The sequence below is a fragment of the Euprymna scolopes genome, chromosome 25, assembly GCF_053919585.1.
Source record: "Euprymna scolopes isolate OS-2025 chromosome 25, ASM5391958v1, whole genome shotgun sequence".
NCBI classification, from domain to species: domain Eukaryota; kingdom Metazoa; phylum Mollusca; class Cephalopoda; order Sepiida; family Sepiolidae; genus Euprymna; species Euprymna scolopes.
In genome coordinates, this window is record NC_136506.1 from 107236742 (window position 1) to 107375531 (window position 138790).

The 138790-nt window shown below is 34.9% G+C and overlaps 1 protein-coding gene across 2 annotated transcripts; it reads right to left on the reverse strand.

Moving 5' to 3' along the window:
* Positions 1-27637: 27637 nt before the first annotated feature.
* On the reverse strand, positions 27638-120078 carry LOC145247556 (uncharacterized). 2 transcript variants are annotated; one of them, XM_080109401.1, is made up of 7 exons: positions 120002-120075; positions 116106-116184; positions 78198-78224; positions 51998-55277; positions 46085-46319; positions 39848-39949; positions 27638-28683 (listed from the first exon to the last, which is right to left on the reverse strand). In XM_080109401.1, the coding sequence occupies exons 4-7, from the start codon at positions 55250-55252 to the stop codon at positions 27692-27694; spliced, it is 4584 nt and encodes a 1527-aa protein (XP_079965527.1). In that variant the 5' UTR covers positions 55253-55277; positions 78198-78224; positions 116106-116184; positions 120002-120075; the 3' UTR covers positions 27638-27691. The 2 variants fall into 2 exon arrangements, with proteins under 2 accessions (XP_079965527.1, XP_079965528.1); XM_080109402.1 differs by lacking the exon at positions 116106-116184 and having other exon boundaries at positions 120002-120078.
* Between the last annotated feature and the right edge of the window lie 18712 nt (positions 120079-138790).

Consider the following 138790-nt stretch of genomic DNA (forward strand, 5'->3'; position numbering starts at 1 on the left):
TTTTGGCGTGATAGATGGAACAATTTGGATTTAAATTCTGTAAATTAATGTAAATTAAATTTTACAACTTATTTTTCCACAAGGAGTACAAAGAAAATAAAAATAAAAATAAAACTGTATTCCATTATCGAAAAATAAATCGTAAAATTTAATTTTCAGAATTTAAATCCAATTGTTCTAATACAGTTGCTCTTAAATATTGAGCTTTTTCATCTGGTTGGGATTGTCGTATAAATATTAATACTAATATTTTTGTGTACTTTTAATTTACAAATGTATTTTATTTGTAAATTGAAATTTTCTTCTGGAATTTTATATATATAATTCAAGAAGGCATAAGCCTGACGAATTCTCACAAGAATGAAATGAAGAATATTCTGTGTAGCTTAATTGCCATATATATTTTCATAACTTACTATATATATATATGCGCACACACACACACGGTGTCTCAAATATAAAAATATACTCACACTTCAAATGATGATAAAACCTTTATTTATGAACATACAGTGAAATAAAATAGCTTTGAATACAGAAGACAAATGTAATTGAAGAATTAAAGATGTGTGTGCGAACATTTTTTTATGAGAGATATAAAATGTGTGTGCATGCATTTTATATATATATATATATATATATACACACACACACACACACAGCCGTATATTTCACACACGCACATATACCTATGATTCTTCAATTACATTTGTCTTCTGTATTCAAATCTGTTCCATTTCATTGTATGTCCATAAATAAAGGTTTTATCAGCATCTGAAGTGTGAGTATATTTTTATATTATTTTAGACACCCTGTATGGATGTATGACTGACATAAAAACAAGAAAAATACCAATGAAATACTACAAACAAATAATTCTGTAATTTTTTATACTGCTACCATGCACGCACGTGCACACACACACTAGTCAGAAATATAAAAATATCATAATATTAGTTTTGCTAGAAAATTAAATATTTTTTTGCGTTTTTGATGTTTTTATTTGACAAACAGTAGCAGGCAACCTTCTAGCTTGGGAGATAATGGCATGCGCCTTGGTGTTCAGTATCTTTGAGCCTAACAAATAAAAATTAAAAAAACATAGAAGCCTAAATATTTTGATTACCATTCTTTTGAAGTTTTTTTTTTATATTTTTACTAATGTTAAAGTAAAATTTTATTTAAAATTTATCTTTTCTGCACTATAATAAGAACCGAATATTTATTAAATCTCATTTTTCTTTTCTTTTTTTTTTTTTTTTCTTTTTTTTTTACTGTTCAGTAGGTCTGACTCAGTTGTCAAGTGGAGGTAACTGTGATTATCTTTCTCATACATCTTTTGGTGTTTGTTCAGAATAATTACGAAAATCGGAAATTTGAATTTCACTTAAAATCAGTATTATGTCAAAATTAGTAAAATATCCAAAAATTACGGAAAATCAGTAAGCAAAAAATTAATTATTAATAAAAATTGCTTCTAAAACAAACTGCATGTTTAACTTAAATAATCAACAGACTAATTCTTTGATAGCAAGGGAGGTAACTGCATAATTCAGGGGAGGTAACTGCAATAATAACGGTCGCTGGATCTTAAAAAAATGTTTTATGTGATAATGTTACTAATGTCATATGACAATTAAATAGATAGTAGTATCGTATTGGTTTAACCTCTATACTGCTATTTTTCTTTAAGCTGGTCTGAATGGGTTGTCGCATAGTCTCCTTCCAGTCAGGTGACTGGACAGTGTAGGATCAGGTGAACTGCGTCTTGGAGAGCTTCCTTACATTTTGGGCAGATAGGGGAGTCTATTTGTCTCCACCTGTGTTTGTTTACTGCAGTCTTGTCGTGTCTTGTTCTGATCCGGTTTGCAGCTACGTGCTGCTTCCTACTATTTGTAACAAAACCTGGGAGGTGTAATGTTGGGTCGGCAATGATGCCCCCCCCTCCTTCGGGAATATTGTTTCTCCATTCCTCCTTCCATGTCTCAACTGGGTCTAAATTTTTATTTTTGAGTTGTAGAAGGGCATTCGGGACTTTGAGTTGTAGAAGGGCATTCGGGACTTTGAGTTGTAGAAGGGCTTGTCTGGAGGCAATCTGGGGCATCTTTCAAAATTTGTTGGATTGGTACGTCTCTGGTGTCTTCCTTGACGTTTTGAATCCATTTTTTGAGTTGCCTCTTCCCTCTTTATGTGAGGTGGTGCGATTGAGCTTGCTAGAAGTAGCCATTGTGCTGGGGTTTACTTCAGACATTCTGACGTAATATGCATGATTTCTCAGAATATTTTTTTTTAAGTAGATAACATTGCTTTGAGTTGAAATTCGATTGATTTTTCTAATTATTCTGAATAAGCACCGATCCTATTTACATTTTTTCTCCTCAAGCACGAGAAAAACTTATTTGACAAAAAGTAAAAATAATCATTTAATAAAAATAATAAAAATAACAAGTTGTAAATATTTTATTGAAGACCCCTTCTACTTAGACGAACTAAAGATTGTGAGAAGTTTTTTTGTACATGCTTATTATACACACACACAAAAAAAAACATCCACAAAACACACACAATACATACACACACGCACGCACAAAACACACACAAAAAGACAATACATACACACCCACAAAACACACGCACAACACACCCACAAAACACATACACACTCAAAAATACACACAAACCCCACAGTATTCCCAGATGTAAAAATTTCAATATAGAATTTAAAAAAAAATGTCACTGCTAGTTTAACCCTTTTATTTTTTCTTTTGAAAGGGATTATTTACAGGATGAATTTCATCTGTACCTTTGTATGTATATGTATGTGTTTTTGTATATAAGTACACGTATAATTGTTTCATACTTGCACTTCTTGTAGAAATCCAGTTAAACATTTAGCAATTTGAGTATTGCAAAATTGAATAAAAATATTTTTCAAAATTATTTTTTTTTTCTATTTTTTTCATTGATATATTCTTTTTAATTTTAATTTCTTTTAACAAAATAAAAAAATTCATGTCATTTTGTTCTCACCGAAATGGCACGAAATTTTTTTATTTACACCAACAAAACAATTATTAATTGAAACTTTTCAAATCGATTGTTTCAAATGTATCAAGTTAGGCAATCAGGTAGTTTGCTTATTAGGGAATAAATCGAGGTGGGGAGGCTTATATACTAGAAATAACTGTTTCTAAAACACTTTTAAAATTTAATTTTCTGTCAAACTGTATAGTTTTAAACTTCTGAAACTGTAAGTTTTTTTATTTCAACATTTGTTTTACTATTTTTATTTGACCGAATGCGAGTCAAAAAATGATGGCGATCAATTTTAATTTTTTTTTTAAATAGTTGGCAATGTCAGTTTTCTAAATAGCTGCAAATATCAGTTTTTTTATAGTTGCAAATTTCAGTTTCTTTAAATAATTGCAAATATCAGTTTTTTAAATAGTTGCTAATTTCAGTTTTTTAATAGTTGCTATTTTCAGTTTTTTTTTTATAATTGCAAATTTTGTTTTTTTTAGCAACATGTAGCCAAGTATTGTCATGGAGGAGAATTGGGCCTTTTCTGTTGACAAATGCTGAGTGTTGTTGTCGAAGTTTCTGATGCATTTCATCTATTTGTAGACAGTACTTGACTGCCATAATGGTTTCGCCTGCATTTAAAAAACTAATGGATGAGACCGGTCGCAGATCATCAGTCAACATGCTCTTCTTTTGGTGCAACTCTGGCTATTGGAAGTGCCGTGGAGTTTCATCGGTGTTCAACCACTGAGCTGAGCATCGCCGGTTGTAATAAAGAACTCACTTTTTATCGCAAGTCACAACCCGGTCGAGAAACGGGTCGTTCTTGTTGCATTAAAAAAGGAAAGATGACACTTTATAACAGCGTTTCTTTGGTTGTCGTTCAATTCGTGAGGCACAGATTTATCAAGTTTTTTGTCTTTTTAATCTCTCTCAATAGTTGGAAATCGCCATATACTTTACGTCTAATTCAGAAGAAAGTTCTCAAACAGTTGGCTTTGACCAAGGCTCTTAATTGATCTTTGTCCACATCCAATCGCCGACAACTATGCTCATCATCTTCACGATTCTTGTCACTGCCACAAAAGTTTTTAAACCACCATTGTGTTGTGCATTCAGTAGTGGTTCCTGGGTCAAATGCTTTGTAGATATCGCGAGCTGTTTCAGCAGCTGTTCGGCCTAGCTTGAATTGAAATAAGAAAATTGTGTGAATTTGCTTTTTTCCATCTTGTATTCAATGTTCTGAAAAGAAGACATAATTGTTTTAAAACGATTGTAATTTAGACGATTAGATAATGCTCTTTAAAATGATATATAAAGTAAAGGTATTATAATGAAAACTTTTTGGAAAATACATCATTTGAAATCAAAATTAAAAATTCCACAAGAACCTTCTTGTCAACCTAATATATACATATATGTATAGATGTACATATACTGCGTTTACTCTGAATATATGCAATTTATTTATTTTTTGTGCTGGAGAGTGTCGTCAGTGATTTAATTGGTCCTTGAGCAGTTTTAGGTCTTCCGACATCATACTATTCTCTTTAAGATGACCCTGTCAGAGCAGATCAGACTCTAGTGCACTCTCCTTTTGTGACCTGCTATGTAACACTGACGTAAATCTTTATACAAAGTACATGTTGAATGAGTGAACATGTTGTATAGGTAAAGTGATTAAAACTGCGCTATAAAAAAACATTCTCCCTCCATCACCTGAATAAATTTCCTTTTAATAAATTAAAAATAGTAACGATAATTTGAAATCCCCATATCAGATTCAATATCATGTTTTTTCCGTTGATATTTTAGCATATTTGCACACCAAAATATTAGGAGGTTATGATAAATATGTTTGTTATTCCTCAGTAGTATATGTCTGTTAATAGTGTTTATGGTGTTTTTTGATTGTATAAAGAAGCTGCAATTGATCTCTGCTGTTTTTTTTATTTTGGGGTTGAATTTTTTTATTAACAGTGATTCTTTAATTCTCACATTACCTAGGTCACTTTCTGTGGCTAGTATTTTTGAAATAATTTAAATAGAAAGCAAACCTGTCTAACTGCATAACTCCATTCCCGACTTAACACCTACACCAAGTGATTGCACATATTTCTTTTTCTTAGCCTTGAAAATGAGGTATACTCTGAAAATTTGAAAACTTTAAACTATATTAACGTCCTGGTGTGACACATTGTTGGTAAATAAATTGTATAATTGAAAATTCTGGAATAATTCAATATTGCCATTATTCCTTTTACTTTCACGTCTCATACTCAACAAAACTACCTTGCCATAGCTTTCAAACACAATTCCTTTCATATATATATATATATATATATATATATATATATATTGTATCAATCAAAATGTATATTTCTCTCATGTATTATTCTCTATCTAATGTCTAATCGTTTATATTGACAATGGCAAGACATTTTTGAATCTGTATTCAAAAAAAATTATATTCAGTAGCAAATGTGTTGCATCATTTTTTTTTTTCCATATTTCTATACCTCCTAAGAAGTTTCAATCCTAAATGATGGCAATGCATGGTCACGTGTGGGTCATGTCAACAAATTGACCAGTTTTCTTGGCAATGTGTCTCATATACGTCACTGATCCATCCAGATATTCTGCCTTCTAGTGTGTTTGAATATGTAACCTATTTACACTTTTAATTCGGACGGCTGTAATTTCACTCTCACATATCGCTGCAACAAATGGAAGAAACATCTATTGGCTGTTACTATAAATAAAGTAAATAAAATTTTAATTTAAAATGTAAATAAATAAATAAATTAAATTTTTTAAAAATAGATGGTAGAGAGTCAGTCGTAGTCGTTGGCAATTTTTGTGAGTCAGAGTTAGGTTTATTTAAAACCGACTTGGTTGTTATATTGTTCAGCTGCCTCTCCACACTTGCAGCACAAATATTCCTAATTTTTAAGTGGCCTTGTGCCTCATGTTTTGTTTATTACTGTTTTGTTGTAAACTTTTCAGAGTAAATAAAAAAATATATATAACTCAAAACTAAATATATACATATATATAGACTTGAGTGCCATCAACTAGAATCGAAACCAAAACATACAACACTCTCCCCTCATTCCTTAGCCTCTGAGCCATACCTATATATATATATATATATATATATATATATATATATATATATATATATATATGCACATATACATTTACCTGTCATCCCTTTTTTACAAGATGGAATCGCCCGATCAGCAAAGATAAGATTCCAGCAATGCATCTTTTAAAAAACGGATTACAGGTGGAGAGAGAGAGAGAGAGAAGATGAGTGAGGGTGTCATGTTAAGACATTAAAATGAGTTCTTGTCTTGAATGCAAAACAAACGGCGAAATAATTTTAGACAGACCAAAACAGGCTAGTACAAGTCCTTTCGTGGGGAGATAAATTTTTCATCGAATTTAAATATTTTTTAGATAATTGACTTTGGATAAAGCCAATTATCTAAAACCTGCAACATTTTCTACAACCAACAATAACGCATTTGTCTAAAGTCGAGATGACAGTTCAGGACCTATCAGGTTGGCAACTCTCTTTTGAACCCTGTCCAGGAGTGAGAGACTAGTAGCGGATGCACCACCCAAATGTGACAACAATACTCCATACATGGGCGAATGGTGGACTTGTAGAGGTACAGAATACTTTCAGGTGTAAGTAACTTTCTAGCAACGAAGAGAGAGCCTACTTTCCTTGCAGCAGCCTTGGCAATGCTCTCAATGTATCTGTTCCAACTCATGTTCCCTGTGAACGTTAAGCCGAGGAGTTTAAACTAAATACTTTCAAGTAATGTATCTTTAGCCATAGCTATTGGTGATTGAGAAGGTTTCTTGTAATTATTGAAGGAAACAAGCTTAGTCTTGGCAGCCTTGTATGTGACCATCCATTTTTTGCCCCCCTTCCACCACAGACCGGAGGTTTTCCTCTAGTGTTTCTGCCATTTCTTTATGTGTTCATTTGTTTCCCCTCGTGCCTGTTATAGAGCGTAGTGTCATCAGCTAATATACCCAACTCAGAGACAATTTTGTTAGGGAGGTCATCTATGAATATTAGAAATAATAAAGGTCCAAGGATAGACCCCTGAGGCACTCCAGCATTTATATCATATTGTTTAGATGTACGACCATCGAGGAAAACCTGGATTCTTCTCTTATTTAAGAAGGATTTAATTATGTAAAGTATTCGTCCAGTGATACTGTATAAACTGATTTTCCTGAGAAGACCATCATGCCAAACCCTGTCAAAAGCCTTAGATATATCTATGGCTACCGTTCTATCCTCCCCAGCTTTGTCCAGTGCATGGTATATATGTTCAGAGATTAGTTTAGATATTTGCAGTAGAACGGGCTTGCCTAAATCTATATTGTTGGTCAGTCAGAAGTTTAACAGCTGTAAGGTGATGGACTAGAGCTTGATTAATTATGGACTCAAATATTTTGGCGAAAAGAGGAAGGAGGCTAATGGGGCGATAATTTAATGAGTCGGTTCTTTTGCCAGAATTCTAGTAAACTGGTACCACAGAAGCAGTTTTCCAGCAGTCATTGTAATCTAATTGGGACGATGCCTATAAAAGATTAAGATGTTGGTTTACGTTGCGTTTTAACTTCTGCATTTCAGTACAGTTTGGGAAGCAGGTAGCTGGAAGAGAATTCCAAAGTCTAGCCGTTCTAGGGAAGAAGCTATTAGAGTAGAATACTTTCTGACATTAAGGGACCTCAACAGTGAAGGGGTGTGATTTTGTTGCTAAGCAGGTTTGTTGAGGATATATATATCAAGGGGGCACAAGTCTCTGGTTCATCGTTATTTTCATCGCAAGTGCTCGCCTGAGCTCCAATTTATAGTCCCCTCAGGCCTGACTTTCACGAAAAACACTTGTCTAGCTGAAAACATTATCAATAATTTCTTCCACTTTTTATCTGTGCTTAAACCTAAATGTAGATTCCATGAACAAAGCTCCTTTCTTAGAACTACACTCCTGTAGAACTCTGTTCCATTTTCCTGCTTTCCAACTGACTACAATATGGTCATCTTCAAGTCCAATGTAAACAAGTTTTTGATGAGCCATCCTCTTAAGTAATCCAATTTATCAAATTTCCACTACTAACGATTACTACAATATTTTTTCATTAACTTCCGTACACTCATTAACCCTTATCCTCAAGTAGTCTCCAGGCCTTGATAAGTGGTGACTCCATTGTAAAAAAAAAAAAACTCATTATGGTATGATTATGGGTGCTAGCTTTGGCAAAAGAGTGTCGAGACTAACTCCTATAATATTATTTGTAAGTACCCAAAACTATCATACAAAAGAAAAAAAAAAAAAATATGTGGGTATCGATCGTCTGTTTCGTAAAATATTTTTTCGCTTATATTAACAATTAGTTAGATATCCCGTAAAACTGAGTCATAGGAAAGCCTTTAAAAAAATATGTTAGTGACCCCTAAAGATTGAACTTTCTTTATGATCTACGGATCCATCCTCAAACCCACGGTTCTAATTCTTGTAATGTAGAGCCAACCCTCTTTTTCTTAGTAGAGAAAGAAGCATATTTTCAACTCCTGAAGAAGGTTGCGGGTTGCGGCAGCCGAACATTCAAGATGAGAATAATAGTCCGATTAATCAACATAACGTCTAAAAATTTCAGAATTGCAAAATTTTTTAACAACAATAAAAAGGTGGTAACCGTGACGGATAGGAACTTTGAATCTCCTGACTGCATTCACTGCAATTACTGCCTTCCATAGTTGTTGTCGTCTCACCACATTTTGGCCAACTAAGCCTCTGACCAGCTTTGGGTAGGATTGAAACCGCTATCTTCAGACAATTCTCACTTGGAACCGTAGAGATTCAACGTCTCTATCAACTGCGTCACGTTCCTATCCGTTGCGGTTACCACCTGACGAAGGCCAGAGGAATAGTTGGCCGATGAGGATAATTGTCGCAATAAATAAAAATTAATAAATAATACTCATCTAAATAATGAATTCCAATTAAAAAAAAATAAACAATAAAAGCGAGAGACTTTTTAAGTGACATCGAGACGGGAGAGTAACACTAAGAAATGCTTTTGTTGAAAAAGAAAAAAATGCCGGACAGCGGATTTTTATTTATTTTTTTTCCTTTATTTGTAATGGCAATGTTACGTAAGCAGTCCGATGGTAATGTGTTTCACTAATTAACTGATATGAGATATCTAAAAGCAATGGCACATAGCAAGCAGTCTTTTACACAGTGGATAAAATAAAAGGTCCAGTTTGAAACTCCTGGATAATGGCAAAAGACATTTAGAGAAGGCCAAAGTGTAAACTGGCTGAAACATTGCTGTATATGTTGTTTCATTAACTTTGTTTTGGCTTTATTGCGCCAATAAAATGGATTATTCTGGCACGTGTCCGCAACATGATGATGTATGAAAGTTAGACCTGACTAGTGAGGATTAAGGACATGCGTTGCATGGATAGAAATGGCATGGGAATGATACAATGGATGTGTAATATGGAACTTTTAAGTTAATTTACTCTTCACATAATTCCAATCATAGACACGACGGCCGTTTATCAAAAACTCCATTTTTGTTTTCCAGTCAATAGTCCACAATAACAAGCAAGGAAGATCACTCTAAGAACACAAAAACTTTTTTTTTTTAAATCGTAATACAATTAATTAAAATTTAAAATAATATGGTTTCCGCTCTGCAAGATCTACCGCAGATGTGCTGACGGTTATATCTCACAGGATTAGTGAATCTCTTGACAAAGGCTTCCTTTCTAGGGCAATTGCTCTTGACATATCAAAGGCCTTCGACAAGGTATGGCATAAGGGTCTACTTCACAAGATTTCCAGCTACGGTATAACTGGAAATGTCTTCTCAATCATTAAATCATTTCTCTCCGATAGGCTCATAAGAGTAGTGGTCGATGGACAAAAATCGGAGGCCTGCAGTATTAATGCTGGAGTCCCTCAGTGGTCAATCCTGGGCCCAACTCTCTTCCTGATCTACATCAATGACCTCCCTAAACACATACTTAAATCATTTGTTGACATCTATGCTGATGACACGACCATCTACGGTAACACATCAAAGGCTGTAAATGACAAAGTTCTCTCTGATTCTCTCTCCTCTGATCTCAAGTGTGTGGTTCAAGGGGGGAAGACGTGGCTGGTTACTTTTAATGCATCTAAAACCAAACTCCTATCCTTACATCATCAACGCTCTGATCCCCATCTGGCATCAATTGGGATGGATGGCTCTCGTCTGGGAGAGGCTCCGTGTTTTGATAAGCTTCTGGGTTTGACCTTTACTCCTGATCTGAAATGGAACACGTACATCAAGTCTGTTACCAAGGTCGCTGGAAAGATGGTGGGATCCTTCTACCGCTCCAGAAGATATCTCACTACTGATACAATTCTCTATCTATATAAAAGCCAAGTACGTCCTAGGATGGAATACTGCTGCCATATCTGGGCAGGAGCTGCTAAAAACAGCCTATCCTGCCTTGACAGAGTACAAAATAGACTTTGTGGCTTAGTGGGGGATGCCCTTTTCTCTACCCTGCAACCTCTCTCCCACAGAAGAGACGTTGCGAGCCTATCTTTGTTTTATCGTTATTTCCATGGCAGGTGCTCGTCTGAACTCCAATCTCTGGTCCCCCCTCGCCAATGTTTCACGGAAAACACCCGTCTAGCTGAATCCATTGTGAAAAATTTCCCCCACTCTTTATCTGTGCCTAAATCAAAACATGGATTCCATGAACAAAGCTTCTTTCTTAGAACTGCACGCCTGTGGCACTCTGTTCCGTCTGCCTGCTTCCCACCTGACTACAACTTGGATGTCTTCAAGTCCAACGTTAACAAATTCTTAATGAACTGCCCCCTTAAGTAAACACTTCATCAAATCTCCACACTAACGTAATGTACTTGCAATAACCCTTATCCCTGAGTGGCTTCCGGGCCTTGATAAGTGGTGACCACTGTGTAAAAAAAAAAAAAAAAAAAAAAAATCTGATCACCTCAGATAAAAGATTAAACCTAAACAGTGCAGGCTCTTATTGAAAGAAAGGAATGAGAGTTTGTTGGGTTAATAGATGTAGAACAGTTGAGGTAGCAGGGTCAGCTGGGAGAACAAATCCAAGGAAATTATGGGAAGAAGTAGTAAGAATGGATCTGAAAAAAAGAGGGATAAACAAAGTCCTGGCCAGAGATAGTTTGGAAGTCAATTTTTAAAAGCAATCCAACACATGCGAGCATGTTAAACTAATGTCCAACAAAACATAACATGAAGTTTTGGCTTTTCTCCAGAATTATCCCATATTAAAAAACAAAAATGAGGAAACGAAAATATCATATTCCAAAAATCATATAAATTGATCAAGTAGTTTTATTTCATGTACTATTTTAAATTAATTATTTTTTTAGTTTTTTGAATCCTTTGAGATGAGGTGTCATAATTAGTGTTAAGTGTTAAGGCATTATGTTGAATAAAGATGGCAGTAGTAAATCAATCCGTCGAAGAATCAATGCAGTCGCGACCTTGAATGTTGAGTAACTCTTAAGAACAAAGATGGCGGCGAATAATCAGTGTAGTTTGGATCAGCATTTGTTCAGTCGTTTCAAGATGGAGACTGGCAGTGAACTGACTTGCATCCAAAATTCAATATTTTTATAATGAGGTCAGAGGTTTCGCATTGGTTTATTGTGCTAACCATAGTTATAAATAAGATCGTCCAAATGTTGGCAGTCATACCCTCCATTGTAATCAAAAATATTTTAACAATTTGTGTATTCATTTTTTTGCAGATTGTTATTCTCATCTTCATAGCTGTTGTTGTTTCACTATGTTTCGGCCAACTCATCCTCTGACCTTCGTCAGGTGGTTAACCGTGATAGGATAGGAATGTTGTATTTTCAGTAATTACTGCCTTCCATAGTTGTTGTCATCTCACCATATTTTTAATTCTCCCCAAAGTCAGGCCAGGGGATTAGTTGGCCAAAACTTTGTGAGACGACAACTAATTATTGAGGATACAGTTAAGAGACTCAGCATTTCTATTCCATCGCGGTTAACCACCTGATGAAGACCGGAGGAATAGTTGGCCGAAACGTTGTGAAACAACAACAACAACTATGAAGACGATGCTAATCTGCAAAAAAATAAATAATCCTCTGGTCTTCTTCAGGTGGTTAACCCTCACAGAATGCGGAGTCTTGTAATTGTATCCAGTTTTAAGCAATTGAGAATTGGTACGCACTGCAACATAAATCTTGCAAGTTTGAATTACTGAGTTATCTCCCTTTGTTTTATTTGTAAGATTGTTTTTAAAATGGCGGACAAGATAGCCACTCTTCTGTTACTCATAAAATTTTTCTTTAAAAATAAAACCACATGATCAATTAACATGATTTTTGTCATAAGATATTTTCGTTTCATCATGGGTACGTACATCATACAGATTTATGTTTAATATAAAGGAAGTTTCTTTCTTCACTTTGTTTATCATTTGCATTAAATTTATGAGTGTACAAGGGGGAACGATAAAATTATCGACCTAGAAAAGATGACACGATTCCATTTCCATTTGATGAAAACTAGTTTTCTTTTTTTGTTGCAGACCATCTACTAGTTGGTCAGTTGTGTACAAATCCCAAGAGCAATAGGAGCCTTCGATAATGTCTAAAAGGGACACAATGTTCGATGAGTGAGATCGGAAATGCACCATTGTACAACTTATGCTTTCTACTGATCTAAGTTATGACAACAGGACCGTTGCCAGCACCCTCAAAATGCATCACTTGATGGTCACGAATAACTTGGACATGTCCAGGGTGATGAAAACAAAGTTTCCAGCCACAGTTATGGTCTTTGGTGTGGTTTCAAGCGAGGGTCACATCATGCCACCTCACATCTTCAAAGTCGGCTTAAAAGTCAACACCAAAGTGTACCTGATGTGCTGAAGAGTGTGGTAATCCCCTATTGCAATCAGGTGGCCACTAGCTGACCCTGGCTGTGGCAGCTGGACTCGGCACCAGCCCACAAGTCCAAAGAGACTTAGACCAGGCTTCAGAAGAAGTGCTACACCTTTGTACCCTTCTCTCATTACCCCCCCCCTCTCTCCTTGATCTGAACCCACTTGACTACTTTGTTTGGTTGTGCATCAAGAACATCACCAATATGACCTCTCACAACACCAAAACCAGCCTGATCGCCGCTATCCTCCAAATATTTGCCGAGCTCCTGCCGGCACTTGTGGAAAAGGCATGCTCCCAATTCTCGATCCATATGGAAGCAGTGATTGAGGCTGAAGACGGCTACATTAAACAGATGTCAGCTGTACTACATAATCAAGTTACCAGAATCAATTTTTTCAATAGAAGTTTTAAAACTAAGCTGTAGTGCTGTTTTCTTAAGGGAGACACTTTTATCGTTTCGCCATGTATATCAGTCGGAATTCCTCAGTTTCAAACACAAATGACTGATTCTCCAGAGCGACATCTCATCGAACTCAGAACTGATAGCGGTAAAAGTGAAACAGTGCTCTCATTTTTAAATTGGAAAGTGCCAAGCAGTGTTTATTAAAAAAACGCCCCTCATCATTTCCAACTGAATTTGAGAAATTTTTTCACATGCCGATTATAAAAAAATATTTTGAAAAACTGTTTAAAAAATATTTTGAAACAGAAAATACAAAAAACATTCTTATTATGAAAACCAGTTTGATTTTCATGCGTTAATAAATAAAATAAATAATGGTGAAAACAATTTATTAATTAGCGCATCCCGAAAAATATAATGGGTAAACGTTTTTTTTTTGAGAAACATGCTTATTCATTTTTGATGTCAAAACTAGAAGCTGTCATCAAGTAGACTGTTTCTTTTTTATCTCCACACCATATTCATTCAAATGCTATCGGACATTTGTCAATGTTAGTTGTTCTTTTAATACTGTGAAGATTACAACAGTTTTGTCTCCTGAACTATGTGAGAAGTTGCCTCCCCCTACCCGGGTTTATGATGACGTGTATATGGGTGATCTGCATATAAAAGTGATTGTCTCTCGCCCTCTTTGTGTCTGATCATGTCTGTAAAACTAAAATATGTGTTAATTAATTTATCTTTTTGTCAACCATTGATATGACTTTCAATATGAATTTTATTTGAAACTAACAAGGTATGTTTTTTATTTAATTCATAATTAACATTAAAGGTTATGAATTAATTAATTAATTAATCTATAAATGCCATTATGAACAAGTGACGAATTCTAGTCAGAACATTTTCTTTTAACTGCCAGACTTTGGAACTGTTCTGTCTCATTGCTTTTTTTTCTTCTCGTATTCATTCCTTCTGTTTTTATTTCTTCTTCATCTCGTAGACTCCATGTAAGTGGCTTCAAGTCTTGATGTGATACTATGGCTCTCCCCCTACACAAAGTATTAGGAAGTGATAAAACAAAAAAGAGAGGAAATAATTGATTAGCAGAACCAAAATATAGGAAGTGAGGTTAGTAGAAAGACAATAGGAGGAGGTGGTTCATCATTCAGGTGGTGATCGAAAATAGGATTGTTAATCAAAATTTGGCGGTGATTGGGACAAAGGACCAAACATAGAGGTCGATATATTTAAAGTTAACTTACGGACATTTCAGGAGTAAGGGTGGGTTTTATGAACAGTTGATGACAGCGGGATACACAGAATAGATCGAGACAGCTTTGGTGGGTTTGAGGCTGACTTCGACCGACTGACAGTGTTGGCCTTACCAGACAACAAAGATGCAGACGTTGGCATTTTGAGGCTTGTTTTCCATGAGGGTGTCACACACGCACGCATGCACACAGAGTGTAGCTGATATCTACAGAATATGTTGGAATTTGTGCTTTACATTTTTTTTATACTTGTACATTAGCATTCACATCATCCACAATCGGCAAGACGACACAGCCAGAACTGGAAGAAGAAATGAAGAGATAAAGACGAAAACCATGTGACACGGTGCTGGGTCAGCGATTGATGCCGAGAGGGGCGGCATGGCTCACATTTAGATTTTCAAATAAAAAACATTTACAATAACAAACAAAAAACAATTTGTATTATTCGGACTACGATTCTTATCTTGGATAGACCGTGGTGCAATGGATAAAAGCATTGATTAACAATCAGTTCTAAGCGACAGCCTTCTGAAGATTGAAGGTTCAAATCTTACTACAGGTGATAACTAGGAATGCCATACATGCTATTCTATAAAACAGGTTAATTCATTATATATTATTTTTTTATTGGAATCCTTTGAGATGAGTAATTTGTATATTCATTTTTTATTTACGGACTGTTATCCTCATTTTTATAGTTATTGTTTCACCACGTTTTGGCTAATTTCAGGGCCGGTAGCGCAGTGGATAGAAGTGTTGAATCTCTACAGTTTCAGGAAAGCATGTCTGAAGATAACGATTTCAATCTTATCCAAAGCCAGCGAGACAACAACAACTATGGAAGGTAGTAATTACTGAGGATACAGTTAAGAAACTCGGCATTCCTATCCTGTTGTGGTTAATCACCTGAAGAAGACCAGAGGATCAGTTGGCCGAAACGTGAGGAAACAACAACTACGAAGATGAGGATAACTGTTCACAAATGAATAAATAAAAGTTATTTCATGACATAGCAGACTGGAGACATATTGATAAAGGTTTGATTTTCAGAGATTTTTTTTCTTTTTTTACAAAGGAGTCATGACTTATCAAGGCTTGGAGACGACTCGAGGATAAGGGTTAATGAGTGTATGGTCCTCAATGGGAAAATATCGTAGCAATCGCTAATAGGGAAAATTTGGTAAATTGGATTACTTAAGGGGGTTCATCAAGAACTTGTTCACGTTGGACTTGAAGACAACCATATTGGAGTCAGCTGGAAAAGCAGGGAAATGTAAGAGAATTCCACAGGTGTGCAGTTCTAAGAAAGAAACTTTGTTCATGGAATCTATGCTTAGGTTTAGGCACAGATAAAGAATGGCGGATGTTATTGATAGGCAAGTGTTTTTCGTGAAAGTTTGGCATGGAGGGGGGGGGGGCATAGATTGTAGCTCAGATGAGCACTTTCCATGTCTTATGGAAATTAAGTCATATTTGAAAATACGTGAGGATAAAAAAAATGTGTTGAAAAATAGTGGAAAATATGCGCATCATATCTTTTACCAAACATTTTAATTATCATTTTATTTATTTTTTATATTTATTAGTTTTCTCAACAAAAAATATGTATTTTCATTTAATTTTTGAACAAATCTTATTTATCCTCAGGTATTGGCCATTTTTATTTTTATTTTCAGATATCAGATTGATACCAATTTTTTGCTGGCTTGTAGAAAAGGCATTTTAAACAATTGTCATTTACTTTATGCATATTTTTATGACTTGAACATATCATCACGATCATTAACTTTTTTCTTTCAGATTATTTAAGCATCATTCATATTTTTTTGTAATATTCTCACCAATGTTGACCCAAATATGACCTTCTTTAGTTAAGAGGAAAGAAGCCATCTTTGATCATAATAATGCTCATCTTTGCACAACGCTAAGCTACTGACCAAAGATATTCAAAAAGAATTTTGTTGGGTAATCCTGCCCCATCCTACATATTTTCCTAACCTAGCTTCCTCGGATTTCAAAACCATTTTGATGAGAAGAGATTGAAAATGAGTTGGATTCATATTTCATATTAAAAGCTAAAGAATTCTATAAGCAGGGCATTTATAAGTTCGTTGACGGATGGATTGGTTGGTTGTTTTACGGCATATTAACCCTTTTCGGGTTATTTAATGCCGAATCCAAAGATTTTGAAGAAAAATTTTTGAATAGAATATATTTGTTGTTTTCAAGTCGGTTTCTATTTAACCCATAGTTGGGACCCCAACAGGTACTACCACTCCGGGTTAGAGTGGACCTGGGAGCAATGGTAATTAAAGGGTGGCTCCACACTCCCCAAACCCCGCAAGCTGGGCCTCATCACTGGATATAGTTTAAGATCATATCCAGGACCTTAACAGATGGAATCAAGTTATAGAAAGCAAAAGACGTTATTGTTATGAATAAACATTTTAAAAATCAGAATTTTTTTTAATTTTCAAGATGAAATTTTAAATCGGCAAACCTTTTGTACTGACCTAATAGAATTTTTTTTTAATTTCTGAAAATCAAACATTTTTAATTGGATTCTCAGCTGTGCCATGAAGTGAACCGCAGTAAAGAATACCATAAAAATAATTAACACTATGTGGTTACGGTTCAGACAACAAGAACAATCTACTTGTGTGGAATAGATAAAGGGTTTACTTGGAAATTTGGTACAGGTTTCTAAGTTCAGCATAAAGAGTTCCAAGTTCAAAAAAAAAAAATGCACCTGAAGGATGTCAAAGGTCACATCAAACAAAACGTGTAAATAACCAAGACAAAAAAATAGTAGTCCGACTAATAATTCAAAATAAAACAGAAGGTCAACAAGACTTTTTTTTTTTTTAAGTTTCATTTACTATGGGGAAAAAAAAAGAAGAAAATGTCTGTAGTGATGCCCACTGACTATATACAATTATTGCCATCAATTTTTCGTCTCTCCTGTTTGAATTTATCACATAAAACAAGCAAATACTTGACTAGAGCAGTGGTTCTCAATCTGTGGTCCATAGGCTCCTGATTTTTTTTTTTTTTTTTAATGTTATCAAGGTTACATAAAAGAAAAGAAAAACATTTTTAAATACATAAAATTTCATTCGATAGAATTTGTCAGGCTTTGGGTTGCAGACATAAAACAAAAAAAATAATAATAAATAAAACGAGCGCTCAGAACACTAGAAATAACGTCAGAGATAACACTGTCAACCAGACCAATTGGAACATCTCTTTTCAAATCGATCGTATTGTTAGTTAAATCATCAGATCAACTTATGGAAAACATTGTAATTTGATTGTACGTGAAATGCCTTTTTCGTTTAAATTAATCTCTGACAACTGAACTCTCACATTTTTTATGTCTAAAAAATTGTTTAATTTGAATTTTTGTAAAATGCCATTCGGAAAATTTAGTGAATAAATACTTACCCTACTATCAATTTTTATTTTTATTAATTTACTATTAAAAGACAGATTTAGTTTGATTTCAACTGTACTATTGTTGCATTATTGAATGTATATATAATTTACATGATATATACACACTGACAATTCTTTTATCACTATTCTCAAAATCAACACAGAGACGAATTTATCAACATAAGTTTTATTTACAATTAAGCTTCTTGCTCATTGAGAGAGAGAAAGAGAAAACATTAGTTGTAAGGGGCTGGTTGGTGTGTGATTCGCTGACAAAGAGGTGTCAAGATGTCAAATCACACTGACCGCTGTGTTTTTTCTCTCCGTTTTCTGTTTTTTATGTTTCTCTTATACGGTCACAAATTGACATTCCTGAAATTGTAAATATCAAGATATTACGTTATTCTTTTCTATTTTGCACTGCACAATTCATAACTTCTGACCTTGGAATGTAAACAGTTCTTTGTCTTAATTAGAATTCCGGTCATTTTTATGAGCCACCAAAAATGTAGATTGACTCCATCTGGAATGTGCATGTGTGCACACCTCTGCTTCCAAATGTACATTGCCACATCTCTATATCCAACACTATGAATCATATAAGAAGATTCAATGTGTTAACTGTTGAAATAAAGTTGTATTTCTATGTTATTTTTATACATTTTTTTTTTCAAAAAGTAATGGAATTTTGCGCATTGGTTTAGATTGGTTTGATCTAATAACTATTGCCTCTATCATGATTAATTTCTATTTCTCCCAAAATGACACGATACATTTATAAAGGTTTTTCACTTGTATTTTTAATTACACATTGCAAAAACTGAAATCGAGACGGAAAATTTCCACCAAACTTTGAATGGCCATAATTGCGCAACCAAAATAAATTTGCTTTCATTATTTTAGATGTACAAAGATCTATATGCTCATACTAAAACGTTTTTTTTAATATAACCAAAATAAAATGTTGGTTTGGGACAGCTAATATCAACACATTTGTGTGTTTAGATTACAGGTTTGGAACAGTTTTCTTTATTTTGCATGTTATTTTTGTTTCACAAGGTTTCGGTTGTTATACTCTCCGACCTTCTTCAGGTGTCTTTTGCCATGACTAATAGACTTCTGGGAATTTCAAGCTGGACCTTTTATTTAATCCCTCGAGGTTAGATTGCTCCCATTCTGTATTCCACGACTTTTTGTTCTTTTTTTCAAAAAAGTTAGTTCATCAAGCATTTAAAATCACAACATCTAAATAGAATTCTTCCTAGAACATTTAACCAACATCCATATTCATGCATCCAGTATGGCAAAAGTCTTTTGAAGGAGACAGGAAAATATGAGGTTGAAACCTTGTGAATATGGCAACCAAGATAAAGATTTTTTTTGTTGTTTCGCTATTTCTGGTTAGTTAGATTAGACTGTGCACTAATGTGAGCATTTTTATGACAGTTTTCTAAGCCTTACTACTTCCACTGTTTGGTGATCTAACAGGAACCAGTGTGTAAACGTGATGTTGTTAATATAGATGATAAAAAAAACAGTCCAATACCTGTAAATAAAATTAAACACGAGAGAAACATTGTCAAAAAATAAAAAAAGTTTCAGGCTATTTCACGCTGAAAAAAATTATATGGTTCTTATTTTTCTATGTAGCGTTAGGTTTTTTTTTTATATACCCTAATTTTGTACTCTCCAGCCACCTTCAAGTGTGTTTTTTTTTTTATTATTATTGTAGTAGATACATGAATGTAGACGTTGGTTAAAAGATGTTCTAGGGTTGATTCTAAGTAGATGTTGTGAGTTAAGTTCAAACCCTTGATGAGATAATTTTAAAAAAGTCATGGAATGCAGATTTGGAGTAATCTAGTCTGAATGGATTAAATAAATAGGTTCGGCTCGATATTCCCAGAAGTCCACCTGAAGGCAACTAAAGAGTAGAACAGATGAAACCTTGTTAAATGGCAACAACCAAGATATGGAAAACATTTCCAAATATGGAAATGACAATATCAACTCTCAGAAAAATATTGTCAGTTTGTTGGCTGTTTCATGCCATAACTTAAAAGGTTTCATTTTTAAAGGTGATCAGAGAGTGGTTATTATAGAAAATAACTGATACAGCAATGCAATTAAGCTAGAAACAAAAAGTCTTATTTTTTTTTTCAAAGACAAAACTAAAAATAATCCAATTCATCAAATTGACAGTGCTATTTCATGAGAAAAATATTAATTAAAAAATATTATAACATTCAAATCACAAGAACAACCTCTGATCCAAAAATTTAAGAATCTAAATGGAATTAAAAAAATCTAAATTTTTCTAAATCATTTACACAGTATTTGATAGTTTAATTTCCAAGCAACATCAACACCTATGTTGGTCATGTAGCACCAAAAATCATTTTCCATTTGCATTGATGAATATAGAAAAAAAAAATTTCTTTTAATATAATTATGTGTTCTCTCTCTCTCTCTCTCTCTCTCTCTCTCTCTCTCTCTCTCTCTCTCTCTCTCTCTCCTGTATATATATATATATATATATATATATATATATTGAAATTAGATCAAATCAGTAACTTTTGAGTTAACCTCAAAGATCAATTATCAACTTGCAAATACCAATAGCTCAATATTCAGTGGAATAGAGTTGTATGTATGTATGTATGTGATATTTTTACAAATATGTTTGAGATTTTTTTAAAAAGTGTAATTGAGAGAGGAATTTTTTAAGATTTTCTTTAAAATTTAATAATTTGAAGTATATTTTTTTTCATCATGGAAAATGTTGAATTATCAAATGTAAATAAAATGTGTTTAAATCGATAAAATATTTTATGATTTTAAATTGGATTTTAGAACATGAGACTTAATTTTCGAAAAGAAAGAATCGAAACATTTAAATTTAACCGTCAAGATAAAAAAAAAAAGTAACCGTTTTCTTGGGTCTTGCATTATTTTAGGAAAAACATGATTTAGTATTTTTAATTTCATTAACCATCTTTTCAGAGTCATAAAAAATATACATAAAAAAAATTATAAAGTAAAAAAAAAAAAGATAAACCAATATAATCTACACTAAACATTTGTACAATATAAATATGTACTAGCAGGCCGCCCGGCGTAGCCCGGTCGTAAAATACACTTAAATATGATATTTTGATTAATGCAGATTTCATATTTATTATTATTTTATATTGGACCCAATATGTAGTAATGATTTGAAAAGTTTTAAAAAAATGACTCGCGCGCCACCACCAAGAATTGAAACCAAAACGTTTAGTTTATGATTTACTTTTTCCTTTGGCGTTAATGCTTGAGCTATAAAGACATGTTTGCTGCAAGGCTAAAAATTAAAACATGAACCAATAGCTATTATGCTACGCATGCAGATTCGTAATGCTGTCGTTCGACCTTCACCTGACAAATTCCATTTTTTTAATTTTCACCGATTTTCCCCTACTAAAATCCAAATATAAAGTTCCGTGTGGGTTCGAATACCCTATATTAAGTTTAATGTCTGCAGACCAAAAACTGAGAGTTTAGTTGGCAACATTTTTTAAACAAATATATACGCATACATAAATATATATAGAAAGATGTTGTGTTTACTGTAACTTTTTTACACAAATATTATGCAAGTATAAATCATTTAGAATATCTGCATAAATATAATCACACGTAATAGTTAATTAAACATGATCATCCCATAGAAAAACCAAAAAATTAATAGAGAATTAATTAAAATTGATTTTTTAAAAGAATATGCAAATTAGCTCGATATTTTGCAGATGAATGCAATTCCATGACCCATATATAAATAAATAGAAAGAAGGGTTTCTAATATGAATATCAATACAAAAAAAAAAGAAAAAGAAAAAAAACATTATAGAAGTATATTATATTACATGACTAACGGGATTTTCAGAAAATATTGCCAATGTTTAAATAAGTTCCAACTAAATCAATTTTTAAAATCTTTCAAGATTGAGATCTGAAACAAGAATATTTTCGTTAATTCTTCAAAAGTTTTATCACTGAATATCTGCGTTTGAACTTAATACTTGAGAATTTTTAAAGACTTTGGAGAATCTTTAAAGGCTTTGGAGAAAAAAAATTTGAAATTTGTTATCGTCAAGGGAGGTAATCTTATTAATATATAAAAACTGATTATCTCCCTTGGAAAATTGAGCGGGGGGGGGGATTTAAAATGAATATGTCTGTTTTTTTTTCTCTCTCTCTAAAGGTTTCTGCTTTTCATATTTAACCTTTATTTCATATTCATTTTTATGACTCTGAAAGATCGATTAATGTTAGCATGAAAAAATATAGTGTCACAAATGATATCAATTATATAAAATAAAATAATTTGCAGCAGTACTGAAACCCACAGCCAGGTCAATCAACAGAATTCAGCACAACCCAATCTGAATAATAATAATAATAAAAAAAAAAAAAATGGATTTTTTACCAAACCGACCACACTAAACCCATGCACATATACAAAACATTATAATCATCAGATTGTAACAAAAAAAAAAAAAATTTTTTTCTGAAACTCTTCCATGTAAAAATGATTATTAATAATAAATACAATGTTCGTAAAAAGTCATTAAATATACAATCAGTTTATGGGTCGGGATAAAATATATCTTAAAAAAAATAGTTTAACCCATTATAGCAGGAAAATATTTAACAGCGCAAATTAATGAGACTTAAATGACCACTACAAATAAGTGGTTCTAAACCTTTTGTCTCATGGACCTCCTGTTATTCAGCATGTCAACCTCGACCCTTTTCAATATTACCCAACTCAAATAAGAGTTTAAAATCATATAAAAGAAAAAAAAAAAGTGTTATTTGTGCAATGTTTCAGTTGGATTGGTCTTCAACCGTCCTCGGTCATGTTGGTTGTTGATTAGAAAGGAAAAGAGAAAAGTCACTAGCTTCGCAGATATTTTCGTATTCTCTATTTTATAGTTATGGTTTCATATGTGTGACAAAATTGATTGGCAACTCTAATAAAGCAATCTTAGTAAGCAAATCAAGCCTAAAGATTAAAAGCATTTGGGAGGCTCTAATTGTAGTAAAAACAAATAAATTGTACACCCTTACAATTTTGACGATGAAAGGAAGATAATCCCCTGTCAATCTTTATTAGAATTGCCTCCCCTTTGTCAACCAATTTTTTCACACATACAGAACCGTAGCCATAAAATAGAGACTAACTCAGGGAACATGAAAATATCTGTGAAGCCAATGCCTTTTCTCTTTTTTCCAAACAACAACCAACATGCCGGGAACAGTCGAAGGCCAATCTAACCGAAACGTTTCACAAATAACAATCAAAATGAGAACAATAGTGCGATCAATACAAGCCCTCATCTAAAAAATTCAGAATTTAAAAAAAAAAATTTTTTTTTTAAAGTAGTGTTTTATTCTTTATAAGTGCCCATGTATTTGAATTATATTTTTTTTACAAACTGAACTTTTGTTTTTACGTTTTAACTTAAATACAAAACCTTCGATATATGGATTTAATTCTTTCCCATTTTAAAACATGGTGGCTTTTTCGGAGAATACACTGACCGAAGCGTGCAAGTAACACTCAAGACGAGAACAATAATCCAAAGAATGCAAATGATACAAACTGAATTGTGCTGCAAAAGAAACACTTTTAGCGCAATTTAATTTGTGAACTTGCCAAAAAAGAAAAATGAAAATTTTCAGACGTTATTTTGGTTGTTGTCCATTTCATTACGAGCTAATTCCAGACAAAATATACTGGCTTCCTGTCAATCATAGACATAACGTTTGAAGGAAATTTATTTTCGTATTTGATCGGAAAAGTAAAAAGGGTTGAAACACCAACAGAAAAAAAAAGACTTTGCTCCTAAAAAGGTTTCCATTTTCTTTTTGTCAGATATATAGATTTTTATCATTTCAAAACTTGTATAAAGTATGTTTTTTATATTTTACTTGTATTCATCAGACTATGGTTCTCATTTTGAGTGTTGTTTGTGCAATGTGTCGGTCAGTTTGGCCTTCAACTGTCTTCAAGCATGTTGGTTTCTGTTTAGAAAAGAGAGAAGTCACTGGTTCCATAGATATTTTTGTATTCTTGGAGTTAGAATACGAATAGATAGAATACTCCAAAAATATGTAAATATCTACGGAGCCAGTAACTTTTCTCCTTTCTTTTCCAAACAACAACCAACATGCCTGTAGATGGTTGAAGGCCAAACCGACCAAAACGTTGCACAAAAAAAAAAACACTCAAGATGAGAACAATAGTCCAATCAATACAATTAATATAAACAGTCAGCCCTTATCTAAAAAAATTCAGAATTTTAGTACATATATTTTTTTTTTTTTAACTAAACAGACGAAAATTTCAATTAATTGAAAGTTTGGAGATATTTTGATAAAAAAAAAAAAAAAAAAAATTATCAACAGCTGTTTTGAAGTGTTAATCTCCAGACTGGAAATATAAATTCTACACAACTCCATTAACCTCATCTATCTATATTAAAACTGATTAACTAAACACAATTCACACTTAAAAATGTTTAAGTGCTTTTTAATGGTAATTTCTGTATACATAAAATACTCTAAACTACAAAAAAAAAAAAAATAACTTCTATTGTCCAATTGACTACTGTACACTCTTTAATCCCCATCTTGGAGTGGCCTCTGGGCCTTGATAAGTGGTGATACCAATGTAAACAAAATAATAAATAAAAATTCCTCTTATATTAAAAAACACAAAGAAAAATCTCTATGAGATAAATACCTGTGACAGAAAGAAAATATATCATATTCCAAAAATCATCTAAATTGATCAAGTAATTTTATTTTTAAATAAGAAAATCAAATTTTACAAGTATCTGAGAAGTGGCTGTAATACCCATCATTTTGAAAAAAACGTCTTAAAGATAACTCAACAATAATTCCCCTTGCCAAACTTTCACAAAAAACATTTGACTAGCTACAATCACCATATACGATTTCCCTCACTCTATCTGTGCCTGAATCTAAACGCAAATTCCATGAACAAAGCTTCTTTTCCCATAACTGCCCGCCTTTGGAACACTATCCTCTGTCCTGCTTCCTAGTTGAATACAACATGGTAGCCTTCAAATCCAATGTAAATAAGTTCTTGTTGAGTCGTCCCCATAAATAATCAAATTCTACTCAATTTACACCATTAATTATTACTACACTACCACCTTACATTCATTATCCTCGAGTGGCCTTCAGGCCTTGATAAATAGTGACTCCCAAGTTAAAAAAAAAGCAATAAAGAAAAACAGCATAAGTTGTCGGACTTACCCCCCCCCCCCCGATTTTAATACTTTCGCATGGCCAATTTTCATACGACACATTTTACAGCAAAAAATATTTATCTTTAATTTCAACAGAATCTGGAAAACTGTAATCTATGAAAAATAGTTTAATAGTCCGAGTTGATATGTAATTTCATTTTGCATGCTTAAAAATATTCTTAACATAAAATAAGAAAGTAGTCGAGAACCCTTGTTATCTAGACAGTTTTGAAAAAAAAATTTTTAAGAGTACAAAATTTTCTCATTAAAAAAAAAAACAGTATCTTATTTCAGTATTTCTTTTTAAGTGTAATAGAATATATATTATTTAATTGGAATTCATTATTGTAATAAAATAGTTTGCAAAAATTTCCAAAGTTATCTCTGTCTATTTTCACAGGGAATGCATGACAATATTGTTTTGTTTGTGATTGACAAGTTGGCAATATTATGTCTTTGCTACATTTTCAGTCACTTACTCATCAGATGCTCACCTTAAAAAGGATAGAAAAAAAACTTTCCTTGAACAACTCACACAATCAATGTGATCAACAAAACTGCCAATTTTCTTGCTAAAAAGGTTACCATCATGTGGTATTCATCTTAAATTCAATTATTTTCATATCTTTGTGTATTTAAGTTTATTATTTTTTATTTAAGTTTTGTTATATATCATCTTATTTTATATTTTAACATCTTTGAGTCCTTATTTTTTAATTATATTAATTGCTATATTTATAATTTATTTTTCAGTTAAAATACTTTTAATAAGGTCAAGTGATTTAAATTAAATTCAAAACTCCATGTTATTTTTTTTCTGTGTTTACTTTTTCAAAGGATTAGTTGATAGTTAAAACTAGTTCATTCAGGAAAATTTTTTTAACATTGTCCCTAATTATAAGATGTTTTCATATATATATATATATATATATATATATATATATATTTAAAAGTTAAAAACTACAAGAACTTTCTTGTCAACCTGATAGTATAATTCAACTTAGTGAAGTCTAGTGTTTAACATCATTGAATTATATGTGTACAATTATTTGTAAATTTTTATTCTACACTAGAAATATTTCCTATTTTCTTTCAAATATATTCAAAATTTGTGTTTACTAAAATCATGAATAGACTCGTTAACATTTATTGGATCAAGATATACAGCTTTATCCATCTCACGTCTTATAAAAATTTTATGAGACTAATATTGTAAATCAGTTTCATATAATAATCCGCATCTGTTCATATTATATTAATTCATTCATTCATCATATCACGTCACTTCATCATCGCCACCTGTTCCTGGAGGTTCCTACCAACCCATCACATACTCTTTCTAAAGGTTACATTTCAACCATCTATAAACTTCATATGCATATGTGTTTTTTAAAACATAATTTATATTCATGTTTAGTTAACCATTTGTATGGTTAATAGGAAAATTATATATATAATAATTATAAACTGCTTTAATTAGCCATATTTTGATCTTATCAAATTAGACATTTCATAATATGACTGATGAAACATATTTTTCACTTTGGTTCACTGGCCCAGCTTGAGACTCAAGATACCATATTGATTTGATCTTGTGTAATATTATAAATAAACATTAAATAGTCAAATATTTTTTATGCATATTGCTTATTTCTTATGATAGTGAAATAGTAGTTTTGTGCAAATCTTAAATAACTAAGGTTGAGTTTAGAATCTATTAAAGGAAATTTTTCTGATAAGACATGGTGGGTTGGTAGGGGGTGAGGGGAGAATTTGAGAACCACTACACTAGAGACACAAATGAAAGGACCATGGAAAAGAAAAAAAAACGTTTCTTTTATATAAAGTAAAACAAATAAAAAATAAAAACTACCATCTTGTAATAATATTAATAATAATAAAAATGGCTTTGAGAAACGATTCAATACTTTGAGATAAATTAATGGCTTGACTAGTGGACATGATGTAATGTATCTTTTGTTCCGTTTTTCTTGTTTTTTCCTCTTTTTAACAAGACGCTGATTCCACTCGGGTGTAAATGCTGTTGTATCGACAGTACTGCTGCCAGGTGAAGAAAAGTGCTCTAAAACACAGGTTTTATAGAACCCATGCACATATCCTTCTTTCTATAGACACAAGCTATTCGAAGAATTTCACTGTAAAAGTTTCTCTCTCTTTCATGTTGGGATTATTTTTCATGTCAGCACAGCCTAATTAATACGTGAGACGTCAACCCTCTTTAAACTTTTGGTAGGCATTAGTCACTTTCCCACCAGCGGCTCTTTGCCAGCGCCGTCTTTTACGGCTTGGCGGCAACCAGTCAGCATCTGTGTGGTCTTCTTTAGCCCCGTCATCCTTCTCGCTTTCCGAGAAGGCCGAGCTGTTGTTGTTGTTGTCATCGTCGTCAGAATCAGAGTCTGTGGACGTGAATGAGTACGCGTCCTGATGAGAGACGTCCTTAAACTTGAGATCATTATTTGGGACGACGGTTTCTGTTTTCTTGTTCTCGCAGTGGTTTTTGAAATACTTAGTCACTACGTTAGCATCCTTTGGATCTTTTGCCTCATCTTCCTCCCCCTCTCCATCCTCTTCCTCCTGCTCTATTTGTTCTGGCTCTTCTTGTCTTCTACCTACTTCTTCAGTAATCATCTCTTCTTCTTCCTCCCCCTCGTCCACTTCTCTTTTCTCTTCTTCTATTGGTTCCCCTTCATTAACTATTTGCTCTGCTTCATCAACCATCTCCTCTTCATCTTCTTCATCCTCTTCTACCTCTGGCACACCTATATCTTCTTCTTCCTCCTCTTCTTCTTCCTCCTCTTCTTCTTCCTCCTCCTCTTCCTCTTGTTCATCTCCCACTTCTCCTTCGACCATCCCCTTGACAATGCTGTCATCGTTGCTGTCACCAATGTTACCCATGATGATACCGACAGTCACATTCGTTTTCACTCCTCCACCTCCCCTGCCACCTTTGCCGTTCCTCCCTTTGCCTCCAGACTTCCCCGTCACGGAGCCACGCTTTGAAGTGACACGACGGGTCCCGGACTTGCGATGTTTCTTGTTCCCCTGGACATCGTCCTTTTCTCCAAATTTGTCAACACTTGAATCCTTGTCTCCTTCTGAATCACGACAACGTTCCGTCAAAAAATTAACGGCATCTTCTTCCATACTTTCTGTCGTTTCGTTCAGACCATGTTTCACTTTTTTGTGCCGATTCAGGTTACCTACAAAACGAAACAAAAACAATTCATAATGTTAAATATTCCCGTTAGTAAGTTTGATGGCAGACTGCATACAGGGTGGAACGATAAAATTTGTCGCCCTAAAGAAAATAACATTACAGCTTTATTTTAAAACTCAATTCAGGTAACTTGATTATGTAGTAGAGCTGACATCTATTCAATGTAGCCGCCTTTAGCCTCAATCACCGCCTCGATACGGGTTCGGAGCTGGGAGTATGTCTTTTCCACAAGTGCCGGCAGGAGGTCCGTGAATACTCGGCAGATGGCGGCGATCAGGCTGGCTTTGGTGATGTTCTCAACGTATGACCAAACAAAATAGTCCAGTGGGTTCAGGTCGGTGAAATAGGGGGGGGGGCAGTAAGAGAAGGGTACAAAGTAGTAGCACGTCTTCTGAACCCAATTAGACATTTCATATGACTAATGAAACATATTTTTCACTTGGGTTCACTGGCCCAGCTTGAGACTCAAAATACCATATTGATTTGATCTTGTGTAATATTATAAATAAACATTAAATAGTCAAATATTTTTTATGCATATTGCTTATTTCTTATGATAGTGAAATAGTAGTTTTGTGCAAATCTTAAATAACTAAGGTTGAGTTTAGAATCTATTAAAGGAAATTTTTCTGATAAGACATGGTGGGTTGGTAGGGGGTGAGGGGAGAATTTGAGAACCACTACACTAGAGACACAAATGAAAGGACCATGGAAAAGAAAAAAAAACGTTTCTTTTATATAAAGTAAAAAAAAACAAAAACAAGAAAACTACCATCTTGTAATAATATTAATAATAATAAAAATGGCTTTGAGAAACGATTCAATACTTTGAGATATATTAATGGCTTGTCTAGTGGACATGATGTAATGTATCTTTTGTTACATTTTTCTTATTTTTTCTAGGTCTCTTTGGACTTGTGGGCCGGCACAGAGTCTTGCCGCCACGTCTAGGGTCTGCCGGGATTACCTCATTCTTCAGCACATCCAGGTACACTTTGATGTAGACTTTCAAGCCGACCTCAAAGATGTGAGGTGCCATGATGTGGCTCTCACTTATAACTATGCCAAAGACCATACCCGTGGCCGGAAACTTTGTTTTTATAATCTTTGGCACATCCCTGTTATTCCTGTCAATCCAGTAAAGTATTTTGAGGGTGCTGGCAATGGTCCTGTTGTCATAACTTATAACTTGGATCAGTAGAGAGCATAAGTTGTACAGTGGCGCATCTCTGATCTCACTCGTTGAACATTGTGTCACTTTCAGACATGATAGAATGCTCCTATTGCTCTTGGGATTTGTACACAACTGGCCAATTAATAGATGGTCTGCAACAAATAAAAAGAAAACTGGTTTTCATCAAATGGAAATGGAATCATGTCTTTTTTTGGGCGACAATTTTATCGTTCCACCATGTATATAGTAATCTGCAAACAATCATAAACACCTTTAAGTATTCCTAATTTGAATATTTATTTCTTTAAATTATATACAAGTAAATATTCTGCAATATACATTTGGAATTTGCAACATTATATTTTCTTATATTTATACGTCATATTTTCATCAATGGTAAAATGTTCAATATCATTGGTTTGTGAGTAACAGATACTACACTTTGAAATATTTGCACAAAATATAAAAATACATAATGAACAAATGAGACATAAGGCCAGAAAAATGTATTTGCTTTCCCACGCAAAATATGACATAAAATCATTTTTAATGTGGGGGAAAAGACAGCTTCCCAAAAAAGGGGCACTCTGGCAGTTACAAAAATAAAAATTTCATTAGTATAGGATTTCCCCTACACTAAGGACAAATTAATTTAAGTGTTCCATCAGAACAGATACTATACTTTGATCTTAGTCCACAGGCCAGATACTACACTTTGAGTTATACATTTTTTATTTTGCAATGAAAAATTGGGGAGGGGGGGGTTATGGTCAGTCGTCACTGCACCTTTGGTTGGTCTAGCTAGAATTATCATTCACCACAATACTGCAAACACACAAGGAGTCATCCTACTTAAGATTTCTAAAACAAATTGTTTTTTTTGTTTCAATAAAATATATCTGTATTATATGTAAATATATATATATATGTGTGTATGTAAAAATATATATATATATATGTATTATATGTAAAAATATATATATATATATGTTAATTATATGTAAATGTATATATATATATATGTTAATTATATGTAAATGTATATATATATATGTTATATATATATATATGTTAATTATATGTAAATGTATATATATATATATATATATATGTTAATTATATATATATATATATATATATATATATATATATATATGTATATATATGTTAATTATATGTAAATGTATATATATATATATATATGTTAATTATATATATATATATATATATATGTATATATATGTTAATTATATGTAAATGTATATATATATATGTATATATATGTTAATTATATGTTGATTATATATATATATATATATATATATATATATATATATATATATATGTAAATATATATATATATATATATGTATGTAAAAATATATATATGTATTATATGTAAAAAAGAATTTTAGAAAAAGTTGTATATTGATATTACATTAGCATGAGGGGTGGGGGGTGTCCAAAAACTAAACAAAATATGTTAATACAACCCTCCCAACCTTCTCTAGATGGTAAACCGCCCACTGTTTTCTGGCTTGATGGGGGGCCAAAAACAAGCAGGTCGCTCTCTAAATGGGGCTGAATTCTAGACGGGAACAAAGAAAAATTGGGATAGGGAACACTTTGATCTTAGCCAAAAAAAAACAAAGGATATAAAAAGGTTTTCATGACTAAGTATTTTTAAATTCATGATTGTATAACTAATGTTTAATAGTGGTGGATAGTATAGTATCAGTTTTGTTGTCATTAGAACACCTTCCCAGGGATTACCTTCTGTATTCTTTGGGGTAAGTTGGAAAGTGTCTTAATTTACTATCTAATATGATCTTATGTCTCTCAGTCATTGCCTTCTCCTTAGGAAGTCAGTGTACGAGGTGCTTTAAATAAGTTTCCAGACTTTTTTCATAGAGGCACTTTTATTGATAGTACACACATAAAACTCTAGTCCCCTTTGAAGTAATCTCCTCCGGCTGCAATGCACTTGTTGTACTGTTCCAACAACTTCTGGAAGGCTCCACGGAAGTCCTCTTGTGTGAGCGTGTCAATGACCCCCATCACAGCCTCTTTTATCTCAATTGTCTCATAATGACAGCCTCTGATATTTTCCTTGAGCTTAGGGAATAACCAAAAATCTCAGGGAGTAAGGTCTGGACTATAAGGAAGATGAGGAACTGTCTTGATGCCCATCTTGATCAAATAGTCTATGACCAGGAGGGAGCATCCTTGAGACAAACTTTGCACAAATCTTCCACATCTTCAGTGCCTCACGAATAATTGTATGCACAGTTCTCACACTGATATCAAACTGTGCACTTATTGTCTCTATAGAAACACGACGGCCCTTATCTACAAAATTTTTTATTTGGCCAATCAACTCTAGTGTTCTTACTTCCTTACTCCTCCCACGGCTCTCATCATCCTTCAAAGACTTCCTGCCTTCCTTGAATTTCTTATGTCACTCAAAAACTGATGCTCGATTTATGCAAGATGGTCCAAAAGCAGTCTGAAGTATTCCATACGTTTCTGGGGCATTTTTTCCAAGTTCAAAACAGAATTTGATTGCATATCATTCTTCTAAAGTGTCCTCATGCCCAGATTGCATTTTTAAAATACACCAGCTGTGACAATCAGGCTTTAGTAGGGTGTATTCCAATTCCTGCTGTAGCTGTTCTTTGAACCTGAAATCATAAAAATTGGTCTGTCATCTCATAAGATGTATAGCAATAACATACTGAATTTTTAAGAGTCTACGACAATTTAAATGCCTTTACAAAAAAGGCCTGGAAACTTATTGAAGGCACCTTGTATATGTTCGTTTAATCAGGTCCCATATTTTTGCGAGCATTATTAAATATTTTTTATTTATGTAATATGTATGGTTATCTTCTAAGATTTTATCAGTTGGACCTAAATAACATTTAAGCTGACATATCAAACCAATTTTCATTTCTTTTATTGTTGTACCATGTTATTGGCATTAAAATAACACACTTCACGGCAGAGTATTTTAAAAAAATTATGCAGTCCCATCTGAACAACTAGTCAAATAGAAACACTTTTTAAAATTAAAAGCTGAAAGATAAAAATCATCAAGGGGAATAACTTATATTTTATTAAAGAATATGAAAGCACTGTCTCTCTTATAACTATTTTTTTGCTTTTTCTGTATAAGTTTAAAAACAACTAATAATTAAAAATAACTTTATTTCATCTTAGGCAGTGCTGAATAGATACTGCTAGTTTATTATATAATAATAAAGCCAGTTTCTTTCTCAAATTTTGTCATCAATAGCTTTCTTCTTACAAAATTAATATTTAATTTTGGTAAGTCAGTTTCTCTTGTGGATTGATGCAATATGTTAAGAAAAATAAAATACAATTTGATTTAATTCTTTTGAGAATATACTTTGTCAAAATTATTTTCAAATGGCTGCCATGTTAAAATAAGGAACATAATTGTATTTATCCATACAGAGTTACTTTCCCTTTATTAGAACAAAAAATAATATCTGCTCGTTATTTAATGAGTTACCTGCTCTTGTCAATTAATAATGGCGGTTTCCAATAAAATTTTAAAATCTTATAAACAGCTGCTACCTTAATATATTAGCAAAAAAATGCAAAGGAGATAGGATTAGAAATAAACCTAAAGAAGACAGAATGTATGTTTACAGCTAAATCACAGTTTAACCTAAACATGACTATTCACAGTAAACCCAAACAGGTCACCCAATTCATTTATTTAGGGGATAAACTGACTTTCTCCGGTGATCACGAGATGACATTGAAACACAGAATCAGGCTGAGTTGGGCAGCTTTACAAAAACACACCACCATTCTAAAATCAAAAATTGTGCCAATAACTATTAAAGTAAAAGTTTATTTAATTTATGTCCTCCCAGTAGTTCTATATGGCTTTCATTGTATCACATGGACTATGTATTTCAAAATAATGTAATGCATTTCATTATGGGACATCAGCTGATCAAAAAACCCAAAATATCCACCCTTCATCAAACTACTTCCCCACCTTCTCTATTTGATAAAATCAAAAGTAAAACCCTTAAACTTTTTCCCCATGTCAAACGATCAACCACTGGTCCATCAAAGTTATGCTTTGAGCATATGTTAAAAGGCAAAAGAGGCAGAGGAAAGCCAAGGAGACAGTGGAGAGAAAATGTTTTTGATTTGACATCTCTCAATAGTTGGGCATCCATCAACCAACTTGCCCTGGATTGGAAAGAATGACAAAAAGTCACATGGGTTCTGCAATCTGCACTAGAAGCGAAGATATGACTTATGACTTGAAAAATTGTCAGCATAAAATAAATTTGCATAACAAAACTTTAGAATCTTAATACCATATTTTAGTAGAGATTGTTACAAAACACCTTGGCAAAAAAAAGGTATGAACTCACTATTTCCCTCCAGGTTTGGATTAAATAATAGCTCGCCATATATCATTTACAATGTGTTGTCTTTCAAAATAAAGAATTCTTATCTGTCTGAAAACCTTGTCTGACTCAAAACCCTTGATCACCTTGAAACTTCCGAGACATACAACCAAAAAATTGTGTTAAATCAAACATCGGTCCTACTCTGAACACCTTACTTCCCTGGGCTTGGATTCATTGAAACTGGACATCTCTTTTTTTTTTCTTTTAATGCTCTGCTGAAGTTGCTCCAGTTCTCTCCAAATACTTCAACAAATACCTTACAGAATCTTGTTTTTTTGACTGATGGAAAATTGCTTTGGTTTTTAAGAATTCTAGTGAAAGAACTGACCCATTAAATTATCGTCCCATTAGCCTCTTCCCTCTCTTCACCAAAATCAAGCACTAGTTTGCCATCTCATAGATAATAAATTTCTTTCAGACCAACAGCATGGATTAAGGCAAGCCTATTTTAGTGCCGATATTGCAACTGTAATCTCTGAACAGATATACCATGCATTGGGTAAGGCAGAGGAGGCTAAGTTGGTAACCCTAGACAAATCTAAGGCTTTTGACAGAGTTTAGCACGATGGTCTTCTCATCAAAATTAAATCATATGGTATTACTGGATGCATTCTTAAAATAATCAAATCCTTCTTAGATAAAATGAAAATCTATGTTGTCCTTGATGGGCATACATCTGAACATGATATTAATGCAGGATCAATCCTTGGACTTTTATTATTCCTAATATTCATAAACAACCTCCCTGATAAAATTGTCTTTGAGATGGGTATATTTGCTGATGACACTATGCTCTATAATAGACACGAGGGGAAAATTAATGAATACATATCTAAGAAAATGGCTAAAACTCTAGAGGAAGACTGTAGTGGAATGGAGCCGTCTGTAGTGGAATGGGGCAGAAAGTGGATGGCGACATTCAATGCCACCAAGACTAAGCTTATTTTCCTCAATAATTACAAGAAATCTTCTCAACTACTTTAATGCAAGGTGCTTGGATAAACTCAAAGCACTAATACTCCTCTGACAAGCAGCAAAATCCCACCCTCACATTGTAGAGATCTTTAGATGCTGGAAAGTCTTCTACTCAAATAGCTTCTTTCATTCGAACTGCTAGACTCCGGAATTCCTTCCCATGACATGCAGAAGTTCAACAGTGAACAGACATCATGCTACCAAAGTTCGTACACAGTGTCCCTGCAAATTTGGTTCTAAAAAGTAGCCCCTTATGTCTTAGTGGCACTGTGCCTAGTTTGAGATGAAAAAAAAAATGTTAGTCCATAAAATTAATGAAAAAACCTAATGATTATTCAGCAGCAATGCACAACTTTAAAAAATGAATTCTTTTTTTTTAATCTCTACATATATATAAAAGGCACTGTGTGCATGAGTTTGTTCTCTATGGACTCCAAAATGGCTGTTTGTTTTTGTTTTTTTTTTTAAATTTCACACAAATATACTTTGTGTGTCTGGGAGTGTTCTTAGATACATTTTGTCTCGGAATGCCTTCGATAAATATCAAAAAGCAATAACTGAAAAATATAACTAAAGGAACAGTTTGATTTTAACCAAAGTTAATATCACAAGTGCATTTGAGAAGTTTTATCACTGCACAAGGAGAAGAGCATGGCATATAAAATCAACAGTAGGTTCTTTGATAAGACAGGGGCGCATTTGAAATGAATGTTTCTGTTTAGAGCACAATTACACCATGATACTTGACCATTGCATTTAAAACTTTAATTCAAGCCTTTATATAAAAAATAATTTTATAAAATAAATAGGTTCTCTACAGTGCAATGTAGATTACAATGTACTGTGGACTAAGTCATTGCAGGGAAGCATTTGAAGCTTTATTTTGGCACATTGTGATAGGTCCTCAGACTAGAGCAGGCAATCAATCAATTTGATTAAAAAATGGGTGAGTTCACTGATTGTGATAACAATAAAAGTATCGGAAGTGTGGAACATCTGTTAATCCTCAGTCAATCCGGGGCAATACCAGGTCTCCCTGCTAGTATTGAATAAAATTCATTTTCAGTACAAATCAAATTATGTCCCTTTCTTTTCTTTTTTATTGCAATTATTAAAGTTTTCTAATATTTTTTACAAAAGCTATCATTCATTATCGACAGCCTGACTTTTTCACAAGTCTTGCTTGCACCAAAATGTATGACGTCACATTCAATTGCACAGGCCTCCTCACTTTATGAAGGCCACAATACAAAATACATGCATGTAGGTGCACTTTTATATTATACAAACAAAAAAATATTGAATTTCAAGAAAAACAAACAGTACCTACATAATTGTCATGTTGCCGACAGTAACATATATAAAGATTATGGAAAATGATAAGGTAGGAAAATAGTTATTAATGAAAAACTATTTTCAATAAAGTTTATATGGGGGAATAAATTTAGTCCAACATTTTGAATTACATTCGCCACATGACGTAAGCAAGAGAACTTAATTATCTCCCCTGTAAACTTATCTCTTTTTAGTTAAGTGTAATACAGTGATTTTGCTTCCTTTCACAAATTTCATTTTTCATAATTATTTTTCTACCTCATCGTTTTTTATAATTTTTGGATATGTTACTATTTGAGACCTAATAATTATGTAGATACCATTTGTTTCACTTGAAATTAGATATTGTTTTTTGTTTGTATGATATAGAAGCACTCCAATTTTTGGTCGGGACAATTACATTTAATATTCACAACTGGATAATTTTCTTTTCTCTATGACAGAATTATTTCTTTTGTCATCCCTTTTTGGATCATTTGGTTATTGTCCAAAATTCACAAGATATTAAAAAAAAATGAAAATAAAGAAAAATTTCTATGAAAATGAAGTTTTATGAGTATCCGAGAAGTGATTGTCTTGCTCACCATTTTGAAAAATATCTCAAGAAACAAAGAGAAGATAACTCAACAATAATTTAAACGTACTAGATTCATTTTGTGATGCCGATGAATTTCCATTAATCATTAAAAAATTATTTTCTTTATAAAAGTACTTGATCAATTTACATGATTTTTGGAATATGATATTTTTGTTTCATCACAAGTATGTACATCATAGATTTTTCTTTTTTTTTCTTTTTAAATATAGTAGGAATTCTGGACAAGAACTGATCATTTTTCTATTATAAGACTGACTATGCTTAGGGCCGAAAGGTAGCATCCTTGTGCCTGTTTTACAAGTATTCCAATGGCAAGTCCTCTGATGAACTCCAAGCACTAGTACTCCCTTAACATAAATACCTTTGACAAACCCGACAAGCAGCAAAATCTCACCCCTACACTGTAGATATCCCTAGATGCCATAAAGCCTTCTACTTGAATAGCTGCACTTTGGAATTCACTCCCGGACCCCTCCTCCCCTGACTGTACTTACACACAGAAATTCAAGTCTAATGTGAACAGATATCTCATTGCCCAACTCTCTAAATAGTATCTCTGCAAATCTGGTCCCAAATAATAGCCTTTCATAAGTAAGTGGCTCTGTGCCTTGTTTCGAGCAAAATAACAATTAAAAAAAAAAAAAAAAAAAAGGGACAAATAAATCTATATATGCTAAGATGTTTTATAATTTTACTAATTTTGCCTGGTTGTAAAATACGCTTAAATATATTTTAATTTGTCCAGATTTCATATATATTATTATAGAGTTGGGATTTCAAGAGTAAAAGAAAAAAAAGGTATTTGGGTGCCACAGCTAGAATCGAAACCGAAAGCAAAACTGTAGCATACAAAGCTGGTGATGTTACCACTGTACCAACGTGATACGCATATGAACGGATTAAAAATAGACTAAGATGAATGTACAAAATGTATGACGGTCCATAAAAATCCTATCATTTGAGTGCCGCTCTGTGATTTTTAGTTTTGGAAGAGAAAGAGTAGAAAATATGGAGACAGACATAGTAAGTTTTATAAATTAGATTTTCAATATAGAAACAAAATAAATGGTCAATGAAAAAAAAAAACTTTCTATTTTTTAATGGCAGCAGATCATATTTCAGTTTTTACATTATTTTTCGACATCCACATCATTTGACATTGGATAAGGATCGTGTTACACCCAAAAAAGACAAAATATAATGCCTGACATGTGATGGATAAAAAAAAAAATTAATAATTAAAGATAAAAATTTGAATAATTAATGGAATATTAATAGTTTTGTTTTTAAATAGTTATAAATTTTATCGATAAAATTTCATGAACAACTTTTTTTTCTCTTTTGTTTTTCTTTTTTTCAAATGGTTTTATTTTATTTACCAGCTGTATTTATCTGGTATTGCCCAGGATGCAATGAAGTCATTAAATGTTTCTGAACTTTTTTAGATGTATTATTTGAATTCTCCGGACTACTGTTCTAAACTTTAGTGCTATTTTCACAATGTTTTGGGAGATGTAACCTTCAACTTTCTTCATCCCTCTGGAGTATATAATCTGCTGGGATTAGATCTGCTGTCTACTCACTGGAATGAAACAGTTGCTTCTGTTGTCTATAGATAATTTCATGGTTCTTGCCCCACCGCAACGCTTAAATACCGCCATTTAACAAACCAAACCTGTGACGATATACATTTACATTAGACCCTCCGCATAATCACACAGGTGTTTGTTCAAAGATGTACCAGCAATCTCCTTTCGCATGTCATGTTCTGCGATCCTGAACGTGCTGCCTCAGAATTGTATGAACGAACATGTATCACTTTCACATTTTCAGAGTTCTGTATTGTCTATCGTGATATTCCTAAGTTTTATACATTCCCTAATTAGCTAAGTAGCCGTCTATTGCTAAGGTTTTATGATCATGGCTTAATAAAGGAAAAAAGATTTTTGTCGAACCCGGAAATCTGCATGGAATTTTCCTCAACCACCAGAAGAGCAAGGACCAGTGGCGTAGTGGTTAAAGTACTTGGTAAAATTCAGTTGTAAAGTTACACTCTTTTGGCTGAAGCAGGCGACACTCAAAATACAACTGACATCATGGCTGACAGAACAAGAACATGCTAGCCCTGAGAATCAAATCCAGGGTTCAGTTCAAAATTCCGTGCAGATTCCAGAGTCCAACAGAAAGGTTCCAGAGTTCAACAAGGCACACCTGAAGAAGGTTGGATGTTGCCCTAACTGAAACATGAAAATAATACACAAGATGAGGACAGTAGTTCAAAGAATCCAAATAATACGAAATCATTTAAGGTTTTTTGTTTATGTGCACAACTATTATATTCCTCAATTTAAAATGGGTTATTCCCCTTGTTGACTTCTTATGTTAAGGTGATTATTTAAAAATTGTTTCGAATTTCTGGTCGGTTGGACCAGACTAAGTCATTGTCAGAATTACAGGAAAGTACATTATTATATTCTCAATAACATGGTACAACAATAACAAATGAAAATTGGCTTGTGAGAAACAAAGTTTGATTTGTCAGCTTAAATGCTATTTGGGTTTGAAACTTTTTTAGTTTTTGTAAACAACTGTATGCAAATGTTACCTTTAAGAGTAAAAGAACTTCCACAGAAACAAACAAATGGTTTCGAGTTGTTATGCATGTGCATGTGACCTTGCAGATTGTGTAATCGACCAAATTCTTTCGCTGGAAAACAAAAGAGAAATTTCTTAATAAACATGGAACACTTACAGTATATTTAACAATTTATATATTTATTTATTTGCAAACTGTTATCCTCATTTTTATAGTTGTTTTGCGACGTTTTGGGATTCCAATCATAAAATAATATACCTTTATGACCTGGTTGAATTACATGAATATAAGCGCATAAATAAAGTGGGAATTGATTCAAACATATCTTGTATGTATTAGTTCAGTATCTAGGTAAATGCCAGATACCTCCAGATTGTAACTGTCCATTGCTTACGTTAAGTGTGCTGCCATCTGTCCCAGAGAGTGGAGGATTCCGTTTGTTGTCATAAACACACTTTTTTCAAGCACTATGAATAATAATCAAGGCAAGTTTATGAAATGTAAAAATTTTCAGTGGTAGTTTAACCATTGAACTTCATATTGAAAGATCGTTATAGTAAAAAAGTCTTAAAATCATAGTATCATTACCCCTTTTAAACTAACTAAAATTAACAATAAATATTTTTTAATCACCTTCATCATAATTCAAGTCATAAAGGATTAAGTACAAGGCATTTCTCTGGAAAATCATTTAATATTATTAAGATAAAAAATGCAAAAAATATATAATTGGTTATTTTTGTTTAACAGAAAATTATGTAAACATACAAGTACACTTGCAGTGCATTCACAAGTTTTGGTGCAGAATCTGTCATGTATTAAAAAAAAATAAAAATAAAAAATCTATTTAAAAACCAAAAATAAAAAATATATTAAAAAACAATAAAAAAAATCTAAAAAAATTTTTTTAAATCTATATTAGAAAACAAAAAAAAACTATATTAAAAATCAATAAAAAAAATCTATAAAAATGTTTTTTAATTTATATTAGAAAACAAGAAACTATATTAAAAAAAAAATCTATATAAAAAAAACAAAAAATATATTAAAAAATCTATATTAAAAAACAAAAAAGAAATTTATAGTATGTACATACCTGTGGTGAAACAAAAATACCATATTCCAAAAATCACATAAATTAATCAAGTTATTTTATTTTATAAACAAAATCATTTTAAAGTGATTATTGGGAATTCATAGGCATTATAGCATAAATCTTGCACGTTTGAATTATTGTGGAGTTATCTCCCTTGCTTTTTTTTTTAAATAGATAGTTTTCCAAATGGCAGATAAGATAGGCACTCTCCTATTACTCAGAAAATTTAATTTTCTTATTTAAAAAAAAACTATTTGATCACTTTACATGATTTTTGGAATTTTTCTTTCTTGCATGGAGGTCACCACCTGGAAGCCATTCGGGGATAAGGGTTATTGCGTGTACAGTAATCAATGGGATAGTGTCGTAGTAATCGTCAGTATTGGAGATTTGATAACGTATCTTACTTAAGGGAGCGGTTCATCAGGAATTTGTTTATGTTGGACTTGAAGACATCAAAGTTGTAATCAGATGGGAAACAGGCAAGCAGAAGAGAGTTCCACAAGCGTGCACTTCTAAGAAAGAAGCTCTGTTTTAGGCACAGATAAAGAGTGGGGAAAATTATTGACAGTGGTTTCAGCTAGACGGGTGTTTATCGTCAAAGATTGGCGAGGGGGGACCAGAGATTGGAGCTCAGACAAGCACTTGCCATGGAAATAACGATAAAACAAAGACAGGCTCGCAACATTTCTTCTGTGGTAGAGAGGTTGCAGGGTAGAGAAAAGGGCATCCCCCACTAAGCCACGAAGTCTATTTTGTACTCTGTCAAGGCAGGATAGGCTGTTTTTAGCAGCTCCTGCCCAGATGTGACAGCAGTACTCTATCCTTGGACGTACTTGGCTTTTATATAGATAGAGAATTGCATCAGCAGTGAGATATCTTTTGGAGCGGTAGAAAGATTCCACCATTTTCCCAGCAACCTTGGCAATAGACTTGATGTACGTGTTCCATTTCGGATCAGGAGTAAAGGTCAAACCCAGAAGCTTGTCAAAACATGGAGCCTCCCCAAGATGAAAGCCATCCATTTCAATTGATGCCAGATGAGGATCAGAGCATTGATGATGTAAAGATAGGAGCTTTTAGATACATTAAAAGTAACCAGCCACCTCTTCCCCTACTGTACCACGTGCTCAAGATCAGAGGAGAGAGAATCAGAGAGAACTTTGTCATTTACAGCCTTTGATGTGTTGCCATAGATGGTCATGTCATCAGCATAGATGTCAACGAATGATTTAAGTATGTGTTTTGGGAGATCATTGATGTAGATCAGGAAGAGATTTGGGCCCAGGATGGACCCCTGAGGGACTCCAGCATTAATACTATGGGCCTCTGATTTCTGCCCATCAACCACTACTGTTATGAGCCTATCGGAGAAAAATGATTTAATGATTGAGAAAACATTTCCAGTTATACCGTAGCTGGAAATCTTGTGAAGTAGGCCTTTATGCCATACCTTATTGAAGGCCTTTGATATGTCAAGAGCAATTGCCCTAGAAAGGAAGCCTTTGTCAAGATTCACTAATCCTATGAGATATAACCGTTAGCACGTCTTCTGTAGATCTAGCAGAATAGAAACCATACTGTGTGTCATTAAGAAGGTTATTTCTGCTGAGGTGGTTGACTACTACTCTATTTAATATGGATTCCAGCAGCTTACTCATGACACACAGGAGACTTATTGGTCTGTACTGAGAGGGAGATGACTTATCACCTGAATTCTTAAATACAGGGCATACTGACGAGGTTTTCCAGGGTGCTGGAAAGCACTTCTCCTTAATGATATTTTTGTTTTGTAACAGGTATGTACGAGGGGTGTGCAATAAGTAATGCCCCTGACCCACTTTCCATAGCAGTAGAGCAACGAAACTTGGCACAGTTATTAGTCTTTCTCTACATAGGAACCACCCAGAGTTATGCATTTTTCCCATCATTTGATGCTGCTCTGGAGACCGTTTTTGTAGAACACCCTAGGTCGGTCCTCCAACCACGACGTGACTTCAGAAATCAAGGCTGAATCATCTGGAAAACACTTTCCTTTCAAAAACAACTTCATGGCTAGGAATAGGTGAAAGTCCGAGGGTGCAAGGTCAGGAGAGTAATGAGGATAGGGGAGGATTTCATGCTCACACGCCCGTGCTTCTGATCTGGCGACATGCGAGTTGTGGATCGGAGTGTTGTTTTGCAGGAGGAGGGTACCTTTGCTGATCTTGCCTCGCCTCTTGATTTTGAAAGCTTCCCTTAATTTCCTCAAAAGTGAAGCATAATAGGCTCCTGTAATTGTGGTACCCTTTGCTAGGAACTCTGTCATCACTACTCCATCCTGGTCCCAGAAGACTGAGCATGACCTTGCCAGCGGAGGGCTGCACCCTTGCCTTCTTTGAAGGTGGTGAGTCCAAGTGCTTCCACTGCATTGACTGGGCTTTGGTCTCTGGATCATAGTGATAGACCCAGGTTTCATCCTGTGTAATCAGTCTTTTGAAAAACTTTGACTCATCTTCTTGGCACATCTCCAAATTCATCCTCGAGCATTCGATGCATTCTCACTTCTGGAATGGTATGAGCAACCTGGGAATCCATCTGGCAGACACCTTATGCGGATGCTAATGGTCATGAATGATAGTTTCCACAGACCCTGTACTAATCTTGACATCTTGGGCTATTTGGCGAATAGTAATGTGCCAATCTTCCAAAATGGCAGCTTCAACTTGACGTACAAATGCCTTATCAATGGTAGAATGATGGGGGGGGGGACCAGGTCTGGGAGCTGTTTCCACAGACTTCTGGCCATGTTTGAATTCACGATGCCAGCGTTTTACAAGGTCATATGATGGGGCATTATCACCATAAGTTTCTTTCATTTCATCAAAAGTCTCCTGTCGTGTGTGTCCTTTCAAATACAAAAACCGGATCACTGATCGACATTCAACAGGCTCCATTTCACACCTGACTCAGTTCAAACACCTGGTAAACAGAAACCACAATTAGTTCAGAGCTGTAATTTGCCACATAACCCGTAGAGATATAAATCATTCCACATGCAAAATTTCAGCTGGATCAGACAACTGGAAGTGGGTCAGGGGCATTACTTATTGCACGCCCTTCGTACAAATTTTTCTTTATTTTTGTTTTTTAATACACAGGGGAATTCTGGACAAGAACCTATTTGTGTAGTAAAATACAAGTTATTTATCATGAAAATTATTCAAGAATTTTAAGATAAAAAAATGCAAAAAAATATGTTTGGTCATTTTTGTATTAAACCATATAACTCTTTTCGGATTATGTAATCTAGTAATTTTGGAAAAAAAAATTATGTTTTGAGTTCTTTATATCATATTCCAAAAATCATGTAAATTGATCCAATAGTTTTATTTTTATAAACAAAATCATTTTTATCGATTAACAAGAATTCATAGGCATTACAACATAAATCTTGTGAGTTGGAATTAGTGTTGAGTTATATATTATTTTTTATTGGAATCCTTTTAGATGAGTAATTGTGTATTTATTTATTTGCGGACTGTTATCCTCATCTTCATAGTTGTTTTACCATGCTTTGGCCAACTAAACCTTTGACCTGCTTTGGGTGGGATTGAATCCGCTATCTTCAGACAATACTCACTTGCAACCATAGAAATTCAATGCTTTTATCCACTGTGTCATGGACCCCAAAGAGCGATTAAGGTTGAATTTTTTGGTCTTATAAATCCAAGTTTTTTTGTTCTATCTGGTCTTCCATCGTCAGGTCCGTGCCAAATGGTATTATTTTTATTGGAATACTTTGAAATGAGATGAGGATAAAAGTCCGCAAATAAATAAATGTTGAGTTATCTCGCTCTTTTTTTTTAAACTGTCTTCAAAATAACACTGAAAGATTGTTTAGCTATAAAATTTGATTTTCTTATTTAAAAATAAAACTACTTGATCAATTTTTGTGATTTTTGGAATATGATGTTTTTGTCAAAGATATATATATATATATATAGTCTTGGAAGTTTTTTTAACCTTTAAAACTACATAAAAAATTTATTTAAATTTTATATTTTTTTATCATTCGTTGGAAAACTATTTAGCGTATATATATATATATATAGTAATTGTCTGTATTTTTGAGATGAGGTGTTTTCATTTATTGAGATTGTCGGACTGATTTCCTCATCTTGGTTGTTATAGTCACAACGTTTCGGCTGTTTTGCCCTCCGGCCGACAATCTCAATAAATATATATATATATATTACACACACACAAATTTTTCTTTTTGTTTTTATAGGGAGAATTTTGGGTAAGCACCAAATGCTCTCCTATATTGGTTGTTGTTACGTTCACAGTGTTTTCAATGTTTTACTTTCAAACCTTCTTCATAGTTGGTAACATTTGAGCAATTTCAAACTCAAATCTTTATTGAACCGCACCCCCAATCCTGGGTAGTGTTCATTTTTCATATTCTAGACCTTTTAGATAATAGTATCAGTTCATTTGTTTCTGAAATTCATTTACAACTCACAACTTCTTTTTTTTTTTATTACTAAGGAGTAATCAATTATCAAGGCTAAAAGCCACTCAAGGATAATAGTAAATAATACAGATTGTCAGATGAGAGATGAAGACTATAACAAGATTAAAAATTATGAAAGGAATAAAATTTGAATTTTTATGGAGGGCAGTATTTGTTAACATTGAACTTGAAGACAACAATGTTGTAGTTTGCAAGTAAGCAGTCCTGTGCTAATGTATCCCATTAACTGATATGAGATATCTAAAAGTAATAGGACATGGCGAGCAAGCCTTTACTTGGAATAAATAAAGGGTCCAGTTTGAAATTCTTGGATGATTACAAAAGACATTTGATGAATTTTTATGGAGGGCAGTATTTGTTAACATTGGACTTGAAGACAACAATGCAAGTAAGCAGTTCTGGTCTAATGTGTCCCATTAACTGATGCGAGATATCTAAAGCAGGCCTTTACTTAGATTAAACAAAAGGTTCAGTTTGAAATTCCTAAATGATGACGACATTTGAAGAAGGTCAGAGTGTATACAGGTCGAAACATTATAAGCCCATAACAAAACAAGATGTAAACAAATAGCTTGAAAAAGACAACATCATATATGTGACATTTATCTCAGAAATATTGTAAAAATGAACTTACAGCAAAGGTTACATCGATATGGTTTCGACTCCGCATGAACAACCATGTGTGCTTTGAGTGTCTGTGGTTGTGTAAATGTCTTAGAACAAGTTTCACATCGGAAGGCGCGTTCGGCATTGTGAATGAGTAGGTGACGCTGCATATTAGCTTTCTGGTTGAAGGCTCTTCTACAAATCGGACATGTAAATGGCTGCAAACCGGTGTGGGTGAATTGATGAGCTTTCAAATGATGCTCCTACAATAAACAAAACAAATTGATGGCAACTACTAGCCAAACGAGCTGAAACAATGGAAGCAGGAATTAGATCGAGCAATTCTGAAGAACACATGCAATAATAGTATTTATAAAAAAGACTGAGACTAGCAACATCACATCTGTGAAAGAAAGGTTGCAAAGAAGAAGAAAGAGTGGGGCAAATTAGAGACATTTCTGCACTTTATCAAGAATCCTTAAATGGAACAGATTCATCAGCCCAAATATGACAACAGTACTTCACATATGGTCTTTTTTCCTCTGTAACCTCTTTTTCACAAATAGACAATGCTTGTCTCTCTTTACTCTATTGTTATTTTCATAGAAAGTGCTTGCACTCAGCTTCAGTCTCTAGTTTCTCCAGTAAACCATTAACAGCAAGAACGCGACTAACTACAACTACTGCAAAGAATTTTTCTTTCTTTGTGTACCTAAAACCAAATGGAAGTTCTATAAACATAGTTTATTTCCTAGAATTTTCCATGTTTTCCAATTGACTACAACAGTTATTTTCAAGTTCAATATTACCAAATACTTGTTGAGGCGCTTTTTTTTTTTTTTTTTTTTTTGATAATTAAGTTCTGTCCATTCCACCCATTATTTTTAATCTTTGCATGGTGTTGTTCATCAACCAACTGACAATCTCATTAACCGTTATCCTCAAGTGGCCTCCAAGCCTTTATAAGTGGTGACATATTGCTATACAATAGACAAAGTTCTATTTTCAGAATTGTTGTGATAGCAATAAAAATTAAAATGAAGTAGAATGAAACTGGCACTTCTTTTTTACGTTTTTTCATTTTTTACTTTTAATTTTATTAATAAAACTTTATTTTACATTTTTTGATTACTTCTAATTTGAATAAGGTAACTTCAATTTTTTTTTACTTTTAATTTTAAAAATTTCATTCATGGGTCGTAACAAATACAAAAAGTATATCAATGCTAAGTAGTTGAGTAAATTTCGCCAATTAAAGTCTCCCCTCACACAACTGGAGTTTAACTATTTGTTGTATTATTAGTTGGAATAAACTGGTCAGCTATGGACAAGGAAATAGAAAATGCAGTCACCACATGCAAGAATTGTGCTTTGGTAGTGAAAGTAGCAATACCACACCATTTTTTTTCCTTTACATCAGATAAACTTAAATCAAGCATTATTGAAAGGAGCATAAACAAAGAAATATTATCTTTAGTTTTTGAAAATTGGTCCATTAGAATTATAGATTCAAAGTATCAAAAAAATGAATTGTTAATGGACATTTTGCCTTAAGTCAGTCCTACTCAAATGCATATAAGCTTGTGACTGAAAATAATAGGAAATTTGCACAATTTACAAATTAACCCATCTATAAAAAGCTGTATTTTCGAATCTTTTTAAGATATTATGATGAAATTTTGAACATATTATAACAAAACCAAAATAGAACATTACCAAAAATATTGCTTTTTCTATTCATAATTAAAGACTGAGGTTTTCTAAATTAAAAATTAAAAAAAAAATGTATACTTCATTGCTGTAAGCCACTTTGTAAACAGATGCTTTGTTATGAATTTACATTACAATATTACATGTCACTTGTGGTAGACAGCACTCAAAAACACAATCAAATATCGGCGCTTGCTATCATTTCTATAGATGCACATGTAAAAGTTCTTTACCAATTCTTTTCAATTTTTATAACAAAAGAAATAAATATATTGGCCATTACATACCGTTTGGATGTAGTTCCTATCTTGATTTATTTTTGTACTAGAAAGCCTCAACTTCAAGATGTTCTAACTTTTGACTGGAAAGTCGCACGTGTTTTGTTAAAATCCGTGATAAAGACAATTCTTTTCTCTTATTGAAATGTCATCGACTAGTAGAACTTCCATGTCGAGTATTTATATGAAGAGACCTAAAATGCATGCATCCAAAAAGTCATCTACCGCTCGCAGACACGCTATGGCGGTGTGTTTCATTGTTAAGAGGCGGAATTAAATTGCGATTACTTGGAATATACAAATCACAACAAAAAACATTAAAACACTATTTTAAAGAAAATTTTATTTTCAATCCAGTCATATAAATTTTATATTGATTGACGTAGGAGAGATCTACTAATTTAAAAACTATGACTGTCAGATTAAGTAGCAAAATGTACTTTGTCCAATGCTAAACAGTACATCATTTGGTATTACTAGTGAAATCACGGTTGCAAAATTTTACAAAATTTAACCAATGACCAAAAACCGACAAGACCATAGTATCTGTTACACATTGATTATGTTGAACCATTAAGACGAATGTACTACTTCGTGATGGTGGACAGTTTCATAAAATGGTCTGAATTAGTAAAATGCAAAACTCGACAAAGTTTACAATACATTACAAGAGATATTTACAAGATTCGAGACGCCAAAAGTTTCAAACAAAGGCATACAATTCTCGGCTTAAGAGTAGTGGTTGATGGGCAGAAATCAGAAGCTCACAGTATTAATGCTGGAATCCCTCAGAGGTCTATTCTGGGCCCAACTCTCTCACTGATTGACGTCAATGATCTCTCAAATCACATCCTAAGATCATTCGTAGACATTTATGCTGACAACACTACCATCTATGACAACACTTCAAAGGCCAGAAATGACCAAGTTCTCTCTGATTCTTTCTCCTCTGATCTTGATCACATGGTGCAATAGGGAAAAGGGTGGCTGGTTAATTTTAATGCATCTAAAACCAAGTTCCTATCTTTACATCATCAACGCTCTGATCCCCCCTCTGGAAATGAATGGCTCTCATCTTGGAGAGACTCCATGTTTTGACAAGCTTCTGGATCTGATTTTTACTCCTGATCTGAGATGGAACACATACATTAAATCTGTTGCCAAGGTTGCTGAAAAAATGGTGGGCTCGTTCTACCGCACCCACCAGTAGATATCTCACTGCTAATGCAATTCTCTATCTGTAGAAGAACCAAGTACGTCCAAGGATGGAGTACTGTTGCCACATCTGGGCAGTAGCTGCTAGAAGCAACTTATTCTGCCTTCACAGTTCAAAATAGACTTCATAGCTTAGTGGGAGATGCCCTTTTCTCTTCCCTGCAACTTCTTTCCCACAGAAGATGTTGCGAGCCTGTCTCTGCTTCATCGTTATTTTCATGGCAAGTGCTCTTCTGAGCTCCAATCTATGGTTCCCTCTGGCCTGACTTTCACAAAAAACACTCGTCTAAGTGAATGATATCAATAATTTCCCTTACTCTTTATCTGTGCCTAAACCTAAATGTAGATTTCATGAACAAAGCTTCTTTCTAAGAACTGCACGCCTGTGGAACTCTGTTCCTTTTTCCTGCTTTCCAACTGACTACAATATGGTCATCTTTAAGTCCAACGTGAACAAGTTTTTGATGAGCCATCCATTTAAGTAATCCAATTTACCAAATTCTTACTACTAACGATTACTACATTTTTTCATTGACTACTGTACATTCATTAACCCTTATTCCTGAGTGACCTCCGGACCTTGATAAGTGGTGACTCCTTTGTAAAAAAAAAAAGGAATCTTACTTGCATAGACTTTATTTCATTTATTTTTGTGTATAGTATGATTCTTGCAAAATATACGCTCAAGAGATAACAACCTTATTTGCATATTACATTAAGGAAAATCAATTTTACTAAATAACTATATGTTAGTTACCGTTTATAACGAGAAAATTGTTTTAAGTGTTTTATTTAAGATTGTTATTTAAAGTTGATTTTTATAATAAGAATATATTTAATTTAATTTGTTTTGAATTATTATTACCGACAACGATTTTTTTAAAAAACGGTTTCGAGTTATTTCCCCTGGGCATCACCTGTGTTCTTTCTTTTTTTGTTTTTTTTTCTTTGGTTTTCATACATAAAGTAAATTTCACAGCGTATAAAGATTATTTGATACTGGAGATATTCATAATCGTACCCTATTTCCAAAAGAGGGGAGATATAACATGAGAAATATTTGGAATCAAGTCTCCCCTTGCTGTTATTTTAGATCATTTGAAACCATAGCAATAAGTTTTAGTCTCTCCACCATCAAGGCCAGAGGTTTGGGGGGGTTATGTGTATGTGTGTGGGTATTTCAGAAATTAAAGTTTACAAAATTAATGATTTTAGAAACTCAAAGAGAATATTAAAATTAATATTTATAGGATAATACTAACCAAATGAAAATACTCCATATACAGGATATTGGAAAATTGTAAATTTTGTAAAATCAATGCGAAATAAATTAGAAATTACAACATTTATTGTACAATACAAGGGATACAGATGAAAATTTACTTACTCTATAGAATTTCAAAGAATATACATATGTGTGTGTGTGTGTGTGTGTGTGTGTGTGTGTGTGTGTGTGTGTGTGTGTGTGTGTGTATCTATATACAAGGTGTCTCAAAATAATTTGATAGATTTGTAGATGAAAAAAAAAGAAAAATAACAATTTAATAAAAAAATTTTTTTTATTTTTTAAATAGACTTACAATTCCATTTTATTTTAATTAGATCAAAATTCATTTATATCTGTATTTATGCATACTTTTAAGGAAATGTTCCCGAATCATTTGATTTCTTTGCATGGTGATATTGATTGGCCCACAAGATTGCGTGCAATTTTTTCTTGTGAGGATATCTGACGTCACAAGTATTCAGCCACCACCATTGATCTCTTGAAGAATTAAAACAAGCTATTCATTCTGAAATTGCTGCTATTCCACCCAAAATGATCGATCGAGTTATTGAAAACTTTTGTTATTATGTGTTACGAATGATGGGAAACGATTTAATATTTAAGACTGTGTGAAATAAAATGACATTGTACTTAAATTTTTTAAAAAATATATATTTTCTTTTGTTTTTGTTAATTGTAATTTAATTTCTTTTTTTTTTGACTAACAAATGTGTCAGATCATTTTGGAACACCTTATATATTTATATATATACCAGTTGTATTGATTGGTTTCCTAGATGTAAATCCAATGAAACTCGCGTGATTATTAAACAGTGCTCAAAACAGGACAGAACTTGTATATAATCTGCTTATAATACAAACATTATTAGTTACATATGTGCATACATGCTTCTACTGATCACATTCACAAAGCATGCACTCCTATTTTCCCCGAAAAGTAGATCGCACCCAAATATCTAATAAAAACCAATGTGGTCTTGACACCAGTTTCAATATCAATTCTTTTTTGGTCTGATGAAGTGTTGTCCCCGAATTGGGACTCCACTGAAACATGCATGCACATATGTAACCAATAATGTTTGTATATATATAGTGGCAAAGTATATACAGTACATAATTTTGCTGAAATTCAAAGATTTACATTTTTCCTCTCATATAACCCTTATTTATTTCATGTTAGATCTCTTCATTACAGCAGTTTCTTTAATGAGATAACAATTCTATGATTTTATGTTTACATAGAAATTTTCATCCCATCAACTCGTCAGATGTGATTTCCATCCAATCTTATCGATAAAAAGTCAATTTGTACATGATAAACCTGGTGTGTTCGTTTGGGGAAAAGAAATTCCATCCCCACGTTGTTACAGGTCGGCCATCTTGGGTATATATGGGATGTATATATGTATATTCTCTCTGATCAAATCAGTATAATAATGAAAAATCTTACCTTCATAAAATCCATACCACACTCTGGGCAAATATGCGGTCGTGTCCCTGAATGTGTGATCATATGATCCTTTAACTGACTGGGATATCTAAATATTTTGGTACACATCTTGCATGTCAAGTCCTCGCGATGTTCGTGTGTGGCTTGATGTTGGCGTAGTAGTCTTTGACTAGTAAAGTCTTCCCCGCAGTCATGACATTTGTCACGACCCGGGATATGCTTTTCTTTATGTACCCGCAACTCACTCGGATAAGCAAATCCGCGGTTACATATATCACACAGGAAGGGTTTGCTGTCTAAATGAACAGCCTTATGTCGTTTCAAGTGAGAGATCTGTGTAAACCCCTTGTTACAGATTTGGCATATGTGGGGTTTGATGTTTTCATGTGTCAGCATGTGTGTGTTCAAGTGGCTTAACTGTTTGAAATACTTATGACAAATCATGCACAGGTGCGGCTTGATGCCTTGGTGGTCTAATATGTGGGTCACTAGATTGTGTTTGGTCGTGTAAGATTTCGGGCACAGGCAACACTGCCAGCGTTTCTGTTCACCATAAACAATGCACTGGGAATCGTCGATTCGAATCTCAACTTCCGTACGATCAAACTCCTCTTTTATGTTCTTTGTCTCAACACCGTCCTCAGCCGAGGGGGAGCCGAGGCTGCTGAGAGGTGGCAGAACAAACGGTGGTTTTAAAGTGTACAGGTTGTCATCCTGATTCTCATCTTGAGACAAGTCACACTTGTCTCCGACACTTTCAGAATCACTACATTCTGACCCGTCGCTGTCACTACAGTCTGAGAGTTTCCGTTTGACAGCAGACGAGCCAGCTTCCATTATTCCTGGTGATGAGAGAGTGACTGATGTAAGACTTCCGAGTGCAAGGTCGCTGTCTGTGGTATCTGTTTTAGCTTGTTGACCGGACCCTGCCGTTTTACGGTTATTCATTATTGAAACTGTCACAAATGTTGCATTATCCCCGACAGTCGTTGTAACAACAGCTTTAGCAGCAGAATCCATGTAGACCATCCCGGACTGTTTCTGACGAGGGCTTTTATGGGCATTATTTGCCAGAGCATCACAAGGAAGACCCGGAGAAAGTAAGGGAGAAAGAAGAGGTGGTTGTATTGTTAACTGAGTGCCGACAACTTGTTGTTGCTGTTGTTGTTGTTGTTGTTGTTGCTCAAGTGCAAGTTGTTGTGGTTCTGGTTGTTGCAGCTGCAACTCTTGTTGTTGGGCTACCTGTTGGAGCTGTTGTGCAGTGAATTGCCCAACGTTTTCCGCTATTTGAGCCTGTCCGTCTGCAGTTATGACAGTTTGGTATTGCGTTTGTGGTTGGATTTGTGTCGTCTGTAGATGTTGTAAGAGATGCTGTGACTGTATCTGCCGGAAGTGTGGCATTTGTAATTGTTCTGGAGAGAAGGTTTGAAACTGCTGCACACTCACCGCTTGAACTTGCTCCGGTGACGTCGACAACATTTGATGTGGCACCTCAGCTTGCTGTATCGTTGTTTGCACATGTAATTGTTGTTGCTGCTGCTGCTGTTGTTGTTGTTGTTGGAGGAGGAGTTGAAGGTCAACTTGTTGCGTTTCCGTACTTTCCAATCTTTTCTCTGGTGGTTCCTGTTTGACCTTATCACTATCCTGCGGCACAAAATCCAAACTATCTTTACCAAGAAAATCAAACTGCAGAGTTACCGGTGCCATTCGTTTCACGACAATGCCATCAACTGGGTGTTTCTCAAACGATATCGGAAGATCAGCAGATTCCATTTCGGAAGGCTGGTCATGATATGAGAAACCTTCTGAAGTACTTTTGCCTTCCAGTTTGCCCATCACAAAAAATTGGACCCCTTTACTTTTATTAGTCGTTGACATCATTTGCGGAGGAGGACGTACCGTAGGAACAACAGGTGCCACCTCAGGAGTCTGCACGGAATTTTGTACAGGAGAAAAATAAATCGGAACCATGTCTTGTTTGGCTATGACAGGGTTAACTTGAGTTGGCGCTATGATCACAAAGTCCTTGTTCTTCTTGGCTGTTTTTAAACTGGTCACTTGGTCGGATATTAAAATCTGTGACTGTTTGCCTGTTTTATCGATTATCTGATGGAAACTTCCTAAAGGAATTTGCGGAGAGAGGTGTACTGCATTCACAAACTGCTCTTGGTGTTCTGGGGATAATTTGGACTTGTGTTTTGAGAGATTTTGTTCACACATATCGCCGGCTTTGTCTGTCTTTAATAGAGGTTTATTCTTTGCGTTGTTATTGCCATTTTCTTCTGAATATAGTGATGGTGATGATGATGATGATAAAGGCAATGATAGTGACAATCTGGCTTTTGGATGACTGTGATGCAGAGAAGATGACAAAACCAAAGTGGTGGCTCCTGCCATGACCTGAGATGTAGAAGCAGCAGGTAGCGAGCTTGACACAGCTTTCGTTGTGCCCGTAGGAAGGTGCTGTATCACGCTCTGGTGTTGTTGTTGTTGGTGAGGATGGTGCTGCGGTTGCGTTTGTTGCTGCACGAGTTGTTGTGTGCTTTGACCAGCGTAGTAGTTTGTGAAACTTGTGGGGACAGTTTGGAAGCCATCTGCATTTGTTGTGATAGTTGAGAGAGGAATGTTGGTGGTGGCCACAATGTTAGTGCTGGCATTAGACTGAATGGGTGATGAGGATGACACAGGTGATGGTAACGTGAGAGGATGCTCAACCGTTGATGTTACATTGTTAGGGAATTGACGTTGCAGTCCAATTACTGGACTACTCGATGCAGCAGACGCTACTATAGTACTAAAACTGGGTAGGCGTTCGTTCTTCTCAATAAATGATGATGGTCCACAAGTGTTTAACGAAGCCTGCGGAATGAAATGAATGGGGTCACTAAAGCTGTTAATATTGGGCAGACCAGTAGTTATGAAGGACTGTTTGCTCCGTGCAATCATTTGATTTACTTCAGAAGTAGAAAAATTTGTGATTGAACCGACATTGATTCCGTTGGCATACGGAGAGGGTAATCGAGTCAGTTCAAACCCATTACTCGCCTGGCTCACAGTTCGTGTTGCAGTGACCTGACCCTGTGCATTAAACACCTGCTCAGCTGGGATCGCCGTCTCTTGCATTGCAGTGTACGTCTGCGCAGGCTGCATCACGTTTGGTTGTGTGGTGCTGGGCATGTTAGCAGATGCCTTTGTCACAACCGTGCACAACAAATTGACAGTATTAAGGTCTAAGCTGGGCCCCAAATTTTCCATTTCTCCATAGGAGAATTTGCATCACCTGAAACAAAAGTAAAAGTAAATACGATTAGAATATTTAAAAACAAAGATTTACAATGTTCCTACAATTTTGAAATGAAAATTGATTATTCATATTATTTGGATTCTCAAGACTATTATACTCATCTTGGGTGTTATTTTGATGTTTCGGTTAATGTAATTATTAATAATTTATAAATAATAGACAATATATATATATATATTTAGTTAAAGAGTTAAGATATACAAATTAAGAAATTGAGCAATTTGAAAACTTAAAATGGAATCTATAAATATCAATTGTAATATTTATAGGAAAATCTTATCCAGATGAAAAAGCTCAATATTTGAGATAGAGCATAGATATCTATATATCTATAAAAGTTAAATTGTCTCTGTGTGTGTGTACATTTCTCTACCAAACTACTCTGTAAATTTTCAGTCTACAGACTCAAGATTTGACTTAAGGGGCATTGAGATTTGGGAAAATCTTTTTAATTGGTTTTCAGCCAGAAATTTGGCTGTCAAGGGGTCAAAGTTCAACGATTTGACCGTTGAAAACTCTTCCGACAATTTTGGGTCTAGACACTTGAAATTTTAGATGCAGGTTACTTGGACATGGATCAAACTTTTTTATTTGATTTTTGCATTCTCTAGCAAACTAATCAGCTAATTTTAGGTATAAACATTTGAAATTTTACATAAAGGGTATTCAGATATGCTGCAAGCTTTTTTGTTACAATATTTTTTACTAATAATGGGGTATGATCTTGCACAGTCGGGAGATTCTATTTATAAACGATGCTGCCAGGAACTGACGAATCGAATTAATTCACGTCCTGCTACCAACCAATCAGAAACCAGAATTGCTCCATAAATATTAAACCTTTCTGTAGCAATTTCGTATATGTTTTTCTTCGTGTCAACACGGGAAGAATCTTTTGCTCTGTGGATTCCAACTCGAGAACTGTCTACTGCAAACCAGTCACCTCTCAGGACTTGTGTAGAACAACGAATCATCGGAAACTGTTCTGAAACTAAACATGGCTTACACTTCTAGTTTTTTGGGCAAAAATTTAGCTGCCAAGAGGTCAAAGTTGAAAGAGTGGACCTTTACAGACTGTTCCAAACTTCTCCGCCAATTTTGGGTCTAAACACTTGAAATTTTAGATGTAGGTTACCTAGACATGAGTCAAACATTTTAATATATATATACATATGCACATAAAGTTATGAACTTCTTCAATTAAAATATCTTTTTTGATCTACACATTTCCATATTTTCTTTAGAAAATTACTCGTCTCAGACTTTGAAGATTTCAAACTTTGTGCTAACACGCAAAATGATAGCTAGCCTAGATAAATATCATTTTGCTAATTGTTTTTCCTCTAAGGATAAGAGCCATTTTTAAAACTCCACGGATTAAGGAAATTATTATCTCTATTTTGTATTCCTTGTTTGAATAATAAATGTTGTAAATTGTAATTTTAAAAAATTTAACTTTCTGATAAATATATATAGTAATATTATCTAGTAATAAATAATAATTTTAAAAATCATGTTACAGTGTATATATATATATATATATATATATATATATATATATATATATATCTTTAGATGAAATAGACGTTTTTTGTCTATTAATTCTGTTTTTGATCCTTTCCAATTTCCGAAAAATGGTCTTCATTTCTGGCAGGAACAATTAATAGACAAAAAACGTTTATTATATTTAATGAAATATGCCTTAGAGAAAAAATGTTGCCTAAATATGTGTGTGTGTGTGTGTGTGTGTGTGTGTGTGTGTGTGTGTGTGTGTAGTAATACAATGTAAAAATGTATAATGATAAATAATAAAATTGTAGAAAAGCAAAATAGGTTTAAGGCTTCTAAACTTCATATTAGAATTGTCTGCAACAAAGTTCTTGGTAAAATTCAGTTGTAAGTTATACTCTTCTGGTGGTTGGAAATTTAATTCTCAGTGCAAGCGATTAAATTACAATTGCAAATAACTTATAACATCTACCCAGTCATGGCTGACTGAATACATTGAGGATTAAATAGCAGATTTCATTCACAATTTCATGCAGATTCTAGAATTCAATAGAAAGATTCTTGGTTCGACAAGGTACATACAAACATATATATATATATACACACACACACACACACACACACACACACACACACACACACACACACACACACACCAAAGTTAAACAACAAAGAGCCTGGCCAGTATCAGATGGGACTTCCAGGAGCTGTATGTGTGCAGTATTGGGAATCCAGCTTAAATACTATCTAGGTAGTTGTAGAAATAGCAAGTTATGTAGGTATATTTTCGATTCCCATCAGCGAGTTTAGTGGGGTCACAGAAGGTTAGATTTGATATCTGTCAAACTCAAGTTACCTTTCGTCAACCTAGTTAGATGCACCAGAAATTAGGGGTGACGTGTACCGGAAATTGTGGTTGTAGGTTTTCGGTTGGCGACCACATGGAAAGTTGGTTTTGAACTGCAGATGAAGCAGACGTGACATTAGGGTCTCTTCTCCGACAACGACGGGTTCGAGACATAGGCTTGCCTTTTTAATAAAACAAACTGAAGCTTCACTCCATCTCGTGTTATCGATGCATCTGCAGCAGTGACCACTCACCATGAGATGGAGCCAGCGACAAAATGTCATCCACTGGACAAAGCCAGCAGGTATGTACACATATATTTGCGCATACATGTCGAGACCCTTCAAGGCAAGAAACTGTGTAAGAATAGAAACCACACCCATATAAGTAAGAACACACAGACTTTAAAAGTACCCTTAGTAAAAGTACCCTTAATCGTAAAAAGAATCATAAAAAGAAAAAGTAAAAGAGAATAGCAGCAGGAACGTTTAATAAATAAGGAATAAATAAATAAGAAGGATACAAAAACCAAATATTTAACATGTGTTCTCTGCTTATCTCGGCATTGTTTCCAGTTGGCTTGGACTTCTTGCCACTGAACTCAAGCAGTGTCGATTCAGGAGAGGTGTGGTTGGAGATTGCGCAACCCTTGCTATGCGTGTAGCTGCCCCTACAGGGGTAGTTTGAATGGAGGTATCAAATCGATATATACACATGCATATACATAAATAACCAATAATGTACACAACATATGTATAAGTATACTAGCAGTTCAGCCCAGCTTTGCTCAGGCCCTATGTACTGTTAATAATTTAATGTGCATATATATATATATATATATATATATATATATATATATATATATATATATTAAAACGTTTGACTCATGTCCAAGTAACCTACATCTAAAATTTCAAGTGTTTAGACCAAAAATTGACAGAGGAGTTTGGTAGAGTCTGCAAAGGTCAACTCTTTTAACTTTGACCTCTTGGCAGCCAAATTTTCGCCTAAAAACTGATTAAAAGCTTGCTGCTGTCTGAATACCTTTTATGTAAAATTTCAAATGTTTAGACCAAAAATTGGCTGAGTAATTTGGTAGAGACAGCAGATGTCAATTTTTTTAAACTTTGACCCCAATTTTGACTCCTTAACATTTATTGTTTTGGCTCAAATCAAATTAAAAAGCTTAATCCATGTCCAAGTAACCTACATCTAAAATTTCAAGTGTTTAGACCTATAATTGGCAGAGGAGTTTGGAAAAGTTTTCAAAAGGTCAAAACATTGAACTTTGACTCCTGGACAGGCAAATTTTGAAAACCAATTAAAAAGATTTTCCAAAATCTCAATACCTCTTATGTCAAATCTTGAGTCTGTAGACTGAAAATTGATAGAGTAGTTTGGTAGGGAAATGTAGACATACAGACAATTTCACTTTCATAGATATATAAATAAATGATGATTGCAACGTCTTGTCAGACGAGTGCCACTCCATCAGACATTCAAAATCCATGAGCCCAAATGCCAGAGGGAGTATCTATACAAAGATGATGTTACAGAGTCTTAGCTTTGTACGACAGCTAAGTCTCTCTCTCGGTTCAAAATGTTAAGATACAGCAACAAGCAAGAGCAAGATAGCCAGCAACAAATCAAACTGCAGACCAGCTTAATGTGGGTACTGGTCTCCCGCTTTATGGTTTTTCAAATCAGAGATTTGCTTCTCCTAGAAAGGTTGCCTTCATCACGGCTTACGGGAGCCCTCTCCACCCCAATACACATATACACACACACACAAATATACACGGTGCTAGTTGGCCGTTGACCCAGAAAAAGAGTTCATTCGCCCTTTGGAAGGTCTTGTTTTTAATCCTTCAGGGAGACTAGCCGCCCTCCTCACCAAACAAGTCTGGTGGGGGAACCAGTTTAGTCGCCGGTGACCCGACCATGAGGCAGGTAGTACTGGGTTACATGGTACCAGTAGCATATGATATGACCTGACACATATAAATAAATACACAGGTACATACACACAGACACATATATACATAATTTAATCCTTGGCATAGCTTCTCCATGAATGCATACATATATTGACAGCTCAAACAAGTATACACAAATCATTTCTTATAAGTTCAGCTGATATATCTCATTGCCTATCACAGATGGTTACGTTTCCAACCCGTTTCCCAGACCTGCAAGAACAACACGCATCACTTCGAGATCTGTTTCTGACCACAGTTCCCGATGACGGTAACTAATGCCCACAGCCCACTTGGGAACACCGATCATGCAGTGGTAATGGTTAAAATAGCCCTAAACTTTAGAGCCAAAACTGAAGAGCCACTGCTCAAAACAACGAGATATTATAAAAAGGCTGACTGAGAAGCCATCAGGGATCTCATGAGGGATACCCCATGGCAAAATACCTTTTCACTTCCTGCTGAACATTGCACAAATGAGGTCACTGTATGGTTCAAGACGGCAGTTGAAGCACATGTTCCCACACCCAAATTTTATAGCAAGCCCCACTCTCCCCAATGGTTTACTTCTACTTGTGCAGCTGCAATAGTGCAAAGGCAGCATGCGTACCACAAATTTAACCGACATAAGTCCAGTTCAAACAGGCAGAAGTATATAGAAGCCAGAAGTAACTGTAAGAAAGAAATAGCGACAGCTAAGAGAGGATTTACTGAAACCACCCAAAAACGCATCGAAGCACAGAAATTAGGAACCCGCGACTTCTGGAAAATCTACAACAGTGTAGTAAATAATGGACAATCAACAATTCCCCCACTATCCAACAATCATGAGGTTGTTTGCTCTGCAACTGAGAAGGCTAACATGCTTGCCAGTCGGTTTGCCTCAAACTCCACACTGGACCCTGCCAACTACCTCCTCCCTGACTTTCCTTTGCGGACAGACGCCACACCAGACGATATGAAAATCACCCCTTCTCAGGTGTATGCTATCATAAGAAATCTTGACACTGCAAAAGCATGTGGACCTGATCTCATCTCGGCTGTGCTATTAAAAAAGTGCTCAGCCGAAGTAGCTCCAGTTCTCTCCAAACTCTACAACAAATGCCTTAATGAATCTTGCTTTCCTGCCTGCTGGAAAACTGCTTCTGTAGTACCAGTATTCAAGAATTCTGGCAAAAGAACTGACCCAGTAAATTATCGCCCCATTAGCCTCCTCCCACATTTCGCCAAAATATTTGAGACAATAATTAACCAAGCTCTAGTCCATCACCTTACAGATGCTAAACTTCTGACTGACAAACAATATGGATTTAGGCAAGCTCGTTCCACAGCAGACATCCTAACTGTAATCTCAGAACATATATACCAGTCACTGGACAAAGCGGGGGAGGGTAAAGTGGTAGCTCTAGATATATCTAAGGCTTTTGACAGGGTATGGCATGAAGGTCTTCAGGAAAATCAGATCATATGGTATCACTGGAAGAATACTTAACATAATTAAATCCTTCTTAGATAAGAGAAAAATCCAGGTTGTCCTCGATGGTCGTATATCTAAACAATATGATATAAATGCGAGAGTGCCTCGGGGGTCTATTCTTGGACCTCTGTTATTTCTAATATTTATAAATGACCTCCATGACAAAATTGCCTGTGAGTTGGGTATATATGCTGATGACACCACGCTCTATAACAGACACGACAGGAAAACAAATGAACACATATCTAAAGAAACGGCAGAAACACTAGAGGATGACCTCCGATCTGTAGTGGAATGGGGACATAAATGGATGGTCACATTCAATGCTGCCAAGACTAAACTGGTTTCCTTCAATAATTACAAGAAACCTTCCCTACTGCTAATAGCAATGGCCAATGACTTTATCTGAAAGTACATCTTTTAAACTCCTCGGCCTAACGTTCACAGGAAACAGGAGTTGGAACAATTACATTGAGAACATTGTCAGGACCGCTGCGAAGAAGGTGGGTTCTCTCTACCGTGCTAGAAAGATACTAACGCCCGAAAGTATCCTTTACCTCTATAAGGCCACCATTCGCCCATGTATGGAGTATTGTTGTTATATTAGGGCTGGTGCATCTGCCACTAGTCTCTCGCTCCTAGACAAGGTTCAAAAGAGAGTCGCCAATCTGATAGGTCCTGAACTGTCATCTAAACTTCAGCCTCTGCCCCATCGATGAAATGTTGAATCCCTCTGCCTGTTCTACAAGTACTTTAACGATGAATGCTCTGACGAACTGCAAGCACTTGTGCCCCCTTGATGTAAATACCTTCAACAAACCCAACAAGCAGCTAAATCCCACCCCTTCACAGTAGAGATCCCTAGATGTAAGACAGCCTTCTACTCCAGTAGTTTCTTCCCCAGGACAACTAGACTTTGGAATTCCCTTCCGGGTCACTGCTTCCCCAACTGTACTGACATGCAGAAGTTCAAGTGCAACATGAACCGACATCTTGCTGCCCAACTCCCTACACAGTACCCCTGATGCCTATGTCCTTGATAGTAGCCCCCTACAACAAAGTGGCAATGTGCCTTGTTTGGCATGAAAATGTAATAAAAATATATATATATATTCCTAACCAGATTAGGTCTGACCAAATTTATTTTTATTTATTTATTATTTTATTTCATCAGGAATAAAGGACCAAAGAGCTACATTCACAACCTGTCTGTTTTGGGAACAACCTCACATATATATTATCACATACACCACATATTCATAGATACATACTGCGATGTGCTTGTATGAAGTCACTCTCACCCATGCATCACCTTCTCACATATAACAAAAGAGTTGCATTTTTCGAAGTATAAGCAACAAAAATTTAAGTCCTACCGGTGAATTCACATGCTCAAGCAGGCATGACACTGAAGAGGGTCATTGAAATCAATTATTACATTCAGCATTTCAAGCCTCTACACGTCACAACTTTTCCATTGCCACAAGACCACTTTTATAGATAAATGCCTGAAGGAGTATCTATACACAGATGATGTTACAGAGTCTTAGCTTTGTACGACAGCGAAGTCTCTCTCTTGGTTCAAAATGTTGAAATCCAGCAACAAGCAAGAGCAAGATAGCCAGCAACAAGTTAAACTGCAGACGAGCTTAATGCGGGTACTGGTCTCCTACTTTGTTTTTTTTAAATCAGAGATTTGCTTCTCCTAGAAAGGTTGCCTTAACCACGGCTTACAGGAGCACTCTCCACCCCAACACACACATACATACACACAAACACACACGGTGCTAGTTGGCTGTTGACCTTGAAAAAGGGTTCATTCACACACATATATCACCACATATACATGTACATACACACACACATCCAAATATGCACATACACACACAAATACATATACATAAATACATATATATATACACTCACATATATATATATACACACATGTATATATACACATATATATAAATACATATGCATACACATATACACACACATATATATACACACATATGCACATCTATATATTCACATATATAAACATATACACACACATTCACATATATATGCACATCTATATATATACACATATATATATACACACACATATTCGCATATATATGCATATATATATATATATACACACATACACACACATATTCACATATATATATGCACATATACACACACATATGCACATATATATATGCACATATTTATATACACACACATGTGTATATATATATATATATATATATACATGCATGCATGCATATATAAATACATACATGTACTAACAAGTGCATCCACATAGTTTTATTTGCCTAGACACGCCACATAATATGAATCCATACACATACATACGTACACCCACATATATATATCCACATTTCCATGCTGCAGTTGCACAAAAATATATAAGTGGAGAATATAACATCACATTAATGTTTATATTTGCAATTATGCAGTCATATATACACTTGTGCCCGATATTATTCATACCCCTCGGATCTTTGAGATTTCTATAAGAATATTGCTCAAACCAGAAGGTAGACAATATTAAAGGGATTTCAAACAATAAATCAAGCATAAGCATTTAATTTAAACTCCAAAAATAAATAAATTATGCAAGTTTGGAACATTATACAAAGAAAAACAATAATGGCACTAGTTCAAAATTATTCATACCTCTCTTACTAATAGTCAATAGCATGCCCTTTATTCTTAATAACTGCCTGTAACCGTTTTGGATATTTATCAACAAGGTTTTTACAAGCATCAACACTGATTTTTGACCATTCTTCAATGCAGTAGTCTCCAAATCCCTAAATTTCTAGGTTTCCGCTTTTTAACCTCAGTTTTCACTATGTGCCAGAGGTTTTCGATAGGGTTCAGGTCGGGACTCTGGCTAGGCTATTCCAAAACATTAATTTGATTATCCTCAAACCATTTCTTGACTATTTTGGCAGTATGTTTTAGATCATTATCCTGTTGAAGGACCCAGTTTGGTCCTAAATGGAGCTTCTCCGCATCCTGTCTAATGTTTTTCTGGAGTATCTCCAAATATTGCTCCTTCTTCATGGTTCCATCTATCTTGACCAAACTACCTGGACCACTAGCCGAAAAGGAGCCCGAAAACATTAGGCTACCACCACCATGTTTCACCGTGGGTATGGTGTTCTTTTGGTTGTAAGCTTCTCCTTTCTTCCTCCAAACGTAAGAAGCATCCATATGGCCAAACAATTCAATTTTTGTTTCGTCAGTCCACAAAATACTTGAGAAAACGGACTCTGGAGAATTCACATGGGTCCTAGCAAACTTTAGACGTGCTGCAAGGTGTTTTCTGGTGTGCAATGGAGTCCTTCTTGGTCTTCTTCCTTTCAGACCATTTTCATGCAGAGTCCTTTGCAATGTTTGCCTTAATATTTTTATGCCAGAAGACTCCAGATTTTCTAAAATGTCCTTAGTAGTGGTGGTTGGATTTGCATTAACACTTCTTACAATATTCCTGGTGGCTCTAGCAGACAGTTTCCTTTTCCTTCCTCTACCAATCAAGTTGTTTGTTGTGTGGTGGCTCTGGAATTTTTTGATGATGCTCAGTACTGTTGCTGTAGGGACCTCAAATTTCTTGGAAATTGACTTGTAACCTAAACCATCCTTATGTGAATTCACAATTTTAGTCCTAAGATCATTACTAAGCTCTTTTTTCTTCTCCATTCTAATAATTTTTATTCTTTTATTGGTTTTCAGTTGATATCATTTTAATTTCTGAAAAATGCAAAAAACGAAATGAAATTAATCAAAGGTTGTATAAAAGCATTCAAAATAAGAATCAAACAGGAAACAAACAGTCAGAAACTCGATTAATACTGAAAAAATAAGGGGGTATGATTATTTTTGAACATTGCAGATTTTATAAATAGCTGTATATTTCTTTTATTACAAGTATCCCGAGATTTTAAAATGACGAAAATGATCAGAAGAGGTTTATTAAGAACATGTATCAATATGGACGTAAACAATAAATTCTTACAAAGTTACACCTAATAAACTCAATTTTCAAGGGGGGGGGGTATGAATAATATCGGGCACAAGTGTATATATATAAGTTATAAAATGTATATGGCGATTAAGCTACACTGAATATTCCGCATTTCATCCACTCTAGGATTCTTCAGGCTTATGCGCGAATTCTGTGGTTGTTTGTCGTTTTTTTTATGCGCATCTTCTATTGAAATTTTAGTTAGCCACTCAGCTTTCTAGTATCCACCGCGCCCTTCCTATCAGCCAATGAGCATGCATTTATCGGACAAAGGCCTATTTGACCTCTGGTTGACCTGTTCCTTTGTGTGTGCTCTATTTAGCCTGGATATTTATTTTATAAATTTTATAAATGCATGTTCATTGGCTGATAGGAAGGGCGCGGTGGATACTAGAAAGCTGATTGGCTAACTAAAATTTCAATAGAAGATGCGCATATAAAAACGACAAACAACCACAGAATTCGCGCATAAGCCTGAAGAATCCTAGAGTGGATGAAACGCGGAATATTCAGTGTAGCTTAATCGCCATATACATTTTATAACTTACTAACTAGCTCTACCTACGTATTGAGCACTTTTGAAGTAAATACTTAAAGTTTATGCATAAATCTATACTTTCGTATATTAATTTTATGTGAGTAAATTAAGTAATATATATATATATATATATATATATATATATATATATATATATATATACATACACACACCTAATGTGCAAAACAATGTATTTATATACTTTCAAGTGCCGATGCTAAAATTATTATTAGAATCTAAGATAAGTAATATTATTAATAATAGGTCACTGTCATTGTTTTTATTTATATCTATGGACAAAAATTATTGCATCCTTTATTTTGACTGAGATTAATTAGGAGTTTAGATCATTCTTTTTAACAATATTTGCTGGCGATGATATGTTTTCCCAGAAGGGCTGTTATTTTTCTCTGCGATGTTATGGTGAGTTCATTAGATTATTATTAAATTTATCCAAAGTGAAACATTTAAAATGCCGATAGTTAATACTTATTTCATCTCTATGGTTACATATATATATATATTTTATTTTATTACTGTTTTATCTGTTTAGTTACACATGTTTCTTGTTTCTGCTACCGAATCATATAAACGATCCAGCAATTTTGTCAGACTCAAACAGACGTGGTTATTATGATTTGGAAAGACATTATTAGAAGAAGACGATGACAAAAAGGGGGGGGGGTCTCAATTTGGATCTGACAGCATGTCTAACAAAGTTGCTGGATCGTTTATACGATTCGGTAACAAACATGTGTAACTAAACAGATAAAACGGTAATAAAATAAAAATATATGTTTGCTCTGAAATAGTATTGAGCACCTTCTTCAGGTTTTTACTAATTACCATTTTTGCTAAATATATAATACAAGATTAATATTTTCTAGAGATAAAGTAACCAATCAAGTTTAACGAGGTTAATAAAAGAGTGTACTATTTTTATTATTTTATCTATATATGTACGAGCAGGCCACCCAGCATTGCCCGGTTGCTTAAATTTAATATTTTAATTTATGCAGATTTCATATTTATTATTATGGACCAAATTTTTTATTGATTATTACATTGTACCTAATATATATAGTAATGATTACAAAAGTTAAAAATAAAAAAAATGACTTCGGTGCAATCAGTTGGAATCGACACCAAAACATTCAGCGCTCCAGCCATAATCGTTATTTAACGTTTCAGCTTTCGTTGTTACCATCTGAGCTGTCACCAGATGGATAAAAAAAAGGCTAAAAAAAAGAGCTAGTCGTATCTGGTTGTGTATCGAGGGTGGGCTGTGCCTGGCCGTATATCGAGGGCTGGCTGTGCCTGGCCGTGTATCCAGGGCTGGCTGTGCCCGGCCGTGTATCCAGGGCTGGCTGTGCCTGGCCGTGTATCCAGGGCTGGCTGTGCCCGGCCGTGTATCCAGGGCTGGCTGTGCCCGGCCGTGTATCCAGGGCTGGCTGTGCCCGGCCGTGTATCCAGGGCTGGCTGTGCCCGGCCGTGTATCCAGGGCTGGCTGTGCCCGGCCGTGTATCCAGGGCTGGCTGTGCCTGGCCGTGTATCCAGGGCTGGCTGTGCCCGGCCGTGTATCCAGGGCTGGCTGTGCCCGGCCGTATATCCAGGGCTGGCTGTGCCTGGCCGTGTATCCAGGGCTGGCTGTGCCCGGCCGTGTATCCAGGGCTGGCTGTGCCCGGCCGTGTATCCAGGGCTGGCTGTGCCCGGCCGTATATCCAGGGCTCACCTAATCTGTGTATGAAACTACTAGAAATGTAAGATCGATATGCTGTGAAATGATCTTTAAAGTGTAGTTTCAAAATATAATTTGTCATATGAAAAGAGTGGCATTGATAAGTTAGGTGAAGTGTCGAGGAGACAGAGTCAAATGTTTCGAAGAGAAGAGAACGTGTGGAAGTCAAAAATCCAGACTAATAACGTGAATGTTGTGGGAGTGCTGTCAATTATTTTTTATTTTATTTATGGATTACATCCCTGTTATAGTTTTCTTGATAAATATAAATTTGCTAGAAATCATTTAAACAAGTACAATATATCAAATCTAAAGTTTCTTGTCACCATGTATTTATATAAATAAATATTAGCTGTCCACCGGTCATTGTGAAGTTATATAACCTGATGATCTGAACCACGCATTTAACATGACCCTGAAAACATCTGGTTTGAATGAGTAAAAAAAAAAAAATACACCTAAGTAAATAACCCCACCCAATGATTGGTTGTTTTATGACAATGTGTTCACAATATTTAAAAGCATTTGGAATCAGCAATCAAATAACTGTAATACAAATAAATTGAAACAAACAAACCTTAACCTACACACACGCACACTATATATATATATATATATATATATATATATAAACTGTTTATATCGTTATGGTTTTAGGCTTTGTTTTCTTAAACTAATCTGATTACATGACAGCCTTCCATATAATGCTTCCACCTTAAAAAGGCCATGAACAAAAACATGTCTTTTTTTTATGTATTCATCAAAGGATTGGTAATGATGTTTGTATAAATAAAATCTACACTAATATACAAGAGAAAGTCTTTTTCCATTTATCCTAACTATATTAACTTCAGCTGGAGGTTTTCTTCCCTCCCTTGACACTAAAGCCAATAATTTGTTCCCTGTAAACTGAAGGACATCTCTAGTACTATGCAAGTCTAGAAGATCAACCCTACTAGGTCTGATCTTCTCCATTTAAAAAGGATTTGTTCATTGCTAATCATCTGAAGCGCCCTTACTGGGGAATGCTGACAAGGATGCCCAGGCATATTTTGAAGACAGATTGCTCTTCCTCTAGGACACTGGCTCTTCAAATTCCACTACCCGACCCTTGTGTCACATAATATTGTTGTTGGAAGAAGATAAATATCTATCCTAACTATATTAACGTCAAAACCGTTTAGACTTATTTAATTCTAATGATACAAGAATATTTTCAAATGCAGTATATATAGTAATCTCCAAACTGTCAAACAAATCTCAATCTTACTCATTTGGTTTGGTTACTCATTTGTCTTTTTAAGTTTCTAAGAAATTAATATTTTGCAGTAAACATTTGTAAATCGTGCTGCCAAATTTTCTTTTATATACACAATCGTTTTATTGATGGTACTATTATAATCTATAATATAAAGGGCAAAGATCTGTTTAAATGTATGTATGTATATTTCGCAAAAACTTTTGACAAAGGCGACAGATTTTCACAAGATCAGTATCATTTTGAAACACAATCCTTCAGACGACAAATATCGAAAAATTAACTAAAAATATTAATTTCTTCACCCTCAACTGGGCACTTTTCTACAAGGAAGGGGGAGCAAAAAATTGTTCCTTCATGACAATTTAGCCATACACGCATGCGCAAAAAAGTTCTTTCTTGAATCAATTTAAATATATAAAAAACGACCCAATTCCACTGACGCAGTCATAGACCAGTTGGTATGGTAGCAGCGTTGTTATCTTAAGATTGTACATTCAAGGCAAGATGTTTTTCGATTTTTAAAGTTTAAATATTGAAACAGGGTTATTTATGCCATTTTTTTTTGTTCGTTTTTTTTTTTTTTTTTTACTTTTCCATCACGTTTGCTGTTTTTTTTTTTGTTTTTCCAATTTTTTTAAAGAAGTTTTAACATCATTCGCTTAATCTTTATTTTGCATCACGTTTGCTGTTTTTTTTTTTGTTTTTCCAATTTTTTTAAAGAAGTTTTAACATCATTCGCTTATTCTTTATTTTGTATCACGTTTGCTGTTTTTTTTGTTTTTCCAATTTTTTTAAAGAAGTTTTAACATCGTTCGCTCATTCTTTATTTTGCATCACGTTTGCTGTTTTTGTTTTTTGTTATAATATTTAATATCGTTCGCTTATTCTTTATTTTCCATTTGGTTTTGATTTACACCCCGCTAAACCTCACCACACCCGAGCAACGCCAGGTACCTCCGCTAGTTATTAATAAAATTAAAGTGATTTTATAAAAAACAAAAGAAAAAAAGGGTATCATTTTAAAAACTTGTTTAATTCTTATTTTTAAGGGAGATAATTTACATGAAAACTTCCGGCAATAGTAAAAAGTCAAATGTTGCGGAGATGTGAAGAACAGATACTACATTTTCATTTTAACCCAAAGGCCAAGGAACACTAAACAATGTTTTTGTAACTAAGCATTTTTAATGATAAAAAAAAAATGATTTAATCGGAATATCTCTTAATGGAGGTGAGTAGTGTAATACAAGTTATCTTATCATAACACTGTCCTTCCAGGAATTACTAACTTCGATTTTAAGTGGAAGGGAGTATCATCCAAAGAATTATCACTTCCTTTTGAGGAGGAGTAGTGTTCATTTGTCATGATGTCATCCTCTCAGGTAAGTGTTTCAAGGGAGTGATTGTTAATTTCTTTATCAAGTTTTTAGTGTTCGCACACAATCACCTAAAAAAGAAGAATCTTATTTTTTTTAACTGGTGGTTAGAAAATAATTTCTGACACCAATTGAAGTTCAAAATTTTAGTAAACCTAAGAAAAAGAATATTTTTCAAAAGAGGCACTATTTTATATATATATATAAAAAATCAAACGCATCAACTTTTGCATAGTCAATTTATTTGAAAAAGTATACTCAAACGCTTTAAAAAGAAAGGTTGCTTTTCTTTCCAAAATAAAATGTTATATATATATTTATTAATTATAATTTCTAACTAAGCATTTTAGGACATTATTGATATTCATATTTAAAATTTTTCCAATTTGTTCTAGAATCAAATAAATATTGCTAATCTTGTTTGCAGTAATACTGTCATTTAATGATAATATAACTATTGCTACTGATAACTTTCCTGAAATGAAAACAATATTCTTTTTCAGATGAGGTAATTAAAAATTGTTACTTTGAAAAGATAAAACAATATACAATTATAATTTTAATACATAAAAAGAGTAAAACGATTGATTTCCTAGTTAGCCAGTTGTGTACAAATCCCAAGAGCGATAGTAGCCTTTTATCATGTCTGAAAGTGACACAATGATTAATGAGAGAGACTGAAGATGTGCCACTGTACAACTCATGCTCTCTACCGATCCAAGTTATGACAACAGGACTATTGCCAGCATCCTCAAAATAATCACTGGATTGCCACAAGACAGATGATGAGGGGAGGTTCTGTCATGATTTTGCCATTGCCTATGACCTCACTCAGATTGTTCACAAACCTACCCGTGTGCCTGATACTACCAGACAGTATGCAAGCCTTCTAAACCTTTTTCTCACAACTTCCACTGAGCTATGTTCATGTTCCGTTGTCTCCTCTGAGATCTTCCGACCACTCGGTTGTATCAGTTAAGATAAAAATGAAATGTAAAAAGTCTTCAGACGTACCTCTCCATCGTACAGTATATCGATACTCTATGGCTAACTGGGATAGTTTCCATACATTTATATCTGATCTATGTCCTCTATAGTATCAGACCTGACTGAATGGTTAATTGTAGGCATAGACCGATTCATACCATCCAAAAAATTCCAACAAAAACTAACAGCCAGCCATGGTTCTCCCCAGAATGTGCTGCTGCCATCGCACACAGAAATCACTTTTCCATAGCTACCAACATACTGAGACTAAAGCTGCTTTCAGGACTTCCAGCAACCAGTGCAAAAGAGTAATAAAAAATGCAAGAGAGCTATATGCTCAGTCTGTTAAATCCAAAGTAGCTGAGCAGCAGCTTGATTCCCACTAGTCTTGGCAAATAGCAAACAGGATCCTGAACAGAAGTGTGCGTTCTATCCCAACTATCATCAATGGACCTGAGGTCATCTCGTCAGCATCAGTCAAGGCCAAACTATTTGCCAAGCACTTTACAACTAATTTTACCCTATGCGACGAAGGCCATCAACTCCTCGTATTTCCTCCTATAACAGACAATATGCTATGCAACATACAAATATCTGTGCATGAGGTCGCCAAGCTAATCAAGAACCTTGATTCCAGTAAAGCAACTGGCCCGATGGCATTCCAATTATAGTTTTGAAAAAGCTTCAACCAGAACTTGCCCTCATACTTACAAAACAGTTTAAGCGTTGCCTTAAGGAGAAGTGCTTCCCAACACCCTGGAAAACTTCATCAGTATGCCCTGTATTTAAGAATTCAGGTGATAGGTCATCTCCTTCTCAGTACAGACCAATAAGTCTCCCGTGTGTCATGAGTAAGTTGTTGGAATCCATATTAAATAAAGAAGTAGTCAACCACCCCAGCAGAAATAACCGTCTTAGTGACATACAATATGGTTTCCATTCTGATAGATCTACAGCAGATGTGCTAACGGTTATATCAAATAGGATTAGTGAATCTCTTGACAAAGGCTTCCTTTCTAGGGCAATTGCTCTTGACATATCAAAGACTTTCGATAAGGTATGGCATAAAGGCCTACTTCACAAGATTTCCAGCTACGGTATAACTGGAAATGTTTTCTCAATTATTAAATCATTTCTCTCTGATAGGCTCATAAGAGTAGTGGTTGATGGGCAGAAATCAGAGGCCCACAGTATTAATGCTGGAGTCTCTCAGGGGTCCATCCTGGCCCCAACTCTCTTCCTGATCTACATCAATGATCTCCCAAAACACATACTTAAATCATTCGTCGACATCTATGCTGATGACATGACCATCTATGGCAACAAAGGCCGTAAATGACAAAGTTCTCTCTGATTCTCTCTCCTCTGATCTTGAGCGTGTAGTACAGTGGGGGAAGAGGTGGCTGGTTATTTTTAATGCATCTAAAAGCAAGCACCTATCTTTACATCATCAACGCTCTGATCCTCATCTGGCATCAACTGAAATGGATGGTTCTCGTCTTGGGGAGGCTCCATGTTTTGACAAGCTTCTGGGATTGACCTTTACTCCTGATCTGAAATGGAACATGTACATCAAGTCTGTTGCCAAGGTCGCTGGAAAAATGGTGGGATCCTTCTACCGCTCCAGAAGATATCTCACTGCTGATGCAATTCTCTATCTATATAAAAGCCAAGTACATCCAAGGATAGAGTACTGCTGCCACATCTGGGCAGGAGCTGCTAAAAACAGCCTATCCTACCTTGACAGAGTACAAAATAGACTTTGTGGCTTAATGGGGGATGCCCTTTTCTCTTCCCTGCAACCTCTCTCCCACAGAAGAGACGTTGCGAGCATGTCTTTGTTTTATAGTTATTTCCATGGCAAGTGCTCGTCTGAGCTCCAATCTCTGGTCCCCTTTCACCAATCTTTCCTGAAAAACACCCGTCTAGCTGAAACCACTGTCAATAATTTTCCCCACCCTTTATCTGTGCCTAAATCAAAACATAGATTCCATGAACAAAGCTTCTTTCTTAGAAGTGCACGCCTGTGGAACTCTCTTCCATTTGCCTGCTTCCCACTTGACTACAACTTGGATGTCTTCAAGTTCAACATAAACAAATTCCTGATAAACGGCCCCCTTAAGTAAGACACTTTATCAAATCACGATTACTACGATATTATCCCATTGATTACTGTACACGCAATAACCCTTATCCCTAAATGGCTTCTGGGCCTTGATAAGTGGTGACTACCATGTAAAAAAAAAAATAAATAAATAACAGAGACATGCCCAGGATGATGAAAACAAATTTCCAGCTACAGTTATGGTCTTTGGCGTGGTTTCAAGTGAAGGCCACATCATGCCACCTCACATCTTCGAAATCGGCTTGAAAGTCAACACAGTGAAAGTCTACCTAGATGTGCTGAAGAGTGTGGTGATCCCCTGGTGCAATCAGGTGGCTGCTAGCAGATCATGTGTGTGGCAGCAGGACTTGACACTGGCCCACAAGTCCAAAGAGACACGGGCTTGGCTTCAGAAGGAGTGCTATGAATTTGTACCTTCTCTCACTGGTGCCCCTTCTCCCCCCGACCTGAACTTGCTGGACTACTTCATTTGGTAATACATTGAAAACATCACCAACATGACCTCCCACAACACCAAAACCAGTTTGATCACTGCAATCTGCCGAGTATTCGTTGAGCCCCATGCCGGTGCTTGTGGAAAAGGCATGCTCCAAGTTCTGGATCCATATCAAAACCGTGATTGAGGCTGAAGGCAGCTACATTGAATAGATGTCAGTTCTACAGCATGATCAAGTTACGTGAATTGATTTTTTCAATTAAAGTTTTAAAATAAAGCTGCAGTCTTATTTTCTTTACGACGATAACTATATCATTCAACCCTGTATTTTTAATTATAAGTTCTAAGGAGATTATTGATATTCATATTCTAAATTTTTCCAATTCATTCTGGAATCAAATTAACAAATATCACTAATCTTCTTTGCAGTAAAGCAGTTGCTTATTGATAATATAACTATTACCACTGATACTAACCATTAATTGATAATATAACTATTACTACTGATACTAACCATTAATTGATAATATAACTATTACCACTGATACTAAGCATTAATTTCCCCTAAATGAAAGCAATATTCTTTTTCAGATAAGGTAACTAAAAATTGCTATGAAAAGATAAAACAATATGCAATTATATTTTTAATACATAAAGAGTAAAAGGATTGATTTCCTTAACAATTGGGGCATGAAATATATTCATTAGAATATGTTCAATACGTTATGCTGAAGTGTTCTCTAAAACATAACATGAAAAGGATTCGGCCTTTAATTTAATTACACCTCCAACATGATTATATCCCTCATAAGTTATTAAAATGGTCTGTGAGCTGCAAACATTTTTATTACTTTATTTTCTTTTAAACTCTCAAAACATAACATACAGATTATTATTTATTTATCAATGTAAAAGTATACTCATTTCAGTTCTGAATTTTTGAGATGAGGGCTGAATGTATTACTTATTTTGATTGGACTATTGTTTTCGTCTTGAGTGTTATTTGCGCAGCATTTCAGTTGGTGTAGCCGCCAACCTTTGTCAGGCATGCTGTCAGGCATGCATGATCGCCATCTTGGAAATAAAAAGGAGAAATGTCACTGGCTCCATAGATAGTTTTATTTTTTTTTTTATCGCCATAGTTTTGTCTGTGTGAAAAAAATTTGGTTGACAGAAATGCAAGATTGAAAGTAAGAGGACTTAAAGAAGCGCACATATGCTAAAAAAATAAAAATTATGAAGCAGATGGAGATCAGCAATATATGGGAAATTCTAATCTATATATATATAAAAGCAAAAATGTGTGTGTGTGTGTGTGTGTGTGTGTGCATTTTTTCTATATGTCTGCCAAAGGCTTTTTTTCGGCTGCTTCTTGGTTGGCTCGCTCATTCTTATAACATTTTATAAGCTACCTAGATTATAATATGTACAAATTACGAAAGGGGGTGGTGTGTGTCTTTTATTTGGGCAACTTTTACACATTATTTTTTTACTCTCCGTGTGTTTCTTTGGCTTTGTCGTATATAAGCGAAACTGAACCGTAGCAAATTAGCCTCCTTGGCACTCGTGTTCGGGACGTCCAGAAAGCAACAAAGTTTGATCAAGGCGGCCAAAATTAGTTATATCAGACAATTGCTATTCATTACGACACTCCCCTTTAAATGGGGAGCTGGTTTTCTCAAACATCTTAGGGGAAGCAAACAACATACGTAGAAACTGGTTTGCAGCCAAAGTTAAGTGCGTTTCATTCCCTAATGAATGATGGTTGACCTCATTTAATTGATGCACCTGTCACATCACTTTTTAATTGTTTGACTTTTTAATCGTTTCATTTCACAAATTTTCAGTTCTCTGCCAGTGTAGTGTCGTGGTAAGTCATCAGCCTATTAACCTCAAGGGTTTGGGTTCGAGCTTACCTACCTACCAAAACTTTTTTTCTTTTACACCTCCAAACACCCGGGCAATGCCGCGTACCCCTGCTAGTCATAAAGAAAAACAAAAATTGTACAAACTCTTCTTAAAATTTCAACAGTACAAGGGAGATAATCTCCTCAAACGTTATTAAAATTACCTCCCCTTGTCAACCAACTTTTTTTCACACATAAAAAAAGAAAAAGAAAAAAACAACTCCAAGAATATGGAACTGGAACCATCTACGGAACCAGTAGCTTTTTCCTTTCTTTTCTAAGACAGCGACCAGCATGCCTTATGAAGGTTGGAGGCTACACCGACTGAAACGTTACACAAATAACACTCAAGATGAGAACAATAATCCAATTAAAACAAGTAATACATATATTCATTTCCAATAGTGATATTTTGAGGATTTAAAACACTTTGAGTTTTAAAATATGACTATTTTAGTAAAACACCTTTGAAATCTGTGCTGATCTGAAGTGATTTTACGGTGGTGAGTATTGGTTATTCGAGGTTGAAGCCAGGAGTTTCTATAAAACTGCTGATGGATAAAAAATTTACTTTATTGAATCATCAACTGGTGAAAGACAGTGAATACCATAGAAATTATTCCTTATTCTGTTGAGTTTTTAAAATTTATACTTTTTTCATCAGAACAAGCTCCAAATCCTGACCCATTGCCACAATGTTGCATGCCTTTGCTTGTTTTATAGGTACATTAATGGAATGTGCCCTGATGAACTCAGAGCACTTGTGCCTCCTGAACTTGACAAGCAACAAAATCCCATCCCTTCACTGTTGAAATCTCTAGATGCTGGAAAGCCTTTTACTTTCAAAGTTCTTTCCTCAGACTGATAGATTTTGGAATTCCCTACCTGATTTCCTTACTATACTAATATACAGAAGTTTAAAGGTAATGTAAACAAACATCTTGCTGCTCATCTTCCTACATAGTGTCCATGTAGACATGGCCCGAAATAGTCCCTTGGTTGGGGTGAATTAGAGTAAAAGAATTACTTTGACCTTTAAAATTTGAAAGGAATTTGGAAACATTTAAACTGTTGAACAGTTATTCCCGACTTTAAAATTCCAAACAAATTTTCATATTAAAAGATAGAAAACTTTGGAAGATATTTAGATCCCATCATTTTATAAATAATTTTTTAAATACAGATAAAGACAATATTATGAAAGAAACTGAAATGCATTCTGGTGAATTTAATTTTGTAGGTAAATTATTTTTTTTAATAGGATTTCTGCAATTTTCTTTGATTTTATACATATTTTATTTGAATAAAAAAATAAAGTTTTCAATCTAATAGGTTTCACTTTGTCAACAAATCCAGCCCGTTCCATCGCTGCAGTGTTGCATGTTTGTGTCTGATATTTTAGTGGAATGTGCTCTGATGAACTCGTTGCACATGCTCCCTCAACGTACAAATCCCCGACAAACCTGCTTAGCAACAAAATCTCACCCCTTCACTGGTGGAAGTCTCTAAATGCAAAAACGTTTTCTACTCTAATAGTTTCTTCCCTCGAACGGCTACTTTGGAATTCCCTTCTTGCTACCTACTTCCCTGACTCTACTGATATGCAGAAATTTAAATGTAATGTAAACCAACATCTTGATAATCTTTCCTAGGCATGGCCCCAAATAGTAGCCCCTTACGTCCAAGTGGCGATATATCTTGTTACGGGTGAACGTGAATTTAAAAAATAGAATAAATAATCAATTGATAGTAAATAAAAAATACAAATTCAATAACTGACTTTTTTTTTTCCATTAGTGGCATTCATCCAGGATGAGTTGAGCCAGCTTTTCACATAAAATGAACGTAGGTCATACACAACGGTCTGCAACAGCCATGATAGGTATGGACAGCCAGTCCCAGGGACCACCATAGACCTGTGTCGGGATCTAAGTTAACTTTAATGGTGTGCAACCACACTTTCAGCTCGGCTCCTAGGTGTCTTCACCAATCTTGGAGTGGTTCTGGAGCAATTGCTTCGTAGATGAACTATTCTGTGTTGTGATGCAGTGCGACCAAACCAAGAAAGTCTCCTCTTTAAAAAAGGTAGTTTTTATGTGAGAGTGTAAAAAAAAAAAAACTAATAAAAGATTAATTTGCAATGCAGAAGCACAGATTTATTAACCAACCTCTCTTTTTAGAACAAAACAACAAAAGGGTTTTTTTCCAAAGAAGACGGACTGTGTCCGAGGTGAAAGAAAGAAAAGGAATAGAAAGTTAGAGGATGTTCTTGTGTTGGGAGGCAGAAACTTAAAGTTGCCTCAGGCTGTCCTGTGGTGGTTTTCAGTGAAGAAGTCACAGCCTGGCGGGGATTCAGTGGACAGAGAGTGAGAGGAGAGAGGTCTGTCTTCTTTCGTGGTCTGAGCTCCTCTGCTGGCTAATTCCTGACAGGGTAATTAGTTCCTTAAGGGACATATAGGATTAATGCGCTCTACTAGCTGACTGGTTAGTGCATGGCCACATCAGTCAGCAAGGCGGCATTAATCCACAAGAGAAAATAGTTTGTTATGGTGACTGCTACAAGTGCTTTTAAATTTTATGCGTACTTATGAAAGCTATGCTGAAACATGTTGGCACATTTTTGTTTCTTATTAAAATGCAAATTAAATAAGAATAAAATTTAAAATAAATGCATTACCTTTCGGTTGATATCCATGCAATGTTCCTGAAAAATAAAAAAAATAAATCAGTGTAAACATTTGCAGCAGATTTCATTTTCTGGCAGCCATTTTGTTTTGTTTCCTTCATATATATATATATACTAGCGGGGGGTACCCGGCGTTGCCCGGGTGTTTGTAGGTGTGTGTATGAAGGGGGGTAAGCAATAACCCGGTTAAAAAAAATTGGAAAAACCAAAACAAAAAAAAAAAAAAAAAAAAAAAAACAGCGAAAAAAAATGAGAAAAAAAAAATGTACAATCTGAAGATAACGTTGTGTGTGTAGGGGTGGAAGGCCTCGGTGTTTAGAGGTGTAAAAGAAAAAAAAAAGTTTTGGTCGGAAGGTGAGCTTGAACCCGAAGGCTTGAGGGTAAGATGAAAAAAAAAAGCTTCACGCGTTACGCGTACGCCAAAGAGACAAACAACTAAGTAGTGACAAAATGAAACGTTTAAGAAAACAGCACATTAAACTAATATGAACGTTTTGTCGTTGAAAAGGCAAATGAAGGAAGGATTTTTTGCTAAATCCTCCCTGTACAAAACTGATGATCTTAGGGTGAAGGAATTAATGTTTTTGGTCAATTTTTCAATATTTGTCGGGCAAGGTTGGAGCTTTAAAATGATACCTATCTGGCGAAAATCCATCGCGAAAGTTTTTGCGAGACACACACACGCACACACATTTTCGCTTTTATATATATACTAGCGAGGGGTACCCAGCGTTGCCCGGTTTGGAGGGGGGGGGTTAAAAAAAAAAGTAGGTATGAGGATCAAACCTGAACCCTTGAGGCAAAGTTGTAAATTAAAGTGTGAAAAAAAAAAACGTGCGATGTTAACCATTGCCCCACCGCGAGATGCTAACGGAAACACGTTTGAATTTATTTAATTAGTTGGATTTAGCAGGTGCCCGTTTAATGAGTTAATGAGGTCAACTGCGGGATAGTATTCATTTACTGCTGAACGCTTTTTTTTTTCCCACCCCCAAGATGTTATAGGAAAAAGACTAACCCACATGCGGCGAGCGACAAATATTGAATATTTATCTTCCCAAAATCGACCAAATTAAATAGACAGGCGAGCTTCGTTGTTAACTGTGAGATATTACGATTTCTATGTGATATAAAAAGTTTTAAAAAGTTGTTAAGCGAGCGACCGCTTCTCTGAAAAAAGCCTTTTGTAGACACACAGAAAAAGCGAACACACATACATACATACATACATACATTTTCGCTTTTATATTTATAGACTAGCAAGGAGTATCCGGCGTTGCCCGGGTGTTTGTAGGTGTGTGTGGAAACTCCGGGGGGGGGGGTTAAAAAAAACAAAACAAAGTAAGTATGAGGATCGAACCCGAACCGTTGAGGCAAAGTTGTAAATTAAAGTGTGAAAAAAAAACGTGTGATGTTAATCATTGCCCCACCACGAGATGCTAACGGAAACACGTTTGAATTTATTTAATTACTTGGATTTGGCAGGTGCCCGTTTTAATGAGTTAATGAGGTCAAGTTTGACTGCGGGATATTCATTTACTGCTGAATGCTTTTTTCCCCCCAAGATGTTATAGGAAAAAAACTAACCCACATGCGGCGAGCGACAAATGTTGAATATTTACCTTCCTAAATTCGACCAAATTAAATAGACAGGCAAGCTTCATTGTTAACTCTGAGATATTACGATTTATATGTGATATAAAAAGTTTTAAAAAGTTGTGAAGCGACCGACCGCTTCTCTGAAAAAAGCCTTTTGTAGACATACAGAAAAAGCGAACACACATACATACATACATACATTTTCACTTTTATATTTATAGGCTAGCAGGGGTACCCAGCATTGCCCGGGTGTTTGGAGGTGTGTGTGGTGTTAAATAAAAAAGAAACAGGGGCGAGGGGAGGGGGAGGATCGAACCCGAAGCCCTGAGGCGAAGTTTGAAAATAAAATCAGCCAGCCAGAATGAGTTACTGAAAGATGTTTGAATTTATTTAAGAACCAAATTGACAGGTGCGTGCACAGAAGTCGTTGAGCGTTACGACGACGACAACGTAAGCAAATGATGTTAATGACCATGTTTGTTTGTTATAAGCGAAGTAAAAAACAAATGTTAAAACTTAAGCGGGGGGGATCAAAACATCGAAAAAAAAACACAAAAAAAACTAACGTAAGGGGCAAACGAATGATGTTAGATGTAAAAATCGAAAAAACAAAAAAGAAAACAGAAAAATGAACTCGTGAAAAATGGCTTATATAAGCCTGTTTCGATATTAAAATTTTAAAAATCGGTATGTGTGTGTATATATATATATATATATATATATATATATATAAACTCATATATAAATCGGTTTGTGTGTGTGTGTATATATATATATATATATATATATATATAAAGTCTGGCTACACAATGTAGCCAAACTTTGTGGACACCCTGTATATAGACTAGCCGGGGGGGGGGGGGGGTACCCGGCGTTGCCCAGGTGTTTGGAGGTGTGTGTAGTTTTGGGTAAATCAAAACTCCGGGGTGGGGATTAAAATAAAAAAAAAAGTTTTAGTAGGTGAGTATGAGGATCGAACCCAAACCCTTGAGGCAAAGTTGGAAATTAAAGTGTGAAAAAAAAAGTGCAAGGTTAACCATAGGGCCACCGAGACATACTAACGGAAACACGTTTGAATTTATTTAATTACTTAGAATCGGCAGGTGCACATTGTAATGACTTAATGAGGTCAACTTTGACTACGGGGTAGTATTTTATTTAATGCGGGAACGCTTTTTTTATTTTTATTTTTCCAAGATGTTGGGGGGGGGGGGGGCAAGCTCCCCTTGTCCAAATTGAATAGCAATTGTTTGATATAAGGAAAATATTTCCACATTGATCAAAGCTGATTGCTTTCAGACATTTCTGGTGATCGTGACCGGAAAAATACCGCTAGAATTAGTGTTGCTTTTATAATAAGAAAAAGCCTAATCCACATGCGACGAGCAAAAAATGTTGAATATTTATCTTCCCAAAATCGAGCAAATTAAATAGACAGGCGACCTCCATTGTTAACTCGGAGATATTATGATTTATATGTGATATAAAAAGTTTTAAGAAGTTGTGAGGCGACTGACCGCTTCTCGGAAAAAAGCCTTTCTTGGACATACACAAAAAGCGAACATACATACACACATTTTCTCTTTTATATATATAGACTAGCGGGAGTACCCAGTGTTGCCCGGGTGTTTAGAGGTGTGTGTGCTCTTGGGGGATAAATCAAAACAAAAGAATAAGCGAAGTAATCACCCTGTTTAAAACTTTAAAAAGAATGTAAAAACTTAAAAAAAAAACTAACGTGAGGCAAATGAATGATGTTAAAATTTTTTAAAATCAGAAAAACAAAAACAAAAAAAGAAAATGCGAATGTGATGGGAAAAAACCCCCAGAAAAATGAACGTTAAAACTTCTTTAAAAAATGTGAAAAATAAAAAAATAAAAAAAACGTGAAAAATAAAAACAAAAAAAAAAATCTGAAAAATAAAACAAAAAAAAAATATGAAAAATGGCTTAAATAACCCTGTTTCAATATTAAACCTTTAAAAATCGAAAAAAAAAAAAAAAAAAGAAGACATCTCACACCACGATTCGAACTCACAACCTTTAGATAAAGTGTGCAAAAAAACCTGACACGCTATCCGCTCAGCCAGCAATACAGAGTAACTTAAACACGTTTGAATTTATTTAAAACTATTAAAAATAGAATTGACACGTGTCCGCAATAAAAGTTAACTCTGCTGCTTCTATTTGACCCCATTAATGAGGTCAAATAGAAGTAGCGGAGTTAACTTTTGCTGCGGGACAGCTTTTGTGTTTGTTTACCCATGTTTCCCCAAGATGTTGAGGAGGAGGAAACCAGCTTCCCATTGTCCAGATTGAATAGCAATTGTCTGATATAGGAGTTTGGCCCACATTGATCAAAGCTGATTGCTTCTGGACACTGAGCTTTGAATTAGTTTCGGTTTTATACAAAAATGCTGAACAAACACAAGACGGGCTGAAATAGCAATAATTTTCTAAAAATCGACGTAAATAAATCTAGACGCAACGCGCGTTCGCAAATCTTCAATATTATAATCTAGGAACTATATAAACAGTTCTAAGCGATAGTAAACCCCCCCCCTCGGAGCGTCGGCGAAAAAAGCCTTTTCCAGACATACAAAAAATGCGCGCGCATTTGCCTTTTATATATATATATATATATATATATATATATATATATATATATAGAGAGAGAGAGAGAGAGAGAGAGAGAGAGAAAGAGAGCGAGACTAGCTATACCTAGCCGACATTAATTGGGATGCAATGGAAACAGTTTTTAATATTGTTTGCACATAAGGTAAACAACTATGATATTTTTCAATTTAAAATGTGAGCTAATCGTAAAGACCCGTGGCATAGTGGATAAAGTACTTGCTAAAATTCAGTTGTAAGTTACAAGTTACACTCTTCTGGAAGGTGAAGATTCAATCCTGGGAACACCAAATCCCAGTGAAAATGGACAAACGATGCAGTTTCACGCCTTAAAACATGTATATTTGAATTCAGCATCATGGAAAACTACTATATAGACATACATATCAAGTTCTTGAGTAATATCAAAAAAGAGCTCCAAAAAGGCATGTTTTTTTAGCTCTAAAAGTCCCAGAGGGATGCGAACCAAGTCTCAGGAAAGTCTAATGGATGAATCAAACACTATGAGGTAAAAAGTGTCATTTCGGGCCATTTTGGAGCATTTTTTACCTTTTTTGAACCCCTGGGGACGCCGAATCCTAGTGTAAACGGATAACGGTGCAGTTTCAGGCCTTAACACATGTATATTTGAGTTGACCACCGTGAAAAACCACTACATAGTTAGACATATCAAGTTTTTGTTGAGAAATATGAAAAAAAGAGCCACAGAAAGAGGCGTTTTTAGCACTAAAAAGTCCCCAGGGACACGAACCAGAATTTTGCCAGGGTCACCCATACTGGATTTATATTAAGAACAATGGGCTCCACATTTTGGCCAAGTTTTAAAAAAATCTAATCGATGAATAAAAAGTTATGAGGCAAAATGTGTCATTTTTGGCCATTCTGGGGCATTTTTGACCTGGGGCACAACGGGAATTTTTGTAAAAACTATTTTTTTACTGTGCACATCTATTTAATGAAATACAATTTGCGGCAAAATTTCAGGAAAAACTAATGGACAGTCATCTGGCAATAGTCCGGACTAATGGAAGCACGGAAGCCACTGAAAACATAGGTCCCTCTCCGATAAATTGGGGGAACAAAAAGGAAATAATCAGATTTCAAGAGTGTTCTGCTAAAATCGTCATTTAAAAACCAAAGCAGTTTATTAAGTCCTCAAAATACCACCGTTTTGTTTGGAAATGAATATACTTTCAAATGAATTAATAAATAATAATGTACATTATATATTTTAAGATTTTGAAGCAAATAAAGTGATAAAAATGTTAACACCATAAAACAACATTTTCAGTAAGATTTTGCAGCCATTTTTTTTATGTAATAAAATCAATTCTGAACAATGAAGAATGGAACTAAACATTCAACAGTATTTTTATAGGCAAGTGATTTTTTCAAATTTATATAGATTTTTTATAACCGAAGAAAGAAAAATTTTGTTGATTTTCTTCTAATCTTTTTTAAAGAAAACCGTTTTAAAAAACAAATATTGCATAATTTGCTATTAAACCTGTTATTTTTTTTTTTTTTTTTTAATTTGGTCTTTGCTCCTTTAATTGAAAAAAAATTAGGGTTTGAATTACATTTTTCAAGTAATTATAAGCTTGTAAAAATAGGAGGTCGAATTATTCAATTTTTTTCCACGCATTCTTAACATCGGTTTCTGATACTGCTAGTGCAGGAGCTTGTGAGGCTAGATGTAGTTCTGAAAAGATCTCTTGCCATACTCTAGAGAAAACATTTGTCCATAATTTCAATTAAATCTGTATGTTAAGATGAACAAAAAAAAAATCTGTTTTTAAAATGCATTATTAAGTAAACATGTATTTGTTTCTATGAAATTTCCCATTCTTCCATTACTGATTATGAAATTGATTTTCAAACAAATCAACTTTCTGAGTTTGTTTTTCAATGTCATTAATAAAGCAGAAGGCAACAGCTTGGACGTTATTGCACCTTCCTTGAAAGAAGTTGGCTTTTCACGTGTTTTATGGTGGATGTTTGAATAATATTACTCTTAGCAAAGAGAAGTACAATAAAAAATATCTGGTTAAATTTTACCTTTGTCTCCATGTTGTGAATAGAAAAATAAGCCGAACATGTGCGGTCTTCCCTCCACAAGTGAAAAATTTACTTTCACCATGACTAATGTTTGTGCAAAATTTCAAAATATCCAGGGCGTGGTTATTGAGAAAAGTGCGAAGAAATGAATGGATGAATGATTTGGGGGCAATTTTACCTCTATAATGGCCCCTAGGGGAGGACAACCAGAGTTATCCCAGAAAATGCATTCTGGCAAAAAATTTACTTTCACCATGACTAATGTTTGTGGAAAATTCTTTTTCAAAATCCAAGACATGGTTATTGAGAAAAGTACAAACAAACGAACAGGAGTGAATTATTAGATCCAATTCCTCCTTTTTCGTGTGACCAAAAATGTGATAATACTTTTATATATGCAAATATTTAGTTTGGTTATTTTGTTTTCGGCCGTATCAACCCTTTATATGCTACTCAAATATATATATATATATATATATATATATATATATATATATAAACACAGGGTGTCCAAAAAGAAGCTGACAGATTTGAAATTTAAATTTAAGTGAAAGTACCTCTCTACAATAAATATTGACTCCTTGATGGTGTAACGACACATGATGACTTTAGTAAGGTTAATCTAGATGCTCTGAAATCTTTTTCCGCTAGTTTGATGCTTCTATTGTTCTATCTTATATTTGATCAATTCAGCTTCTTTTGGGACACCCTATATATATATATATATATATATATATATATATATATATATATGTGTGTGTGTGTGCTTCAATTTCTTTATATCTTCAAATATTCATAGTGTTTGATTTGATTGTTTTGTAGAGAAAAATTATTGTTCTCGACTTTGAAGAACATGACTGAGTTTTGCAAAGGGAAAGGAAAAGAAAAACAATAACATCAATGTTTGGTGCATTTTAGGTCAGGAAGCAAGTATCTTTAGGCAGTCTTACCTGATAGCACCAGCAGAAATATCTAGAAAAATTCTTTTCAAATTAACCATTTTTTTTTAAAGGGTGAAGGTACTCGTTGTGTGCTTATGTGGTCAACAATTGAGTGATTATTTCATGTGGTAAAGTGAATCCCTACTTTAAAATAAGTTTTCTTTCCAGGTATTTACATGCAATCAAAAAAATCTACTTTTAATTTTTCTATTGACAAACAGTATTGGGGTTGCGATGGTTAATGACAGTTATAGTTAATGAGAGTTGTGAGTTGGACAGTAGAACACAGGTTGTGCTCGGAGGAGATGGGAAATGAATTGATCAACCAACTGGCAAATACAGCCTCAATAGATGAAAATAAAGACATTAGTGTTGAGAAGGTTAATAGTGTCACACACACACACATACACATTCTGAGTGCAACTGATAGTTGCAGAATATCTCGGAGTTTGTGTTTTTTGTGTTATTTTTTATACTTGTGAACCAGTGGCGCCCCCCCCCTCAACAACAACCAATATGAGAAACGACAACACAGTCAGAAGAGAAGAGAATAATAATCCACGTAAACAATGTTGAGGTCGGCAGTTAGCAAGCATGGGGAAAAATGTGGTCTTATTATAAAAGTAGAGCTAGATTCTTCATGCATATGTGCAGCATAGATGCGAGTATCGAATGACAAAAAAATCTGAAATCAAAATGATTTTCCCAATTTGAAGAATCCTCTGCACCCAACCAATTTCCAAACATGGAAGTTAAAGACATGCCTCCCCCATCCCTTCACATGTATGAAATTCAATGTAAAATAATCCCATATTTCCAGACCATTCTAGCTTTTTAGGGTAGTTAACTAAAGATAAATTTTTTTGCTATGGGAGATAAATTTTGTGTGTTTTTGGGGTGGAATTGTCCAACTTGAAGAATCCAGTGCACCGCACCAATTTCACCATTATTTGAAGTATGCAAAATTCATTTTTCAGAAGGGAAATGGATTCAAAGCATATTTGAACGCATGCAATATGCCATGCGAATATCTCGCTTTTCTTCATTTATTTATATTGAAAATTTCAAAATATCTATTTTTCTTTTAAATATTGAATACTGAGCTTCATTCATTTGGAAAATTGATTCTCATAAGAATCGACCTGAACTATATAAAAGGATTGCCTCTTATATTATCACACACACACACACATATATATTAGTGATGGGATGATTCCAATATTTTTCCCGAATCCGATACAATTACTGATTCCGTACTAAAGTACCGATTCTGATTCTTTATAAATATCTAAATATTTAACTATAAAAGTGTTATTTTACGTCCCGATTATCGTAAACAGCACATGTTAAATGTGCTTTTATTTTCTCAAACGTAAAAACATACTTGTGAAGAATCAATATTTATCATTTTATTACTACAAGCAGTGGAAGATGTTTTATAAAAACAAAATCAAAAGGAATCTGTTTTGGCATCGGAAAATAGGCTAAAATTTTCCCGATTCTGATACCCCAAAAATCTCCGATTTTTCCGATTCCTGATTCCGATTAATCGTCCCAACACTAATATATAAATATATACTAGCTGCATATACCTGGCCTTGTCTGGTGAAAACATATTGACAAATGGAGAGATTAGTCACATACTATTTAAGATACACTGAATATCCGAACTCGTTACAAAATGTGATCTCGTTTGGATTTAGGGAAGCATAAAACACATAAATCAGTCTATGAAAATCAAACGCAGAATTACCTTTCAGAGTGATAACGGGAAATAACTCATAGTTTAAATAAATAAGCTTACTTCCGGTTTTAAATGCGAGTATTGTCAGCTCTTAATAATTGGAAATAAATAAAATTAAAAATAAATTACATTCACCATAAATAATATTTCTAAATAGAACAATTAAAACGATTCTATGACAACAAACAATCAATAAAATCGAGCTAATTATTAAAATAGATTTTATTTAATGTAATATGCAAATGAAGTTACTCATTGACTTTTGATTTCTTTTGAATAAATACAATATATAAAAATCATGATGGAATAAAAGTGTAAAAAAGTCCTTTTTCAGTATTAAAATTAATTTGTGAAATAGTGTATCTTTTGTACATCTATATATTAATACGTTAGCATGTGTGTTACTTTCTGTGTTATGCTTACATCCGGGTCACTTAATTGTTATGTACTTCCATTTCTTGTAATAAATAATTTTACCAAGAATTCTTCATAAGTTTTAGTTTCGACTATAGCTGATGGCACTCAAGTCATCTATTTTTTTTATAAATAATTTTACCAAGAATTCCTCATAAGTTTTGGTTTCAGTTTCGATTATAGCCAATAGCACTCCAATAATCTATTTTTTAAAATAATTTTATCAAAAATTCTTCGTAAGTTTTGGTTTCGATTATAGCTAAAGGAACTAAAGTTATATATAGATATATATATATATATATATATATATATATATATATATATATATATATTCTAATTATTTCCACAGCCAGACAATGTCGCAGCTCACAAGAGACATGTAAGCCAACAAAGTTTGTTGGCTTTCATGGCGCTTGTGAGTTGTGACGTTGTCTGGCTGTGGAAATAATTATATATACTCTCTCACATTCTAAAAATTATATATATATTCATAAGTTTGGGATTTGGTTTCAATTCAAGCTGATGAATCCAAGTCATATAGATATATTTGTTATTTCTGAAATCGCAACTTTATAATATATAAAAATCGATAAAACATTAACTCTACAATAATATATACGAAATCTGCAAGAATTAAAATATCATATTTAAGCTTATTTTATGACCGCGCTACGTCGGGCATCCTTGCTAGTTTGGATAAATACTTTTGCAGTTTTAACAAAATAGTTACAATATTAGAGCATCTCCAGAATTCCAACATCAATATATTACATATGAATGAGCCCCCTGTGGAATTTTCACAGGTCCCACTAGTTAAAATTAATTTGTGAAATAATGTACCTTTTTGTACATATTAATAAAATTTTGAACAAACAAACAGACAAGAATACTACTTTATTATAAAACAAAATTCAAGCTAGCCCACACAATCCACAGAGTTTTATAATTATTATTAAGACAAGATTCAAGCAAGTAAGCAAAGCTGGCCGGCCAATCCACAGAGTTTTATAATTATTAAGATTTATATATATATATATATATATATATATATATATATATATATATATATATATATATATATATATATATATAAATTGAAATATCTTATTTTAAATTCAATTCAACTCCTGTCACAATAGACAAAGACTCATTGTCTACTGAAGATAGCAAGGTTCTTAAAATATATTGCTATGATTTCTCTCTCTCATAAGCATAAAACATTAGATTCTTCTCTAAAAAGAATAGACTCATTTAGGTTATGAGTTTCATAAAAAATCATTTAAAAGCGATATATATATATATTTCTTCTATTAACAACAGCAGGCACTTATTGAGATTGTCGGACTGACTTCCTCATCTTGGTTGTTATAGTCACAACGTTTCGACCGTTTTGCCCTCCTGCCTTCATCAGGTGCTTTGCATCGAACTGGGGAACTGTTTGTTAGGAGTCTCGAACCCAACCCTTTATTATTATTATGGGGATACCGTGTTCGGACTCCAGCTAGGCTCTGGGACATAGTTGCTGATTCTCTGTTTTGAATTTTACTTTTCACTGCCTCCGTTCAGGATTGAACTCAGCACCTTTGGGTAACAGGTGCTGAGTTCAATCCTGAACGAAGGCAGTGAAAAGTAACATTCAAAACAGAGAATCAGCAACTATGCATTTACATTTGCAGAAAACTCTCTGGCAGGTGTTGAAGAGACCAAAGACCTTGGAATGCTGGTTGATTCTGCCTTCAAACCTTAGAGTTACTGCATTCAGGTTGCCGACAAGGAAAAGAGTACCCTTTTTCTCCTTCACCAACCTCACTCTCCATCCCTATGTTTGTATCATGCGTCTGATCTGTGTTGGAACATGGTATCCAGGCGTCATCTTTAGACCTAGTTTGTGACATTCAGCACCTGGAGTGAGTGCAGAGGCTGGCAACCTGGTCGATGCAAGGGTTTAGTAACCTTCCTTATGAAATCTGTCTGCAGTGGCTGAACCTTTTTTTTTTTTTTTGCTGGAGCGCCGAAGATTAAGGGAGACTTAATCTTTGGCCTATAACCTCCTTCATAGCCTATAACTTCTCTTCATGCACTCAGACATGAACTGAAAGGACATGATCTTAAGCTGTTTCATCGGAAAGTTTGGTTTAACTGACGAAAAGCTGCATTTTTTATCTGCATATCAGCTCCCTTGAATAGACTGCCGCTTGAGGTTGTCACGACACTAACAGATCAGTTCAAGATGCAGTTGGCAGATGTTGGTCAACTGTATTTCTGACCATCTAAATTTGCAGCGCCTCTCCCTCCCTCTTTGTTAGCTTTCCTTTTTTCTTTCTCTCCCCGTACCTTTCTTAACGGCGACGAAGTATGTTTTTAACCTATGATCTCAAACTGAATTGAATTGAGTGATTGTTGTATCAGCCATACGATTCAAACAACAGACAAAACCTTCATATCTGAACCACTACCAATGTGGTCAACCCATGATGATCTGTAGGGTGGAAAGACTTCCAAGATACAGCTCGATTAATCTATGAGAGCGTAATAATTACTAATGAATTTTAAAGATGATTACATCTCATGATAGAAATGAACCGGAGCCTGATAAAAAGCTTGGGTTTAAATTAGTTTCTTTCATTTGTCAGCCATTTTTATGCACAAATGACAAAATTATTTGCACAAATCCATCAATTCTCAACATATTTATCCATTTCTCACTATCTAATGCACCTATCATTATAAGTTATTATATGTTAATAGGCACGCCAAAAAAAAAAAAAAAAAGGAATATAAAACTCAGTTTTCAGAACTACAGGTTATATGCAACAAATTTAACAAATTATGTAAAATGGGAAATCGTTTTCAATTGAATTAGTGTATGAATTTTTTTTAATGGAAATTGCTCCAGACAAAGCATGAAGTCACTTGATGCAAGAAGTTAACCAGAACAAACAATGATTATCACAGTGACAGGAGATGCCTATTAGCCTTAGTATTGAAAAGACCAAGACTATAGGTAGGAGAAAAACAGTCAGCAAGTCTTGAAAAATAACTAGTGGAATAGGAAGCCGTATTACAATGAGCTATCAAAACAGTGAACTGGTAAAGACCACTAGACCAATGAGTCAAACGAGCTGAAACAAAGGAAGCAGGAAATAGATCAGACAATTCAATCTTGGTTGTTATATTTACAGCATTTTAGCCAATATAACCCTCGACCTTTTCTACAAATGGTTCCATGGAATAATGGTTAATAGTATTTGTTAACAATCAAGCAATAGTCTCTGTTTACTTGTTATACTAAATCAGAGTCAATCAACATTTGTTTCTATAAGTTTTTTTTTCCTATTATTTCAATCACATAAAATACATGCTAAAATATTCCTCAGTTTTGGGATCGAGTTATGTTTGAGAAAATTTCCATTTTAATTATTCTAATTAACCCATGGATGATATTTTTAAATAAATAATATACACTCTTACATATAATTGTGCACTCTGGTCGTTTCTCTTATATCAAAAATACAACATTTGCACACACACATATGGAGAGAACTTGAATGCCTTCTGGATAGAACTTGAATGCCTGCTAGACACTATCCTCGAGTATCTAAGGTCTCTCTGTACAGGGATTTGTCAGGGCAGCTTGGCACAAGGATACAAGTAAACCCTGACTAAATATTCAAAATCACATTTCGTATTCACAATCCAAATAAGATCTCGTCAGTATGGCTAACCTACAGTGGCTTTTTCAAAGAATGGTGCATCTTCTCCAAGTGATGTTACCTCAAATAACATTACGAAGCTGGATACTCTACCAGAATAGATGAATTCTTGTCTTGAAATCCAATAAGACCAAGAGACCAAAAAGAAATCTATATTATATTTAAATGGTCAATTGGGGTAAGTAAAATTATTTTCTCAGCTTTCTTTACTAACTCAATGTTTGAGATGTAAAGGAGAGGAGAATTTTAAAATGGAACATTCGAATATCTATGTATCTCATATAGAGATCAAGTGTTAGACCCAGGAAGGGGGAGCCTTGATTTCTAAGTGAAGTAAAATGAAACAAGATATGTAAATAAAATTACAAAGATAAAAAAAACATTATCTAAGAATCAAAACCTATCAAGATAATAAAAGGCTCAATATACTAGATAGAGCAATTTAAAAAAAAACGAGAAAAATTGATGAAATTAAAATTAAATAAATTACAATATTTACTAATTCATCACTAACTTAAATAACTAATTATAACTACTGAGACCTGTGGAAATTCCACAGGAGACTCATTCATATGTAATATATTGATGTTGCCATTCTGTAGATTATATTTATTGTTTTGAATGATGAAATAAGTAAAAAATGTTCAGTACGAACACAGACCCCATATTTTTGTAAAATCCCTAAAAGTAACACCACTATTGGATTCATTGTAAAATTTTACCTTGGAAACAGGTTATTTAATCTTGGTATAGGGCTTTGTTCTTAATTGGATCCTTAGATAGCCAGAGACACAATAGTAATGTTATGGATTTTTTTATACCATGACAACATAAATCTAAACACAATTTTTGTTTTGCCCTTCTATAAATAAATCGATAACATGGAAAATAGGGCATAGAATTGAATGAAGAATAACTGCATAATAAAGAAAGAAAAGAAATATTAATCTTACTAAAAAAGTAGAATACGAAACTTGTGATAATTTTGCTTACACTTGTGTGTATATACATAATATATATATATTTATATACACACACACACGCGTACACACACACACACACACACACACACTAGCAGAGCCCAGTCGTAAAATACACATAAATATTATATTTGAGACATGTGCTTGTAAGTAAAAAAAAAAAAAAAAAAAATGAAAATACTTGTTCTGAGATCAATACCAAAACTAAAGTCAGTGAGTCAAGTATGATAACCATTAGGCCGGCTTGACATGATCTTTAGAAAGTGTTTTCACACCTACTTATTTTTAACAGAATAAATCTGTCATGTCAACCATTCGCGCATGCATAGTTACGAAACAGTTAGGAAATAGATAAAAACCCTAACCCGACTCCCAGTAACAATTTTTCGGTTTTAATCCTTTAGCAGTTCGTTTTATTGGATGAAAACCGATTAAAATTTTTTCACATGTCTGAATATGCTATATACAAAATTTCAAGTCTGTAGATCAAAAATCCATTGAGTATATAGGTTGAGAAGTGTCCTCTCACACACACATTCTCACTTTTTTATATATATTTGTATATTTTGGCAGCAGGTCATTATTTAGACATGTCTGATTGAACACGATAGAGCTATTCTTTTTTCCGATCTTTTTGGATATCTTTTTGATTTGCCGAGCAGTCTTTTTAATTTCGGCAGGCATATTATATAGAATGGCGCCCAAAAGTTGTTCGGCCATATTTTTCTCAAGCGCTTTCTATCGGTGCATCCAATTATTGTCAGGAGCAATTGTTGTTGTTTCCTTTTCGGCTTGGTGTATTTATATATCCATGTATCTATAAAAGTGAATGTGTGGGTGTGTGTGTGTTTCTGTGTCCGTGTACATTTCCCTACACAATAACTGTCAATTTTAAGTCTACAGACTCGAAATTTGATATACAGGGTACTGAAATTTGGGAAAATCATTCTGATCGGTTTTCGGCCAGAAATTTGGCTGTTAAGGGGTCAAAGTTCAACAATTTGACCTTTGAGAACTCACCAATTCTGGGTCTAAACACTTGAAATTTTAGATATAGGTTCCTCGGACATGGATCTACCTTAATAACTTGATTTGAGCCCCAAACAATAAATGTTAAGGGGTCATAATAGGGGTCAAAGTTAAAAAAAAGTGACCACTTTTTTTTTTTTTTTTTTGCTCAACATACACCTCCAAACACCCAGGCAACGCCGGACTGAAATGCTAGTATATATATATATATATATATATATATATGTACACACACAATCCAGAGCATGAAATATTACATTCTATTTCTATACACATTCTAGGAAGCCATGCATGCAAAAGGATAAAAAAACTTTAGTAACAGTTGATAGGCATTAATAATAAACCTACATGTTCAGAAGGCGGATGGGTTTTCTATACAAATATTACATTGACAAGGCTTGGTTATTAGGATCTTAGCTAAGTAATGCTAGTTAATTGTACATTTTCACATTTTTAAGCAACACAAATCAAGTGTTTGCTTTGTTGAATAAAAAAAAAAAAAGAGAGAAATTCAATTAAATTTGACAAAGTAATAATGACTTGAAGACATTGCTTCTTTGAAAGCATGAGTAATGGGTGCTTTTGTTAAGATAGAGTCGACAAATCGATTTTTTTAAATGTTTTCGTTTTAAGCAAAAAACAATATTATGTACTTAATTGTAATGTTGAAAATAGTAATATATCCAAACATTATGAAAATTCATTAAGTAGAATAACTGCTATTGCGTTTTTAGTAAAATACAGTCTATCACTATAGACAACAAATATTCCAGCCATGAACAAGTAATCTAAAATATTCGTGTCAGGTTATGTCCCCTGTGTGTAGACTCTTACTGTCTACTTTATAACGTTTAAGAAAAATACAATTTTATCCCCAAATTTCCATAAAAATTACTTTTGACTATAAATAGCTTTCTACTCTATGAATTTTCATAATTTTTGGATATATTACTATTTTCGGCAGGACAATTTAGTATGGAATACTGTTTTTGCTTAAAACGACATATTTAAAAAAAAACTGTTCACTATCTTAACAAGTGCTGTGTAATGTATATAATTTGGTTTGATTTGTTTTATGCTATATCAACCCTTTTCGGGTTATTTACTGTTAAATCCAGTAATTTTGGAAAAAAGTTTTAAGCCTCAAGTTTTTTTTTATATCTTTAAATATTTATTCATGTTGTTTGGTTTGGTTATTTTGTAGAGGAAAATTGTTTTTGCTTTTGTCTTCTCAGAACATGATTGAGTTTGGCAAAGAAAAAAAGAAACATCAATGTTTGGTGCATTTTAGGCCAGGAAGGCGATATCTCAGTACAGGCCAATAAGTCTCCTGTGCGTCATGAGTAAGTTGCTGGAATCTGTGTTAAATACAGAAGTAATCAACCATCTCAACAAAAATAACCTTCTTAGTGACACTCAATATGGTTTCCGTTCTGCTAGATCTACAGCAGATGTGCTTACAGTTATATCTCATAGGATTAGCAAATCTCTCGACAGAGGCAACCTTTCTAGGGCAATTGCTCTTGACATATCTAAGGCCTTTGATAGGGTATGGCATAAAGGTTTACTTCATAAGATCTCTAGCTATGGTATTGCTGGAAATGTCTTCTCAATTATTAAATCATTTCTTTCTGATAGGTTCATAAGAGTAGTAGTTGAGGGGCAAAAATCAGAAGCTCACAGTATTAATGCCGGTGTCCCTCAGGGGTCCATCTTGGGCCCAACTCTTTTCCTGATCTACATTAATGATCTTCCAAATCACATCCTTACATCATTTGTAGACATTTATGCTGACGACACTACCATTTATGGTAGTACATCTGACAGTAAACGACCAAGTTCTCTCCAATTCTCTCTCCTCTGATCTTGAGCACGTAGTACAATGGGGGAAGGAGTGGCTGGTTACTTTTAATGCATCTAAAACCAAGCTTCTCTCTTCACATCATCAACATTCTGATCCACATCTGGCATCAATTGAAATGAATGGCTCTCGTCTTCAGGAGGCCTCAAGTTTTGACAAGCTTCTTGGCTTGACCATTACTCCTGATCTTAAATGGAACATGTACATCAAATCTGTTGCCAAGGCCGCTGGAAAAATGGTGGGATCTTTCTATTGATCCGGTAGATATCTCACTGCTGATGCTATTCTCTATCTATATAAGAGCCAGGTACGTCCAAGGATGGAATACTGTTGCCACATCTGGGCAGGAGCTGCTAGAAAGGACTTGGCCTGCCTTGATAGAGTTCAAAATAGACTTCGTAGCCTCGTAGGAAATGTCCTTTTCTCTTCCTTGCAACCTCTATCCCACAGAAGAGATGTTGCGAGTTTGTCTCTGATGTATCGTTATTTTCATGGAAAGTGTTCAAATGAGCTTCAATCTATGGTCCCCCCTCGCCAAACTTTCACAAGAAACACTCGTCTAGCTGTAAACACTATAAATAATTCCCCCCACTCTTTATCTGTGCCTAAACCTAAACGTAGATTCCATGAACAAAACTTCTTTCTTAGAACTGCACGCCTGTGGAATTGTCTTCCGTTGTCCTGCTTTCCAGCTGACTACAATATGGTTGTCTTCAAGTCTAACGTAAATAAGTTCTTGATGAGCCGTTCCATATAAGTTATCAAATTTACCAAGTTTTCATTACTAATGATTACTATATTGTCCAATTTCTATTGTACACTCTTTAACCCTTATCCTTGAGTGGCCTCTTGGCCTTGATAATGTGGTGATGCCTATGTAAAAAAAAAAAAAAAAAAATCTTCAGACACGTCTGATCTGCTTGCATGAATAATGTATACAGACTCATAAAAATAAGTACATAATGTGGAAATTATATATTAATCGTGTTGTCCACATCTTTTTTTTATATTTGGGGAGCTTATTTCGCCTTTGGTCAATTAAACTGTGACGTTCAACAACCATACACTGATGATAGCAACTGAAATATTGGTTTTCCGGGCAATAGTTCTATCCACAGTTTTATTGCATGTGCAACAAACCAAATAAATAAATAAAAAAATATAGTGCTTCCAATAATAAAAACTAAGGCAAATTCTAAAAGTCCCCTGGGAGAGCCACACACCTCACATGTTTTGTATCGAGTCTCAGTGATCAGCGTTGAGGCCACCATCATCCATCACCACCTCCACTGGGCAAGCCACGTCTACAGAATGGATTCATGCAGGCTCCCCATGAAAATTATCTATGGCTAGGTTGCCAACGGAACTAGACCATGAGGAAGCCTGAAAATGTGCTATAAAACCTGTCTGAAAAGCACTATAGCCTTAATCAACATAGGCCCATCTTCGTATGAACAAACTAACAGAAAACAATCTATGGCAAGGTTACCAACAGAATTATACCACAAGGAGTGGGTGGCGTTACCCAATTGTAAAATTTAAAAAAAAAAACAGGACTTGGGTGCCATCAGCCAGAAGCAAAACCAAAAGCAAAATTTTGTAACAGAAAAAAAAAAAAAAAAATGCAGCGTGCTGGATGCGAACTTACATAACTTAAGTTAGTAAGCAAACATGTTATTAATGGAACCATGAGGATACAGATGTACTCACATTGCAAATTTAGCTTTTTAAAACAAAAGTTTATGATGGTTCACACATGCGCAGTTTGCAAACAGCATTGAAATCATGGTTTTTACCTGACCCTCCCCCTTTCAAACAAAACAACATTTCTACACAAAATAATTGACGATTTTTCCCAATTTTTCAGTATTATGTCAGAGAGGTCGCTGTTTCTAACGTTGCTACGTTCGTACTGCTTTGATGCGGATGACAAGTTTTTAGTGGACATACAATCACACAGACAACTGCGATTTATATAGCTGGGTTTGTTAGTTTGCTATTGTTTCACAAAATTCACGACTTGAAGCAAAAATTTTGAATTAGATACGATTCATTCATAAGTTTCTTGCAAACACAAAACTAAAACTTTTGCATTTTGTTTATAGATAGATAAAGCATTAATACCTTGTTAATTTTGATATTTATTTATCTTTTAAAATGAATGAAATCAAAAGAATTTGCCTGAGAAAAATGGTGTTGTTACTGGGAGAGAGTAAAGGAGGCGAGAGTGAAAGCGAGTAAGACTTCCAACTAGCAACCAGATCTCTTCTCTTTTCTCTTTTGCCTGTTTTCAAGCAAACAATTTTAGCTCAATTTAAGAAAAGTTTTCAGAAAGTTTTTTTTTTTAATTTTTTATCAAATCTCTTTAATTACAGTTAATATAGATGAAACTGTTGGATATATATAGAGATAAATAGGACAATAAAATTACAAATGTATAAAAACATTAATTTATTACAATAGAAAAATGCAAGCATGAAAAGTAATATGGTTAAGCTTAAACATGGAAAAGTAAAGGACTAGTTGTTTAAAACTGGAAAAGAAAAGGACAAGATATTCTAGTAAAAAATATAATAAATTTATAACTTAAAATATTGCAGCATTAGGAATTGATTATATAATGTTAAATTGAATTTAAAAATGATTTTTCCAGGCTTCCAGTAAATTCACTTGTTCTTTGTTTAATTTCAGTCTTATTTTTCTGCCCCCATAAACACATATATAATAACAATGTACGGCACTCGTCTGCTTTCAATAAAATCCCCCCAGTTATTTCCCTTTCATGCTTTCATTAGTGAATTAGTAGCAACAATAATCACTGAAGCGATGTGGTTGCTATGGGAATCAGTCATAAAAAACATCGCTCACCTCCTTATATTTTTTTACAATTTTGAACACAAGAAAATTCATCATAACGTTTGCGGTACTAAATAAAATTTGAAATTTTTTTTTCACAATATAGTTGAGAAGGTGATCTATAAACTGTAATAATTGTTTGAAATGTGGTCAAAAAATGAGTGAGCGGTGGAACTTTGAAGCAGTTCTAAATGACTAAAACTGCCACAACCATATAATCAAACACGGTAGTGTTTGAATTATTATGAACTGTTAAAAAAATAGTTCTATAAATTAAACTTTTAAATAATTGTCTTAGGGTCGTTTGTTGGTACTATATATAGAATATTTCAAATATGATGTTACATTATTTGAATAACAGTAATCCGTAATAGGAGTGATCATTTTTTAATTTTTATTTTGCATTTATTCATTTAATAGTAGAGTAAGATTTTTATCTGTAACATTGACTAACATGGATGCCCGGTGTTGCCCGGGTTGACATGAAGTTCGGTTTTGACACACCTGCTATACTAAGGATATTGAGCAATTTTCCATTATCATCTGTCAACTCTATCGTTACCCCCCCCCACAACAATTTCAAAAATAAAAGAATGGATAAAAACACGAAAATGTAATTGCCTCCAAAAAAGAAGTATGTGACAACCTCCCCACCAGATATTTCGGCAGAAAGGATATGAAAACAAAAAACTATTCTCCGGATATTGAGTACTTGCCCATGAACTGGCCCCCCCCCCAATAAATCAATTAAAGCAACTTTTCTTTCAATCAAAATACCAGGAAAGTGCCCATGCGACTGAAAAAAAAAAAAAGAAAAAAAAGAAAAGAGTCACAGCAGCCAGGCTCAAACATGAAATGTAAAAGACGGAAAGATGGGAAAAAGAAAAAAAAAAAAAAAAAATTAGCTGCAGTAGCCAGGCTCGAACCTGTAACGCGAAGGAGGAAAAGAAGGTGACAAAAAGCAAATTGTTTAGCCCCTGCGCCCACTGCAACAAACAACGTCAGCAGGTTTCGAAATAAAGCTAGTCATTGCAAGGCGTATGATGACTTTACAAAAATGTTGACAAAAAAAGTAACCCCTCCTTGTAAAAAACGGCCCAGTTGATGGTGAAAGAACGAATGTTTTTGGCCAATATTTGGATATTTGTCGGCCAAGAGACTAAGCTTTAAAATTTTTTTTTTTTTGTCAGTGTTGGACAAAAGTAAAAAGTTTTAGCAAAACATACATACATTCACAAACACTAACAGGTGAGATTTATTTATATAATAGATGGGTAAAGTTTTCTAACTAAAGCATATATATAAAAATCTGCTTAGTATGTGACTTAGGCCAATTATTGGAGTTTAAAAAAAACAATTTTTTTTTTTTTTGCTTCGTCTTGGTTCTTTGATTTTTATATTAAATTCAATTAGATGTTTCCTTTTTGATTATTTTTACTTTTTCACTCCAAACAAGGCAAATTGTCACTTGAAACACAAGGAGCTACCATTTGAGATTATATCTAACAGGGAACAGTGGGGAGAAATGCCTGTTCACATTAGATTAAAATTTCTAAAACTTTTACAGGTTAGTACAATCAGGGAAGCAGGAAACAGGGAGGGAATTCCAAAGTCTAGAAGTCCGAGGAAAGAAGTTATTATAGTAGATGGTTTGCCAGCATCTAGGGACCTCAACAGTGAAGAGGTGGGATTTTGCTGCTTGTTGGATTAGTTGAAAGTATGTATGTCAAGTACTATGAGTTCATCAGAGCACATTCCATTAAAGTAAGTGTAAAACAGGCACAGAGACGTGACAATAAGATAAGGGTTGGAGCTTAGCTAATAATGTGGAACGGGGGACCTTGTCTCAGAATGAAAGACTAGTGGAAGAACAACCAACCCAGATGTGGCAACAATACTCTGTGCATGGGTAAATTGTGGCTTTTTAAAGATATAGAATAATCTATGATGAGAGTTATTTTCTCGCATAGTAGAGGAAGTCTACCTTCTTTGCAGCAGCCTTAGCAATGTCCTCAATGTATTTGCATCAATTCATGTTGCCTATGCATGTTAAGCCGAGGAGTTTAAAGAATGGGCTTTCAGGCAGGGTGTTATTTATCAAGGCAATCAGTGGTGAAGAAGTTTTTTTTTTTGTAGTTGTGAAAAGAAAGAAGTTTAGTCTTAGTAGCATGAAATGTTACCAACCATTTACAACCTTATTAATTGTTACACAGGAATAGGAGTGACTACTCTTGTCCTCCACTATTGAGTTCCTATCTATCAGCGATTACATGATTAATTAAAAAAATTAACCAAAATATTATATAATAAGACACAGATGGCACCATTAATAAAAATAAAATCCATATTAGTTAAATCCAAGATTCATTCAGTGACGTGTTAAATTATCTTTTCAGATCTGGGCAATCTTCCTTTCAAATTTCTGATGAGATTTGAAAAAGTCTTTTCTGGTATTTTTCTTTCATTCTTCAGTGGTTACACATTCTAATTCCAAAAGATTTTTAGATAACCAATGATTTATTTGAACTTTCAATTTTTGCCATAGATTTTAAATAGGATTTAAGTCAGGATTTACTTTAAGCCATCACGGAACAGGTAGGTAGCTTATACCAATACAAATACAACCTCCTATTGTGTATGTGTATATGTATCTAAAGCGGACTAGTTCAGAGATGCAGTAGGGGCCAAAACTGAAGTGGTTGCTCCTGATGATCATGGTACTGGATCCAGCAGTGGAGGTGTTGGCTGCTATGCACTATGAATAGTGCTTACAAATTACTTCCACTATTTATAAGTACTAATTATTGTTGTCTCTAATTATTTAATTTATAAATAATACAACACATTTTAATGTTCTTATCATTTCATAACTAATAATGAACACACTAAAGTGAAAAATAATGCATCATGCTTATTAAGTTTGAGTTTCAAGCAATGAAATGTAGAGGACGTTTTGTTATATATATTCTAAGAATATAATGCCAGCATGTAAAACAGACAGAAGATCAAATTTAAGGATGATAGTGTAATGAAAAAAAGATTTGGGGTATTTGAGGTTTCCCTATCTGTTAATATTGTATTCTTTTTTGAACTGATCGCATAATAAAATTTAATTGTAAATTTTTTTACCCCTTTGTTAACTTATTCTATAAATCTGGTTGAGTGTATATGTGAGTATATTAATAATACAAGTGAATGTTAAATGTAAAAAATAATATACATGAAAAGTATTTATAAAATGCTTGCTGAATAGGTGTGGGAGGCTGGTATATGGACCTGTAGAATAGATCTCCACATAGGGATCGAGGAGTTGGGAGTCAGGTTGAGGTGAAAAAATACAAACCGATCTTCTAAACTTCATTATGGGTTAGTACATAAAAAACATTAGTGCAATTTTTTTTTATGATTAATGTATTTTTAGGGGTCCCAACTTTTATATGAAACCATGATGGTGCATATACTTTAACAAGGTACTTTAGCATCAAGAAGATTTTCAGATTGCTACTGCTGAGATATAAAAAGTTTTAGTATTCTGTTTGCTCATGTTAACCATCTGGCATGATGCATTTTGCCAGGTGCTGCATGCCTAACAGGGTTGCGGAGTCGGATGGTAAAAGTCTGACTGACTCCTAAAATTCCTAGGATGCCGAATTCAACTCCTTTGATATCTTCAACTCCGGACTCCTTGACCCCTATGTGGAAATCTATTCTGCAGATCCATATACCAGCCTCCCACACCTATTCAACAAGCATTTTATAATTACTTTTCACGTATCTTAACTTATTCTATAAAGCTGATTGAGTATATATGTGAGAATATTTATACTCACATATACACTCAACCAGCTTTATAGAATAAGTTAAGATAACAAAGGGATAAAAAATTTACAATTAAATTTTATTATGCTATCTGTTCAAAAGGGAATACAATATGTAGGGATAGGGAAACCTCTTTAGGCCATGGCATTTCAAAGCCACACGTTTCTCATCAGAAGAGAGGAATAAAGACATATTATACAAGGACGAAATTTTTTAAAAGATAGTACTGGCTTTATGGAAAGAGGATCAAAGGAAAAACCGGAAACTGTACAGAGACTAAAGCCGTTTCCAGGACTGTCGGCAATTACTGTAAAAGAGTAATAAAGAACGAGACTTGTATGCTCAGTCCGTTAAGTCCAAAGTAGCTGAGCAGTGGCTTGGTTCCCACCAGTTTTGGCAAATAGCAAACAGGATCCTCGTGTGCTCTATTCCAACCATCATCAATGGACCCGAGATAATCTTGTCAGCATCAGACAAAGCCAAACTCTTTGCCAAGAACTTCTAATTCTACTCTATGTGACTAAGGCCGTCACCCCCCCCCCCCCGTATTTCCTCCTGTATCAGAAAACACATTATGCGACATAAAAATATTTGTGCGTGATGTTTCCAAGCTAATCAAAAACCTTGATTCCAGTAAAGCAACTGGCTCTAACAAAATTCCAATTATAGTGCTGATAAAGCTTTAACCAGAACTAGCTCCCATACTTACAAAGCTGTTTAAGTGTTGTCTTAAGGAGAATAGCTTCCCAACACCCTGGAAAACTTCATTAGTATGCCCGGTATTTAAGAATTCAAGTGATCAGTCATCTCCCTCTCAGTACAGACCAATAAGTCTTCTGTGCATCATGAGTAAGTTGCTTGAATCTGTTAAATAGAGAAGTAGCTAACCACCTCAGCAAAAATAACCTTCTTAGTGAAATGCAATATGGTTTCTGTCCTGCAAGATCTACAACAGATGTGCTAATGGTTATATCTCGTAGGAGTAGCGAATCTCTCAACGAAGACTTCCTTTCTAAGGCAATTACTCTTAACATATCAAAGGTCTTTGGTAGGATATGGCATAAAGGCCTACTTCACAAGATTTCCAGCTACGGTCCAACTGAAAAATGTTTTCTTAATTATTAAATCATTTCTCTATGATAGGTTCATAAGAGTAGTGGTTGATGGGCAAAAATAAGAAGCTCACAGTATTAATGCTGGAGTCCATCAGAGGTCAATCCTGGGCCCAGCTCTTTTCCTCTTCTACATTAATGATCTTCCCGATCACATCCTAAGATCATTCGTAGACATTTATGCTGATGACACTACCATCTATGGCAACACACCAAAGGCTGTAAATGACAAAGTTCTCTCTGATTCTCTCTCCTCTGATCTTCAACATGCGGTATAATGGGGAAAGAGGAGGCTGGTTAATTTTAATGAATCTAAAACCAAACTTCTATCTTTACATCATCAACGCTGATCCCCATCTGGCAACAATTGAAATGAATGGCTCTCATTTTAGGGAGACTTCATGTTTTGACAAGCTTCTGGGTTTGACTTTTACTCCTGATCTAAAATGGAACACGTACATTAAATCCGTTGCCAAGGTTGCTGAAAAAATAGTGGAATCCTTCTACCGCTCCTGTAGATATATCACTGCTGATGCAATTCTCTACCTATACAAGAGCCAGGTACATCAAAGGTAGGAGCTGCTAGAAAGACCTTATTTTGCCTCAACCAAGTTCAAAATGTACTTTGTAATCTAGTGGGGGGGGGCCCTTTTCACTTCTCTGTAACCTCTTTCCTACAGAAGAGGCATTACAAGCCTGTCTCTGCTTTATCATTATTTTCATGGCAGGGGCTCAGCTGAGCTCTAATCTATGATCCCCCTTGTCAAACTTTCACAAAAAACACTCGTCTAGTTGAAACCACTATCAATAATTTCCCCACTATTTATCTGTGCCTAAACCTAAACATGGATTCCATGAACAAAGTTTCTTTCTTAGAACTGCACGCCTGTGGAACTCTCTTTCGTTTGCCTGCTTTCCAGCTGACTACAATTTAGTCATCTAACGTAAACAAATTCTTGATGAGCCATCTCCTTAAGTAATCCAATTTGCTAAATTTCCACTACTAACGATTACTACGATATTGTCCCATTGACTTCTGTACACTCGTTAACCCTTATCCTCGAGTGGCCTCCAGGCCTTGATAAGTGATGACTCTTATGTAAAAAAAAAATAAATAAATAAATAAAGCTTCTTATTGATTTATGCATGTTTTTTTCAGAGAAGATTGTAATTCCAGATTGATCCCGTACTAATCCAATTTTCAAATTCCATTTGATTCAGGAACTGGATAACTTCCTGATTACATTCCGATTGTTATCCGATGTAATCCACAGTAATCTAACTCAAAGAAAGAATTTTCATTGATCCTGTGTGATGTCAAAACCAAAACGAAAACAGCTGTCGATACAAGATTTGCAGTGATCCGATGAACCAAAATATCTTGATGAAGTGGAAGCATTACAGTACAATACAAAATATGATACATCTCCAAAAATAAAAGCAAAACCATAAAAAAACTGCTAAACCGGAAAACCATAAAAAAAAAAAAAAAATTTATTGAACTTAAGGAGTCAGAGTCGGATAAAAAATTCCAACTCCTAGTAATCTAAGAAATCCAACTCTGACTCCAGCTAAAACTTCTGACTCCCTCCGACTCTGCAACCCTGATACCTAATATATTTCAGATCATTTTCAAATGGAGCATCATTTTGTACCATAAAACATGATCTCAAAAGGTGACAGCAATATGACATCTGGAACTGGTGCTACAAAACCTTTAATGCTTTGAACAGTGTTTAGCAGCAAATTTTTAATTTCGTTTACAAGATAATTTTTACAAAAAATATTATTTGTCCTATTATTTTATTTGGTTTTAATAAATAAATTACATCTCATTTTTTTCCCCCATTTTGTTTTAATAACGTAATTACTTAAAAACAGGCTCTCATTAGGAATTGAAAATTTTGTTTTTGTTAGCAGTTTACACAATTAAAATTACATTTACAAGGAAATTTTAATTTCATGTTTAGAAGAACTTTCATTTTTATTGATTTTTGTTTTCAGTCTGTTTTATTATCGGCAATACTTAAAACCAGAGGAAATAACTCAAAACCGGTTAAAAAAAAAAAAATCAATGTCGGTAATAATAATTCAAAATACATTAAATTAAATATACTATCAATATAAATTAAATTTAAATAACAATCTTAAATAAAACATTTAAAACAATTCTCTTGCTATAAATGGTAACTAACATACGACTATTTAGTAAAATCGATTTTCCTTAATGTAATATGCAAATGAGGATACATCTTCAGCATATATTTGGCATCACACTATATATAGAAATAAATGAAATAGGAAAGTAATGGCTCTTTTGTATGTATATAAATCAAATTGGGAACAAACAAAAAAACAGACAGGAATACAAATTTATATATATATATACATGCATGTATGTATGTATGTAAAATATATAACTAACCACTGGGCAAATTATTCTTCATAATATATAATATTCAATAGAGGATTGATTCTATAATAATATATACACAATCTGCATAAATTAAAATATTGTATTTAAATGTATTGTACAACCGGGTAACGCCAGATGTTCAAATAGTGGGTGCGTATATATATATATATATATATATATATATATATATATATATATATATTCAAACACATCTGATTGAACACGACAATTATTCTTTTTTCCTATCTTAATGAATAATTTTTCAATTTTCCGGGCAGTCTTTAATTTCAGTAGGTAATACAGAATGACGCCCAAAGGTTGTTTTTCGGCCATATTCTTCTTGAGCGCTTTCTATCGCTCCGATGCATCCGATTATCTTCAGGAGTGATTGTTGTTGTTTTTGTTTTCTTTTTCTATGAGGCTTGGTGTAACTATAGTTTGTTTGTTTTTTTAATTGGTTATAAAGGTGGGTACAGGAGGGTTAGGGCGAATTATTTTTATTCTATTTTTAATTTCAATTTTCTCATTGCACAGTTTATTAATTTAGTTTCTTGTTAGTTATTAAATACTGTTAGTATACTTGTTCCGGTATTAAATAAGATCCAGTTTAAAAAGGGCTGTCATGTTTGTTATAAGTACAGCTTTTAGTAATTTTAGTCGTCGTGTGCAGTTGTTAAGGTATCTGATTTTAGTATTGTTCATTAAGACATTTCTAATGTCGGACGACTGTAGGTTTTTATCGTGGGATATTAGATGTTGTTTAATGGCACTAATGTCAGCTAAATGATAAGTTAGTCATCGGGAGAGTGTTGTTGTTGTTGTATGGCCTATGTATGCGTTGTATGAATTTTTAGAGTAAGTTCGTGCATGAGGTCGCCAAGCTGATCAAGAACCTAGAAGTAAAGCAACTGGCCCTGATGGCATCCCAATTATAGTGTTAAAAAAGCTTCAACCAGAACTTGCTCCCATACTTACGAAACTATTTAAGCGCTGCCTTAAGGAGAAGTGCTTTCCGACTCCCTGGAAGACCTCATCAGTTTGCCCTGTATTTAAGAATTCAGGTGATAAGTCATCTCCCTCTCAGTACAGACTAATAAGTCTCCTGTGTGTTATGAGTAAGTTGCTAGAATCCATATTAAATAGAGAAATAGTCAACCACCTCAGCAGGAATAACCTTCTTAGTGACACACAATATGGTTTCTGCTCTGCAAGATCTACCGCAGATGTGCTGACGGTTATATCCCACAGGATTAGTGAATCTCTTGGCAAAGGCTTTCTTTCTAGGGCAATTGCTCTTGACATATCAAAGGCCTTCGACAAGGTATGGCATAAGGGTCTACTTCACAAGATTTCCAGCTACGGTATAACTGGAAATGTTTTCTCAATCATTAAATCATTTCTCTCCGATAGGCTCATAAGAGTAGTGGTAGATGGACAAAAAATCGGAGGCCTGCAATATAAATGCTGGAGTCCCTCAGGGGTCAATCCTGGGCCCAACTCTCTTCCTGATCTACATCAATGACCTCCCTAAACACATACTTAAATCATTCGTTGACATCTATGCTGATGACACGACCATCTACGGCAACACATCAAAGGCTGTAAATGACAAAGTTCTCTCTGATTCTCTCTCCTCTGATCTTGAGCGCGTGGTTCAGTGGGGGAAGATGTGGCTGGTTACCTTTAATGCATCCAAAACCAAACTCCTATCCTTACATCATCAACGTTCTGATCCCCAGCTGGCATCAATTGGGATGGATGGCTCTTGTTTGGGTGAGGCCCCATGTTTTGACAAGCTTCTGGGTTTGACCTTTACTCCTGATCTGAAATGGAACACGTACATCAAGTCTGTTGCCAAGGTCGCTGGAAAGATGGTAGGATCCTTCTACCGCTCCAGAAGATATCTCACTAATGATACAATTCTCTATCTATATAAAAGCCAAGTACGTCCAAGGATGGAATACCGTTGCCATATCTGGGCAGGAGCTGCTAAAAACAGCCTATCCTGCCTTGACAGAGTACAAAATAGACTTCGTGGCTTAGTGGGGGATGCCCTTTTCTCTACCCTGCAACCTCTCTCACACAGAAGAGACGTTGCGAGCCTATCCTTGTTTTATCATTATTTCCATGGCAGGTGCTCGTCTGAATTCCAATCTCTGGTCCCCCCCCCCTCGCCAATCTTTCACGAAAAACACCCGTCTAGCTGAATCCACTGTGAAAAATTTCCCCCACTCTATATCTGTGCCTACATCAAAACGCGGATTCCATGAACAAAGCTTCTTTCTTAGAACTGCACGCCTGTGGAACTCTGTTCCGTCTGCCTGCTTCCCACCGGACTACAACTTGGATGTGTTCAAGTCCAACGTTAATAAATTCCTAATGAACCGCCCCATTAAGTAAACACTTCATCAAATCTCCACACTAACGTAATGTACTTGCAATAACCCTTATCCCTGAGTGGCTTCCAGGCCTTGATAAGTGGTGATCACTGTGTAAAAAAAAAAAAAAGCGGCAAATAAATTCATACACTACATCAGCTTGGTTTTGTGTGATGTTAGTATTGTTTTTGATTATTAAATTGAAAGTTTTAAATTTGGTATAATATATTATTAGTTTGATCTTTTTGTTTTGGTCAGTAGGTCTGATGTATCTTTTAATTAGGTCTGTTATTATTTCATCTATTTTGTAGTTAGTGTGTAATTGGTTTTTATAGTATACTTTGGTGTCATTTTCGTTAGGGTTTATGTTTTTATTGTGGAGTGAGTTTAAATAGAGTTTTGTGTGTTTATCAACGATTTTATTGGGAAAGTTATTGTTTATTAGGGTTTGTTTTATGTTTGTTAGCTCTTTGTAAAATATTTGTCGAGTTGATGCTATATTGTATGCGCGGTGAATCAAATTTCGGTAAATTTTTAGTTTACCGATCCCTCGGCATTCACCTCTAATTTGTTGATTTTTATAGGTTTTTCGGATATGCTGAGAATGAATATCGCATTTATTTTTTGCGCAAACACACAGTTATCCATATTTGAAGACATTCAGTATCCAACGTAATCCTTTTCATTTTTAATGGCGGCCATCTTGTTTTTCAATAACGAAAAAACGCCAAAAGAAGCTAAATATGCCACATGTAACAGGAATCCCCCCTCCCCACCACTGGCGTTGGCGCAAAAGAAAATAAGGTTTATTGGAGGGGGATGTGGTAAATTCCAAGAAATCTTGAGCGAAAGGAAAGAACGTAAAGACAAGACCACAAATAAAAAACAGTATTTAGATTAATATTTATTAAAATAAATTAAAAGAAGTAAATATTACCTTTTGCTACAACAGAACACTGACCACTAATTTTTTTTTTCTGTTTTTTTTAGGGGATATTCGATGTTGCAGGCCACAAATCTGATAATCAAATTCGTCGCAAATTTACGGTTTGCATGATATTATTAACCCCCTTTTAATTGATCTAAAAAAATTAAGTTTTCACGAGTGGTTTACAAAAGCATATTTTATGTTTTTCGTTCTTTTTTTGGGGGGAGGGGGTATTCAAATATAGAACTTGTGTGCTTTAACAGGTGCTTCTGCAGTTTAATTAACCGTTTTTCCATGAAGGGGCGCGGGCGGGTGTGTTGTGACGGTCGCTCTTTTTTTTTTCTTTTTTTTTTGCTTTTGCCTCAAGGTTTCAGGTTCGAGCCTACCTCCCCCCCAAAACAATTTTGTTTTCAAACACCCGGGCAATGCCAGGCACCCATGCTAAGAAGTTTTAACATTGTTTGTTTTTTTTGGGTTTTTTTCCCATCATCTTCCCTGTTTTTTTTTTTGTTTTTCCAATTTTTTTTAAGAAGTTTTAACATTGTTTTTGTTTTTTTAATATTTAAACAGGATTATTACTTTGTTGTGTTTTGATTCCCCCCCCCCCAAACTCTAAACACCCTGGAAACGCCGGGAACCCTTGCTAGTATATATATATAACTGAAAGTGAACCTTGGATTTACTTTCAGCAGCATCGTAACTCTTGCTTCTCTGATTTTGTCCTTTAGTCCTCATATTCCATGATTGATGTTTCTGACATAGGAAAAAGAATAGCTGTTTTCTGTGGTAGCATCTATCCATCTAACACTTTTTTGTTGGCTAGTTTTTGACATTGAAGTATTTTTTTTTTAGCTGCTTACATCAAATGGCTTTATGCCTTGTCTGAAGGGATTTTCCATTAAAAAAAAATGACAATAGTGCTCAATTACTTGTTCTAGAGCATATGTTTTTATTTAATAGACACTATAGATTATTTTGATCATGCATCAGTACCTTCAATTCCACAAAAACACTGAAAACTTAACCCAAAAAGTTAAAGATACCAAATGCAACGTGTTCATTCGATAACGTGTGTGTAATATATTAGTGAATGAATGACAAAAGTCTATATTTCCTAGTTTATGATGTTGACCATCTTATAATTTATTTCTTTAATTCAGTTAACATTTAGAATTCTTGACAGCATCTATTTCGTAGAATAAAATCAATCACTTAATTATTATATCAATTAGTGAGTCCTTAACTCATCAGAAGAAGTAGCAACAATCAAGCCATCAAAAGGAAATAAAGTGCAGTTTTGTGCTACAAAACAGATACTGTCAAGAATTGTAAATGTCAACTGAATTAAAGGAATAAATTGTAAAATGATCAACACCATGAACTTTGGAATATAGACTTTTGTCATTCATTCACTATATTGCTCTGTAATTACATTGAGCTTCTTAAATAAGGATTGGTATATATTATTAGGAAATAAAGTATATTTCCATATATATATATATATATATATATATATATATATATATATATATATATATATACACACACTTTCACCCCAAACAAGACATAATATTTGGGATCATGTTTAACAGAGGACTGTATGGAATTGAGCAGAGAGAGGTCTGTTCACATTACATTTAAACTTCTGCAGGTTTCAGGAAAGCAAAAAACAGGAAGAGAATTACAAAGTCTAGCAGTCCGCAGAAAGAAACTATTAGAGTAGAAGGATTTCCAGTATTTAAAGACTGCAACAGTGGAGGGGTAGGACTTTACTACTTTTCAGATATCAGTTTGGAGTATGTACGCTGAGAAGGCATAAGTGCTATACCAAAGCACATTTCATTAAAGTACTTGTAACACAGGCACCGGGATGCAACATTGAGGTGATGCGACATTGAGTATTTTCTAGTCTAGGTTCATCAGAACCTTATTAATAATAAGGGTATTTATTTACTTTTTTATGTTTTATATATATATATATATATATATATATATATATATATATATATATCAGTATATTGGTTAATATTCCCTAATGGGTACAGAAACCCGGTTTCAATCCTGCACAGTGCAATGATATATGAAAGTGACCTTAGTCAGTGAGAGTTGAGGACATGTGTTTACAGAGAGAAATGACATGAATGATACAGTGATGCAAGTCTTAAAGATAGGCTTAGATCTGGTGATCTCAAAGGAAGATTAAATCTGGGCAAGAACGTGTGCAGAAAAGATATAAACATGCACAAGGTGGTTTCATGTTTAATGGGGTGCATAGTTCTTGATGAGCCGTTCTACTTAAATTAACAAATTTACCGAATTTCCATTACTAACGATTACTATATTGTCCAACTGATTACTGTACACTCTTAAACCTTATCCTCGAATGGCCTCTGGGCGTTGATAAGTGGTGATGCCTATGAGAAAAAGAGAAAAAAAGAAAAAAGTGTATGCTACAGACACCTGAAATCTGCAGTTTATCATCCAAGATCCAACAAATATAGAGATTTATCAACGTATTCAAAAGCCTGATCAAAAAGCAAATGGTGTTGAAGAGGAAAATAAAGAATTACAAAATGTCTTATCAAATGTTAACACTGACACGAACATGCCCCCTGCATATTTAATGTTTGCTAGGAAAGTAGTTCAGTTTTTGATAAATTGAAATAAAAAAAAAAAGACGATATTATTTTAGAAAAAGGTGTGAATTCGAACTAGTAGAAAAAAATATATTATTTTTGTAGATTTCCATGTGTTGGAAAAGAATTTGAAAACCATATTACAATTACATTGAGAGTATCGCGAGGACCACTGCGAAGAAGGTATGTTCTCTCTACCATGCTAGAAAGCTACTAATGCCCGAATGTATCTTGTACCTCTATAAGGCCACCATTCGCCCATGTATGGAGTATTGTGGTCATATTTGGGCTGGTGCATCTGCTACTAGTCTCTCGCTCCTAGACAAGGTTCAAAAGAGAGTCGCCAACCTGATAGGTCCTGAACTGTCATTTAAGCTTCAGCCTCTGTCCCATCAACGAAATGTTGCATCCCTCTGCCTGTTCTACAAGTACTTTAACGGTGAATGCTCTGACGAACTGCAAGCACTTGTACCCTCCCCTCGATGTAAATACCCACGACAAACCCGACAAGCAGCTAAATCCCACTCCTTCACAGTAGAGATGCCTAGATGTAAGAGAGCCTTCTACTCCAGTAGTTTCTTCCCCAGAACCGCTAGACTTTGAAATTCCCTTCCGGATCCCTGCTTCCCCAACTGTACTGTTATGCAGAAGTTCAAGTGTAACATGAACAGACATCTTGCTGCCCAACTCCCTACATAGTACCCCTGTAGCTTATGTCCCTGATAGTAGCCCGCTACATCAAAGTGGCAACGTGCCTTGTTTGGGGTAAAAACATAAAAAAAAATATCCATCGCAAATTAATAATTTTGGAGATATTAATATTTTTCCAAGAGATTATTTTCTTTGTAAAATCAGTTATAATGGCGTAAGTCGGCTGATTATGCATGCGCACAGACACCATTTCACTAACTTCATTTACGCTACGCACAAGCAGTAGTCACATGACATTTCACATGGTGCATGAATACATGGCGGACATTTTAAATCACGAGAAATATTTTCATAAAATAAAATAAAATAAAGTTTTCACCTCATTTAACAGTAAAAATAATGCTGTCAGTAAGTTTTCACGATCGGTTTACAAAAAACATCTTTATGTTTTTCGTTCTTTTTTTTGGGGGGGGGTATTCAATTATAGAAGTTGTATAGCTTAACAGGTGCTGCTGTAGTTTAATTAACCGTTTTTTCTGTAAGTAACGTGCCGACATTTATCAAGCAGAGTACTGTCTGCTCGATAAATGTTGGCACGATACTTATGGAAAAAAATGGTTAATTAGGTTTTTGTAAAGCGCTCATGAAAACTTAATTTTTTAGATCAATTAGAAAGCATTAAAAACTACATAACACACAAAAAAATGAACCACATTTTTTAAAAACTTTCTTGTTATTTAAAATGCCTGTTAAAAATTCCTCTGCAATGAGACAAGTCACTTCACACTCGTGCGCATGCAAACGCAAAAACCGAAATTATGTAAACAAATACAATGATGCGTTGTGAGATTTGCTTTTAGCTAACATAAACTAATAAAATGCTGATTTTTTAAAATAAATGTGATTTCTCTTCGATCTGTGTGTATGTGTAATCAGGTGACTTACGCCATTACCACGCTGATTATACAAAGAAAATAATCCCTTAGATAAATATTAACATCTCCGAAACTATTAATTTGCAACGGATACGGTTTTCAGATTTTTTTTTCTTCTTTTTACATGGTAGTCACCACTTATCAAGGCCCGGAAGCCACTCGGAGATAAGGGTTATTGCGTGTACAGTAATCAATGGGATAGTATCGTAGTAATGGAGATTTGATAAAGTGTCTTACTTAAGGGGGCGGTTTATCAGGAATTTGTTTATGTTGGACTTGAAGACATCCAAGTTGTAGTCCGGTGGGAAACAGGCAAAAGGAAGAGAGTTCCACAGGCGTGCACTTCTAAGAAGCTCTGTTCATGGAATCTACGTTTTGATTTAGGCACAGATAAAGAATGGGGAAAATTATTGACAGTGGTTTCAGCTAGACGGGTGTTTTTCGTGAAAGATTGGCGAGGGAGGGACCAGGATTGGAGCTCAGACGAGCACTTGCCATGGAAATAATGATAAAACAAAGACAGGCTTGCAACGTCTCTTCTGTGGGAGAGAGGTTGCAGGGAACAGAAAAGGGCATCCCCCACTAAGCTACAAAGTCTATCTTGTACTCTGTCAAGGCAGGATAGGCTATTTTAGCAGCTCCTGCCCAGATGTGGCAGCAGTATTCCATCCTTTTTCAACACACCAAAATCTACAAGAAAAAATTTTTTCTAAAATTTTACCAAAAAATCATACTTCAAACAAAACAAAAAGATTATTTCTAAAATTATTATTTAGGAAAAACGTGGATATAAGGCATAAATTGAAAGAAGAATTGGAATATGATGCACATCATAAAACATCCAAAATAAAATTAAAAGTATATTAACTAAATAAAAAAAATATATATACCCCAGACACAAATGAACAACGAAAAGCACCTATATCAGTCACTTATGATATGTCTGAAGTACCACCAATACAAAAAAAAAACAAAAAAAAACATAAGCAAATGAAAACGTACTCTGACAGGAGTTATAGAAATAGATCCCAAAAGGAAAATGGCGAACGGACATAATATCTAGGGGGGGGGGGGGATATGTTGTGAGGTGGCTCATACCATATGACTTCTGGTCACCTGGAGATATTAAAAAAAAAAAAAAACGGTGCGCAGAACACGTAGAATAGTTTGTATTCCATCAACATGGACTTGTAGCTAACACCTACTATTTGTAAATATGTCTCGTTTCACAACTTAATAAAGTAGCTATCTACATTTTCTCTGTCATTCTTTTTGTGTGATGTAACGGAATGATACAGTGGTGCGAGTATGAAAGATAGATCTGGTGATCTCAGAGGAAGATTACATCTGGGCAGTACATATGCAGTAGAGATGTAAAGCAAGGGAAAATAATATCTTTTCTAGGTTCATCAGGACCTTATTAATGATAATAATGGTATCTATTTACTTTTTCATGTCTGTGTATATGTCTGGAAATGTATATGTTTATAGGGAAATATGTTTATTCAACATACAACAAAACAGACTAGAAAATCAATGCTCTTCAGTTTTGCCATAGCTTGAACTAGACAATGAAGATAAACTTTAAAATAAACAAAAATATAAGTTATTTTCCTAACATTAAATTCAAGTGATTTTTCTCACCGCGCAGAGAATGATTATTCAATATAATTAAACTATGTACTAATTCCATCTCATCTGAAGTTTTGATTTCAAAACGACGCATAATTGTAATTCGTATTATTTGGATTCTTCAGACTACTGATCTCATCTTGAGTGTCATTTTCACAATGTTTCGGTCAGTGTAACCTCCAACCCTCTTCATACGTATCTTGTTAAACTCGGAAATTTGGATGGAATTTTGAATGGAATCCCTTATTTACTTCACGAGGGTAGTATGCTATCGTTTTGTCAGTCTGGACTGGATAAAAGTCCTAAGTAATTTGCAATTGTATTTTTCAGTTATCCACACAGAGAATTGAACCGTCAATCTTTAGAAAGATCACTTTTACAATTGATTTTTCCAAGTATTCTTTGCAGACAGTTCTAGTACGAATTTTGAGAGCCTTAAACCCATTTTATTTCTAGTTATAAGTATCACTATTTATTACTACCATATATATATAAGCAAAATCCGATCCCGCATTTTGCTAAATCCTATCCTCTGATGAGAAGGAAAGTATTTCTTCAAAACTCCGTGGATTAAGGACTATCCACTTATTTAGGGTTTCCTTTTTAAATTAAATATGTTTTTAACTCTTTTTCAAAGTGTTTTTTAACATGTTTTATTAACTACTTGCTCTTAACAGTAGTCTGAAGTATCCAAATAATACAAATAATCTCAAAAATTCAGAAACACAAAATTGTAACATGACCATTTTTCTTCTGTGGTAGCATGCAATTAACACTGCAACCGTCATCAGAATCAATCACTGTCCTCAACCCAGCACAACCAGTGGACGATCACAGCTTTTGCAGTGAATGCACACAAACACATGTTCACACAGAAGACTTTGTTGGTTTGGTTACATTGAACGAACATATGAGAGTGCCTGGGTTAGTCGATGTAAAACAACTGAGGGAGCAGGGAATTTGATTATTTTGTTTTATGGCATATCAACACATTTTGGGTTATTTAATGCCAAATCCAGTAACTTGGGAAAAAGATTTTATGCTTCAAGTTGTTTATATCTTCAAATATTTATTCATGATGTTTGGTTTGGTTGTTTTGTAGAGGAAAATTGTTTTTGGCTTTGCAGAAAAACATGATTGAGTTTTGCAAAAGGAAAGTAAAGGAAAAAGAAAACATCATTTGGTGCATTTTAGACCAGGAAGTCGATATCTTTAGGCAGCCTGATCTGTTAACACTGTGAAATAGATATATTAATTTAAACAAAATTATTATATTATTTTATAATAACATATAAGAGTGTTTGGTGTTTGTAGATGTAAAACTGATGAGATAGCAGGAAAAGGTAAACAAAATAAACTAAGAGGAAGGTACAGGGATTGATTTGAGAAAAATAGGATTAAAGGTTTAGATGAATTTGGAAGTCAAATTCTAAAAGCCGTCTAAACACATGTCAAAAAATGTCAAAGAAAAAAAACAGATGTTCAACTAAAAATGATTATGAAATGATTATTCAAATAAGAAAAGTAATTTTGAATGAGAAAAAAAAGATCCATATTTCTTACCCCTCCCCCCCAGTTTGGCTCGACTGTGTTGTTTTCCGTCCGTGTCGCAAGACTTGTGTAAAATATTAGTCAAAATCCTCTGCAAAGCAATCAAAAATCAATAAAAATATTTAAACATTTTAATTTAAGAAAGATTTGAATGAACATTTAACTTAGACATCGCCAAGATTAAGAAAATGTTTTTTGTATTTAATTAAAACTAATAATTGATGTTTCTATAGATGAAGACACATATGAACCTAAATATTATTTTTATTTTAGCAAACTATATTTTAGTCTTTTTTGTGTGTTGTGCATTGACTCAATTACATTTATTATTTAAATACAAAAATCTGGATGCAAATTTTTGCTACCTATGCAGAACACAGACTGTGCTGAAATATTAGAAATTTATTTAGAAACCTATTCTTTACATGGGATGGGGACGTTTTGTAACTATTCTGCACTTTCACCTAACAATTTAATAAATAAAAGTTACTGTATAGATTTAACTTGAAAATCCTATCTAAAAAAAATATGGTTTGATTATCAATTGATAAAGTCATAAATTCTTTTCAAGTGAAATATAACATTTTTTCTTAAATCGTTCTAATAAACATGTAGAAAATTGATAAAAATTAAGTATCTAATTGAATAATACTAAAATAGCAAAGCAATTTAGATATAAGATTTAAGAATACACACACAAGTCAGAAAACGTGTTCCAATTTTAATACGGTAGTAAAAAGTTCTTTTTGATTAAGGTGCATCCGGCTCTGAACTAGCATGTAATTTAATGATAAAAATGACAAATTGTACAAACCACTAAAACACACAAAAAACAGTAGATTGGTATGTCGTTTCTTTGATTGATGTGGTTTTATATGTTGTGGTGTATACATTTTTCTATTTATTAAGTTTTCTATACATTCTGCTACTTTTTTTGCACAGTGAACGAGGCATAAATAAAATTGACTAAGTTCAGCACCACCCACCCTATTTAGCCACCAAAGTCCCCAAGACCTTAACATATTTAAATTTGAGTCAGCACCATGCAAAACTGCTAAATAGACAGACATACACAGACAATTTTGGATAAATATGGTAAAATAGTCCCAAAAATGGAGTGATTTTATTAGATCTAGAAGAGCCCTTGTGGCACATCCAAAAGTTATTGCGAAGTATAGACAAACAAAATTATATAGAAATCAGTTAGTTACAACTTTTCAGAAAGTTTTATAAAAATCCAAGGCATCAAGTTTTTTTTAATAAGCACAAAATTATCAATTTTAGCCATTTTAACCCGAAAGGCACCCCTAAGGGGCAACCGGAGTTTTCCTGGAAAATTCGTTCTGTTACTTTTTTACTCATATCATGTTTAATGTTTGTGTAAAATTTCAAAAAATTCCAAGGCATAGTTATTGAGAAAAGTGCGAACAGACGAGGGTGAATTTACAGATCCACTCTCCATTTGTCGGGGGAACCAATAAACTTTATATATATATATATATATATATATATATATATATATATATATATATACGAGACAGACAGTGGAAGGTTTTGTTTTGAACAAAAAATCAAATTAAGACAAAAGAATCGATTGGCATTGGAAAATAAGCACAAATTTTCCAATTTCGATACCCCAAAAAGTTCAATTTTTTCAGATTGATCGTCCCAACATTATATATATAAAACGTAAAAAACATTGACTATTATTTCAAATAACTAAAACATACTTCAGAATCAATAATGATGTTATTTCCCATATACGCACGAAACCATTTTTAATGGTAAAATAAAATCGAAATTAAGATACAGATTTCAAATCATTCTCTTGTTCAGTATATTTCAAATTTAATCCGTTTTCAAACATTGGTACATTATAATCATGTGCCTATTTTCGCTTCGGTATTTGCTTTAACAATGCTCAATACACGAATATAGATTAGTAGTAGCCTAAAAATAAAAAATACTTATGGCAAGTGAGCTACACAGAAACCTGCGTTTCATTCCATTGAAAGAGCCAGGCTAACCGTTAGCATGGCCAAATTCCTTTACTGGAATAAAGCATGTTTATGCGTTAACTCACTTGCCATAAGTATATTTCAGACTATTAATATGCATATCACGCACAGTTAAGAAAAAAGATAATTCAAATAAAATTCGATTTAAATCTTACGTATTATATTAGCATAATACAAGTTGTTTTTGGTCGGTAAAAAGCAATAATAATAATGATGATAATAATAATAATGATAATGATAATAAAAGTAATGAAAATGCTAACGAGAATAATGATGGTAATAGTAAAGTAATAATAATAATAAAAGTAATAATAATAATAACAATAATAACAAGTAATAACATGCCACAAAAGAAAGTAGCAAACCAGGAAGTGAAAACGTGAAAAAAATGAACGAACGAAAAAAACACAGGTGATCGAGTGAAGATGGGGGGGGGGGGTGAATGTTCCCAAAACAAATCCGTGACTAATTTGTTTTCATAACAGACAATATGGAAGAGAAACAGATGTGTAGCAGATGTGTCGTGTACCTCCAGATGTGGCCGGTCTAGAAGTGGTTGTTTTCGAATCAGACGAACCGAAATCGAACGCAACACTTGCTCTCCATTACAGTAGTCCAAGTTACTACTAAAACTGAAACGGATTCATCGAATAGGGTTCCAAAAATGAGGGCGACAAATTTAATTAGGAAGGAGGGTGTGGAATCGTACGTCTATGCGATATTATATAATATATATATATATAATATATATATATATATATGCATGTGTATATATATGTACATATGTATTAAAGCTAAAGATCATTTCAATTATTTTTATAAGAAAACAAATTAAATAACAGTGCTGTTGCTGTAGTTTGATTGAAGCATTGTGATTACAGAATGTAGTTTCGAAGTTGTCCCAATGTATTGGTCAATATTGCATTAAATGTATATCTAATGTTGAATTAAATAACGAATAGTGGTAGTTTCAAGCCTCTATATTCTTCTAAATTTGAAATAAATTAACATTTTAAATCATTTCGGTTCGTTTGATTTAGTTTTAGTTACAGTAGTCCTAGACTTTTCGGCCATTAAACATGGAAAATCGGAAAATGACACATCACGACTTCTTGTTATAAAAAAAGACGAAAAAGGAAAAGTCTCGTTTTTAGGAAACGATTTTTTAAAAGAAATATAGATACAGGTTGATTTTTTATCAGAGCATGGACGAACAGAAGGAAAAGGGTAATAAAAACGGAGAGGGATTAAAATTAAAAATAAAGAGAAACTGATTGTTGTTATTTTTTCAGTTTTGTGATGAGAGAGAGAGAGAAAAAGAGAGAGAAAAAAATGGCGGATGGAAAGAAGAGACAAAGGAAGAAGTCGCAATTTAGGTCATGAAAAAAAAATGGTGTGCGTTAGTAAACATGGAAATTAACCGGTTCTTAACCATTTTTTAGATTAGGACGGGCCGTTATGCGTTAGAGAGACGATCCATCTTTCGTTAGATCCTCTCAAAGCAAATGGCGAGATCAAAAAACAAGGTGTGGTTGGTGAATGAAATGAAGGGGGGGGGGGTCCCCTTTAAAAAGAATCGTGGAATGTTGAAATGGCGACTATTAGATCATTTTTTTGTGTAAGAGATTATTCTTGTTCTTACATCCTACAACGTGGTTTTCGCTTACATGCAGAAAAGGTTAAACCTGTGGTTTTCTTTAAAAAAAAAAAACAGACAAAAGAATTGATTTTTGTATTTTAAAATGTTTCACGGGGGAGGGGTACGAAAACAAAACGAGTTTGGTTTAAACTGAAATAGCCGTTTTATATATATATATATATACATATATTTAACACGCTTGTTTTTTTGTTTTGTTTTTTGTTTTTTTGTAAATAGTAAGCAGCACTTACCATCCGAGCTTTTATGTTGTGATGTTATGTAGAGAAACGACAGCGTTGTCGCCAATACACATAAATAAACGGGGTAGGAGGGGAAATCTGGGTAGCGGTAGGAGTAGCAATCACTGACTGAGGAGCGGTGGAAGGAGATGGAGCAGGACGAGGTGGGAGGCATTTTTTTTTCCTCCCCGGATAGAATTTTAAGACTCACAGAGAGAAGGGAAACAATGAGGGAGAAAATAGTAAGAGTAAATGAGAGAGGGGAGTAATAAGAAAGAAGTTGGTAAGAGTCAACGCCAGAGAGGGAGCAATGATGGAGAAGCTGGTAAGAATCAATGAGAGAGGGGGGGAAACGGTAAGAGTTATGACAGAGCAATAAAGGAAAAGATGGTAAGAGTCAAAGACAGAGGGCGAGCAATGAGGGAGAAGTTGGTAACAAAGTTAGACAGAGAAGGGAGAATAAAAGATTGCCATGTGTAGAGAAACACAACATTAAACCGTCGGTAGTGCGTAAAGACGAAAAGAATGAATTAACTACATTACATCGTGACTAATAATTATTATTGCCGAATAATAAATGCTACCACTACGACAGGCTGGATGATAACTTTAATGGCGTATCTCAGCTGGTAAACATGGTGGGTCTTTCTTTCACTAAACTGTACATAAAGCCAACATTTAAACACGTGCACTGACTGCACTGCACTGCACTGCACTGCAGCCACTGCACTGATACGTATACCGTTGTTGTTTTTAAAAAATGCATTATTTTCGAGCATGTTTTACTATCGATAACAGACAGAAAAAAGTTGTCAAGAAACAAATATATAACAAATAAATGTTACCAAAGGCAAGATAAGTTACTCTTCTACCTTCCTGGATAGGTTCTATATGTTTTAACTTATTTTAAAGCGTCTATTAAGTTTGAAACGCAAGTAGTACCGAGCGCTTAAGTTAAGACGACAACAGAAAATGGCGGACATGAGGTTGCCACTCGAAAATTAAACAAAATACTGATAGGAATTTACACCCAAAAACGAGTTACTAAACTACCACCTTACGTTCATTAACCCTTGTACTCGAGTGGCCTTCGGGTCTTGATAAGTGGTGACTACCTTGTAAAAAAATGGTAATTCTCTATCTATCTATATAAAAGCCAAGTACGTTCAAGGATGGAATACTGCTGCCATATCTGGGCAAGAGCTGCTAAAAACAGCCTATCCTGCCTTAACAGAGTACAAAATAGACTTCGTGGCTTAGTGGGGATATCCTTTTCTCTTCCCTGCAACCTCTCTCCCACAGAAGAGACGTTGCAAGCCTATCTTTGCTTTATCGTTATTTCCATGGCAGATGCTCGTCTGAACTCCAATCTCTGGTTCCCCCTTGCCAATCTTTTACAAAAAACACCCGTCTAGCTGAATCCACTGTGAAAAATTTTCCCCACTCTTTATCTATTCCTAAATCAAAACGTAGATTCCATGAACAAAGTTTCTTTCTTAGAACTGCACGCCTGTGGAACTCTGTCCCGTCTGCCTGCTTCCCTCCTGACTACAACTTGGATGTCTTCAAGTCCAATGTAAACAAATTCCTGATGAACCGCCCGCTTAAGTAAACACTCTAAAATTTCCACACTAACGTACTGTACTTACAATAACCCTTATCCATGAGTGGCTTCCGGGCCTTGATAAGTGGTGACCACCTTGTAAAAAAAATTTTAAAAAAAAAAAATTACACGGTGGTATTTATGTTGCAGCAGGTTGGGAGGTGGTATGGAGAGGCGCCAATCAACCGTACAACTAGAAGGTAGACACAAAGGCAAAAAAGGTAGTGGTGTTGCAGAGGGGAATGAAAGGTGATAAAATCAATCGACCGTACAACTAAGAATATTAGACACAAGGCAAAGGAAAGTAACAGCAAAGGCAAAGAAGACATGACAAACACAGAATGTTCAGTTAAAAAGGATGGTAGGAACCGTCCTCTTTTATTGACAACCAAAGACGAAAAATTGTAGAGCCAAAAGAAATCGAGATAGTGTGTCAAGATCAGGAGCTAGACATCAATGGATACAGTGGGCTGCTGAACTGGACATCAGTGGACACTGGACATCAGCGGGCTGCTGAGCCAGACATCAGTGGTCTCTGGTATAGGTAACCAGACGTTGACATGCTCTAGAGTGGGTAGCCTAACGTCGCCCGGCACTGGAAAGAGTAGCGTGATGGCTACTGGTACTGGAATGGATAGCCAGACATAGACAGGTTCTGTAATGGGTAGTTTGATGTCGACTGGCACTGGAAAGCTGCTGAGGGTGGTAGGAGTTGCAGGAGGCACCGAGGGCTGCTGAAAAGCTGCAGGAGACACCGAGGGTTGCTGGAAGGCTACAGGAGGCATCAAGGGCTGCTGGAGATGCTGGAAGCACCTGGAGGAGTAAGTAGGCAACTCAGAGTGCAAGCAGTGAAGGTAGGAAAACTTTCGAAAGTTATCCCTAAAAAGGGCTATTTGTTTGTTGTGAAAAAACTTTCTGAGGTAGCCCTGATAATGGCTGTTTGAACAATTGCTGCTGCTACCGATGCTGAGAGCTTTGACTGGGTCCCCTGCCAAAGGTTTTTGGCATTGATGAAAAACTGTTCACTCAACAGCAATGCATGAATAAATGACTAAAATTAATTTAAGCTGGTAATAGTAATAGTTGTTATTTTCAATCATTTCAATTAGGAATTTAAGTCTCTTTTTTTTGTTGTTTCATAGAGAACAGATTGAACTTGTGCTTTTCTTTTCTCGTCAAAACGAGAAAAGGGTTATTACTATTTTTATGCCACCAAGCGACAAACAACCGTCATTATTTCTGTGTACTAAAAATGCGTAGTAAATACACACCACGACAAAGCCCTCCCCCACGATAAGTGATCATTATCAATTAGAAGTAGATATTACTTGTACTTCTTCAGGAAAGTAACTTTCCTTCCTAGACGTGTCCACCTGGTTGCAGTGGTGGGTGCTTTTAGATTTGGTGCTTAATCCAGTGAAGCAGGTTGTGATTGTGTGATTATGTGGTCAGGTGAGACTTCTGGATGTGTTGAGCTAGGTTCTGTCTCCTGTAGAGATTTCTTAAGAAAAGCTGGTTTGACTCTGTCAATCAAAATGGTGTCTGTCTGGTTCCCTCATTCAATGGTGAGGTGTTTCTCCAAGCATTTTAGGACTCTGAAGATACCCTGGTATGTTGGAACATGAATAGTTGGTGAGGCTTGCCTGGGTGGTGTATATTTCAGCTGTTCCATTTTATGACATAGTTCCTAAGTAAAAGGACTTGCAGAAGTGATGTTGAGTATGGTGTTGTCGAAAAATTAGCCAGGTACCGAAGAATATTTCTGCTGGAGAACATTCTTCTTTGAGTGAGTTGTGTATGGACAAGAGTATTAAGGGTAGTTCATCTACCCAGTTGTTGGTAGGATGTTTGGAGAAACGTTAGTATCTGGTGGAATCTTTCCACCAGGCTGTTGGCATATGGATGATAAGCAGTGATCTTGATGTGTTTGACACCGAGCTGCTGAGTAAACTCCTAAAAGAGTCATTACTGGAACTGCGCACCATGGTATGTGGTAATGATGCTGGGCACATCAAACATCACAATCCACTCCTGAAGGATAACCTTTGCTACAGTGTTAGCAAAGGTATCTCTGATGAGTACTTCTACTGACTATCTGAAGAAACGGTTAACTACTGTGAGGAGGTACTGGTAATTTTGACACATTGAGAGAAGTCTGACGATGTCAGTGTGGATGTAACTAAAACATGCATCGAGGTTGCTGAATATGCTTAGAGGAGATTTTGTGTGTCATTGCATTTCTGGCACACAAGGCATGTTGATACCCAATTCCAGATGTCAGAATTCATGTTCGGCCAAACAAAATGATCAGTGATAAGTCTCACCATTGCATGCTTGCTGAGATGTGACAATTTGTGCAGGTGGTTGAAAATCTGTCTTCTGAGTGGCGGCAGGTCTGGGTTGATCCAGTTTTGTATTGCAGTACAATGTTCTACTGCTGAAAGGCACTGGCAATTCCTTCAGTTGCAGGGATGTGTTAGCTTAGATTTCAGGGAGTATTGCATTGGATTCCTGGGTTGCAGCTATCAAATCTCGACAGAGTGAGCTGTCTTCTACTGTGTTGACATCAGATTTGAACAGGCAGGGTATCAGCAACAGCATTCGCTTTTTCTTTCACATACCGGATATGAGACGTGAAATGAGATGAAGTCTAGATGTCTAATCCCATGAGCCGTATATTTGTCTGAGTTGTTTGACAGGGAAGTTATCAACGGTTTGTGGTTGGTTAAAACCGTGAAATTCCTGCCTTCCAGTAAATGTCAGAAGTGTTTGATGACAAGGTAAATAGCCAAAAGTTCTTTAGAGAAGGTGCTGTGTCTGGACGTAGCTGGTGATAGTTTAGCCGAGAAGAATGCAATGGGTTTGCATTGGTCACCATGCTCCTGTTCTACCACTACTCCAACTGTAGTGTCCGAGGCATCGGTTGTGAGATATATTCGAGTCTGGATGTCTTCATTGAGATGTGCTAACTTAGTAAAGTTTGCTTGGAAAGATTTTATCTGGTCACCTTCCAGGGAGATGGCTTTATTTTTTTCTTTGTGGAAGATTAGTTAAAGGATTGAGATCTGAGCATCCCGAGATGCATCTGCAGTAAGCAAATTTACCATCCCCATGAAGCATCGCAGTTACTTTATCAATGGGTATTGAGAAATCCTGGATAGCTTTTAGTTTTGGGCAAGGGAGTGATTCCACAAGCATCTGTGTCCAAGAAAGTCAATGTGGTGTGCTCCAAATTCACATTTGTCTGGGTGGATTTGACTTGAGCCTCAGCTATGGCTTTGGTCTCAGGTGTGTGGCACTGGGCTCTGCTGTCTCTGGTGTAGGGGAATTTCAGGTCTCTCAACTCTGCTCGTATCTGAGCCATCTCATCTTCCAGGCATTGTGCACTGTTTCCAGTATAAATTTTAACCTGATGGAGTTTTTAGTGGGCCTGGGAATAAAATGTTATATTTGGAGCCGATCCATACATAGTCTTTGAAGGATGGGCTCTGCCATGGTGTTGTTTTCGAGGCAATTCTTCATCAGTTGTAGGAGCTGGGATGGGGTTCTATCACCTCACCCAGAGACACATTGGAAAATAGGTCTCTGATGAGGTCTTCAGCTGAACGTCCACTTCATTTGAGAATCGCTTCTTTGTGAGAAATGTATGGGAGATGGTCAGGTGTGTTGAAAAGGATGTCTTCCACTTTTTCAAACATAGATGCTGCTAGAGGCGTATTTAGTGTCTTGCCATGTGAGGTTTCGGGCCGGAAAAATCGCTTGGAGTTGAATGAACCAACACCTGGGATTGACTGAGTAGTATAGTGGTAATTGTACAAGAGGAGCAGAGATATTTATCTCTGGTTCTATGCTTTCTGCCATCTTCTCCACTTGGACGTTTTTTTTTTTCTGCTTGTGTCTAGCGATCACGTCGGGGTCACCACTTGTTGCAGAGGGGAGCGAAGGATGATAAAACCAATTGATCGTACAACTAAGAATATTAGACACAAGGCAAAGGAAGATAGCAGCAAAAATAAAGAAGAAATGATAAACACAGAATGTTCAGTTAAAAAGGGCGATAGGAACCGTCCTCTTTTATTGACAACCAAAAAACGAAAGATCGTAAGCCCCCCCACCACCACCACCAAAATTGAGGTAGTGTGTCAAGATCTGGAGCTAGACATTGGTGGGCACTGGAAGGTAGGCGTCAGTAGGCTGCTGAGCTGGACACAGTGGTCATAGGAAAGTAGGTGTCCGCTGGCTGCTGAGTTGTATGGGCTCTGGAAGGTGAGTGTCAGCGAGCTGCTAAGATGGACGTCAGTGGATTCTGATATAGGTAACTAGATGTTGACAGGCTCTACGTGGATAGCTTGACATCGACCAGCAGTGGAAAGGGTAGCTTGATGGCTACCGATATTGGAACAGGTAGCCGGAGTTTGACAGGTTCTGGAGTGAGTAGCCTGACATTGACCGGCACTGAAAAGCTACTCAAGGCAGCAGGAGTCACTGGAAAAGATGCAGGAGACACCAAGGGCTTCTGGAAGGCACTTAGGGTTGCTGGAAGGCTACAGAAGACACCGAGGACTGCTGGAAGCAACTGGAGGAGTAGGCAGGCAACTCAGAGTGCAGGCAGTGAAGGTAGAAAAATTTTGGAAATTATCCCTGAAAAGGGCTGTTTGTTTGTTGTGAAAAAACTTTCTGAGGTAGCCCTGATAAGGGCTGTTTGAACTGCTGCTGCTACCGATGCTGAGAGTTTTGACTGGGCATATTAAAGTTGCATTTTGGAAGACTCCTTGCTCCCCCACCGAAGGTTTTTAGCATTTATGAAAAACTGTTCACAAATAAATGACTAAAATTAATTAAAGCTCATATTAATAATAGTTGTTGTTATTTACAATCATTGCAGCTCAGAATTAAAGTCTTTCTTTTTTTTGTTTCATAGAGAACAGATTGCATTTGTGTTTTTTTCTGTTTGAAACGAGAAAAGGGTTGTTACTATTTTTAGTGCACAGCATTAATGACGGTTGTTTGGCGTTAGGCAGCAAATATGAGATTGTTTACAAATGGTTAATGTAGTAAATACCACGTCAATGGCAATAGCAAAAAAAGAATAACAAATGCTGAAATTCATTAAAAGACAACGGATTGTCTTTTATTTACAAAAAGAACTAAATGCAGATGGCAAATTCAAAAGGCCAAGGATGGAGTACTGCTGCCACATCTGAGCAGGAGCTGCTAAAAACAGCCTATCCTGCCTTGACAGAGTACAAAATAGACTTTGTGGCTTAGTGGGGGATGCCCTTTTCTCTTCCCTGCAACTTCTCTCCCACAGAAGAAACGTAACAAGTCTGTTTTGTTTTATCGTTATTTCCATGGCAAGTGCTCATCTGAGCTCCAATGTCTGGTCCCCCCTTGCCAATCTTTCACGGAAAAAACACATCTAGCTGAAACTACTGTCAATAATTTTCCCCATTCTTTATCTGTGCCTAAATCAAAATGTAGATTCCATGAACAGAGCTTCTTAGAAGTGCATGCCTGTGGAACTCTCTTCCGTTTGCCTATTTCCCACCTGACTACAACTTTTCTGATAAACAGCCCCCTTAAGTAAGACACTCTATCAAATCTCCATTACTAATGATTACTACGTTACTATCCAATTCATTACTGTACACGCAATAACCCTTATCCCGAGTGGCTTCCAGGCCTTGATAAGTGATGACTACCATGTAAAAAAAGAAAAAAAATTGTCCAAGTAAATCAGGATCAACCTCTGGAACAGAGGCCGCTTGACGTCAGTAGGCACTGGAGGATGTAATCAGACAACAGGTGGTACTGGAACATGGCTGCTGTACATTAGTAGGTACTGGTGGAGGTAACAAGACCACAGTGGGTACTGGAACAGGGCTGCTCCATCTCAGTAGGCACTGGAGGATGTAACCAGATGACTGGGGTTACTGAAATAGGCCATTGGACGTCAGTAGGCACTAGAATATGTAACCAGAAGACGGAGGTACTAGAACAGGGATCTTGTACGTCAGTAGGTATTGGAGGATGTAACCAGACAACAGTTGGTACTGGAACAGGGCTGCTGCACATTAGTGGGCACTGGAGGATGTAACCAGACGATGGGAGTGCTGAAACAGGGGCCATTGGACGTCAGTAGGCACTAACCAGATGGTACTGGAACGTGCATGTCAGTAGGTACTGTTGGAGGTAACCAGATGACAGTTGTTACACGAGCAGTAGGCACTGGAGGATGTAACCAGACAAAAGAGGGTACTGGAACAAGGCTGTTTATTGTTACAAGTTGTTTGCTAATTGCATAAAAGTAGTTTTTAATTGCATAAAATTAATTTGTTGATCACATAAAAGTAGTTTTTTGATCAAATAAATGCAGTTTGTTGATTGAATAAATGTAGTTTGTTGATTAAATAAATGTAGTTTGTTGATTGAATAAATATAGTTTGTTGATTGAATAAATGTAGTTTGTTGATTGAATAAATGCAGTTTGTTGATTGAATAAATGTAGTTTGTTGATTGAATAAATGCAGTTTGTTTATTGAATAAATGCAGTTTGTTGATTGAATAAATGCAGTTTGTTGATTGAATAAATGCAGTTTGTTGATTGAATAAATGTAGTTTGTTGATTGAATAAATGCAGTTTGTTGATTGAATAAATGTAGCTTGTTGATTGAATAAATGCAGTTTGTTGATTGAATAAATGCAGTTTGTTGATTGAATAAATGCAGTTTGTTGATTGAATAAATGCAGTTTGTTGATTGAATAAATGCAGTTTGTTGATTGAATAAATGCAGTTTGTTGATTGAATAAATATAGTTTGTTGATTGAATAAATGCAGTTTGTTGATTGAATAAATGTAGTTTGTTGATTGAATAAATGCAGTTTGTTGATTGAATAAATGTAGTTTGTTGATTGAATAAATGTAGTTTGTTGATTGAATAAATGTAGTTTGTTGATTGAATAAATGCAGTTTGTTGATTGAATAAATGCAGTTTGTTGATTGAATAAATGTAGTTTGTTGATTGAATAAATGCAGTTTGTTGATTGAATAAATGCAGTTTGTTGATTGAATAAATATAGTTTGTTGATTGAATAAATGCAGTTTGTTGATTGAATAAATGTAGTTTGTTGATTGAATAAATGCAGTTTGTTGATTGAATAAATGTAGTTTGTTGATTGAATAAATGTAGTTTGTTGATTGAATAAATGTAGTTTGTTGATTGAATAAATGTAGTTTGTTGATTGAATAAATGCAGTTTGTTGATTGAATAAATGTAGTTTGTTGATTGAATAAATGCAGTTTGTTGATTGAATAAATGTAGTTTGTTGATTGAATAAATGCAGTTTGTTGATTGAATAAATGTAGCTTGTTGATTGAATAAATGCAGTTTGTTGATTGAATAAATGCAGTTTGTTGATTGAATAAATGCAGTTTGTTGATTGAATAAATGCAGTTTGTTGATTGAATAAATGCAGTTTGTTGATTGAATAAATGCAGTTTGTTGATTGAATAAATATAGTTTGTTGATTGAATAAATGCAGTTTGTTGATTGAATAAATGTAGTTTGTTGATTGAATAAATATAGTTTGTTGATTGAATAAATGCAGTTTGTTGATTGAATAAATGTAGTTTGTTGATTGAATAAATGCAGTTTGTTGATTGAATAAATGTAGCTTGTTGATTGAATAAATGCAGTTTGTTGATTGAATAAATGCAGTTTGTTGATTGAATAAATGCAGTTTGTTGATTGAATAAATGCAGTTTGTTGATTGAATAAATGTAGTTTGTTGATTGAATAAATGCAGTTTGTTGATTGAATAAATGCAGTTTGTTGATTGAATAAATATAGTTTGTTGATTGAATAAATGCAGTTTGTTGATTGAATAAATGTAGTTTGTTGATTGAATAAATGCAGTTTGTTGATTGAATAAATGTAGTTTGTTGATTGAATAAATGTAGTTTGTTGATTGAATAAATGTAGTTTGTTGATTGAATAAATGTAGTTTGTTGATTGAATAAATGCAGTTTGTTGATTGAATAAATGTAGTTTGTTGATTGAATAAATGCAGTTTGTTTATTGAATAAATGCAGTTTGTTGATTGAATAAATGTAGTTTGTTGATTGAATAAATGCAGTTTATTGATTGAATAAATGCAGTTTGTTGATTGAATAAATGTAGTTTGTTGATTGAATAAATGCAGTTTGTTGATTGAATAAATGTAGTTTGTTGATTGAATAAATGCAGTTTGTTGATTGAATAAATGTAGCTTGTTGATTGAATAAATGTAGTTTGTTGATTGAATAAATGTAGCTTGTTGATTGAATAAATGTAGTTTGTTGATTGAATAAATATAGTTTGTTGATTGAATAAATGCAGTTTGTTGATTGAATAAATGTAGTTTGTTGATTGAATAAATGCAGTTTGTTGATTTAATAAATGCAGTTTGTTTATTGAATAAATATAGTTTGTTGATTGAATAAATATAGTTTGTTGATTGAATAAATGCAGTTTGTTGATTGAATAAATGCAGCTTGTTGATTGAATAAATGTAGTTTGTTGATTGAATAAATGTAGTTTGTTGATTGAATAAATGTAGTTTGTTGATTGAATAAATGCAGTTTGTTGATTGTGAGAGTGGTTGGCAGGGTCCAGTGTGGAATTGGAGGTAAACCGACTGGCAAGCATGTTAGCCTTCTCAGTTGCAGAGCAAACAACCTCATGATTGTTGGATAGTTGGGGGGATTGTTGATTGTCCATTATTTACTACACTGTTGTAGATTTTCCAGAAGTTGCGGGTTCCTAATTTCTGTGCTTCGATGCGTTTTTTGGTGGTTTCTGTAAATTCTCTCTTAGCTGTCGCTATTTCTTTCTTACAGTTACTTCTGGCTTCTATATACTTCTGCTTATTTGAACTGAACATATGTTGGTTAAATCTGAGGTACGCATGCTGCCTTTTCGCGATGGCGGCTGCACAAGTAGAAGTAAACCATTGGGGAGAGTGGGGCTTGCTATAAAATTTGGGTGTGGGAACATGTGCTTCAATTGCTGTTTTGAACCATTCAGTGGTCTCATTTGCGCAATGTTCAGCAGGAAGTGAAACGATATTTTGCCATGGGGTGTCTCTGATGAGATCCCTGATGGCTTCCCAGTCAGCCTTTTTATAATATCTCGTTGTTTTGAGCAGTGGCTCTTCAGTTTTGGCTCTAAAGTTTAGGGCTATTTTAACTATTACCACTGCATGATCGGCGTTCCCAAGTGGGGAGTGGGCATTAGTTACACAGTCATCGGGAACTGTGGTCAGAAACAGATCTAGAAGTGATGCGTGTTGTTCTTGCTGGTCTGGGAAACGGGTTGGAAACGTAACCATCTGTGATAGGGAATGAGATATAGAGAAGTTATATGCAGACATACCAACTGCGTCTGTGTGAGTACAAAATCCGAGCCAGTTGCTGTGGTGGACATTGAAGTCACCAGCACATGCACTTGTGCGCTAGTATCAAGGGAAAGTGCTGTATCTATGTTGTCAGAAACTTTATTTGTTAGGGTACAGTCCTGGGTCAAGGGAGAGCATTAAAGAAAATAAAAGTAGCTAATGTTTTGTTGCATGTTAAGTCTAAAGCACATAAAGGCTTGATCGTCCGATTCTAGTTTAGTTTCTCTAGTCAAGGGGAGGGTGTTCCGAATATATACTCCAAGCCCGTGCTTGGGGAGCCCAAGTTTTAGTGACCTCTAATGAGAATCAAAAAAAAAGAATAGTGGTTGACTACAGCGACACCATAAATAGATTTACAGAACTGGATGCCTATCCCACGCCTAACATTAATAAAATGGTTTATGACATAGCTCGATACAACATTTTTACAACACTCGACCTGAAGTCTGCTTACCATCAAATCCAAATTAGTCACGTCAATCGGAAATACACAGCATTTGAAGTAAATGGAAAACTTTACCAATTTACCCGTATCCCTTTTGGCATCACTAACGGAGTAAGTGCCTTTCAAAGATACATCGATGGCATTGTAGAAAGAGAAAAATTAAAAGACACTTTTGTGTATGTAGACAATGTCACAATATGCGGAAAGGATCAAAAAGAGCATGACTACAACCTTCAAAGGTTTTATAATGTAGCGAAAAGATGCAACCTCACGCTCAACCAAAGTAAGAGCATCATTTCTGCTACTTCTATCACACTTCTTGGTTACACAATCCAGAACAACCAAATTGCTCCTGATTGCCTGAGGCTAAAACCACTCCTTGAAATGCCACTGCCTCTAAATTTCCGGTCTCAAAAACAAATAATTGGTATGTTCTCTTACTATAGTAAATTCATTTGAAACTTTTCTGATAAGATACTGCCTCTCAACCATAACAAGGAGTTTCCACTGCCGCCATCTATTCTAAATTCTTTTCAGACGCTGAAGACCGATTTAAGAATTGCTACCCTTATAACTGTTAACCCAGATAAAGAATTTGTAGTAGAAACTGATGCCAGTAATTACTGCATTGCTGCTGCTCTAAACCAACAGGGTAGACCTGTTGCATTCTTTTCTCGGACACTAAACCCAAATGAGATTAGACATCTTGCTGTCGAAAAAGAAGCTGCTGCGATTGTCGAAGCCTTCCGAAAGTGGCGACATTTCTTACTCGGGAGACATTTCAAAGTTATTACAGATCAAAAGAGCATCAGTTTTATGTTTGATAATAAGAAGAAATCTAAAATTAAAAATGATAAGATATGTCATTGGCGGATCAAACTAGCTGCTGACACATTTTCTCACATCTCTGCATTAACGCACACTTTGCAAGACCTTCACGACTTGCATGCTACACTATGCCATCCTGGTGTCACGTGACTCAGCCACAAGAAACCTTCCTTTCTCTTTAGAACAAATTCAAAATATAACAGACTCGTGCTCCTCCTGTCAGTATCTGAAACCTAAATTTGCCAGTTGTAACAAAGAAACACTCATACAGGCTATACTACCTTTTCAGCGATTAAACATTGACTTTAAAGGCCCTTTACCTACTTCTGTGCGTGGTAACAAATACTTACTCACTATAATTGATGAATATACTTGCTTTCCCTTTGCCTTCCCCTATAAGGATATGACTAGCAAAACCGTGATCCACTGCCTAAACAAACTATTTTCAATTTTTAGTATACCCGATATGATACACACTGACTGGGCTGCCGACTTTCTTGCAGGAGAAATCAAAGATTACTTACGTGGCAAAGGTATCGCCACCTCTAAAACAAGTAGATACCACCCTGAAGGTAATGGGCAAGTTGAGAAACCCAATGGAACTTCATGGAAGGCCATCCAAACGACCTTACGCTCTAGCAACATGAAACTGACCCACTGGGAAGATATATTACCAAACGCTCTCCATTCAATTTGGTCGTTACTATGCATTGTCACTAATACGACTTCTCATGACAATATGTTCAAATATAGTCGTAAACCTTCCTCCAGAACTTCTGTTCCCACTTGGGCGAAACCAGGCCCAATATATGTCAGAAACCATACTAAGTCTAGTAAGTTCTGCTACCCTATTAGACATCAACCCTTACTATGCTCATGTACGACTACCCTCTGGTGCGGAAACTACTGTTAATGTGTGAGACCTGGCTCCTAACTCCTCAAATCAAGAAGACCAACACAATGAAAACAATCCTGGAAGCCCTGAAGACCCCTAAAGAACCGCTAACTGACGAAACAATACCTACGTGAAGGAGAAAAATCCCTTACCCGATCCTGAAAATATCCATGCTCGCCATGATGTGGACGCTGAGGACCAAAATTCCTGTAAGTCAGTGCGGAGATTGTCCAGAATGCGACGATTTCCAAGTAAATATAAGAACTTCTTAACATAGTACTGAACAGAGTAAATTTAACTTCTGTAATTCAATACTTAATTGTTGAAGGGGAAAATGTTAGAATAAATTGCTTTGACTCTTCCAGAAATAAAGGATTGTAGTTATTCCCCTTGGCAGGAATTAAGGATTCCGCCATATTGATTTCTCGAAAACACGTGTATACTTTTAAGTTGATTTTAACTTTACGAAAGGCATTCCTGTTTACCCTTCTTTTATCTCTGCTTATCATTTCAAGATGGGTGACAGTTTGGGAAGGCTAGGCGTTGTATGTAGTGCGCCAAGTCGTAGAAATTTCAAAGTTGGTATCTGGGGGTGCATTTAACTCACTAGGGAAGATGCACCCTTGACCCAAGATGGAAAGCAATGGGAAACTTTACTTGTCTTCCCGAGATTACCATGGCTCTACAATTTGGAGAGCCATGTTTACCAATGCTGTTAAAACAGCAGGGCTGCTGATGAAACCAACATCTCGCCTATCTTGTCTAAACATGGTCTCAAATAGTATCCAGCTTACGTCCAAGTGGCAATATGCCTTGTTTGTGGTGAACATGACTAAAAAAAAAGAATGTAATGAATGCGCAGAGGATTTCCATACTTACAAAGCAGGAGCATATTTTATACCAGTCATCAATCATAATCCAGGATTTGTTTCACGTGTCTCAAATTAATCAATGGCAACCACTTGAAATTGAAGAAAATTCATCTGCTTTCGATATTTAGAAAAATAAAAACCGGTATTTGATTTATATTCTCAATATTCTGAATATTTGATGAATTTTCTTTTTTTTTTTTTGTAGTATGAATATCTTTAAGAAATACCGGTAAGTCTTTACTAAGAAATACCGGTTCGCTGGAAGACTATTTTAGCTTGCTCACGAGGCAGGACTATGTAGCTGTTTTTTTTTTTTTTTTACTTGGGATTCACCACTTATCAAGGCCTGAAGGTCACTCGAGGATAAGGGTTAATGCATGTAAGGTGGTAGTGCAGTAATCGTTAATGGTGTACATAAGGTAAAATTTGATTATTTATTTGGATGGCTCAACAAGAACTTGTTTACATTGGATTTGAAAGTTACTATGTTGTATTCAACCAGGAAGCAAGCCAGCAGAACAGTGTTCCACAGGTGGACAGTTCTAGGAAAGAAGCTTTGTTCATGAAACCTGCGTTTAGATTAAGGCACAGATAAAGTGGGGGGGGGGAAATCGTATATAGTAGTTGTAGCTAGTCGAGTGTATTTTTGTGAAAGTTTGGCAAGAAGGGAGCATAGATTCAGTCAAACACTTGCCATGACGATAGAGCAGAGACATGCTTGCAACATCTCTTCTGTGAGAGAGAGGTTGCAGGGAAGAGAAAAGGCCATCACCTACTAGGTTTCGAAATCGGTTTTGAACTCTATCAAGGTTGGATAAGGTGCACCAAGCAGCTCCTGCCCAGATGTAGCAACAGTACTCCATTTTAGGATGTATCTGGCTCATACAGATAGAGGATTACGTTTTGCATAAAAGCTCCGTAGATCGGATTAAAGACTTTGGTGGGCTGGATCTGACCCGTGGGCCGTAGTTTGGAGACCCCTGGTTTAGTAGATTACTTGTTATATTCCTAAATACTTAGGAAATAAAGACAAACGTGAGTTACACCGAGTGGTATGTGTAATGGGGTTTATTTATAATACAGAAACGTAAGGCTGCTCGCCTAAGGTAAATAGAAGTACATAGTAACAAGTATGGGGAAGAAAGTCTGATAATCAACACGTAAGACTATCCGTCTTACTGCGACTGCTTGTCTGCCGCTGTCTGCCGCTGTCTGCCAAACAGTCCAATATATATATACAGTTTGTAACCGGTGTATAGCCAGTTATGTTCCTTCACAACACCTCCCCCTGAAGCTGAAATCTTCCTGATTTTAGCTTAAATACCTCTTCCTTTTAGGGTCAGGGCTTAATCTCCTGGTAACTTTTCTCTTTCTTGCGCTTTTCCTTCTGGTCAGCGTTACCCGGGGTAAAGGTTTCTGTCCAGCCCGTATGGTCGGTTCAGGCGAAATATTCATTGTTTGCGGTACACACGCTGGTTTTGGTATATCAAAAATATCGCACAATGTTTCCATTGGTGTCTCTTCCACATTTGGAGACAGTCTGGGACGTATTTGATTTCTGTGTCTTTTGCAGACAAAACTTAATCCTTGGATGGTATAGACCATGCTCCCAATCCTTTTTTTGATAATACCTTCAACCCACTGATTTCGTCCATTTTGAAAATTTTTGAAATATACATTTTCACCTGGGGAGAAGCACTTGGTATTAAGGTTTTCTTTTTTGAAAACTTTCTTTTTCTCTGGTAGCAGCCTATCGAAGACAGATCTTATCTTTCTTGCAAACATTAGCTCAGCCGGGGAAGAATTGACATTATTATTAGGATTTGGTGTCACCCTGTAAATTGCTAAAAATGTTTGAATACATTGTTCGTCTGTGTCCGTAGTAAGATTTTTCTTAAGTGCCCTTTTAAACGTATCTACAAATTTTTCGGCCAACCCATTCGATCGTGGATGGTACACAGGTGTTGTCATATGTAGAATATTTAGTGAGTCACAGAATTCTTTGAATTCATGAGCAGTAAATGCTGTTCCATTATCGCTCACTAAGGTTTTTGGCACTCCAAAACGGCTAAAAATTTCATTAAGCGCACTCACAGTGTTTTTTGCTGTTGGATGTCTAAACTTAAATATTTCTGGCTATTTTGAAAAAGAATCTACAATAATCAAGTAAAAATAACCATTTATAGGTCCCGCATAATCAATATGCAGACGTGACCAGGGTAGGTCCGTCTTTGGCCATGGCGTCGTTTTTACTGGAGGATCTCGAGCTGCTAATTGACATCCTCTGCATGTCTTGACACATTTTTCAACTTCCTTGTCCATACCAGGCCAGTACACATATCCTCTCATAAGGGACTTCATTCTCGAAATGCCCGGATGACCTGTATGAAATTCCTTCAGAATTTTCCTCTGTAACGTTAGTGGAATTACGATCCTCTCACCATACATGAGCACATCTTCACAGATGGAAAAAGGCGTTGTTTGATCTACCTTTTTATTTTTTTTTATCCATCCCAATTGATTTTTCATTTTCTTAATGAAAATGTCATTTACTGCCTCTTTTTTTATTTTTTCGAAAGTTACCGGAAGTTCACGTATCATATTACACATTGAACTTGTACATTCACTTTCGTCTTTAAGCGCAGCAATTACCGTTTCTTCGAAACTTTCGCTTCTTTTAGGGATCAACCGTGATAATGCATCTGCGTGTCCTAACTTTTTTGAGGATACATGTTCCATCTTAAACTGATAGTTTAAGAGGGTTACAGCCCATCGCTGTAATCGATTCGCAGTATGTGTGGGAATGCCTTTCTTTGATCCAAATATGGTAAGTAGGGGTTTATGGTCGGTTTGCAAAATAAAAGATCGTCCATGGAGAAATCGATTGTACTTTGTAATTCCAAATATTATCGACAGCGCCTCTTTTTCAATTTGGCTGTAATTTTTCTCCGCTGCAACCAACGTTCTTGAAGCATGGGCGATAGCTTTTGTCCTACCATCCTCATACTTGTGAAGTAATACAGCGCCAACACCGTAATCACTGGCGTCCGTTGCTAGTATTAGTTCCTTTTCTGGATTGAAATGTGCCAATGCTAAGTCTGACAGTAGACATCTTTTGATATTTTGGAAAGCAGATTCACATTCCTTATTCCAGTTCCATTTAACACCCTTTTTCAGTAACTCGTTAAGAGGAGCTCTTAAATTATGTATGTTAGGGATGTAAATTGCATAGTATTGAACTAATCCCAAAAACGATTTTAATTTTGTCACTGAATCTGGAGCAGGCATCTTTTCAATTGCTTCAGTCCTTTGTGGATCCGGTCTTCGACCCTCTTTGTCGATTATTTGACCTAGATATTTAATTTTTTTCATAAAAAAATCGCATTTTTCTGGGCTCAATTTAAAACCAAATTCCTGTATTCTTTTGAATACTTCTTTTACATGCTTCTTATGATCTTGCAAATTTTCACTTTTAATTAGGATATCGTCAAGGTAGGCCATTGAAAATTCCAACCCTGCCAGCATCGTGTCCATAATTTGCTGGAAAATAGCAGGAGCAACCTTTAATCCAAAAGGAAGCCTCTTTAGCTTAAAAATGCCCTTATGAGTATTTATGCCTAAGTATTTGGAGCATTCATCGCTGATCTTAATTTGCAAGTAAGCATCTGAGAGGTCTATCTTAGAAAAAATTTTTCCTCCGTTAAGCTTAGAGAACAGATCTTCTGCGGACGGAAGGGGATAATTATGGTCCAATAGACAGTCATTTAAACCCGTTGAAAAATCTCCACAGACCCTTATTCTGTTATTTTTTTTCTTTACATACACGGTTGGACTTGCCCAATCTGTGTGGTTAACTTTTTCAATGACTTCTAGTTGTTGAAGTCTATCCAACTCTTTTTCGATTGCGTCCATCGCTGAAAAAGGCACATTCCTTTTAGGTTTGAATACTGGAGTGGCATTTTTCTTTAATTCAAATTTTGCCTCTGTCTTAATACAGAGTCCTAGTCCTTCGGCAAAAACATTGGGAAATTCAGTTTTCAAATCCTTCAGGAAGTCTTCCCTTTGGTTTGCTTTTTCTGCAGTTAAAACGTTACAAAACGAATTTATGGGTTTCTCCCATAAATTAAACAGGACAATCCAATCTACCCCAAACAGGCATGTATTCTTTCCTGGTACGACGTACACTTTGGATTTATGAGTCTGGTTAGCGAATGTCACTTTGCATTTTAATTCTCCCTTGAACTCTAATCTTTTGCCGCACACACTTCTCGCCGTCTTTCTGGTTTTCGTTAATTCAGGTCGACCTATCCTTTTCCATATATCTTCATTTATAATACTAATATCTGCACCGCTATCCAGAAGCAATGTAACCAGATGTCCATTTATCCGAACATCAACATATTTCCGTCTTTCGCAGCTTTTTTCTTTATTCATGCGAAGCGTATTTACATTATCGGTCCCTTGTCTTTTCTTCTGGGCACAGTATGTTCCCTTGTGACCTCTGAGACCACATTCATAACATATTTTGTTCCTAAACCAGCAGGTCTTATTGTTGTGTCTTAAACTACCACAACATTTACACTTTAGCTTTGGGTCTTTGTATCCTTTAAGGATCCTGTGTTCTTGGAACCTGGACTTTCTTGTGGTCCCTTGCCTTTTTACTTGCTGCACCTTAAAAATATTTTTCTCTTCAATGCGAGTGTTGTCTTTCTTTATGTTAATC

Bases quoted from the DNA above. Each gene is read 5' to 3' on its own strand.
- LOC145247556 (XM_080109402.1), bottom strand. From the start codon at position 55,252: ATGGAAAATTTGGGGCCCAGCTTAGACCTTAATACTGTCAATTTGTTG. The intron at 46,320-51,997 runs GTAAGATTTTTC...TGTTTATTGTAG, and splicing joins GTGGTATGGATTTTATGAAG to GAGCATCATTTGAAAGCTCA. The intron at 28,684-39,847 runs GTAACATTTGCA...TTCGTTTTGTAG, and splicing joins AAGTTCTTTTACTCTTAAAG to GTAACCTGAATCGGCACAAA.